Source organism: Aplidium turbinatum, chromosome 2 (genome assembly GCF_918807975.1).
Source record: "Aplidium turbinatum chromosome 2, kaAplTurb1.1, whole genome shotgun sequence".
In the NCBI taxonomy this organism is placed as follows: domain Eukaryota; kingdom Metazoa; phylum Chordata; class Ascidiacea; order Aplousobranchia; family Polyclinidae; genus Aplidium; species Aplidium turbinatum.
In genome coordinates this window covers 25,687,837-25,832,015 of record NC_137473.1, presented here as the reverse complement: position 1 = coordinate 25,832,015, position 144,179 = coordinate 25,687,837, and the positions used below count along the sequence as shown (strand labels likewise).

The window sequence follows — 144,179 nt, the reverse complement described above, 5'->3', positions numbered from 1 at the left end:
GAATTGTTTCTGTTGTCATCCATAAGTAATTTCTCAGTTCTGTTATTTTGACTATAAGATATAAATGCACGTGTTGGTGGTTTATTTACTTATTTGTTTAGTAGTAAAATCCTTGCTAAATTAAATATTTCATAACCAATTAATAGTGTTTATTTTTCAAAGTTTTTCGTTCATCAACTGAAAGTCACTCCGTAGCCTAACCAGTCATATTGTAATTATTCATTGCACATGTATATGTCAGTCATTTTTATTGTGTTTGTTGTAATGTCCACTACTAACATCAATTTCGATTCCAAAAACTACCTCTCTACATCAGATACTAAAAAATTCTTTCAAGAAAGTAAAAAAACAAAGCTCTCCTTGTTCCACTTCAATACCCGCAGTCTAAGCAAAAACAAAGACAAACTCGAAGAATTTTTGGCCGAAATTAATCACCAACCAGATATTATTGCAATTTCTGAAACTAAAATAAAACCCAATTGTGTTGATAACTTTAACCTCATCGAATACAAATTTTTACACAAAAACTCTCCTACAAATGCTGGTGGCGTTGCACTTTACATTAAAAATAATATTGCATATTCTATACGTAATGATATTAGCTTAAATGTACCAAATTGTGAAGACCTCTGGATCGAGATAAAAAGTAATTCTCAAGACAGCGCAGTCGTGGGTGTCATCTACAGGCATCCTGGACCAAACATTGATAGTTTTCAAAACAGGATAATATCAACTATTGCGGAAATTGAGAAGACGAAATCACAATATATCATTTGCGGAGACATCAACATCAACCTTATGCATGAAAATAAAACCCCTAAAGTAAAAGAATATTTGGACTCACTTGTGGCCATAGGTTGTAATTCCGTGATAAGCCATCCAACTAGATTTTCTAAAATTAGTGAACCATCTTTATTGGACCATATTTACACAAACATTGAAAAACAACACAAAACCAGCGGTATCTGTTTATATGATGTTTCTGATCATTTACCAGTGTTCTTGAGCGTAACTAATTTGAATTTCCTTAAAACCAAAGTTTCGAAATTGACACGATGTAGGCCTATGCGGCATTTTGACAATGAAAACTTTTTATCTGAAATGCATGTTGCTATGAACTCCCTTGATGATGATGGCGTATGAGCGATCTTTCCAGGCTAGATTGGAGGGCAGGAAATCTTCAGCCACTCGGCAGTCTCGTCGTCCAGGATTCTCAGACCATGCGCACCGTGTGGAGGCCGGTGGGTTAGGCAGTGGTGGATGACATGGTCTGCGGTCTGTTCCGTGGCACCACACTCGCATTCTGATGAAGGAGCCAGGCCCCATTTGTGCATGTCCGAACGAAAGCGGCCGACGCCAGTTCGCAGGCGGTTAAGCCTGACCCACGCAAGCCTTGCGAGGGACATCCCTGGTGGACGGGGATCGGCGTTGGGTATGAAGTCACGGAGCGTGGAGGTGTGATTTTGCCACTCCGTGTTCCACATGTGGTTCGTCCAGTGTGCCGCACTTAAACTAAGTTCTTCTGCGTGCTTAAGGAGTTGTTGTGCGGCAGGCACAAAGGGGCGTCTTGATTTCAAGCGCTGCTTTATAGGTGGTGGTCTCTTGAGTGTTGCATGGAGGAGATGATCGGGGTCCAAAGCGCGGCGAGCGAGAGAAATCGTGGCTCCTTTACGGCGTAGCTCAGCGGGTTGGATGCCTGCTAGGATGGGTAGGCAGTCCGTTGGAGTGGGACGCAGGCATCCAGTCACAGTACGCAGTGCGTCGTTAATGGCGGTATCAATCTGGTGGGTGTGAGAACTACGACACCAGACCGGCGCGCAGTACTCAGCGGTGGAATGAACAAGGGCTAGGGTAGCTGTACGAAGAGTTTTAGCACCAGCTCCCCAGCCGGAACCCGCCAATCGCCTCAAAAGTGCGACGCGTGTAGATAGTTTTTTGCGCAGTGACTTCAAGTGCCGGCGGTACGTGAGTGACCTGTCCAGGGTTATGCCGAGGTATGTAGGTTCGGCACAGTAGGGCAGGCGTTCCCCATCAATCTTGATGTTTATCTCACGCTGTGCCTCCCGGTTGTTAAGGTGGAAGGCCGCCGACACTGTCTTTGGCTTGCTGAGCTGTAGCTTCCATTTCTGGAGGTATGCTGATAGTGTTTGCATGTCTTGGCTGAGGTTCCTCTCCACTGACTGCCAGTTTCCTGCTGAGTGCAGGAGTGCCAGGTCGTCTGCGTAAGCATACTTCCTGGAGGTGGTGGGGGGCAAGTCGTAGGTGTATATGTTGAACAGGAGAGGAGCCAAGACTGAGCCCTGTGGGACGCCGTTTTTAAGTCGGCGTAGTCTGCTTCGACGACCGCTACCGGTTGTGAGGGTAAAACTGCGGTTTTGCACAAGTTCCATCATCATATGGACCATGTGTCTGTCAGGGAGCAGACGGAGTAACTTGCAGGTAAGGCCGCTATGCCATACGGTGTCATAGGCAGCCGTGAGATCAACAAACACGGCGCCAGCCTTCTTCTTAGCCGAGAAGCTGTCCTCAATGTCTTGGGTCATAAGTGTGACCTGATCTACGGTTGATCGTCCGTGTCGGAAACCAGCTTGTTCACGGGGGAGCTGCGGATCTATTATTGGTTCGACACGGGCGTAGATGAGTCTCTCGAGGATCTTGAAGGGGATGCAGAGCAGTGAGATTGGACGGTAACTCTTCGGGTCCCCTGGGGGCTTCTTCGGCTTAGGGACTGCAACCACAAGGGCTCTTCTCCAGATTCTGGGAATTCTCAGGTGGCGCAAACAGCAGGAAAGGAAGTCTTTTAACCAGGACTTTAAGGAGGCAGCAGCATGGAGTATCAACTCCGGGCATAGGTGGTCAGGGCCCGGGGCTTTACCTGGCTTTATGTGCTGGAGTGAACTCCCTTGATTTCACAAAAAAAAAAAATGAAATGAACTCCCTTGATTTCACAAAAAACAACGTCAACACACAATTCTGTGAATTCATAGATGCGTTCCAAAAAACACTCAATAAACACGCACCTGTAAGGAAATTATCCCGTAAAGAAGTTAAATTGCTAAACAAACCATGGATCACAAAAGGAATTCTTAAATCTATAAAGACAAAAAATAGACTATATCGAGCGTGCTATAAGCACAAAGATGACATGAAAATAAAGAAATATAAAGCTTACAATAACCGCTTGGTGCATATAAAAAGAATATCTAAAAGACAACACTACACTTATTTATTTGAAGCAAACAAAGCTGATGCATCGAAAACATGGAAAGTAATTAACGAATTGATCACTAGCAAATCCAAGTCAACGTCATCGCTTCCCACCAATATGGAAATAAATAACATTTTACACAAAACTGAATCAACCCACTTTGCAAACCTATTGAATGAGCACTTCACCAATATTGGTACTAATATGGCAAGTAAAATTAAACCAACTGGCGTATCCTCTTCAGATTTTTTAACAACAACATGCCAATCCAGTTTTTTACTTGAAGACATCAATCCCAGTGAGGTTTCAAACATCATAATGACATTGAAAACAAAAACTTCTCCTGGAATACACGATATCCCGACAAAATTCATCAAACTTGCAAACTGTATTATTTCACCCATTCTTGCTCGATTATACAACAACTGCTTTGCTCAAGAGACCTATCCAGATCCACTGAAGCTGTCTAAAATCATCCCAATACCAAAGGTATCCAATCCCACCGCTTTAACCGATCTCAGGCCAATATCTCTTTTGCCCACTTTCTCTAAAATTCTTGAAAAGCTTTTGTACGAACGAATGATTAAATTTCTGGATAAAAATAATATATTAACTCCCAGTCAACATGGTTTTAGGACAAACGATTCGACAGAACTCAGTATAACTCACATATATGATCATTTACTCAAAAACTTAAATAACAATAACTATACGTGCTCCATTTTTCTTGACCTGAGTAAAGCATTTGACACTGTTGATCATGGAATTTTATTGAACAAATTATATTGTTATGGTTTACGTGGAAAAATATGGAACTTGATGAAGTCTTATTTAACCAACAGACAACAATACACCAAACTTAACTCATTATCATCAAACTTTTCGACGGTCAAATGCGGCATCCCCCAAGGGTCAGTCCTTGGTCCTTTGTTATTTTTAATATATGTGAACGATCTACCTACTGCGTCCTCTTTCATGACCACTCTTTTTGCGGATGACACCAGCCTAAACATGACACACCATAATTTGACTTGCCTAGAACAACAAGCCAATGAAGAAATAAAAAAGATTGATGTATGGATGAGAACCAATAAATTATCGATTAATTACACTAAAACTAATTTTATGATCATTTGTAGAAATCTTCCTGTTGCAAAATCGTTCTCTCTCACCTTAAATGGCCAAAGCATTAACAAAACTGATCAAGTAAAATATCTTGGAGTAACGATGGACCACAGATTGAACTGGAACGCCCATATCTCTGACCTTTGCACAAAATTGAGTAAAGTATGTGGCATTGCTTACAAAATCTGATACTATGTCCCATTATCCACATTACGATTAATTTACTTTTCATTATTTAAATCAAATCTTCAATATTCGATAATTAATTGGGGTAGGGCCAACAAAACGTTAGTACACAAGGTGGAAGTGATTCAGAACAAATTTATTAGAGCGTGTTTGTTTGGTGACAGGAAAACTTCGACGACCTACATGTACAGCAAATTTCAGGTATTAAAAGTGAGTGACCTTGCAAAGCTGGCATATGCACAGTTCATGTTCAAGTACGAAAATAATTTTTTGCCAGCATGTTTCTCTGGCTACTTTGTTAAATTAGACGACATACATCAACATGATACAAGACATAAGGCTAAAACCAGATTTTTTCTTCCCAGGTTTGAAACAAACTTTGGCAAAAAAACACTCCATTTCTTGTGTGTGCAAGTGTGGAGTGAAATTTCACACGATGTAAAAGATTTACCGTTCCATTGCTTTAAAAAAAATCTCAAAAACCAACTGTTACATGAATATACATGCGTACCTTAAGTGCTCAATACAAAGGATAACTTACCTTTACAGTATGCCTATATCATCATATCGTACTTATTAATATTTGTTCTCTACAGTTATTAGTATCAAATTGCCCTGTTTTTGTATGCTTCACATAAAAATTGTTGCAATTCGGTGGTGGTATCCACGTTTTTCCTCGTTATTTCAGGAAAACTTTCGCAAGTGCTGTAGCCTATTATAGCACACAATCACTGATTATTGGTGGTTGGTCAATTCTTGGTCGTTGCTCGTTGGTTTGAATCTTCATCCTCGGCTTACTCAGTCTGAGAATGCAGATTCAAACCAACAGTAGTTGTTTTTCAATCTCAGTGGTGAACCCTTTTTATTCAATGAAGTAGTGTGCCTGCCTCTGCACACTAGTGTGTATGAATGTGTAGTTAGATTTACTGTGATGGGGTGGTGGCTGACTAGATGACTGCTTATGGTCTTTCGCTACCATCCTGATTGCGCCATAATCTAACCAATAGTTGTACAATGCATTGTTTTGACAATTACATTTTACTCTGATTATTTGTTAATATATGGCGCTGTTAAAACAAAATAAATTGACTTGACTTGACTTGACTTGCCAAACTTTTCGTCAATCTTTCCTCCATCCAATAAAAAAAAAAAAAATTAAAGTTATGCATCATGGTTTTATTGGTGCATAACGACAAGAGGTCAATTTCTTTTTATCTCAAAAATAGTTGGCCTAGTTCCCAAATAAAATAAATTTTCATGTTTGATGTTTGTTTTGTATTTTTATTCTGTATTGCGGGAATATGGGTAAAACTTTCTACTTGTTAGGAAAAGTATTATGAAGCATTTATTCACTATGTGAACACTGAGCAGTGCTGAAAAACTCCACTTTAAAGGGAAAATTTCTTCATTCAGGGTTGGTAGTTACTAGCAATAGTCAACATGGGTAGTGGGCATTTGAAAGGAAGATTAACCTAAACCTTTTCTGACAAATGCACTTACTTTGACAGCTAAAAATATCAGTGATAAGATCTCTTGCATTATGTCACAAATGATCTGCTAGAAGCATCAATGACAAAGTGTCTAAGACCTTACAAGTTACAACACACGAAAAGAATACTTCTGTTTCAACATTTATAAAGCATATACATCGTTGTTAAGCTATCAGTTAAAAAACATGTTTAAACAAGCTATTGGCAATAGCTTACATTAGTAAATTACCACAAACAAGGTAATGTGTGTTCTGAATACTGCCATCTTGTTTTTGCCAAAATTTCGTCAACCCATTGAGTGTGTACAAGAATAACCATTAACCAGTCCCGGTATACTAACATCGTAGGCTAACTTCCATAAAAGGAAAAAGAAATTAACTCATCTACATTATGTCATGCATTAAATTGCATTAATTCAATGTTTGTCAGGTCTACTGCCACAAACATGCCTGAGAATGAAGAAAAAAGCGAAACAACGTAGGACTATGCAAAAAACATATGCTGCTGCCAAGCACAAACACTTAAAAATTTCAGCACAACCATAAAACCATTTTTACTAGTCTAACGTTTTTCAAGAGCACTGTAATGAAACTAAACTGCAAATTGTGAAAAATTTGCAACTTTTCCAAAAAAATATGAAAAAAAATCAAAAAAACAAAAAACGAGTATTTTTTTATTTTAAAAAACACGGTTTTTTTTGCATTTACATGTCTAGTCATGCGTACTGAGCAGTGAGCACTTGTTTATACCAAGCTAAATTGATTGAGAGGCTTAAGGTGTTGATCTTAAGTACCAATGGACTAGCGTCTACGTGGGTTCGAATTTCCAGTATTTTGATTTGGGTTATTTTTTAACGCATAGTTCCATTTATTTTGTTTCTTAACATCACTTCAGTTGCTTGTACACACGGTTGTGATTTTTTTTCTTTTTTCTCAGTCATAACAAAATTAAGTTTTTCACATAAAAACATAGTAATCTCAAAATTTCCAATAAGCAACCCTTTGTTTGCTCAGATTTCAACATAAATAGATAAAAAAAACTCTTTACTTTTGATCTATTCTACTATTTTCTGACAAACAATCAGGTTTTGGCAACACTTTTCCAACAACTTATTAGGATTTTACGTGTGTTCTAGCTACAATCTACTTATCACGAGTTTACTTATAATGAAAACGGCGGATAAAAAGAAAGAAAGTCAACTTAGAATGGTGTAACCTTCGTGATTTGCGATAAGTTTGTGCCTACAAAATGTCAATTTGGAAACTGAACCAAAGTTGAACACATGTAACAATAACATTTTACTTGTTTGTATACAGAAATACCAAAAGTATTAATTATTTCCAACCATATAACAACATCCATTTGTTTAGAATCGACATAACCCATTTTTTTAAACAAGTCTGAACACGATTATTGAAATTAGCGCTTTGTTTTAAATCGATCACAACATCGGTTCAAACTGATTTTGTGGCAATTAAGGTTTTATTTTAGTTTTCAGTAAATGTTTATTTATTTGCATCATGTAAAGGTAGGCTACGTTTTTTTCATTTCGCTGTGTTATTGTTTGGTAAATTTATTAATTGTTTGGTCTGTAATCGGCTTTACCGGTTTGTTTACCATCAACTTACTTTTAAACATAAGAAAATTACTTCAACACTCTACTTGGTTACATAGGACTATAGCAGAGATGTCCAACCGTTTATTATAGTGGGCCGCATTGTCACTTGAAATAATTCAATGGGCCGCAGAACCTATTAAATTTCAAGAAAAATGGGTACATAAAGGAACAATTAAAAACCAGTAATTTCATCTTTAAAAATAGGAACAAACATGGCCACCTAAAGATACGGCCTGATTTGTCACATTTTGCAGAAATTTTCAGGTTTTTCTAACTTTGGGCGAACGTTTAAATAAATTTTTCTAAAAATTAGATTTTTACGCTTTCTTTATTCTTTTTCCCAGATGACACAATAGGTTTTAACATCCTCACATGTTGAAAAACAAAGAAAATTTTTATTTTGTAGATTTTAGTCAGACTGTTAATTTTCAATAACAGTCTGATTTTGCGTTTTTCAACTTACTGTTTCTCATTTGCTACTGCTTCTCCAAAGCAACAAAAAAGTTTTTTGTCATTAGGAAACCGCAAAAAGTAAAAACATCTAAAAAAATGTCAGTTAAGCACTAGCAGTAGCTGTAATCAAAATCTACAAAATGTGACAAATCAGGCCGCATCTCCAGCTGGCCATGGAACAAATAACACACATATAGAAACAAAAATTTCTTTCTACAATATTTTTGACATTGTTTTCCAGCTAAGATGTTATTAACATTTGCATTAAAAGACGTTGTCTTGATTCTTATAATGTTTGCTAAGTGTTTGTCGGTCAGTCTATTTTTTTCTGCAGTTTTTTATGTTTTTCGTGGATGAAAACAACTGCTCGCAACAATATGTGCTGGTTACTGCTGCCCTACATGCAAAATAGTTTTCTGGACAAACTAAATAATTTATTAAATTCGTTACATGAATGTAATTCTTTATAAAATAAAGAAAGAGTGTGTTCTCTGTGGAAAGTTTTCAAACTTTTTCGACTTAGCGGTTGAATCAGTTCAAGTTGGAATCCAGGTAGCGCTTTATCACGCTGAAATGAAACTGGGTCACTAAATAATTTTAATTCAATTTCAATCTTTCAAGCAAATCTTCAAGCAAATCTTCAATTTTGCAAGCAAACCAGTGATCCACATAACTTAGCATACTTTTCATAGTTTACAGAACAGTCTTTGAGCTCTTTCAGATAGATTACGAAAATATACAATTGCGCCAGCTTTCAGTTGTGCTGTGAAAAGTTTTAATTTCGTGGTAAAGCTACTTAATACTTATTCGCTCGAACTTTGAACTACGTACACAACTGACCTTTCCCTTGTAAATGCAAATTGAGCTCAGCTAGCATTTCTGTGATGTCAACTAAGAAATACAAATCATTCAACCATTCTTCCTTTTCTATCAAGTTCACATTTTGTTTCTTTTTCTCCATGAACTGTTTTATTTCATCATCATCACGTGCCGTCTCCGATCCGGAGGTTGGCTCTCACTTTCTTCCACAAGTCACGTTCTTCCGCTACTCTTTTTGTTTCTCCAATGCTTGACAAATCAGCCCACTGTATCACGTCATCTCCCCATGTTCGTCTCCTTCTTCCCCTGCACCTCTTTCCTTCCACCATACCTTCAATAACCAATTGATGTAGCTGTCCTGTCGATCCTCTCAAAATACGTCTCGCGAATTTCATCTTTTGTTTTGCCAAGTCGTTTGCCCATCTATCTTGCACTCCAATTCTTTTCCTAATTGCTTCGTTTGTAATGTGTTTTTTATATGATATTTTTAATATTCTTCTGTAGCACCAGAGTTGAAAAGCATTAATTTTTTGTGAATTTCTTGCTGTAGGTCCAACTTTCACTTCCATATGACATAACTGGTTTGATGTAACAAGATAGAGGTCTCAGTTTTAATTGTAAATTTATTTCTCCTCTTAAAATTCCTTGCATTTCCAAAATGACGCTTTTGCTTGACCGATTCTTCTTTTTATATCATTGGTGCATCTTCCATCTTGTGTAATGAGGGACCCTAGGTATGTGTATGTGGTGACCTGATCCAATTGTTCTCCTTCCAGCTTAATGTTTATTTTATTATTTCCATTACTTTTTTCGATGAGCATTGTCTTTGTTTTCCTCAAATTGAGTTTCATTCCTTATTTTTTACTGATTTCATTGATTTTGTCCATGCTTTCTTGTAGTTTTTCTTCTGTGTCGGCGAGTATGACAGTGTCATCTGCATATTGTATGTTGCTTACTATTTGACCATTGAATTTTACTCTGTTTTTGTTTAGTGTTGTTAATGTTTCCTTGATTATTGCTTCGCTGTACAAATTGAATAATATTGGTGAGAGTATGCATCCCTGCCGAACTCCTTTGAATATCGGGAAAAATTCTGTTTTATTTCTGGTAACAATAATTGAAATCTTTTTTAGGTGGCTGCTCTACTGAGCCATCGAACTTTAGATATAATCGGACTTATAATCTTGTTGCTCCCATACTATACTATTACTACGCCCCTAAAAACTGACCATTGAAACATTTTCTTAGACTTTCTTTTGCCGTATGTTATGTAATGTTTAATTCTTACAAACACCGTATTTTATTTGAACAATTTTCCGCTTTTATGTTTATCCTCATTTCAAAAAGATTGCTTGTGAAGACTATATTTTAATAGTTTCCATATTTTAGTAAATATTTCCATATTTTATGTAACTCTTTTATCTTGCCCCTACATCTAAACTTATTGTTTGGTTCCTCTTGAACCGTCTTTTGCCAACATGTTCTTGATGCTTCATCTTCATTACTCTATCTCACTTAGAATACATTGGTTTGTGGTTAGTCTACGTAATACTGACACATGCACTTTGTACTAGTTTTTACTTCCATACAGTAGACTTATCCTCGATCATTATCTCTATTTAATCTTACAGTACAACTGCTTTAATTTCTTCCAAACACCTCTTTTTTAGTCTTTCTCTGATTTTATTGGATCAAAACTTAATAAGTTTAACAATTACTCTTTCTGTCTTTATATATTATTCTTGTGTTTTTTAAAATATATTGATCCAAAGTTGTGTAACATTTTCAAAATAACTTTAAACGATTTTTTAAAATATGTACAAAATAATTATCATAAAATTATGTTTGAACCTAAACACAGAAAAAAATTTATATCTATGCAATACTTTTCACTAAACACAGATACAAAATTGTTTAAGCACTCAGTTTTGATAACATAGGCCAACAACAAAATTTTGGCACAAAAAGTGAGAGTCATTTTAGAGTATTTCAGGGCCCCTGATTCCTAAAATGTATCATACTTAGCTTTTTCGAATTGACTCTAGTTTTCGAGATATTCGACAATAAAAATATCTTTAAAATCGTTACTCAAAAGCTTTCAATTGGCACATTATTTATTTTTAGCCCTGCTTAACATTGTGATGTCATAATTGCACTTGTCTAGTTCAATTGGTTGATATCTTACGAAACATCAAACCGCAAGCAAGGGTTGAAATGAACTGTGATTAATATACGGGAGACATGAATATTCAATCAAAATAGTTGTGAATCAGTACCTCACAAGAAAAATAGACCGAAAGTCATGTGTTTATCAATGCAGCTTTATATTGAAAAGGTAGGCCTACTGAAATGGATACTTGTACAAATGAAATTTTATTCTAAGCCTTTGCGAAGGCCATGTATTTGCTGCAAGAAGTTTTTTTTTTATCTATAGGCTAATAAAATATGCCAAATAAGTATCCATTTTTTTGCTTACAAACTGAGAAATACTTTTAAGAAATCACAAAATTTTAAGTTGTATGATTGACAAATAAAAAAAAATTAACTAACGAGGTGCAAACTTTAAGTTCCATAATTTACAATTGAAAAATAGTTTTAACAAACTACAAACTTACAAGTTCCATAACTTACAAACTGAAAGTAAAAAAAATAGTTTTAACAAATTGTAATCTGACAGTTTACTTCTGAAAACATACACATGAAAAATTATTTTAAGTCACAAACTTAAGTTTTCTTTTACAAACTTAAAACTATTTTCAACAAATTACAATTTTATTTTTACAAGCTTAAGAAACTACAACAAAATATCACAAGTTTCTGTTGCATAATTTGTAATGCTAAAATCTGTGTTTGGAGACTTGTTTGTGTGTTTTTATCATTAGGTGTCATTACGTGTTGCAAAATGTTTGTTCCTATTTTGCTACAGTTGGTATTTTTTCATACTTGTCTAAGCTGCTAGAAGGACAGCTCTCTGAATAGCGGCACCTAGCTGATGCAATAGTTTCAAAGCAAACAATCAACAGTTAATAATTAATTTTTAACATTACTGCAGCAAACGAAACTTCACTCTGCTAATCTTGATGAAAGGATCTGTTATTTTTTCAAAGCTTCTACAAACATAGAAATTTGGAAACTACCAGAATTTAGTTTTTGAAGTGGCCTTCTCTGTGCAGCCTCCAGAGAGAAAGATTCCTATAATCAAAATTATCCCAATTGGTAAAATTCTTGACGTTGTGAAAGAAAAACGACAAGATCAAGTAGCGCTGGTTGCTGTCTGCGCTTAACCATCGCAAAAGTTCTCCATTCGGTGATCGAACCAACGTCAGTGGTTTATAACCTCCACGAGCATGCGAAGCCTTTAAAGAAGTTTTTTCAGTACGAAGATATCGATTCTCACAATCCATCAACCACATAAAAAAAAATCAACTAAATTTGATTGTGATGTAAAATAGCCTACTCTGGAAAACTTTCTGTAGCCTAACTCATCAAGTCCTGCTCGTGATGGATTACGTATTTTTATAAAGGGATCCTCACTGGGGCTGCAGTGTCTTTTTATGCTCACAGTGAAGTTCAACAATATTACAACCCACTCTTAACACAAGAACTTCCAATGCATCTCCGCTTTGAGTATGGATATGGCTTATTTATAGGTATGGTTTGTTCATTATGCTAAATGCTAAGTAAACCTATGCATAATTTTTTTTAGACTAAACTTGGATTTCTACTCAAAAACGTCAACGTGACATTGTTTTCAACGAATTTTATCAAACCAAGGCATTTACAAGAAGTACTAATGTTGTGTTAAAAATAAAATCCTAGTTCCGCTCGTGAATGCACAACCATAGAGGAGAAGTAATAGAATAAATGTACAAACAATTAATAGCCTAGGCCTACTCTCCAGTAGGCTATGTGCAGTGGCGTAGCTAGGGAATGTGCCGCCCAGGGCGGATTCAGATTTTGCCGCCTCTTCAAGAAAAAGCATGTGAAAATGAAATGCGTATTTTTATCAGATTACCCTCCCCCCCCTAGCTACGCCACTGGCTATGTGGTAGACGCATGAGAGTAGAAAACACTTCAGCTGTCGTGCCGTTACTCATCTACCTTTAATTACGGTTATACTACAAAACAAAAAGACCTTGGCTACTAACAGGAAAAATGCTGTAATTACCCTAAAAGTTACGTTTTTAATATTGCTGGCCAGGGGTATGCAAACCGCGGCACGCGGGCCAAATGTAGCCCACGAGCTAAACTTTTCAGCCCACGCAAAGGTCCGGATTTTAAATAATGTGTGGTCCGCAGACGATTTTCATTTATGTTTACAGTTTGCAACGTTTAGTAAACATTATGTTTTGGTTGGCAATCGGACAAGTTCGAGCCAGTATCAAATCAAGCAAACAAATCTTTATCTATATCTTTTTAGTTGCATTTAATTGCAGTTACATTCTATCTGCGATAACCTCATTCCATCAGAAGCTACCAGTGCCGGTCTTTGGGTTGTGCAAACCGTGCGATCGCACAGGGCCCGCAAATTAGGGGGCCCGCAATTTACTCAGAAAATGCAGTAATTTTTGTCATTTCCAATGGAAAAATTCAACAAAAGAATTAGCAACAAGATAACATAGAGACACAACCTATTTCGTCCCCTGAACATTTCGTACCCTGAAAAGATTGAGAGAAAAAACAACAGAGGCGAAGTCGCTGATCGGAGTTGCCGCGAACATTTCAAAATTTTTCTCGATCTTTTCAGGGGACGAAATAGGTAGAAATTCGATTTTGTTGACAGCGGACAGCACCATTTTACAGCAATATTCATACCCAAATTTTTCTTGAACATGCTCTCAGAATACTCCAAATTCAAAGTAATTGTTCAAAATTTTCTTGGGGAGGTCCCCCCAGACCCCCTGCCGCTGGGTGTCGCCTTCGGCGAACACACCATCAGGCAACGCCGGCCGACCATCAAACCACCCCCTCCCTTTTCAAAATCCCTAGCAGGGCCCGAAATACCCTAAGACCGGCACTGGAAGCTACATACTACATGCTCTTCGTAAAAACACGAATATTCATGATTCGTCAATTTGGTGTACTGTGGTCTTCGTTACCAACAAAACTTATGAATATTCGTACGAGAAAATTTTTCTCCGTACGATTATTTTGTTTTGTTTGTACGAAGATTTTTTTGTTGAGATGAAAATTGTTTTATTCATGCAGTACAAAGATATTTGTGTTTTTACGAAAACTTTTTTTATATCATAATTTTTCAAAAATATTCTTTGAAGCAGCACTTTTTTCGTGAATTTTTACGAATGGTCAAGACCATTCGTAACTTCCACGAGAATTTTGTAAATGTAAAATTAAACTAGACCAGAGCATGCTTGCTCAAATAAATTGCGGTTTCTATGGTATTAAAGCAGGAAATATTTTTTAGCAGATGTGCAGTACAATGGAATTTATATTCTGTTTTTTCTGTTCTTGAAAAATATTAGGCTATGATGTAGAAATACAAGAAATAAGCAGAAGTTATAAGCTCATAATTCTGAGTAACAAGGCTAACCGCTAGCCAGTGTAGGTTATTACATCCATAGGTTTGGTTATGTTTATTTTTTCGTAAAGCCGTCTTTGACACATTTTCGCTGTTTGTGACTACTATAGTTTGTTTGATTGCCAAGTTGGCTGAAAAACAACTGCAAATTTATTGATACTGCAAAAATATTGCAAATTATGCAATACATTTTAGTAAAAATTTAAAAAGCGTGTTTGTTCTTGAGTAGGCTATTTTTTATTCGTAACAAAATTTTTGCGCTCCAAATACACGAGAACAAAACTTACGAAGACAAACATGAAGATTTTTTAACTTTTTTACACGAATTTTTTCACGATTTTTTTACACGAATATTTCAAAAACACTTGAATCATTTTTTTCGTGCAGTTTTGCCTGTTTGTAAAACATTTTGTTCAGTTTAAGTCTTCGCGTTTCACAATAGTCCCACAAAGCTTTCCGAAGAAAATATTTAAACACCAACTGCTTACGAATGACGAATAATCGTGTTCGTACGAAGAGTAGCCTATATAGCATGAGGCCCGAGACAAAAGTTGGTTGTGTGATCCCGCTTTTTGGTTCATGTAACTACACACACCATTGACCTAAATACAAAGTTGCGACAAAAAGACCAGTATGCTAACGAAATAAATGGTTGCATAAAAGCCTTTCAGAGCAAGTTAAGACTGGTGGGTGGGATGTGGTGGGAGCTGACGAGAGAGAAGGGCGGTTAAAGATTTTCCCGCTGCAATCACTCTTCAGATATCGTCCGTTTCAGATGAGTGAGAAGGACGAGCTAAAAGTGGGTTGTTAACTTGTTACACCCTTGGCTGTCACCCCATTTGTATCCTTTATAAACTATCTGATAGGAAGTGGAAGATAGGTAAGATGGAAGAAGAAATTTAATTTCTTTTTCTTTAAGAAGAATCTCGTTGCAAGGGATCGTTTGTCCATGTTGGTGAAACTTGTCAATCATCTTTTCGTTTGAGGTCTTCAAATTAAGGTAAATATTTTTATAAGAGGTGTTTTCTCAATCGTGTTTCAAGCCTTTTAGTTTGCAAAAGGACTTAAAGATGTCCGCATACATTTCATTAGGGTTCGGGGAATGCGGAACGCTGTTGGAGAAAAGGAGGGGATTGATATGTCTTATTTTTAGCTCAAATTAAACATGGCCCATTCGTGCCAGATTTCGGTGACTTCTCAAAGAAGAAGTAGATTGTGAATTCTGTGGTTATGGTTTATGTGTAATTTGGATTGGATGTCTACCATGTTGATGCCTCCATCTATAGCAGGAAGAACTGATTTGCTTCTCTGGTGTTTCTCGAATGGTGACGCATACTAGAGGAAGTTGAAGAGGATTTTGTTAGGTTCTTCGATGTGTTGCCGTGTTGGTATCAGCACTCTACTCAGATGCAAAGTGACAGATACCAAGAGAGTGTTGATGGAGATCTTTCCATAGAGGGAGCGTCTTCGTGGTTTGTGGATGTTGCCGATTGTCTAAGTTTTTGTGATGGCCGTTTACCAGTTCTTTTTGTCTTGTTCTGTTTTTTTTGTTCCTACCCAAGTGCCCAAGATCTTGATGTTGTTCAAGAACGCAGCGTCTTGAAAGTGCTTCTGAGCTTTGTGGGCCAGATCAGGTTCAGACGCCAGGATTTGGGTCTTTCTCTGGTTCACTTTCTGGCCGGACATGGTCTGGTATAAAGCTAGTACTTCGTTGATTTATTTTAGAAATGGAATGTCGCTTGTTATGAATGTGGTGTTGTCCGTAGGCTATATTGTTGTATTTTGATTGTAAGCTTGAACAAATTAAAACCGTTGACCAGTTGGTTTTGCTCTATGCTACGGGTAAGCACATCAGCACAACTTATGAAATAGAGCGCTGAAAGGGTAACCATGTCTAATACCCATTTTGACGTTTATTCGTTTGGTTAAGGCTTCATTTATTTCTATCTTGCTTTCTATTTTGTTGTAAACCAAAGATTCATCATTATTGGTTTCACGCCGAGTTTCTTCGAGATTTCACAAAGGAGTGGTTTACTCTATGGAAGGCTTTTTCAAAGTCTGTTATCATGATATACAAGTCCCTTTGTTGTGCTTAGGATACTTCCAGGGCTGCTTGTATGTTCATTGTGATATGCTCTATTCTGTGGTTTGGCAGTCCACATTTTTGATTTGGGCAAATCAGGCTTGTGATCATGGGTGTGAGTCTGTTGGAGAGGATTTTGTTCAATAGTTTGTAGTCTGTGTTCATCATCGGCGTATGTGCAGATCTTTCCAGGCTAGATTAGAGGGCGGAAAATCATCAGCCACTCAACAGTTTCGTCGTCCATAATCTTCAGACCATGCGCACCATGTGGAGGCCAGTGGGTTAGGCAGTGGTGGATGACATGATTTGCGGTCTATTCAGTGCTACCACACTCGCATTCTGATGAAGGAGCCGGGCCCCATTTGTGCATGTCTGAATGAAAGTGGCCGACGCCAGTTCGCAAGCGGTTAAGCCTGGCCCACAACCCCGGTGGACGCCGGACGGGGATCGGCGTCGGATATGAATTCACGGAGCGTGGAGGTGTGGTTTTGCTACTCCGTGTTCCACATGTGGTTCGTCCAGTGTTCCACAGTTAAACCAAGTTCTTCTGCGTTCTTAAGTAAATGTTGCTGTGCAGCAGGCACAAAGGGGCGTCTTGAATTCAGCCGCTACTAAATAGGTGGTGTTCGCTTGAATGTTGCATAGAGGGGATGATCGGGGTCCAGATCACGGCAAGTGAGAGAAATGGCTCTTTTACGACGTAGCTCAGCAGGTTGGGTGCCTGCTAGGATAGGTAGGTAGTCCGTCAGAATGGGACGTAGGCATCCAGTCACAGTACGCAAGTGCGTCGTTGATGGCGGCATCAATGTGGTCGCCAGTGGCGTATCGTGACCACTTTGACAGGGTGTTCAGTGACGGCAAAGCAACAGCGGGGGGTCTGGGGGGCCTCTCCAGAAAAATTTTAAAATTAACATTGAATTTGGTGCGTTCAGAGAGCATTTTCAGCACAAATTCTGAATATGAACAGAACTGACAAAAATAATGTTGTCGGAATGGAGAAGAATACAAAATAGATATTTATTTGACAGCGCATTGAATGAAAGACTAATATCAAACATTAAGGGTTGAATGTAGAAACTAAACTTAACTAAAGAACTGCTTAACGCTAAGAAGAACTTAGCTAAGCATTGTTTAAGTCCTGGTCGATTTCCTGTTGCAGAAAGTATTGTTAATCTCTTCTTAGTTAAGTTCTGTTTAAGTTTTCAGTCAATGACTTAAGTCTACGTACGTGACGCATTGCGTAAGAATTTCTTACGTCGTCGCTGATACATCACCGACACTAGACTTGCAAAGCAGCACCTGCGCATACGAAACTTCTAAGTCTGGTCATTTGTATGCTGTAATAACCCTTTCTAATATGGGCAAATTGGGCAGTTGCTCAGGGCCCCCCCACTTTGATTTGCGCGCTTTCGAGGCCCCTCCAATTTGATTAGCGCGCTAAAATTTACTGCGGTAAAGTATTTTCCTCTTGTATTTACATAACTGAAGTCTACAATACTTGTGCATTTTTGCAAATTGTAGTTACCCCCTGCAGTGAATTTACATGCCTCATTATTAAATGTGGTCAACTTTGCTGAACCATCATTGTAACCTCTAAAGGTAACGATGATAATAAACCACTTCAATTCCCTGATACCAGTTTTTTATTACCATGAATCTGAGTTTTTTCAAGCATGCATAGTCGCATAAACTCTTGCCAAAGGGTCTATTAACTGAAAGTATTGGTTTATTGGAAGTATTGGTTTATTAACTGCAAGCGAACCGCACGTCCTTGTAAGCTTGTTGCTGAGGAAGATAAAGGAGCAGCATCATCTACTTCTGGTCCTTGATTGTGGTCATCTTGTTCAACAACATCTTCTGGAAGTGGTTGTCCACGTTTAACTGCATAATTGTGCAGACAGAATACTGCTATTATTATTACCAAGGAGTTACTGAAATGTGTCCGCAGTGGAACGCGAAGACACCTGAAGCGTTGCTTCAGGACACCAAATGACTGTTCGATTCGAACACGTGTGTTAATGTGACTCCTGTTGTATCTTCGTTTCCTATCGTTAGCTGGGTTCAGCACTGGCGTCATTATGTAATGCTTACATGCATACCCACTGTCTCCTAACAAGAGACCGTTTATTTCATTGGTTTTGAGTCTGTCCCGTATGACGCTGTTTTCAAAAATTCTGGAGTCATGAGTTGACCCAGGCCATCGCGCAACAACATTCGTAAAAATGCGATCTGCTGTGCAGATTGCCTGCACATTTACAGAAAAGTAACCTTTGCGGTTTCTGAAAACTTCGGCGGTGTCTTCACCTGGTGACTTTATGGGTATGTGCGTGCAATCGATTGCACCCACAACTAAAGGAAACCCAGCAATAGCAAAAAAAGCTTGCTTGACTTCCGCCAAGTTGGTAGGAAACTTCATAAAATTAGATTTTCTTTTAGCAATACACTTTGAAATCCTATGAACTGCTCTGCAAACTGTGCTTTAGTGCAATCCCATGAGGTCGCCGTCGGTAGTTTGGAAATTTCCTGTAGTTTTCTCAAAATCATAAAAATTCCAAAGAAAATCAACCAAAAGCGAACGGAGCAACTCTACCAGTATAAAAGCAATCCCCCCATCCCCTCGTATCAGCCTAACGTGTACCATAACTTTAGGCATTGCCAGAAATAATCACAACTTAAGACTGGTCAGTAGCAGTCTTAACTTTTGAACATTTTGATAAGAACTTAAGTATTGCTTAGTCAAAAGTTTAGTTTCTGCATACAGTTTTAAGACATGATTAGTACTTAAGTAGTTCTTATGGCTAAGGACAGCTTAAGTTTAGTTTCTACATTCAACCCTAAGTTGCATTTCTAAAATCACATACTTCAGTTCACTTTTTATTTCCGACCATCAAAACGAACAATATTACTTGCCATAACACAGCAGGAGTCTGAAAAAACGCGAAAGTTAAAGCGTGCTCGAGATGGAAATGATTTACTTCATGCAAGGATTAGGCACGGTCGCAACACCTTGAGAAATGTACAAGCGAATTAAAAACAAACAGGTGAAAGTTAAAACAAAAAACAATAGCAAAGCAACTCGATAATAAACAAGAAAAGTCGATTGCTATGTTGGTCGGCTGTACTTTTATCCGCCGTAGCCTACTACTTAGTAAAAAAGAAAATGTTTAACACCTCGACTACAGAAGGAAAATTCATCTATAGCATAATTCGATTCTTCTTGTTGGTGCAATAAATTTTTGAATTACATCGTCGTAGAAAGCTTGCTTTTGCTTCAGTTCTAGCAAAAGTTGTTTGCAGCGCTGATCACCTTAAACTCTAATCCAACAAGCTAAAACTTGCTATTGCCTGGGATTCCCCCAATGACGCGCCAAGGTGTGCAGATCAGCGAGTGCACAGCCTGGCTGACCTAAAACCATTGCTGTTTTCGCTGCCTTGTGACGTCATTTTTCTTAATTGTTTATTTTAAATAGCACTCGCCAAGCTGTCAGTGCACACCCAGCTTAAAGGTAATGACCGAAAAAAATTAAAGGCAATGACCTCAAACGTTGGAGTATTAAAATTAGAAGGGGACGAGTTTTGCAATTGAAAAGAAAGCAATCAGCATGCAGCAAGATGTTAGAATATCATGAAAGTAAAGAACATCGACAACCGATGGAAATTTTCTTTTTTTCTGGATTTCTTGGGGTGTGCAGTGCACACCTTGAACACCCTGAATATACGCCACTGGTGGTGGCTGGTGGGAATGAGAACCAGGGCCTATGAGACGGGGGTACGGAGGGTACAGCGTACCCTTGAAGGCCCAGGCCTGTGATTGTTGGGGGCCCAAAATTGTGATTTTATACTTTAGGCTCAAAAATGTTGGTTAAAATCATCCTAAACGACTAAATTGAAGCATAAAAGTTGTTATTCTTTAGTCGTGGGGGGGAGGCGTAATGTACCAAAAGGGCCCGGAAAAGGAATTGAGTGCATTGCGTGCAAATTAGGGGCCCAAAGTGGTGATTTAATGCAAAATTTACGTGCAAAATGTTTTGTTAAAAGCGCCATAAATTAAATCATTAAAGTTGGTCATTCTAAAAGTTGGAGGGAGGCATAGGGTAGCAAAAGCAGGGTTGAGAAAAACCCGGGCTTTTTTTAAAAAACTCGGGTGTTTTGGGGCTTTTTTAAAAATTATTTGGAAAAGGTAGTTTCACGCTTATTTCACTTCAAAATGAATTTCGGAGTTGGCACAGGAGCCGGAGTCAATACTTTCGGAGCAGAAACGGAGCCGGAGTCAGGAGTAAAAAAAAAGTGACATCGTTCACCTCTGCTAGGCATGTGGTGCGTGACGCGACAATTTATCGAAAGACAATTTATCGAACGACAGTTCATCGAACGACAGTTTATCGAAAGACAGTTCATCGAACGACAATTCATCGAAACTACAGTTTATCAAAACGACAGTTTATCGAAACGACAGTTCATCGAACGACAATTCATCAAAGGGGCTAGGGGCTAGAGGCTAGGGGTTAGGGGCTAGGGGTTAGGAGCTAGGGGTTAGGAGCTAGGGGTTAGGGGCTAGGGGTTAGGGTTAGAATTAGGATGTTGGAGGTTAAGGGTTAGGGGTAGGGGTAAGGGTTAGGGTAAGGGGTAGGTTAGGGGTTGGGGTTAAGGGGTAGGGTTAGGGGTAGGGTTAGGTAGTTAGGGGTTGGGGGTTAAGGGTTAGGGGTAGGGTTGCAGTTAGGGGTTAGTGGTTAGGAGTTAGTGGTTAGGGGTTAGTGGTTAGGGCTTAGTGGTTAGGAGTTAGGGGTTGGGGGTTAGGGTTACGTTTTAGGTTAAGGGTTAGGTTTTCGATTAACTGTCGTTCCAGGCCCGTAGCCAGCCGGGGGCCAGGGGGGCTTCGCCCCCCCCTGACAAAAATTTAGCCCCCCCTGTAAAATCCCAACATTCAAGAGCAACAGCTAGAATTATAATGATTTTGCCCATTTAAATTTTTTCGGCCCCTTCTAAAAAAAGTTGGCCCCCTCTTGCTCTGCGGTCTGGCTACGGCCCTGTGTCGTTCGATAAATTGCCGTTCGATAAACTGTCGTTTCGATAAACTGTCGTTTCGATAAACTGTCGTTCGATAAACTGTCGTTCGACAAACTGTCGTAGTAGCCTATCCATGTGGTGAATGCAAAAGTTAATGAAGAAAGGTTATTGGTCAGATGATTAATTTGATTATGTTTTAACAAGATGTTGTGTTTGAGCCTTGGCAGAGAGCTTGACTGGTTGTACCAGATACATATAACAATTACACTGAATAACGTTAGCGGATTTAACATTTTTTATTAAACACACACAAAAAAACAATTTTGGTAAAGAGGTTACTTTCTTCAGCCACAGACATATACAACCAAGCAACCACACGGCATTTAACATAATGGATTAAAATTGAACATAAACTATAAGCTACAAACGTGAACATGACACGTTTTGTGTATAAAACGTTCAAAGTTGGCTATTATTTTCAGCTTAAATCTAGGACTCCCTCCTACTTGTGTTCAAATGTCGTGTACAAGTTCACTTGTTCGCATGACGCGAATTGTACATACATCGGTATGTCTACGCGGCATTTGGCCACGAGAGTGAGGGAGCACTTGGATTTAACTAATTTGAACAAGCAAAGTGCCATTAAAGATCACATATTCGATTGTCAAACATGTTCAAATAACAAACCATCCTTGGAGTCCTTTAGAATTATGCGTAAATGTTTCACCGAATTCGACACTAAAATCCACGAGGCTTTGCTAATAAAATCATACAATCCTCGCCTCAATACACAGTTGTTTGCCTCAGGTGCTTCTTATCTACTCAACGTCTTTTCTTGATACGTCATATGTTGCGTCTTTGCCTGGTGTAATTTAAACGCCACGTGATGTGCCTTTCTTCTGTTCTGCCGTTTCATTTTGCATTTCGTTTTTCAATTCAGTGTTTAGATCAGTCATTCATTTTCATTGTAGATATGATAAGCAGTTATTTTTTGTTACTTGATAAGGGCTAACGTGTGTATGGCCGAAAACGTTTGTAGCTTATAGTTTATGTTCAATTTTAATCCATTATGTTAAATGCCGTGTGGTTGCTTGGTTGTATATGTCTGTCACAAAAAAACAAGAAAACACTAGCCTACTAAATCCAACGTTTTCGACATCACATAGTGTCCTCATCAGAAACAATTATAGGATACATCTAAGAGAAATAAATAAATGAATTTAAAAAATTTACATTTTAAAGCTGTACAAGCGACATCTCTCAACAGCACCATTAACAATTGACACACGAATTCAATGCAGGATACACCAATTGGCCAGGGACAGATCACATGATATGCACAACACAAAACACTAAATAATAGTTTTATTGCAGCCTGATGCTATTATTGCGCACAGATGTCCAATTCTGCAGTAAAATGTTGTATGGTGTGCAATACGCCCAAGCAAACATCACTCGTTTTGCCAAAGACAAAGGGAGCCCGGAGTGAGAGGGGGGCCCGGAATGACTCTTCGTACCCCTAGTGAAAATTTCTTTTAGAGGCCCTGGTGAGAACTACGGCACAATACTGGTGCGCAGTACTCAGCGTGGAATGAACAAGGGCTAGGGTAGCTGCAGGAAGATTTTTGGCATCACCTCCCCAGCCGGAACCCGCCAATCGCCTCAAAAGTGCGACGCGTGTAGATAGTTTTTTGTGCAGTGACTCCACGTGTCGGCGGTACGTGAGAGACCTGTCCATGGTTAAGCCGAGATAAGCAGGTTCGGCGCAGTAGGGAAGGCGTTATCCATCAATGTTGACGTTTATCTCACGCTGTGCCTCCCGGTTATTAAGGTGGGCCGCCGACACTGTCTTTGCCTTGCTGAGCTGTAGCTTCCATTTCTACATGTATGCTGATGGTATTTGCATGTCTTGACTGAGGTTCCTTTCCACTGACTGCCAATTTCCCGCTGAGTGAAGGAGTGCCACGTCGTCTGCGTATTGCGTAAGCATATTTCCTGGAGATGGTGGGGGGCAGGTTGTAGGTGTATATGTTGAACAGAAGCCGAGACTGAGCCCAATGGGACGCCGTTTTTAAATCGGCGTAGTCTGCTTCGACGACAGCTACCGGTTGTGAGGGTAAAACTGCGGTTTTGCACCAGTTCCATCATGATATGAATCATGTGTCTGTCAGGGAGCAGACGGAGTAACTTGCAGGTAAGGCCGCTATGCCATACGGTATCATAGGCAGGCGTGATATTAACAAACACAGCGCCGGTCTTCTTCTTAGCCGAAAAGTTGTCTTCAATGTCTTGGGTCATAAGTGTGACCTGATCTACGGCTGATCGTCTGTGTCGGAAGGCAGCTTGCTCACAGGGGAGCTGCGGATCTACTTTTGTTTCGACACGGGCATAGATGAGTCTCTCAAGGATCTTGAAGGGGATGCAGAGAAGTGAGATTAGGCGGTAGCTCTTCGGGTCCCTTGAGGGCTTTTTCTGCTTAGGAACTGCTACCACAAGGGCTCTCCTCCAGATTCTGGAAATTTTCAGGTGACCCAAACAGGGCCAAACAGCAGGAAAGGTAGTCTTTTAATCAGGACTTTAAGGAGGCAGCAGCATGGAGTCAGGGCTCGGGGCTTTACCTGGCTTTGTGTGCTGGAGGTCGGCGGAAAATTCCTCTGGAATGAACTCACCCGAGAAGTTGTCCCCGTCTGGGGTTGTTACCCTCCAGAGGTCCGTCATTTCTTGTAAGACGGATCTGTCTAATTCACGGTCTCTCGATTTGTATTTCTAATTCTCCACGAGTTGTGAGGCGATGGAATTTGGTGAAACGGGACACTGTTGACGAGAGGCACGTGATCTTCCAGTTAGGTTGTTCAACGTACTCCATGCTATGCGACCGGAGGGTGTGAAGTCGATTGATTCAACGGCTGTCCAGTGCTCCTTCCTTTTTGAGTCCAGCCTTGCCAACAGGGCTGTGGCTGAGCTGTTGGTGTCGTTGCCTTGAGGGGTGTGGAGGAAGTCGGAGTAAAGGCTTTCGCACTCCTTATCCCAGCACGGCATGTAGTTCTTTTGTCGGCCTCGGTTGATGGAGTATTTTGCCGCTGCTCTTATTGCATCGCAAAGGTTCTGGTAGGCTTCTTTCACATTGTTGGTGTGTGGGGATGGGAGATACTGTGTGGCTTCGTTGGTGAGGAGGCTATAGTACTCCCAATTATCAATTCTGAAGTTCCATTAGCTATTCTGAAGTTCACTCTTGAACAGTTAACTTGCAAAAAAAGTTTCTTCTTCATCGACTGTCACATCACCGTAGCCAAGAGCATCACCCAAGCTTTTACTCTATTGTTGAACGCGACTAAATTCTGTGCAGAGCATTTTGCTTTAAAGACAGAGCATTGTAGGAGACGTTGCATCGTTTGCTCCGGTCCACATTTACAACTTGTGCTTCCCAAAGAATATCCCCAGTGTCACATCAACGTCTTGCATTTTCAAAATAAAAGTTGAAAAGCAAAGGGTTAAACTCTCCTTTACAAATATTATGCCATATCGTTGCAACGTCTCTCGTTGTTGAAATGATGTCAAAAAAGAATTAAGCTTTTATATCAGTGCTTTGAACCTCTTTATTACTTTTATCATAAATCGAGTAACAAAGCCTATTAAAAATTTTGTGACTTTTCAATACTGTAATTACCCTCGGCCTTGGGTGTAACGTTGCGATTCTACGCAAACTTCGGCGACGATTGAAAGGCCTAACAGCAAGTCACTAACTTATTACAATTCTTAGGCCAATGATTGAGCAGTTAAATGCAACAGTTATCACTACCAATTTCCCCAGGGTTGCATAAATAAAATTAGGATTTTTGCAACATCATTGATAAAACAATTCATTCTTTCAATTTTTTTTTTAGAAAAAAGTGAGCTTGAAAGTAATTTTTGTTTAAAAAAAAGTGATTTTGATCTTCAGGATTTTCACATTCTGAGCAATTAGTTTTGAGTTGCTTTTTTTCATATGGTTATGTCGTGTCAATGCAGTAACAAGGAAATGACAAAAGCTGTTTTGAGTTTTACTTTCCAAATTTTACAAACGTTTCAATTCAATATTATCTTTCCTTGTTGGCGCGAACATAAAAAAAAAAGGTCAAAGTGAACATATGAGCAATGTTCTAACAAAAGCAAGCATAAAATTCCCTAACTCTCCAAAAGCAAAATAACTTAGTGTAGTGTTGCAGCAATATTGATTTAAAGGTCAGAAACGCTTAACCACATTAACGCTAATGACAACTAGGAATGCTCCCAGTTCTAATCTCAACTGTTATTCCACTATAGCCTAGTCCAGAGTTCACTGCACAACAGTCTGTATTATATAAAAATTGATGTGGGAGGTTGAGGTAGATGAATGAGTTCAAAACGATTTACTAAATTTAGTGCATTTTATCAGGATTCAGCACAAACTACCTACATTATATTATTCAAGCAGTGCAGCAAGTGAACCAAGGCATAAAAATTCCCTAAACATCTCATTTTCCTAAGTTTGTCCCAAAGTAGGCTAGGCATAAAATTCCCAATCTAAGGACCTAAGTAATAATTATCTAAATGTCCAGAATAATGGAAAACCTCTGTCCTTTTGCCCTGAACCAAGGTATCTTGAGGTGGCAGTAGACAGACCACTCAAATTTGGTGTCAATGTCACTGCACAAGAAACCGACATCCCGCACTGCACTACTCAAGCGCCTTGCAGGCTCCAGCTGGGGAGGGAAGGTTGACACTATGAGGGTTGCGCAGCCTTAGCCCTTGTCTACTCAGCAGAGTACTGTGCACCTGTTTCGTGCCGCAGTGCTCACACAACATCGACACTGGCATAAACAGTGCACTGCGCATAGTGACCCGATGCCTGCGTCTCACACCATTGGACAATCTCCCCATTCTCGCTGGCATCCAACGTGCTGAGCTTCATTGCGAAGAAGCCATTCTGTCTCTTGGTCGACGGGCATTGGAGCTTAACTATCTTTTCTTTTATAAGATTTTTGCTTCCCCAAATGAGCACCTCTGTCGACTGAAATCAAGACACTCTTTCGCGCCAGCAGTTCAACTTCTGAGCAACTAAGATGATGATCAAGACATCTATGCGGCTATTTGAACGGACCATAAATGAAATTCTGAATGGAATTCAAGTACCACCAAACTCCATTCGTTCATCTGCGACGCCGATACACGCCCCATCGACCTGACACTACAAAGACAGATATGCGGGTGCGCCTCAACCGTTTTCGTACGGGCGTCAGACTTTTCTGCTCAACCATGTACCAATGGCCTCTTCCTCCTCCTGTAAATGTGGTGCCGAAGAACAGACCACATCATCAATAACTGTAGGCTACTATCTTCAAGCCACCTAACGGAGTGGAAGGTCTGCGCGTCATGGATGATGAAACCAAAGACTGGCTGCTCTTTAGTAGCCTTCCAGTGTAGTCCTGGAACATCGTGAATCCGGGGTGGTAAAAGGATAGATCCTCGGCCCCAGATACTCACACAACGACGACTAAGTATTTTCAACTTTCACTGAATTATATCAATATTTATTGCACCATTTACCCATCTAGCAACCTTGATACAGTTGCCTGCTATCAAAAACGTTCAGAGATCTGAAGTCAGATAAATCGCTTAACAAAAAGAATAAAAGCTATACAAAAAAGAGGCAGCTCGTGTTTTCACATTTAATATATTTGTTTATACTCAGAACCTGAACAACCATTCGTAGGCTACATGTTAATATTAATGCAATACTTGCTGCTGCATCTTCTCCGCAAGTCTTAGCATTCTTGGCTGGGGATGCGTAGTTTTAGGCTCACACATGCAACACTTGTGTCTGAGCTGAGACTATTCTGATACAAAAAAGGGTCAGCACGTGTTTTTACATTTAATGTATTTGTTTATACTCAGAACCTGAACAACCATTCGTAGGCTACATGTTAATATTAATGCAATACTTGCTGCTGCATCTTCTCCGCAAGTCTTAGCATTCTTGGCTGGTGATGCGTAGTTCTAGGCTCACACATGCAACATGTATGTCTGAGCTGAGACTATTCTGTGCGCTTAATTGTATAAAATTCAAGGTAAAAATAAGAGATTGCAAGAATATGAACAACCAATTGCACGAATATGAACTCCCTGCCAAGTTCGTTTCAAATCATGTGACTTGCTGACTGATGTAACAGCAATAACTTAGCCCTGGTTACAACTATTACGTAGCCTGTCTTATCAAACTATGCTCATTTCGTAGCCTACATACCCAGGATTGCGATTACTCCTCCAAAATTCTACGCTGTTAGACCAATTATTGTTTCAATTACTGGTGTTTGACCTAATGCTGCCGTACCCTACTTACTGACGTTAGCCTGCGAGTAGACTATGCAGTAAAAGCTTTGATGTCGTGTTTCTGACTGCTAGACTTTTAGGCTGTCATTAAGCCTGATAATTAGGCTACGCATGTTTTTTAAATGTTTCTGATGGAGAACCAACCTTTCAAATCAGCATCACTGACATAAACATAGGGCCTATAGGCCTACAGTAACCTTATTAGATCAAAATTATTTTTGCATTGGTCTACATACTTACTGTGTTATGTAGAACAATATTTTTGTAGAAGTATGTTTTTTCAGGATGGGCTTGCCTTGTTTGCACGATCCTCAGCTCAGTTGTCATTGTGACTGTGAGCATCGTAACTCTGAACCAAAGAAGTATCCGGCCACTGGCGAACGATAATAATATTCAAACTTCCACACACCAGGACAGAATGCAAGCCACAGCCATTCCTCTACAAACATACAACACTTCTGTTCATCCAGTTCCACCACAGAGACAAGATGGATCGCATGTAGATGCAGTGAAAGACCCCAACTCAGTTTATAGCAACGGTTCTCACAGATCGCTTCAAAACTTTTACGACTCACGTCGTGAAAAATCTGAACATAATGGTCGAAGGCGTAGAGCAGAAAGGTACAGCAGTGAAGATTTGTCAAGTGTGCACCAGAGAAGCAATGGAAAAACGTCTGCTAAAGTTCACCAACCAAGAATAAGAAACTCTCGGAGTTGGAGCAGTGACACGACTCCTCCAAGAGGTCTGGTTCGTTCGGTTTCCGGATCTTTGCAACAGTATCTTTGATTTTGCATACAGAAGTACTAGAAAATCTCTGGTTAAAAAGGTACAACTATAGCTTACTTGATTAGTCAAGCAGATTTTCTGAATACCTTGCTAACACAGTAAAGTTTGTATTAAAGTTGTCTGAAAATAAACTTTGTCAGTGTAGCGGTTCTGGAAACATGTTTCAAATATTATATGACGCCTTTTGATTGCAAAAGTTGTGAGAAGAGTCATATTAGGCTACGCTACATAAGTTAACGGCAAGCGTCATGTTTAAGTATCCCCTCATGGGGTAGCCTAGATTCGTTTGGTTACAGTAGCCTTTGTCGTTTTATCGACATTGTTTCAATATCACTTATCAGTGAAAAAAATAATTTCAAAAATAATGTAGGGCGTTTTTAAATGAGAAAACAATGAGTTTAGATGTGCTGTTTCGCTTTTTAATGAAATTACTGGTCTTGTTATCTTTGAATCATTGTGGACTTGTGGTTATGGCTTAGCCTACAGTAGTCTTTGGACGCTTGACGTGTCTGTAGGCTACCAGTTGGCAAATGATCAATACTAAAGGAGACTACTCAACCTTCTGTTTATGCGAATTGCTAGCCCAAGGGTGGATAACCTAAGGCCAGCGGGCCAGAGCTGGTCCACGCGCAACTTTTGTGCCGCCCACGATAACATTCACAACAGCTCTATATGCACCCGGCCAGTGACCGCATTAAAAATTGGTGTTTTTTCTAGTCGGTTGAATGATGCAATTTATGCTGTATTGGGCTATTCACAATTTTCTGCTCGTTTGTGCTAGTTTATGTTTTGGCTGTATTGCTGTGCTTAATTCGTTAAGCAAATTCAACTTTAAGTTGTCCTCAGATTAAAGACAGAAACGCATTTGGTGCATTGTTCGACTATAGTTAAATACGCTTTGGCCTAAGTCTGATATAAAAATAAGTTTCATATTGAACAAATACAAGTTCAAATACTGTTTAAGTTCGCTACCGTAACTCTTATATTAGCCTACTGCATGAGCATCGTTGCGGCACGCCTCCGCATTATCATTAGGCCTACTTGATTTGGCCCGCGCGCAGTGGCGCGGGAACTATTTTTCTCTAGGGGGGGCTGAAGCTGTCGTAGTGTTATCAGCTTCTGGGGGGCGAAGCCCCCCAGACCCCCCCTTGTGTGCGAGTACATTTATAAAACTGGTAGTGGCCATCCTGGCGCCTCCTGTATAAGATAAACGACGCCAAAACACACACATGAAAATCGAACAAATTAAAAAGTTATATGAAATCGACATTTTGTGGAAATGAGCTCTCACACGCTTCCGAAGATTGATTTTCGCTCAGATGTCGTTTTGTCTATGAACTGTGTCATGAGTTCTTTGACATCGACAGTTTCCAAAATGTTTTGGTGGACATGCATTAAAGCAAGATGAGTAGCCTACCGTGAGTCTTTTTTTGTGTCATTGAGCTTCTCAACCCCGTTTTCAGGCGTATTAGAGCAGAAAGAGAACGTTGTGATGATGCAGCTGAAACTGAGAGGTAAAGGCAGAGCACGAATTTTCGCGTTTCTTTGAAAAGATCTAGTGTTTGAGGGTTTAGTTGCGATAATAGCTCAGCAACCTTTCGAACGGAGTTTGCGGTTTTTTTACTTACAACATCGCTGAGCAAAGTAAGTTTCGTTTTTAGGCGATGGCATCGGGTAAGCTGATCTCAGTATCAGATCTTTCCTTACCGTTTACACAGCTCAAAAGGGCCTTTTCTCTGTTGGCTGCTGTAAGCAGATCCGCCTGGTCGAATCTTCGATCAAGCTCAGCTTGAACCAAATCAAGGGCTTCGATGTATTGCCGGTTCCAAGCTCCTTTCGAAATCTTGCTGGAGTTTTGCTCACTCGGGGATCTTTTGGCGTCTTTAGGTTATTAGCAGACGCAAAGACGTTCGCTGCTTCCATAAGCTTGGAAACGAATTCATCTTTTCTGAGATTTCTGATCCGTTCGCGGAGAATGGTGATTGATTCCAAAGCTGAAGAAGCAGAGATCTTCTTGTTTTGGAGCTGTCTTGCGACGGCTTCTGCAGGCTGAAAAACTTCACAGCTGCAGGTAATCGCAAAATAAACCCGCATAGTGCGTGCTTGTTTTACCAAGCCGAATATGTTTGCATGTGCGTCTTCTCTCATTGCACATAATGCACAATCTTCTGTCATGTCGGTCAGATATGACAAAGCAATATCATATATTATATTGTAGCCTAATGTTCAGAAGTAGCCTACAGCATGAAATGTAAATATTGCAGAACGATGTCCAATAAACGATGGACCGCCGTGTTAGTAGGGAGGGTGGCTAGTACCTAGTACCGCTACTGCGAGGTAGCCTATATAGCTCCCTATGATTGACGACTCTTTATTGCAAATGATGAGCGCGACCACACGTAACAAGAACTCGATTCATCGTAGCAATATTATTGTTCAAAAAATTTTCTGAAAATATGTTATGTAGGCCTACCTTAAATTGTCAGAATTTTCTAGGGGGGGCTGAAGCAATTATTGAAAATTCCAGGGGGGGCTGAGTTTGTTGTAGGGGGGGCTGCAGCCCCTTGAGCACCCCTACTTCCCGCGCCCTTGCCCGCGCGTGTAAAAAATGCTTTAAGATAATGTTGCTAATTTCTTAAATGATCTTGCTGAGTTCTTAACACTTTACAACACCACAGCTGAATCAAATACGCAAAAACTTCATTCACACTATCAACAAATGGTCTTGTGCCGACTGCACTACACAAATCAAGCTTAAAAGATGACCTAAACGTACTTTGATAAGGCTGGTATAAAGACGATTGGTTCTCAAACTGAGATTTCTTCAGCCCCATGAAGCAGTTTTAGCGGTCCCCAGAAGAAAGTTTCTTAATCTTTCCTAGTTGGCGATAGTCCGCCTCGATAGCTCAGTTGGTTAGCGCGTGGGTTCGTGAACGAAGAAGCTTAAAGATCAAACGGCGCTGCTTCGACTCTCAAGGTGTAGGCCCTAGGCTTACTTCGACTCTCGAGGTGTACGTCTTGAGCAACGCATTCTAAGATCTGCTCTCCATTCAGCGGCATCTAATGGATGAAATAATTCCCCGGTAACAACACTTCAACAATTGGAAACTTCACTCTGTCAATCTCGGTAACCTACCCTGCGTCAAAAGCCTCTACAACTGTGGTTCTTAACCCTTTTCTTGGGACTCCTCTCTTTGACAATGATTAGCCTACTTGTTTTGCACCCTCTACCCCTCGGTTCTAAACAATTGCAACACCAATGTAAATTTAGTTTTTGTTGACCACGCTAGGCTACGTACACAGTACACAATACACATCAGTAAGGTACTCGAAATTTATTCTGTAGGCTACAGTAGAAAAGGGTGCTACAATATATGGACCTGAGCACTGTTAGTCTTTGAATATTTTGAGTTCAATCAAGTGGATAAACAGAAAGATAACCTCGAATTCCACAATCCAGTTCTTCGAAGTCTGATTTGGCTGTGAGGTTGAACTTTCATGCAGAAAATGTTTTTTGTGCTTCTTCAAAAAAAAATTGATTAGTATCCATGTTTTCATTTGCATTTAAAAACTGCTTAGCCTAAGCTGTTTGCTTTCAAGACATCTAAATGAGATATTGTTTGTTTTGTCCGCTCAAACTTAAAGTTGCCATCTGCGAGTGCAACGTCCAACGGTCCAAGTAAGGCCGCTGAAGTTCACTGGATTTCCTTGCTACCTCAAATTTTCCTGATGTATAGTTTAGTTTGAATGTAAAACGTCGAATTAGCATGTACGATGTACCTGGTTATTGGACAACCATCAATCATTTGTGTGAAAAATACGCCAGACTACACAATATTTACATTCAAGTTGCATCTTCTTACGCGGGTTGAAAAAACAACAGCAAGAGCTCTATAGAGCTACTGATAAAAACCCTCTGCTTTTGCAAAGTTGACTACCTTGATAACACAGGCAGTGGCGCGGGAACTATTTTTCTCTAGGGGGGGCTGAAGATGCCGTAGTGTTGTCAGCTTCTGGGGGGCTTCGCCCCCCAGACCCCCCTTATATGGGTCAGCATTTAAAGTGGTAGTAGCCTATAAGCATTCGGTCCCCTCCGGTGTAAGAGACGACGCCAAAACACATACATTGTAAATTATGACAAATGAAAAACGGCAACAACAAAGCAACTGTTCAGAAAATTCAAATGAAAACGTACAAATTAGAAAGTGATTTGAAAACGATAGTTTGTGGAAGTGAGTTCTCACACGCTTCCGAAGATTGCTTTTCGCTCAGGTGTTTTCTCTATGAACTGTGTCATGAGTTCTTTGACATCGACAGTGTCCAAAATGTTTTGGTGGACATGCATCAACGCAAGATGAGTAGCCTAAGTCTTTTTTGTGTGATTGAGCTTCTCAACCACGTTTCCAAGCGTCTTAGAGCAGAAAAAGAACGTTCTGATGATGCAGCTGAAGCAGGGAGGCAAAGGCAGAGCTCCACGAATTTTCGCAATTCTTTGAAAAGATCTAGTGTTTGAGGATTTAGTCAGGCCCGGATTTGGGGGGGGAGGGGCAGAGGATGCAGGTGCCCCGGGCCCCCCTTTTGAAGGGGGCCCCCCGACGTGGAAAAAATGTGATTTTGTGTTATTTTTTTCTTCTAGCCTTTGATGTTTCTACAGAATTCTGTGCAGTGCAGGATTAATGCTACTGTAGACGTAGTAGTTTTTCGCCGGGGCCCTCCGATGTAAAAGTGCTCCGGGGCCCCCATCATCTAAATCCGGCCCTGGATTTAATTGTGATAGTATCTCAGCAACCTTTTGAACGGAGTTTGCGGTTTTTCCACTTACAACTTCGCTGAACAAGGAAAGTTCCGTTTTTAGGCGATCTTTTCTGATGGCATCGGATAAGCTGTTCTCAGTAGCCTATCAGATCTTTCCTCACCATTTGCACAGCTCAGAAGGGCCTTCTATCTGTTGGCTGCTGTAAGCAGATCCGCCTGGTCGAATCTTCGATCAAGCTCAGCTTGAACCAAATCAAGGGCTTCGATGTAGCCTATTACCGTTTCCACGCTCTTTCTCCCGCAGACGACAAACCATCGGATTCTTCTGTGTTTCGAAACCTTGCTGGAGTTTTGCCCACTCGGGGATCCTTTGGCGTTTTTAGGTTATCGGCAAACGTAAAGACGTTTGCTGCATCCATACGCTTGAAAATGGATTCATCTTTTCTGAGATTTTTGATCCGTTTGCGGAGAATGGTGATGGATTCCAAAACTGAAGAAGCAGAAATCTTCTTGTTTTGGAGCTGTTTTGCGACGGCTTCCGCAGGCTGATAAACTTCACCACTGCAGGTAATCGCAATCTAAAGCCGCATCGTGCGTACTTGTTTTACAAAGCCGAATATTTTTGCACGTGCATCTCCTCGCATTGCACTATCTTCTGTCATGTCGGTCAGTCATTGCGACAGGGTAGGGTAGCACTTAAAAACACGAGCGAGGCAAAAGCACGAAAGCACCAACGAGTAGGACGCAAACCCAGCAAATTGCAGGCAACTTCATCGGAACCAAAAAGCGACATGAATGAAGATTTACGCATAGACGATTCACGAATTACAATTGCAACACTTTGAACGAAGTTTAAGGCATCGGCAATAAGCCTCGCTTCCTCTACAACGTCTTGCAAAATCAAATCGAGAGCATGATTACTGCAGTGAATGCAGTGGCGTAGCCAAGGGGGGGAGGGGGTTGGGGGTTACAACCCCCCCTTTGGCACGCGTGTGACGTCACGATATTGAGAATGATGCTTTCAGGCTAAAAAAAAATTGCCTAATTTTAAACAAAATTGCATTAAAAGAGCGAGTTTTGCCAATACCAAACATTCAAACATCTCAGCCAGGAATTAGCAACAAGAAAACACAGAGACTTAGCTTTATTTCAGAAAAATGCCGAAGAAAACATAATCTTATCCTTTTGCTATGCTACCGGACAGCACCATTTTACAGGAATATTCGTACCCACATTTTTGTTGAAAATGCTCTCAGAATGCACCAAATTCAAAGTAATTTTTCAAAATTTTCTGGGGGAGCCCCCCAGACCCCCCGCCGCTGGGTGGTCAAAACCCCCCCCTTTCAAAATTCCTGGCTACGCTACTGAGTGAATGTATACCGATCCAGGGCATAATGCTTTAAGTTTGGCCCGCACTCACTTCTAGCAACCAGACATACTGTATTTGCTGCACCGTCAAGACAGTAGCCTTGAAGGCGTTCAATCGGCAAATTCAGCTGGGAAAACAAATCGGTAATACACGAAAACAACGTTTCCGATTTCGAATCGGGAGCATTATAAAACCCAAGAAAAACGTTTTGCAACACGATTACTGAAAATATGTTATGTACCTGAAATTGTCAGAATTTTCTAGGGGGGGCTGAAGCAATTATCGAAATTTCCAGGGGGGGCTGAAATAGCTCTAGGGGGGGCTGCAGCCCCTTGAGCACCCCTACTTCCCGCGCCCTTGGCCAACAAAAACATTTTGGCACAAAAAGTGAGAGTCATTTTAGAGTATTTCAGGGACCCTGATTCCTAAAATGTACTTAGTTTTTTCGAATTGGCTCTAGTTTTCGAGATATTCGACAATGAAAATATCTTTAAAATTGTTACTCAAAAGCTTTCAATTGGCACATTATTTATTTTTAGCCCTGCTTAATATTGTGATGTCATAATTGCACTTGTCTAGTTCAATTGATTATTGTACGAAACTTCAAAACGCAAGCAAGGGTTGAAAAGAACTGTGATAAATGTACGGGAGACATGAATATTCAATGAAAACAGTTGTGAATCAGTACCTCACAAGAAAAATAGACCGAAAGTCATGTGTTTATCAATGCAGCTTTATATCGAAAAGGTAGGCCTAGGCCTACTGAAATGGATACTTGTACAAATGAAATTTTATTCTAAGCCTTTGCAAAGGCCAAGTCTTTGCTGCAAGAAGTTTTTTTTTATCTATTCTAATGGCTAATAAATGGCATAGGCTAATAAAATATGTCTTTGACGAATAGGATGCTGTCCTCTATACGGCTGCATTGACACTGTCTGCTTTGTAAAGCGCTGAGGAGCAACGCATTCTGCGATGGATGCAGCGCTATATAAAAACAAGCATTATTATTATTACTTTGACATGAAACTGGTTGATCAAGATAAGTCCTGGGTTCCTCCTAAAGTATGCAAACATTGCACTCAAACCCGTTTCTGGGCTCAAGGCTAAGAAGAAGTTCAGAGTGCTATGGCGTAGAAAGAGCCGTGGAATCACCTTATTGATACTTCTGTACGTTGAACATGTTCGAATGAACTCGTCACAAAGGAAGTTGAAGCATCATGTTTACATGGAGTGTGCAAGGCGGCCATTGCATGGATGTTGACAGTTAGCCTATGTTTTTTCTTTGTCCTCTCTTGTTTTAAGTGCTGATTTGCTTGAAACAATTAAGTAAAACGGGATTGACCGAGAGTAACTTCAATACCTTCAGCAAAATGTTTTGGATCAAGGTCAAGGTTTTTTCTCAAAACCATTTCTACCACCTATTGTAGTTAGAGATTTAGTTATCAAAATTGGTAGCTGGAATCTTGGCTCCTGATTTCGATCAACGTGGCACTTTTGACTCTGAGGCCAAGATTACGTTCTTCCGTAACAAGAATAAAATTCTAAGCAACTACTTTACTGAAGAACATAACTTTGTATTCTGTAATTACATAAATGGCCTTCATACCTTGATGGGGTGTTGGTCACTAGGCTTACCATAATAAAGAGTTGCGTTTGTTTACCAATAGCTTTGTTTTGCATATTTGTCTAATTTGTTAAACAAAACAATGTATGCACTTTGTTTGTAGGCTACTTAGCAGCTTAGTTAGTAAGTCTGATACTGTTGAATTCAACAAATATATTAACGCAAACCACAAGTTAGCCTATACAGGGCCGGATTTAGCTGATGGGGGGCCCGGGGCACTTTTAGATCGGGGGGCCCACCTGTAAAAAAATTTTTTGCGCCTACGGCGCGAAAAACCACCTCCACTGTCTACAATAGCATTACTCCAGCACTACACAGCAATTTGCAGAGACTTTAAAGGCTGAAAGGAAAAAAATAACACAAAATCATATTTTTTCTACGTAGGGGGCCCTTTAAAAGTCGGGGGGCCCGGGGCACATGCCCCCTCTGCCCCCCCCCCCCTAAATCCGGGCCTGAGCCTATATATTCTACATCTTGTATCCTAAAGCTTGCTTCACGTCGTATTTTGATTGTTACTGGGCCAATAAACGTTAAATAGCTGTTTGTTTGGGTTGTAATCAACGTGATTGGTTCCAAATAGCGTTTATACAACTGAGAAATGTGCCTGGGACTACTTTCAGTTTTGTCTATGTAATAAACGACACGACGTTGGATCTATAGGGGCTCAAAATTGCGAAAAAAATGTTTTTGCTGTCTCAAAAACTAGAGCCAATTCGAAAAAACAAGTGCATTTTTGGAATCAGGGGCCTCTAAATGCTCTAAAATGACTCTAACATGTCGTGCCTTTAATTTTTTTTTTTTTGGCCTGTGTAATAGGGTGGCTCGCTTTTGAACTTTGTTTTTAATTCTCTCAGGGTAGTGGGGAAATGGTGCCAATGAGTGAAAAAACAATCATGACAAAATTTGAGATTCGTAACAAGTTGTCTTCAGCCTCCTCATGGGGCCCAAAAATCGAAAAATGGGGTCTAAAACGCAATTTTTTTCAAAAATATTTTTAGTTTGGGTAGATATGTTTTTAGAAGTAGGTCTATGCTCTACTGCTCTACTACCTACTGCTCTACAAGTAGGTCTATGCGACACTATCAGGAATAACATACCAAGACTTTATCAGTCCAAGGATAAAGATTTGGAACCAACCAACCAGACTATAATATCAATAGAATCTTGTTGTAACGCACTAGATATACAACAAGTGTAGTAAAACCGTTTTATTAACTAGTTCACAATGGTAAAAGAAAGGAAAACTTATATGATGAAATAATGGATCGCTACAGTATTACTCTCAGCCACTAATGGAGAGATGGTTTGTTTAGGTTAAGAACACCCTGCTTATTAGTTCAGTTCGCCCCTTTAGCTCAGTGATTGTGCCCCCGACTCACGATCAAGAGTTGTTGGTTCGGCTTTCGGGGTGTGCGCTTGAGCAACGCATTGCCGGACTGCCCTCAATTCAGCGGCATCTAGTAGATAGCATATTAATTATCCATTGCCAGTTTTAACGAATTCTACATTTCACACTGATCTCTGACAATGTATTTCCTTTTTATGTGCTCATTGACCGATGGAATGGCACTGATAAGATCCAAGTAAGTACATATTGCGTCACCGTACCTGCGTCACCGTCATGATTAAACGTCAAACTTTTTTTTAGCTCTCTGACCTAAGTAGTAGCCTACTAAGACCATCGGTTATGGCGACTGAAATATTTTTCTCAGATTCACGCTATCCCCTCAGTTTAGTATTGTAATAGGCTAATGCCATCAATTTTCACAACGTCACACCCAAGGCCGAGGGTAACTGCAGTACCGCCCAAAACAGTTACATAATTCACAATTAGTTTTATGCTTTTTCTTTAAAAACATAAAACACTGTTGAACTGCATCAGTTTTCACCAAAGTTTTGTCTGGTTGAAATGGGAAGCTTTATTAATGTTACTAAATATTTTCAACTTTCACTGGATTAGCCTATCGTCGTCGGCTCCAGCTCGTGTCCGAGCATTGGTTTCGTCTTCAAATTGAATTTGGTTTTGGATGGTGATGTCGTATGTGGCTTTGGAGGCCCAGTCTATGATGGAAAAGACGTGGGCAAAAGTCACATATAGATCCGCCGCCAATGTGTGAGACCGGGCTGGAGGCTTCCAGCTCTACCAAGCCTGCCCCCGTTACCCGTAATATCATCGCCATTGGGCTTTGTTTGGTCCTGGTCCAAATTTGAGACAAAGGCTATTCGCTTGTGTGGTTGTTTAAGGTGGTCGTGACTACGCGGGGGCTACGCACACACTCTTGGCCAGCTCCATGTCCACTTCGGTCCAATAAGATCGGAACGTGCAGATTCAAGGGAACCGGTTGCAACGGGCTGCCGGGTGCTCTGTTCATTGAGGCCGCCTTACAGGATGCCTGCCCGTCAGACATTGCCCTCTTCCGCCAAAAAGAGATTGCCGTTGGGGACTTTTACGTGTGTCTATTAGCCCCAGGAATTGCTAGGAATGAGCCTAGTTTTCAGCCTGGGTTCACCTCTACACCACGTTGAGGCATCTCCATAAGATGGGGGCTGAACAAAGTCAGCTCCCTAAACACTCCGATTTCGTAGAGGTACTGGATTAGCCTATATCACTATTTAAAGCAACATTTACTCATCTGGCAACCTTGATATTGTTGTCTGCGGTAGCCACTTTGACATGACAAAACTCTGCCACAGCCACTAATCATACGCCTCGAACCAATCATAAGCTACGTTTTCCGTGACGCGAAAAATAGATAGGCCTAAATTATGTGATGAATTTTCCGTCAGTTGCTGGGATTGGGGTTAAAATTTAGTCATTTCGATGTCATGGGTTTGATTTCCACCACTACCGTTACTCTTTTCTCTTCTGTACATGCAATTACCAAGCAAAATTCAAAACTAGCATAAGCTCTCTGAATGATCGCAAAAAGGGTCAAAATTGGACGGTAGCTTCTTATAACATGTTTTGATTGGGGTCTGGTAGAATTTCTTCATGTTAAAGTGGCTTCCGTTGTCTGCTGTCAAAAGTGTTCAGACTTCAAAGGTCTGAAGTCAGTTAAACCGCTCCAAAGAAAACTTCAAAAGCTATACTAAAAATGTTTTCACATTTAATATACCAGACCTTGAGCAATTAATTATTAGTTTGGTTGATTAGCTGCAGTAAACCACTTTACATGACCAAGGTCTCCTATAGAGTTCAGTTTTTTTAGCACCGCTATTCTAAACATTTTAAACATCTAAAATTAGGTCAAAGAAAGTGAATACTTTTTTTTAACTTCATAAAACAGAATTGTGAACAAAAACGAATCTTTTTTGTCATACGTATACCGTAATACGTAATATTATACGTAGGCTATAACTAATGTATGAGAAGGTGGACTTATTTATTATAATGATCAAATCAAAATAGCCTACTTCTTAAATTTAAAAATGACAACACTGACCGAATTATTGAAGCGTTAAATCGACTTTTCTTGGACACATATCATATTAGCAGTGATTAATGTTAGTAGTTGCCACTAATTACTTTGTACAGTACGAGTTCTAAAAAAACGTCTCTGTCTTGTTGTAAGTAAACTTTAACTTCAAAGCGATCTTGATCTTATTGTTCTTCAAGATTAAGATCACAAAAAAAAGCGATCTTAGATCAAGTTCACCACCATCTCTGCCCAATCCTAGTGAGAACGTTTTATTTTGATTAAAATGCATCAATATCTTTCACGTCATAAAGACTACCTTTTTCTGCATTGGAGAAGTTCAATTGGATTACATTGCCTGAAGACATAGCCGTAGGAGAGTAAAGCCTTTTGGGTGGGGTGACAAGCAAAATTTGCCCAAATTTTGTATTTGCAGAAATGTTTTCAGAAACGCAACATTACTCACAATTGCTGAGGTACCATAGGCGTAGTGTAGTCTAATAACTCCACAGACATCAACCTGGCGTGTACGAAAACACAGGCAAACAAACGTACAACACCAGTGCAAAACAAGGCTTAATTAACTTTAATCTGCATTCATAGACCTGCCTGTGCGACCCAATTAAATGAACCATTAAATTGAAACTTTCCTGTGGCACAAAAATATATTTTAGTTATATCATACTGTATTAGGCCTACCATGGCCACCTAAAGATACGGCCTGATTTGTCACATTTTGCAGAAATTTTCAGGTTTTTCTAACTTTGGGCGAACGTTTAAATAATTTTTTCTAAAAATTGGATTTTTATGCTTTCTTTATTCTTTTCCCCATATGACACAATAGGTTTTAACCAGAAGCGTATATTCAGGGTGTTCAAGGTGTGCACTGAACACCCCAAGAAATCCAGAAAAAAAGAAAACTTCCATCGGTTGTCGATGTTCTTTACTTTCATGATATTCTAACATCTTGCTGCATGCTGATTGCTTTCTTTTCAATTGCAAAACTCGTCCCCTTCTAATTTTAATACTCCAACGTTTGAGGTCATTGCCTTTAATTTTTTTCGGTCATTACCTTTAAGCTGGGTGTGCACTGACAGCTTGGCGAGTGCTATTTAAAGTAAACAATTAAGAAAAATGACGGTTTTAGATCAGCCAGGCTGTGCACTGTGCACTCGCTAATCTGCACACCTTGGCGCGTCATTGGGGGAATCCCAGGCAATAGTAAGTTTTAGCTTGTTGGATTAGAGTTTGAGGTGATCAGAGTTGGAAACAAGATAAGATAAAATGTTTTTTATGCACCAAGTGCCAGTAAATTAGGACTAGTTTGTCTGAATCTGCAACAAAGCTTATGGCAATAGCCAATATCATTGATGCACCATTCTAAAACAACACATCTAATCGTTTTGGAATTAGAGTGTTTGTATGTTACTGGTATTGTACCTTATTGCTGAAACACCTTAATTATGTAGCAGGTGCCAGCTGACTCAAAGTCGCTTTCTGTGTCTCCTGGTTTGTCTCACATTAATTATTGCCTATGTTTGTTTCGTCTTGAGTGTACCACCGGTACGGTATATAATATATATATTAAAATGTGAAGCCAATGAACAAAATGATACCGGTACTGATAATAAAAAAATTGGCTAGTGGCTAAAGCTGCGTTTAGACTACATCCGTTTTTATTACATGTTTGTTTTTAATTCGCTTGTACATTTCTCAAGGTGTTGCGACCGTGCCTAATCCTTGCATGAAGTAGCTAAATCATTTCCATCTCGAGCACGCTTTAACTTTCTGGTTTTTTCAGACTCCTGCTGTGTTATGGCAAGTAATATTGTTCGTTTTGATGGTCGGAAATAAAAACTGAACTGAAGTATGTGAATTTAGAAATGCAACTTAATGTTTGATAGTACTAAGTCTTTCATTCAATAGGCGCTGTCAAATAAATATCTATTTTGTATTCTTCTCCATTCCGACAACATTATTTTTGTCAGTTCTGTTCATGTTCCGAATTTGTGCTGAAAATGCTCTCAGAACGCACCAAATTCAATGTTAATTTTAAAAATTTTCTGGGGGAGTTCCCCCAGACCCCCCGCTGTTGCTTTGCCGTCACTGAACACCCTGTCAAAGTGGTCACGATGCGCCACTGGTTTTAACATCCTCACATGTTGAAAAACAAAGAAAATTTGATTTTGTAGATTTTAGTCAGACTGTTAATTTTCAATAACAGTCTGATTTTGCGTTTTTCAACTTACTTTTTCTCATTTGCAACTGCTTCTCCAAGGCAGCAAAAAAGTTTTTTGTCATTAGGAAACCGCAAAAAGTAAAAACATCTCAAAAAATGTCAGTCAAGCACTAGCAGTAGCTGTAATCAAAATCTGCAAAATGTGACAAATCAGACCGCATCTCAAGGTGGCCATGGGCCTATTTGGATTCAACAGCAATTTGAACTGAGACTTTCAGCAATGACTATAGCCAGGGTTGCCATACCGTCCTTGTTTCTAAAATTTGTCCTTATTTTGAAGAGCCAGGTCTTAGAAAACTTAATTGTCCTTATTTCTAAGAAATGTCCTTATTTTCGACTTACGTCCTTATTTTGTCTTATTTTCAACAATTACACAACTTCGATCGTTTTCCTCTGGTATCCGGTGTTGCATAATACTCTAAAATTAGTTTTGTTAGTTTCCTCTAGTCATCAGATTCTTTAACGCCAAAGTTGGAATGCGAGTGCGTCTTCTTCACCTGCGATCAATGCCAGGCAAGACCTCGTCACAGATCACAAACTTTATTCTCTCCTCTATTCAAGAGAATGGCCTAGACATGAAACAGCTGACATCCTCTTGTGCCAATAATGCACCAGTGAATTTTGGAGGATTACAGGGGCATAGAGGAAAAAACAACGTCTTCTCTCGTTTCAAAGAGCAAACATTGCATCTGATCCCAGTCGGCTGCCCTGCTTATATCTTGCATAATGCAGCAGAGCAGGGATCAGAGCGCTCAACACTTGACAAAGAAACAATCATACTGAAGATTGGTAGCCACTTCAAAACCCAAACTGGTAGAACGATGAGGCTCAAGCATTTATGTGAGGAGCTTGATAGCAACTACTTGACTCTACCAACACACACGCCGACTCGATAGACCACACTTGATACTGTACTCGAGCGAATAATCGATCTGTGGGAACCATTCAAAGCGCATTTTTATTCGCTAAAACATTTACCAAGAATATTGGAGGATTTCTTTAAATCAGAAAAGTCACTGATCTTCGTATCATTCCTCCACAGCACTCTCTTGCTCTTCAATAAACCACTGTTACTCCTGCAAAATTCAACTGCATTGTTTCCAGAACTGGCAGAGATAATTGAATCTTTCAAGATCAAAGTATTGCAACGCTAGTGTTCAAGGTTTTTCGGAGCAAGAACAGTTGATGAAGAGCATGCTAAGGATTTCAAAGCGAGCTTCCAGGAGTTCTACACCACTACTTTGGAATATATCAACAAGTGGTATCGGTTTGAGAAGCATCCAAAGCATATCAACTGGACCCTGCTGAAAGATCAAGCAATCGAGTACGAGGAAGTCAAGAAGTTGGCGAAGCAAGTTGATCCACTAATGGCAATGAAAGATGAGCTGTTGGATGAAGTCTCGGCTGTCAACGATCTGCTCAAGAAAATTACAGATGATATGTTCAGCAAGGGTGAACCTGAGGACAAGTGGATGAAGATCTTTACCGGAAACAACTCTTTTCCGCTGCTCTACATGCTGCTTAGCATCATTTTCTCTCTTCCAGTCAGCAATGTATTTGTGGAAAGAGTGTTCTCTCTTGTTTAGGACCAAGGAAAGGAACAGACTTAGTGAAATGATAGTCAAATCCCAGCTACAAGTAAAGATAAACCTATACCTGAGCTGCCGTGAGATCCATAAAGCAATTTCTAATAACAAGGAGTTGCTGGAGCAGATTGTTTCTGGCAAAAAGTATGGAATGTGATATGACACGCATGATTAATACAAAGTATGTCCAAAAACGTTTTTTCAATGCTATTCTAAACTTTCGGCTGTCCTTATTTTTGGGTGCATGTCGATTGCAACCCTGACTATAGCCCCGATAGCTAAATTGGTTAGCGCGTGACTTCTGGAACGAAGAAGCTTCAAGATCAAGCTGCGCTGGTTCGACTCTCAGGGCGTGCGCTTGAGCAACGCACATTAAGGACTGCTCTCCATTCAGCGGCACCTAATGGATGGAATAATTTTCTGGCAACAACACTTCAACAATCGGAAACTTCACTCTGTAAATCTCGGTGACCGGGCCTGCGTTAGTGCCTCAAAGCCTCTACAAGTTAGTTAGTGCCTCTACTTCAAAGCCTATGCGAAACTGCCGGGATTGAGCTCTGCAAGAAGCTTTCCCAGTCTGAGGATAAAGATTCATTCAATCAGCTACTTAACAGAGGCTGAATATCCATGTCGCCACATTAATTGAAAATCTCCAGCCCAATTGCAATAACAGGCCAGACCAAAAGTAGCTCAATCTCTTCATTAGGCTATAACCAGGGGATACTCCAAAGAATCAATATTTGTAAATTTTCACTGAAAAACACAAAAATGACAAGCTATTTACTTATCAAACCGGTAACCCTACAGCCTAAAAATAATTTGACAGTTTATCATGCTATAGCCTACGCATCAAATTTGCACCTTTGAACAAAACTATACTTTAATTATCACAAATATTGATAGGCGATCATAGTTAATGTTCTTTCAGAACATCTTCACAGAGGTATTTTAATTTCCAAATGAAGCAGCTACAGTACATAATCGCAAGCACTAAAGAAAAATGACCCATAGGTAATAACTTCAAACTTAATGCTTGCCAAAAATATAGGCTAGAGCTAGACCACATTACCAACAGCACTGTCTACATTGCCTATTGCATCAAATCAAACACTTTTAGCGGAGGGTCTGGGGAGCCCCCCCAGAAATTTTTGAAAAACACTTCCAATTTGGTGCGCTTTGAGAGCATTTTCAAAACAAATCAAAAATAAAAATCTGTAAAATTGTGCTTCGCCTATGTCGTGATCATACATCCATTCAATGTTTAGAAGTCATGAACAATCTTAATTTTAACGTTGCAGGACCAAAATCCAGTATTAGACATGGAATAATAGTTGTCTAAATATTTAATTCGTCATGAATGTTCATTCTCAGATATGCAGTTAGGCCTATACTACAAAAACTAACACTTAGGCCTAAGCATTACAACCGCAAGCAATTTGTACAAAAAGATAGATAAGTTTGCCTCCTGCGTATAAAAGCTTAACGAACTAAATATTGCAGCCGCACCTGAACGTTCATTGGCGAAGTAACGTTATATCAACGCTGTAAAAAGGGCAAAGGCATGACTATGAAAGCTAGTAGGCTAAAGTACATGGCGAGGAGACATAAAAAAACAGCAACAATCTTTTCGCCTTTATGATGCTGTGCTATGTACCGTGACGAGAGACCATTCTGTGCGTATGACGAGTTAGTCTAGCCATTGACGTCACTGGGAAAGCAACTCTAACCATAATACATCTGATTGGCTAAGCAGCTGGTGACGTTTTGCAAAACGAGTGAGGATTGGATAAAACGAAAGCGTTTTTTGACGTTTTTGAACTTGGGAAAAGCAACTTGGAAAGTTGATTTCCCTGGAACCTCAGTGATTGTTTCTGACAGGAGCATTTGAGTTAATTGGCATTTATAGGCAAGACATGCGGTTTGGTGAGGACTTAAGAAGTTAAACCTAGAATTCAGTCATTATATTTTGCATAGTTTTCGCTCAGGTAAGCACTGCTTTCCCTCACCGATCGTCACTGCAACAAAAACCTTTTTTTAGTAGCCTATTTGTGACCGTAGTAGGCTATAGTTATATGGCTAGGCTATGAAGACCAACTGAAAAGTCCCCCCCTAGCCCATGAAATCCAACCGATTTGAGACTAGTGATAAAGCCTCCATGAGAAGGGAATAGCTCAGTTGAGCTCAACTGCATGGAATAGATGTAGTTAGCAATTTCACTTCATTCCTATTTTAGGTTTTGCTAAGAGCATCAATTTTTTTTCTGAATTCTCCTTTAAGTAGTGAGCAAGTTGGATTGTTTGTCTTTTGTATACCCTAACGAAACAAATCAATATTTTAATTGCAGTACGTAGGCTATATAACTATATAATTATCATCTATATTTCAGTTAATCAGAGCAATATTTAATAATGGTGAATAAGTGTTGTGTTCCAGGCTGTAAATCCAACTACAACAGCAGTGTAGTCACTGAAGGGACTGTAAAATCATTTAGCTTTCCAAAGGAGAAAAACTTGAGAAAAATGGATGTGAAAAATTCCTAGAGAAGGTCTTGTTGTTACCAAAAATTCAGTGGTGTGTTTAAAGCACTTTCAAGACTGTGATGTCATTAAAGAGGATGTGTTAAAAGGAATGAATGAGGAGCCTGACGTAAGAATACCATGTAAGCATTTTAAGCTTAAAAATGATGCAGTGCCATGCATTTTCCCAAACCGCCCTTCACATCTATCTTATCACGCCGAAAAGAAAAGCAGGCCAAGCCCTGTTCACGAAATTATGGCCAAGTTATCTGTCTCCGTATTGTGACATAGATTGTCGCGCAATCGTGACGTCATCATTGCGATGCACTGTGACGCTTGAGCGACAATCTCTCGTCATTCTTTCTCTATTTTTTTAACTTGTGTTTTCCAAACGTGCTTCGTCTTTCTTTCAGAGTTGCCAGATTGGGGTACTTGTCGTGAATTGGGCTACTTTTAATTTGCTTTGCGACTTGAATTTGAAGGTTCGCGATTTTTTGACATTTGCGACTTTTTGGGCTACTTTTTACTTCCCTTAAGATTTAAGTTATAATGCCTAACAAAGATGAAAGTGGAAAAAGTCACAGAACAATTGACTTGCATCACGTCTCTTGTCTCTTCCTAAAGTCAAGTGTTTTTATGTACCGTACTTCCTCTTCTTTCACTTTTGGTGAGAATGGCGTGATGACCATGTAGGCTATAGCCTAAAGCCTACTGTTCCTAGCCTAGGGGCGACTTGCTGAGTTATCCAGTTGGCCGAGTATTGTAGCCTCTATCCGGCTCGATGCGTTTGTTAGAAGGCAGAAGTTTCCCAAAGGTTTTTGTAAGTAAGCCTAGTTGCTAAATTGTTAGAGGTTAGAGTGTGAATTTTGTGATAGAGTTATTTTTCATGGTTAAGAGTTGGGTTTAGGTTTGAATTAGTAAACCTTTAGACAACATAAAATTTAATTAGACAAAGACTAGAGGTGTAGTGAGTTAAGTAATTTACCTAGTAAATCCTATTAGCCTAATAGAGGCTAGCTGTGACAGTCTTATAATATTTTAAGTCAGAAACGATCACAATAAAGCTAATGGAGTAACGTTAAAACCAATTTTGTGACCAGTTTTCCTCTGGTTAGCTCTACCTAGCACAAAACTCTCCTCGTTAGTCTTTATTGTGCTACCATCATTGCTCACTTGTAGTAGGCTACCGGTAAATCTTAAAATAGGTGGAAACAGTAAGCAATATTTTTATGTTGACGAAGCAGTCACTGAAAAAACAAACCATTGTATTTGATGCTCTTGTATGTGATAGTTCTTGTGATCTTTCCCATTACTGAATGTATAATATTTTTTTTGCTTAGGTAATTTAAGGTTGCAAAATTCAACTGTACAGTAGGAACTGATATAGGCTACTATGTAATATCTTACAATTTGGACATGCTGGAAAATTAAGCTGAATATAAAATTATAATATACACTAAATATTTGATGTTGTAAGCACCAAGGTATTTTTTAATCATTCTAACATACATAACGCATTTGCTGTTAATTAAGTTAACATAATAATCGACTTGGTTAACAGAATAAAATGTTCCGTAGTTTTTCTTGAAAGAAAAACAACGTGCGGAAATTGGGCTACTTTACAAGCCATTTTGCGACTTTTTGTGACAAAAATCTGGCAACTCTGCTTTCTTTTATGATGTGTGAATCTAACGGGCGGACGTAATAAGAGTGTGAAGTGACTATTCCACATCACAATTGAACCCGTCTCTTATTAACAATACACAATCAATCTTCACTCAACACATGTGGAACTTGAGTCGAAAGTTAAGAAGAAGACAGATTGGATAGCAGCTCATACATAGCGGTTATCAAAAAGAAAGAACATTTCAATTGTGATAAACGGAAGGTCATTTCAATCTTGATTCTGTAGTTACCGATCTTCAATTGTGTTGGCTCTGTTCACTTCAATCGTGAGTCTGTAGTTACCCATCTTCAATTGTGTTACGCTGGTCACTTCAATCGTGAAGCTACAAGAATTGTTTTTTGCTGGTGTTGTAAAACGCATATTGCTGGCCAACCGAAGCGGCCAAAAAACAGCAATCGAAAAAGCTAAACCAGATCTCCAGGTCGAGAAGCCAACTGTGGGGCAGTATAAGCACGGTTACTTTAAACTGCCTGAAGCGGCTGGGGAACGGTCACCAGACCAACAATCCGTCGACGATCGAACTGTCCGAGGAGAGCAAGAAACTGTGATATTCCACCGACCACAAGACGAAGCGCGTGACGCCATTTTGAAACTGGACCACGTGGACAAAGGGTGCGACGCTTCTCTTAAGGGCAGTGGTGCGAGGACTATTTCCTGCCTCTGGTCAGTGTGCTACTTATTTGATTGTGTATGTTATAAAGCTTTTATAGCAAATTTGTGTAGACTACCGGTACTGATATTTAGTAGTGATTGAATTGAATTACCGTACATTAATCTATTTACTAAAATAACTATGAGTGCCGCTTCCCTTGAGGACTGTCTGTGGGTCTCGAGCGGGTTGGGGAGTGTACAGGGGCCGGTCCGCCGCTCTTTGGTGGGGCGAGGTGAATCTGTCGTGGAGAGTGGGGCCACCGTAGCGCGGCCTCCGGTGAGTGGACCAGTAGTACAATCACAACTGCCCTCAGAGGTCGGTAGAGAGGAGGTTCACCAGGAAGTGTTAGGGCTACAGAATGACAGGGAAGCCCGTCAACGAAAGCGTCAGCTACTTAGTGACATCAGTGCGGCCACGAGACAGCTTTGGGAACTAAGAAGCAGAGACGAAGTCATAGAATTTGAATCACAACATGTCAAGGCTCTAGATTGGAGAGTTAGAGACTTTTGTGCCATTACGCAGAAGGAGGACTCCGAACCTCGAGTCGCCCCCGAGTTTGAGATGTTAGTGAGGAGATGTAAGGAACGATGGGAGGAGCTAACAGACTCGCTCCCAGTCAATTCAGCTTCCCTGCCAAACATAACCATTGGGGTCCCTCCCTCATCTGCAGGGAAAAGCAGAAGGTCTGCGCATATTTTAGCTCAGATTGAACTAGAAACTCAATTAGCACAGATTCAAATTGAGAACCGCTTAGACGAGGCCCGGGAGACAAGAAAATTAAAGGAGGCGGAGGCCCGGGAACAGGAAGCCCGAGAAGAGCGTAAGCTGGCCAGAGAGCTTAGGGAATTACAAGTACGTGCAAGCTTGCAGAAGCAGATGGCCATGTCGGAATGCTATACAGAGAAGACACATAGCTTGAGGAGTTATCGTACGAGGGATTCGAAGACGAGCGCCCAGATGAAAGATGGTCTCCATTTCAAGGAAAGCGAGAGACCTGTTTCAAAACAAGCCCCAAACGCAGTGTTGTCTAAATTCTGTGCCCATATGGAGGCTGCTAACGAAGCAAACAAGTTAATGGCTCCTAGCTTAAATGTACCTGTCTATGAGAGATCTATTAGACCTTCGCCAGGATTTACTGATAATACTAGGTATATCCCTAAGGGGCATGCAGTCCATGATGGGTATCATGGCTTACCCCTGCATGAAAGTGACGTGATGGCAAGGAGAGAACAGCAACCGCCCCTAGCCTACGACGGAGCGTGCGTAAAGGCGTCATGGAAGGACTATCTTGACATGGCCTCGCTCATAAAATATGACGGGTTTTCTATGCCCTTTATTGTTTTTAGAAACGAGATAAATGCTTTGTTAAAAAAATGCCCGTATGAGGATATGAGACTGAGCTTGATTAGAGCAGCATGTATTAAAACTGCTGCGCAAGATATAAGCTTGATGATCAGTAGCACCCCAGGTTACAACGAAGCAATGCGTGCTAATATGGCATTGGAGCGTTTGTCTTTAAGATTTTCTGTTCGCGGCGGTTTTAATTCTGAGGCTTGTGTTAGGAGTATTCGATTTGGACCGCGTGTGTCGGGGTCTGACATTACTGGTTGGCGCAAGTTTCGAGCAGAATTACTAGATTGCCAAATATATGCGGCAGCATACAAGCGGTTGGACTACCTTGAAGGGAAATTTGTCTGTGATCTAGCTAAACGTTTGCCCGTTTATGCGCGTCAACCCTTCATTGATTTCTTAGGTGATAAATTTGGTTGTATGGCGGACCCTTCCTTTGATAGTTTGTTGCAGTTTGTTATTGCGGAAGAAAATGCGAAATCAACCGACTTTGGCGTTTGGTTAATGAGTGAGGACCATAAGTCGAGCAATAACTATTCTTCTGGTAAGTCGGAGAGTAAAAGGGACGCGGGTGCATTTCAAGTGAAACATACGGCGGCCAAGGTTGACGGCTATGGTAATATAAATTCCCCAACGTCAAAAACGAGTGTCTCGTTGTGTGAGTGTTGCCTTTCGTTTGGTGTGAATGTGGATCATGGTTTGGAGGTATGTCATCGTTTGCAAGGTATGACTGTGGCAAAGCGTGAAGAGTTTTTCTACAAACATTGGCTCTGTTATAATTGTGGAGGAAAGCATCGGGCTAGAGATTGTCGCTGTGCCATGAACTGTGATCAGTGTCAGGAAGGATGCTAACTGTAAAACGCCGAAGCATTTCGCTATGTTGCATGAATGGGTCGTTAATGATAGGCCAGCAAACAAACCAGTTCCAAAGAAGGTACGCGAGTCCGCTGTGGACAAAGTTGACAAGTCTGCGGTTAATACAACTGGAGTTCAAGGTAGAGAAAAATCAGTCTCTTTGAGAAATGTGAAAGTGACACCTTGTAAAGTTTTAAACCGAACAGTTGCTGTGTTGGTCATACACCCGGCAACTGGCTTAGAAAAGTTGGTGTACTGTCAGCTTGATTATGGATCCCAGATAACGCTGGTATCAAAATCATTTTGTGCAGAGTTGGGGTTACAGCCCTATGAAAACATTTCCTTTACCATGAAAACCTTGAACGGTGACGCGAAAGTTGATACTGGTTTGGTATCAACTTTGTGGTAAAATCGTTGTCGACTGGTGAGAGTTTTAACATAGATAATGTTGTGTGTTCGACGCCATGGAGCGATGACGTTAAAACCTTGCCCCATAAGCAAGAATTGAGAGGTTACAGACATTTTGATGATATTAGTGTGTTTGAATTAGAAAATCGTCAGACTGTGGACATTTTGATAGGCGATGACTGTCCATTCTTGTTAACTGTGCTTGAAGAGCGCGTTGGTAAAGCGTTGTATGAGCCGCACGCTATAAACACACCGTTGGGATGGCTAGCCGGAGGAGGGCGGTCTCCTCTCTGTTCGGACAGTCGTGTCACAGTCAGGAAAGTACAGGTTCGCGATGACCTTGAGAACGTGGACTGGTTAAAACGTGAAATTTTGACGCGCGACTGTATTGTGGACGAATTAAGACAGGAGTTAAAGGAAGCCACGCTGGCAGATTCGCAGCGGAGCATGTCACGCGCTGATAAGAAAGTGCTGAGATTGACCAACGAAAATCATGTGTTATCGGACAATCGTTATGAGATTCCTATCTCATTTAAAGGTGACCTTCAGTTACCGGAAAATGAAAGCCTGGCTCGAAAGCGGTTAGGGGCGTTAAAGCGAAAAGCCGTGTGTGACGCCGAGTTGTACAAATTTTTGCTAGAAAGTTTTCAGGAGCTAAAGGAAAAAGGATTTATAGAACCCGCTTTGAACAAGTCAACTGAATGTGGCTCTTGGTACCTTCCATACTTTGTTACATCACAAACTAAAAAAAGGATTGTATATGATGGGAAGGCAACATTTAATGGCACTTGTTTAAATGATTGGATTTTCACCGGCCCAGATTTGCTTAACAGCCTGGCTGGTGTTCTTGCGCGGTTTCGTATGGGTCGCTATGCCTTTATGGCGGATCTAGCTAAATGCTTTTTTCAGGTAAAAGTGCCTGAAGAGCAAAGAGATTTGCTGCGCATCCTGTGGTTTGACAACGATGATATTAATGGCGCTATGCGGCCGTATAGAATCACGCGCCATGCCTGGGGACTTAAGAGCTCACCCTTTGTAGCGAGTTTTGCGATTCGTAAGACTTTAGAGCAGGGGTTCCCAACCTGGGGGCCATGAGCCTTTTTTAAGGGGGCCATGGAAAAAATTGAAAAATAATAATTGAAAAATAATCCACTCCAACACTATATAACAAAAAAAATAAATTCAAATTTAATAAAAATACTAGTACATTTTGCCCGAAACTTCATGAAATGGTCTGTAATTCCCGGTTGTTTGCAAGAATTCAGCAAGTATTTCCCTGACATACCTGATCAAGCTGCTACACTAGTAAAAGATCCTTTGCATTGTCCTGTTACTAATATTCCAGACACAAATGATGGTGCGCAAAGCGAACTCTTGAAGCTGCAAGAAGAGACGGCAACCCGATTGAGCTTTGAGAAAGATAGTTTGACCACATTTTTGGCAAAACTAAGCAAATCGTATCCTAAGCTTGATGAAATTGTCATGCCATTGCTGTTGCCTTTCCCATCAACATATCGTTGTGAATGTGGTTTTCAACAATGTTACTTCTGAAGACAAAGCAGCGCAGTGTCTTGGATATTCAATATGACATGCGGCTTGCTCTTTCCACCACCAAACCAGCAATTAAGACATTGTCAGAGCAAAAACAAGCTCAACCATCACATTAACTGCATATGTAGCCTAATAACTAATTAATGTACTATCATGTTTATTGTGTGTTGTATTTATATCATTTGATCATTCTAACTACCGGTTACTGTATAAACAAGTTTTTTAATTAAAATGACGTTTCTTAATTTTTTTCAAAAGGTTGAAAAAAATAGGGGGGCCATTGATTTTTCAAAATTTTCAAAGGGGGCCACGGTGTAAAAAAGGTTGGGAACCCCTGCTTTAGAGGATAATGCAACTGGTGCATCGGACCTGACTATAAACACTATACGAGAAAATATCTATGGATGACTTAATATTTGCGGTGGATAGCTTGTGTGATGCAGACTTGCAGAGTCGGTTGTAAACGAGTCGATTTCTTTGTTTAAAAGTCGCGGGTTTCATTTGGGTAAGTGGAGTGCTAATGGTGAGGCACTTCCAGCGTTGCCAAACTTGAATGTAGACTCATTAGCGTCTGGTTTCCGAGACCTAAACTTGGATGATGAATGTCAGGATGACATGCCTGGCATGAAGGTTCTTGGTTGTATCTGGGAGACAAGCTCTGATTGCTTAAAACTCAAGTCAGAACTGCAACCTTTGAACAAATACACGCGAAGAAGCATGTTAAGCCAAATAGGCAAGTCGTTTGACCCTCTTGGGATATTTTGTTGCTTTTTCGTGAAGGCTAGATTGATCTTACAGCAATTAGCAATTGATAACTTTGACTGGGACACCCCGGTTCCAGACAATGTTGGAAAAGATTGGGAAACATGGTTTCAATTGATAAAGTCACTGTTAGACATGTCATTGCCTCGGTATTACTTTGCGAATTCTATCCCAGTGGAGCCCAATGATAAAGTGGTTTTCCAACTGCATTGTTTTTCGGATGCATCAGAGCGTGTCTTTGGTAGTGTTGTTTATTTACGTCGGATAGTAAATGAATCTATATCAGTGTCGATTGTCTTCGGCAAGAGTAAAGTGGCTTTAAGGCATCAGCGCTCTTGGGGAATTCCGCGAAAGGAATTGGTTGCTGCTGTGATGGGTGTAGAGTTACTCCGACAGGCTAAGGAGTCGTTAAAACTAAATAACTGTAAGCCCTTTTTGTGGTCTGACTCGAAAACCGTTTTGCATTGGCTAAAAAATGATGAGTTGAGATTGGACAAATTTGTAGCACGTCGTATTGACAAAATATTATTGTTTTCGGAGTCTTCAGATTGGAGGTATTGTCCCACAGATTTAAACCGGGCAGATGTTGCTTCAAGACCAGATGGAGTTAAGAAGGAGACATCGAGAAGTTTGTGGTTTCACGGACCTAGGTTTTTATCACAAAGCTGCGAAATCCCTCTTGTTGATGATGGTGTGGGTAGTGTATCCTGTCATAAGACTAATTGCACAAAGGATGAGATGTGCCCCGGTGACGATGATGACAGTCTAGAACGACTCTTTGCCTCTGCACCGTCGTTGTATGTTCTGCAGAAGCGTGTGGCCTATAGGGCAGCGTTTGTTCAGTTTCTGTTCTGCAAAATCAAAGGACGCGAGTTTCGTAAGCCGAAGTTAGATGTCGATTATCTTAACTAGTCATTGGAATTAGTTGTTAAATTTGTTCAAAATAAAGTGTATGGGTCTGCTGTGGAATTGATGACTGAAGAATCGCCTGAAGCCTTGGACGAGGCGATCAAAAAGCTAAGCAAAAAGAGTAGCGTACGTAATAAACAGTGGTTGGGTGATTTGAGATCATTACGTAGGTTTAGACCATGCGTAGATGAAAAGGGTCTGTTAAGAATTGAAGGAAGATTGAGTAATGCCCCGGTTTTGTCTGAAGATAGAAAACATCCGATTATCTTGCCAACAAAGCATGCGCTCACGCGGCTGGTTGTGTTATGGTATCACAGCAGAAATGGTCATGTTGGTGTACAACATTCGCTGCTTTGTACAAGGCAGAGGTTTTGGATCATCAAAGGTGCATGTGCGGTCAAAAAATACTTAAAAGAATGTGCGAGGTGTGCGTTGGAGAAAGCGAAGCCCATAAGACAGCTCATGTCAGATCTCCCAATAGCTAGTACTGCTACATGTGATAAAGCCTTTGACATCTGTGGCATGGACTACTTGGGGCCAATTGAATTCGTTCAAGGGAGAAGTACACGTAAGGCGTGGGGCTTGTTGTTTACTTGCATGGCTTCAAGGGCAATACATGTCGAACTTGTCACTTCGCTGTCATTGAATGAGTTTATATTGGCATTTAGCAGGTTCACTGACGTAAGAGGCTCCGTGACGAAATTGTTCTCTGATAACGGGTCTACGTTTCAAGGGGCAGCTAACCTTTTGCCAGAGTTGCTTGAGTCTTGCGAGTGGTCGAACTCTCTACGTGAAAGAGGTGTTAAGTTTGAAAGGATCCCGCCATATGCCCCATCGCAAGGTGGCACTTGGGAAACCATGGTCAAGCAGTTCAAGCTGATTTTCACAAGAACTGTGCACGAGTTGGCACGTAAGCCAAGCTATGTTGAATTGCTGACGTTTGCCTCGAGCGCCGTGAGGATTGTCAACGAAAGACCATTAGTATCGTTAAGTGATGATCCTAACGATTTTGCGGTGATAACACCTGCGACTTGTCAACTTTGTCCACAGCGGACTTGCGTACCTTCTTTGGAACTGGTTTGTTTGCTGGCCTATCATTAACGACCCATTCATGCAACATAGCGAAATGCTTCGGCGTTTTACAGTTAGCATCCTTCCTGACACTAATCACAGTTCATGGCACAGCGACAATCTCTAGCCCGATGCTTTCCTCCACAATTATAACAGAGCCAATGTTTGTAGAAAAACTCTTCACGCTTTGCCACAGTCATACCTTGCAAACGATGACATACCTCCAAACCATGATCCACATTCACACCAAACGAAAGGCAACACTCACACAACGAGACACTCGTTTTTGACGTTGGGGAATTTATATTACCATAGCCGTCAACCTTGGCCGCCGTATGTTTCACTTGAAATGCACCCGCGTCCCTTTTACTCTCCGACTTACCAGAAGAATAGTTATTGCTCGACTTATGGTCCTCACTCATTAACCAAACGCCAAAGTCGGTTGATTTCGCATTTTCTTCCGCAATAACAAACTGCAACAAACTATCAAAGGAAGGGTACGCCGTACAACCAAATTTATCACCTAAGAAATCAATGAAGCGTTGACGCGCATAAACGGGCAAACGTTTAGCTAGATCACAGACAAATTTCCCTTCAAGGTAGTCCAACCGCTTGTATGCGCACCGTGTTGCGTCCCGATTTCGACAGCTTTGAGGCTATTTTTACAAAAATACAATTCTTGAAAAGACGTTTCGGAAGAGTGTTTCTTTTCGGTCATTGCATACAGACGAACGGATCCGGGAATCTTATGTTACAATTTTCCCACGAAGAGATTATGGTTTCCTACCGCTGTGACCAGTTAGTTTTGACTCTTGAACTAAACTTTTTGCTGTGTGAGTTGTAGACTGCGGCAGAGGATAATCATCATGCCTGCTTAGTGCTTACAGTTTGGTGTAGGCTACAACTACGGTAACTTGGTTCTTAGCAATAAACCTTGCTTAGCCTTTTTCATTTGAACATAATGTTGAAAAGAATAACTCAAATACACAATAAATAAATGTTCAGTAGGTAACACAAATAATTGTAAGGCAAACCGGGGCGTGTTGTCACAGCAATTTTTTTTGTACTTGCACTGACTGCTTCGAGTCTATATTTGTAGCACGTGCTTCGTTAAGAGTCATCTTCATTTTGAGGTTAGCAAAGTCAAGAAAAGACAGCAGGTTTAGCTTAAATTAAATTATTATCAAAAATTTGGTCATCGATGTAAATTTTACTAACTTTTCAAAATTGTGTGACGCTTTCGTAAGAGCAGTCTGACCGCAAGTATGAAATCAGTTTTATTGCTTATTATATGTTAGGAGTTTAGCTGACACTTTAGAAGTTAATAGCGTGCCTTTCTAGCCACCATTAAAACTTTTGTCTGACTGCATACGTCGGGGCGAGTTGTCACAGCTGTGACAACACGCCCTGACGTACAAGTTTAATACAAGAATATTAATAAATTTCATTGAAACATTCCAAACAATTTCAAAAACTGGGGACTTCACCCCCATCAACCCAACCTTGTTTAATTTAAGGATTTTTCTATTAACTTTAGTGAAAACGTAACGCCAAAGTGCTAAAAAGTACATTTTAGGATTTCAAACCATAAATATGATTAACACAATTTTAAGAGGGCCTTTTTTACTAGAATTTGGGCGGGGGCTCCACATGGACTTGATGCGGCACTGGTTAGCAGGTTTTAAGTTACTGCAAACGTGCAAAAGAACAGTTGCAATCTTGTGACCACACGCCCCGTGCAGGGGCGTGTTGTCACTTTTTTTTTTTTTACAAAAATTTGATTTTCTTGAAATCCTTTTGCGGTTAAAAAGTTTAACTAGTGGCAAAAGGAAGTTTAAGTGGACAGTGTACGAATGATACAATCAAATTTCTTGCATTGTATATAGCAAAAGCACAAATCAAAAAACCTCAAACCTGTGACAACACCGGTTTGCCTTACTACTCCAATTTTTAGTCATCCACATTTTCATAAAGTTGAATGATTTCTTCAGCATCCTGTACCTCACTGACTGCTAAAAAACATTACCTTGTCATTTTTGTGTTGCAGCGAGAACCATTTATCGAGGATCCCAGTGCCTTAATACCGTGCAAGCTCTGTACAAAGTTAAAAACCTAGATTTACCTAAATTTGAAAAAAAAAAACTTAAAACCCAGATGTGGTCAAATAAACCCAGATCTAGGTGGAAAAACCAAGCTCTGCCATCCTTGCCTGAAACCTACACCTACTGAGTTTTTACTACTCCTTTGAAGCATCGCTGCTGCCGAGCTTCGCCGCAGAACTGCCACGCTCTCCCTGGCTCACCGGTCACTGGAGTCACATCACGTGCTCCACAGCTACTTCATAGACCGACAATAAAGAAACGCCTCAAATCGAGAAGCCCCTTTGCTGCTCAAGTTGCTGGAGCACAACCTAACGGGTCGGATTGAGCTCGAGAACCGCAGTTTTCTAATGTCGGTTTTAAAGTTATCCGCAAAGCAGGCATGTACGGGTAGTTGAACTGTTGTACTAACGTATTACATTTACAATAACATAAAAAACAACAACAGAAAGATGAGCAGCAATGAAACAAACCAAGCACAAGGCAGCTGTTGCGCCAACACATGAAGTTTCTTATTGCAATTACACAACTTCTTAATGAGAACTGCTACCTAATCGATTTAACTTCAAGAAAGCTACACTACCTACCACAAATGACCAATAATGAAGCAATTGGATAATATAATTGAAACTACCTGAAGTAGGCTATTAGAAGTAACCAACAAGTCAGAAACTGCTTTACAAAACAAAGCCCTGGAATTTCTTTCCATTGATTTCGTTGTTGGTGTTTTGTTTAAAAGCTTCAATGAAATTAAACCTATAACAACGGAAGGAGTTACTTTCAGTCACAGAAGTAAAACAATCACGGCTATTTTGATGGGTGATCTTCAGAAAAATTAACAAAGAGTTTTGCATGCAAATCTCCAACAAAGCATTGTAGGCAACAAAAGAACAAAGCATCTCCACAAGACATAGGCTTATTTATAGAAATTTGAGTATTATGGACTCAATTTTTGTTGCACTGGATGCGCCTCTGCTATTTACAACCAGCACTTATTGCTTATTACCAAATATACAAATTTACTCGCATTTTATTAACATTTCAGCAAAACACGCAACAAACGTGAAGTGATGTCAAGAGTTTTTTCATGAAATTCTAAATAATAACAAGTTGCAGCTCTCCTTTGTGTTGTTCATTTTTTTCCCGATTTCTTGATGCCTCCTTGAGCTGAAATAAATATGTTGGAAAGTAAAGCTTTGCGGCTAGTAGTGCAGTCGTGGGACCTTAAAAAGTGGTGTTTGTGGGAAATTTTTTTTATCAAGCTGATACGTTGTTCAGACCTTCCCCATATTATGCAAATGGCTCAAAAAAAATCCCCATCAATCGGATGATGGGAAACCACTTTTTGGGCCCTTTTTCCAAATGACGTCACAATCCCTTTTGAGTCCAACATATGAAAATTTTAAGTTTTTCAAAATAGGACATATTATACATCATTTTTTAGCTTTTTTCAAGGGGAACAACTTTTTCTATTCACCAGAACCCTAAAAATGTACAGAAAAAGAGTTATTACCGATTAAGGAACAGGATAAATCCATGAATTTCAGAAAAATTTGAAATTATTCGTCACTGTTGGACTTATTCTTCTATATTCTTTAACAAGAATTAAACAAAGTAAGCGAAACATAAATTGAAGCTATGATCATCATCAAAAACGTCAAAGATGTTGCTTTCCTCCTCGTCTTGTCCCGTTCATCTGCATTGTACGAGCATTCCTCTTCTTCAGTACCAACATCGACGTTTTGCAGAAGTGAAAAAAAGTCTTCATTCTTAAGTTTTTCGTATAGTCTCTGGAGTATGTCGTTCATACTAATTATTACTTTGATACGAAAAGGGTGTGAAAGTATCTTTGTATTTCAAGCATACTTACTAAAGTATTACATTTAACATTATGACATTCACCACACGAAGAAACACATGCCATTCCATAGTTACGACAGGTGCAAGTTTTCGTTCCACATGGATTTTTCCTTGATTTCTTACATCTGCATCTAATTACTTTGGTCAATGCTTCTGGTGCTATAGGTATATTCGTCATTATTGGGACAAGTTCGTTGTTGCTATTGTTTCTCCATCCCCATTCAAAAACATTGAATTTAAATTCTTCACCAAGTAAAGACGTAGCCCATGGAAGTAGGCTGCTCTTTGGCTTGGTGTTAGCTTTTCCTGTGCAATTATTTACTTTGTCCAGGAGCGCCTCAACAAAGCCTGGAGCATTAAAAAAGAAGCCAACCCAAGTATTAAAGATATCAAAGAAGATCTTCTTTTCCTCCATGCATGGTCAGGATGCGACACAACGTCATCGATATTTGGAAAAGGAAGTTTGGTTACGAGTTTGCGAAAATCAGAAACGCTGAAAGAGAATTCTGCAATGATCAGCAATGTCTGGAGTTCCCAAAATAAGGTCAGAAAAGCATTTATAGCTGCATTCAAGATCTGGTATGGTGACAATGAAAATTCAAAGCTTACTACACTCAGGTATGTATTTTTACGTAGGGCATAGCCGTACAAGACCAAAGCATTTTGGGGGGGCAGAAAGTAAATTTGCCCAAATGTGCACGCTTTTATAGAAATTGCCCAAATATAATGTATGCTGTGTATGATAACTATCCCTGATGATAACAGTGAAAAAGTAACATAACAAGATCACCAGCAGTGGCGTAGCCAGTAATTTTGAAAGGGCGGGGGTTGAGGGCGTGTTTCGCTTATGACGACACCCAGCAGTGGGAGGGTCTGGGGGGCCTCCACCAGAAAATTTTGAAAAATTACTTTGAATTTGGTGCATTCTGAGAGCATTTTCAACAAAAATGTGGTTATAAATATTCCTGTAAAATGATGCTGTCCGGTGGCATAGCAAAAGGATAAGATTATGTTTTCTTCGGTATTTTTCAGAAATAAAGCTACAATTCTCTATGTTTTCTTGTTGCTAATTCCTGGCTGAGATATTTGAATGCTTGGTAATGGCAAAACTCGCTCTTTGCAATACCCAACCCGCCCCCCCCCCCCCTGGCTACGCCACTAATCACCAGCTAGCTAGAACTTCTTACCAAAGTATTCAAGATAGAACAACTGAATTCATCTTTGAAGAGCATGGTAAGTAGGAGTAACAAATATTGTTTTACACACCACAAATAATAAACAAGGCCACTTAAATATTCAGTTGTGATGTCATAAAAGACTCAGAAAAATAAACATTGCAGGAAACCGGCTCAGGGTGACCATGAGGATTCAGAAAAAAGTACATAACAATAGAGAAATTATAATTAAATGTAATAAAACACAGACATACTACTTCTGTTCAAATAAACTTTGTTCAATCAATTAAAGTAGTTTTGATGATACGAATTTTAGTACAAAAATAAAAAGGTCTGGCAGCACTACTTCTAAAAATATAGTTAGGCTAGGTAATTTGATGACAAAAATAACTAAGTTTAATATATTCTAAGTTTGCATACAGACAGTGACGTAGAATTCAAAGAACCCAATTAGCCTAACAGTTCGTATTCACATTGATTCAATGTCTGAATATTGATTAATATTCAATCATCGGATTTGCAGAAGGCGTCGTTGGATTTTCAAAAAATCGCCGAATAGGAAACTCGCCAAAAAAGGCTCTGGCCGAATAGGGAACTCGCCGAATAGTAGCAGAACCTTTTTATAAAAGTAACCAAACAAAGCTAAGCAACACCTTAACATTACAGTACTTTTAACAGGTATATATAACATGTTTTTGTTAAATGTTGTGGTGGTGTTGCTTAGCTATGTCCATTTATGGTTGAAAAAGTACTGTGACCTCCTCACCCGAATTGTTTTGTAAAAGTACCGGTAGGCTATTCACCAGATTTATATAAATTCATATTTTGTAGTTGCCCAAATCAAGATGATGCATTTATGGATATTATGAAAAATTTAAAGACTTTGTACATTTTGATGCGAGGCAACTGCATCATGCCAATTTGGGCAGTTTTATAAATAGACTATGATCAGATAATTTCATATTTTTTGTTGCCTTAATCTAAACGATACAGTTATGTAAATGGGAAAAATTAATGAATTTGTTCATTTTGGGTAAACTGCCTCACGCTAATTTGGGCAGTTGCATAAACAGACAGACTAATCAGTTTCATCAAATAATTTCATGTTTTTAGCTGCCCAAATCAACACGATGCATTTGTGAAAATTAATAAAATTAGCTATAGGCCTATAGCAAATTTTGTGTTTTGATTTGGGCAGTTTCACAAAAGTATTAGAGACATATTTTGGTGGCTGCCCAAATTGGCATGATGCAGTTGGTTAAATGCATTTCATACTATAGTTTGATCACCATGCAATACAATACATCAGTACGGGTGTGCCAAATGAAAATTTTGCGGCACATTTCTTGTGCAAATAAGAGGCTGTACTTAGTTTGATAGGTAAAAGATATTAATTTATAGTTTTTCTTAATTCATGCAATTTTGTAGCTTTTTATATAGCAATTTTTGCCCTAATAATTTTAAGATTTTGCCCGGATTCGCGACGTTTTGAAACAACAGGGGGGGGCGGCTGCCCCCCCTGCCCCCCTGGCTCGTACGGCTATGACGTAGGGATTATATAATAATGTTTACACTTTTAAGATATTGTTCAATTCTAGATACCCTGTATGTAATATTTATCTTTGTTTACTTTTAGACATGGCAAATACATGCATATGGCATGCAAAGGGATAACATCATGAGTGCCAGTCTTCCAATGATGCAGTAACATAGTAACTACATCAGCAATGACATTTACTGGACCTTTTCGAAGAGAAGCATAATCAAGGGATTTCGCTACAATGGAACTGTCAGCATCATCAGAGCAGTTGTGAACTTCAACTTCGGATTGTCTCAGCAGAGTAGAAACAAACTTGATGAATTCAGCCTTGTTTTCGATGCAGATGAGGTAGCTATCTTGAGCAAAAGGAAGTGAATTGCTCGGATCTATTTTCACAAACGTGCTCTGTGGAACGGAATTTCGGCGCAAGTGCTCGTAGCTTTTAGTACTTTCGTCATCATAGCCATCAAACACAACAGCATGGGTATAATGGTTTTGGATATATTTCACATATAAATTTCAAACTTCCGAAAACTTCATTCCTTTTTTCCAGCGAACTTTATGTAGTAATGCACCACCGTCAATAATAGAAGTCACTTGCTTGTTGATTTCCTCCAAGGCATGCGACGAAGAACCAAGCAGAACTTTTCGAAGGGAGGGTTTGTCAAGCTTTCTCATCATGCCTTCCTTGAACCAAACATTGGCTCTGAAGTCAACTCGAATTCGAAAAATTGCTCAAGGCTTTTCTCTCTTTGAGCAGCAGCAATCATCCTATTGAACATGACTTTCGGACCAATACCACTTGCACCACTTTTGTTTTGTTTACTTCCATTAAGGATTCTCTTGATCAATCTTTGCGTTTGAATGATGCGTTAGTAACTGCTACCCCATCTAAACCTTTCTGGATATTTTGACCAATTTGCCCCGTTGTTCACAATTGACGTCATCTTTTCCAGCGATGGACACTAGACCATTTCAAAGAGAAAATAGGTTTACATCTGGTACCAAGAGTGGGTGTTTCGTTGTTAACCAGGCCAGACATCTTCGTAATCCCTCTTTTTTCTTGAAGCACCCAACTCTTCATGCTGGTTGCTTTATAGAAACTGAGCCTTGCTTAGTTGCGTCATTGCTTCATGAATACTTGCCGAGTGACTCACACTCAAAACCCAAAGATGTCGAACACTTTTCTGTCATACTTTTTCCTTCCGTCAATCCTCCACGCGACTTATTTGAGCGCATAAGAGTTTGCTCGATCGCAAGATCTGTCCAAATTCCAGTGAAGCTTTTTGCTGTCCTCTTTACTGTGTGCTGCTTGGTTTGGAATTGATCGTACAACCATAGATGAAAAGAGAATTCTGCAGTTATCAGCAATATCTGGAGTCATGGTGTTGAATGTAATACTTTAGTAAGTATGCTTGAAATACAAAGATAGTTTTACATCTTTTTCGTATCTAAGTAATAATTAGTATGAACGTCATACTCCAGAGACTATACGAAAAACTTAAGAATGAAGACTTTTTTTCACTTCTGCAAATCGTCGATGTTGGTACCGAAGAAGAGGAATACTCGTACAATGAAGATGAAACGGGACAAAACGAGGAGGAAAGCAACATCTTTGACGTTTTTGATGATGATGATAGCTTCAATTTATGTTTCGCTTACTTTGTTCAATTCTTGTCAAAGAATATAGAAGAATAAGTCCAACAGTGACGAATAATTTCAAATTTGCATGAACTTCATAGATTTATCCTGTTGCTTAATCGGTAATAACTCTTTTTCTGTACATTTTCAGGGTTCTGGTTAATAGAAAAAGTTGTTCCCCTTGAAAAAAGCTAAAAAATGATGTATAATATGTCCTATTTTGAAAAACTTGAAATTTTCATATGTTGGATCCAAAAGGGATTATGACGTCATTTGGAAAAAGGGCCTAAAAAGTCATCCGATTGATGGGGATTTGTTTTGAGCCATTTGCATAATATGGGAAAGGTCTGAGCAAAGTATCAGCTTGATAAAAAAAATTTCCCACAAAAAAGCTCCCACGCCTGCACTACTAGTGTCTGTTGCCGCCAGTGCAAAAGTTTTACCCATATGTAGAAAGGTAACAAGGCTATGTGAAGCGACTGATGTACTTTCCACAAAACGATGTTGCATTTATGTCAGGGATATTTAAAAATGGGAATACGAAAGCTCACATCACCTTTTTCTCACGAGACTACAAGGGCGGTGATTGGCAGCGCGTTGATCATGCGGTTTATTTGAAATTACAGAAAGGCAGAAATTACAAAATTGCAGCTGATAAGGTGAAGGTGGTCAGGATGGATTAATGTATGGTCATGTTGTGGTTATGGACCGGATGGTCCCATACTTAATTCAAGTGTTAGCATCAAATATATATTTGATGCTACTATCCAGTTATTAGTAATTCAAGTGTTAGGTATGAGAAGATAAGGTTCTCATTCTACTAAGCCTGCAGCACTAACGAGAGTCGGGCGGCCAGTTCCTTTCTCTTGGCCGCCTGTCTGCAGCAATTATGCCCACCCAATTTATTACACCCTAAGTAGAGGTGAGCGGTGTTTTCAACAACCAGCTGAAGCCGGGAGTCGAACCAGGTTTGCATAGTTGAAAAGCCAATGTCTTATCCGTTGCGCCATCCCACCGCACTGCAGCTGGTACAGTCAGTTAAAAACAGTTAGCAAATATGATGTAGAACATATTTAAAGAACTACTTGTTTGGAAAGGCAGTTGAAAGGTTACCAATAAGTTGTTTTACTTAACTAAGCGTTTGCTGTACTATGGTGAATTGGGATGCCAGAGACGAAACAGAGCTCAACATAAGAACAACCCAAGCAAAAGCAAGCTTCCAACAAATGAAACCAATTCTTTGCAATAAAAATATCTCCTTTAAGACAAGGTCTAAAGTTTTCAAATGCTACATTTATCCTGTTTTTCATTACAACTCTGAAGCCTGGAATATATCAACAAAAATGGCTGAAAAAATTAATGTATTTGAAGTGTGGTGTTTCCGTAGAATGCAACGCATTTCATGGCTAGCAAAGAAAACAAATAAAGAAATTTTACACCAACTGAACCAAACCAGAACTCTGTTAAAAAGTATGAAAACCAGACAATATGAATTTCTCGGCCATGTAATAAGATAGCAAAAAGTGGAGCATCTCTCTTTAACTGGTAAAATTTTTGGAAAGCGGGCACCTGGCAGACAACGACGAACACATCTGAAACAATTTAATGACAAGACAGAAACAATTATCCATGCAACATATAATAGGAATATTTGGTCTAACTATTCATCTGAGGCCGTCGATGCCTGGTTCAGGCAAGGCAATTGAAGAAGAAGCGTTTGCTGTAGGCAGAGATGGGCGTGATCTAAGATCAATTTTTTTTGTGTGATCTTGATCTTGAAGAACAATAAGATCAAGATCACTTTAAAATTGAATTTTACTTCCTAGATAGAGGCATTTTTTTAGAACACGTACTGTACAAAGTAGTTAGTGGCAAGTTGGCAACTACTAACATTAAGCCACTGTTAATGATATGTGCCCAACAAAAGACGATTTAAAGTCTCCATCTAATCTAGTCAGTGTTGCCATTTCAAAATTGAAAAAGTTTTCTGTGTTGGTCATAATAAAGAAGTCAACTTCCGTGTACTTTATGTTGACGTATAATACAAAACGATTCAACTTTGTTCACAATTTCCATGTGTGACTTTTAAAGAAATGTTTACTTTCTTTGACCAAATTTTAGATGTTTCAAAAGTCTAGAGTGGCAGTGTTAAAAAGTCTGGATTCTAGTCGACTTTGGTCACGTAAAGTGGTTTATTGCACCAAATCAACAAGACCTAGACTTGTTTAGGGTCTGAGTATGGAGCAGTTTGTCGGACCGCAAACCTCTGAACTTTTTTGATAGCAGACAACAGTATCAAAGTTGCCAGATGGGTAAATGGCGCAATAAACATTGACATAGTGCAGTGAAAGTTAAAACTACTTAGTAACACCAATAAAAACTCCCACATGAACCAGACAAAAATTTGGTAAAAAATGATGTAGTTCAAAGTTTATTTTTATTTATTTATTATAAATAAAAAGTATAAAACTAATTGCAAATTTTGCGACTTTTTCAGAACTACTGTGATTAACCTCGCTTTGGTTGTGACATTGCGATTCTACGCAAACTACGTCAACAACTGATAGGCCTAATAGCAACAGTCACTGACTTATTACAATTCTTAGGCCAGTGATCGAGTAGTTAAAAGTAAAAGTTAGCAATAATACCAACTATATACCTTTACCCAGGTTGCTTATATAGTAATTATTTTTTGCAACATCATTGATCAAAAACTTCATTTTTTTCAAGTACACAAAAAGTGATCTCGAAAGTGATCTTGATCTTCAAGATCACATAGTTTAGTGATCTTGATCTTCAATGTGCGCAGTGGTTACCTCGCAATTAAAAAAAAAATAAAACTTATTAATTGAAAACGCTGGAAATCAATAACAGACGAAATAGATGGTCACACGCATCAATATCTGCCAAACCAAATAAAAAGAATCTGATTTTTTCTGCCCTTTCTGCATATCAACCTAATGTCAATTTTAGTTTCATTTCCACCTGCACTGAAAGTCACTTTTCTTCCTTCCTGTTTCTTGAGCCAGGTATTTGCAACACACAGGTCCTTTTCATTGCAGAACTCAAGGAGTCGCCTTCCACCATGATTCCTTTCACCCGTGCCAAACCCTCTATGGACACCTTCAAACCCATCAATCTATTTGTCAACATGCCCATTGAAGTCTCTAAAACCCAATACAATTTCCAGACTATTTCTTGCGAAAAAGCGACGCGACGTCCCTAGGCTAGACCTGGAAGTTGACAGAGGACGTCTTGAGAAAAAGCGACGTCCCTAGGCTAGACCTGGAAGTTGACAGAGGCGCTTCTTTCAACTCTTGGGAAGAAGAATGGAACGCTTATGTAGCAGTGTCTGGGTTAGCCGCCAAAGATAATCTTACAGTTTACAATGTACTAAGACTTTCGTTCTCAAGAGAAACCGCCAATGTCGTTAGCAACTTGGGGTTGAGAGAAGACGAAGAGAAAAACCTTAGACGTATCATAGAAGCATTGAAAGCCTATGTGAAGGGGTCTATAAACGAAATTGTGGAGTGCAGAAATTTAAAAAAACGTCTGCAGGGACCGCAAGAGTCTTTCGATGACTATTTAGTATCGTTACGTGACTTAGTGAAAACCTGTAATTACTGCAATGAAGAATGCGCAAACAAAGCCTTGAGGGATCAAATCGTGGAAGGAACTCACGCTGAAGAGACCGTCGAAGAGTTATTGAGAGAGAAGCCTTTAACATTGGACAGATGCGTAGTAATTTGTCGAGCTCGCGAATCTGCCCGTCAGCAAAGAGCAGATCTTACAGTAGATCGAGTAAACCACGCTTCGGCCTACAAGCAGAACAAAAGAAATTTTACTCAGACGGCTAAAGGGACAACGGCAAGTAAAGAAAGCTTAACTTGTAGCATGTGTGGCCGCCTGTGGCATAAAACTTTAAAAGACTGTCCAGCTCGCAATAAAACCTGCTTTAAGTGCGGCAAACTTAACCATTTCTCGGCTCAATGTAAGAACCACATGGCAAGATCTGGTAATAAATTGCAGTTACTAAGCACTAATAAGGCAGATAAAGCTCTAAAATTGATGACATTTCAAAAAACGACGCGTTCACTACGTGGAATCGGTAGCGCACCACGAGTAAATTTGGAAGTTAGGTCACCTAATGGATCGGCGAAAATCACCGTGCTGCCGGACTCAGGAGCGGATATCTCGGCCGCGGATGAAACGACCTTACGTTTGCTCGGAGAAGACGTACGGAACATGGCCGTGCCACAGCACCAAGAACTATATACACAGTCGATGGATCACCACTAAAGGAGATTGGACAGCTCAAGGTACAGCTGACGCTGGGTGAGGTAACTACTGAAGACATTTTACACATTTTTCCTTCTATTCCAGGCGGCATGTTAATCTCGTGGAGAACAGCTAAAACTTTACGAATTCTGCCATCGTTTTATCCTAAGCAGATTAATAGTGTATCAACGACGAGCACTACACTGGAAGACTTGGTCGAAGAATTTCCAACCGTCTTCGATGGAAAGATCCGGGTAATGAAAGGGGAAGAATTTCGCATCGACATAATGGATCAAGCGCAACCATTTTGTGTGAGTACCCCTAGGGTGGTGCCTTATGCTTATAGAGATAAATTAAAAGAAGAGTTAGAGCTTTTGGAATCTCAAGGCATTATAAAGGCCGTGATGGAACCTACAGAATGGTGTGCACTGTGCACCTATCGTGGTCGCACCAAAAAAGAATTCGGATAATATTAGATTGTGTGTTGATTTCTCCAAGAAATTTGTGCGACGTGAACGTGAACATCTTCGTGCGACGTGAACATCTTCCTCGCCGGCTGAAGCTGTAGCCGACATTGATGCAGAACAAGCACGTTTTTTCACAACATTTGATGCTTTAAAGGGGGACTACCAGTGTCCTTTAGAAAACAATAGCCAACTGCTAACGACCTTCATCACTCCATTTGGCCGGTACAAATTTCTACGTGCCCCATTTGGTATTTGCTCAATCTCTGAACATTACAATCGAAGGATGGATGAAGCTTTCTCGGGATTAGACAACTGTCGAAAGGTAGTAGATGACGTTATTATATTTGACTCTAACGTAACCGATCACATCAATAGAGTAAGAAAATTTCTTCAAAGGTGTGCAGAACGAGGGATCTCTCTTCATAAGGAAAAGTTTAAATTTTGTCAACAACGCATTAAGTTTGCTGGATTCGAACTATCCCAAGAAGGCTATAAAATCGATAGCTCCTTGTGTAATGCACTTAGTGACTTCCCAATACCTGCTAACGTCACCGACTTACGTTCGTTTTTGGCCTCGCTAACCAGTTGTCTAGCAACAGCAAAACTGTAAGCAAGTACTTATTGCCTGTAAGACCTCTGCTTAGCAGTAAAAACGAATTTATCTGGACTTCGGAATTTACTGAAAGTTTTAAACAAGCGAGAAAAGCGTTGTCTGAAATCCCTCTTCTTGCTTTTTACGACGTTAACAAACCTACGCGATTACAGACTGACAGCTCGAACAGTGGTCTAGGCTTTCTACTTCAACAATGCAGTGACAGCACCTGGCGTACGGTTCAAGCCGGATCGCGCTTTCTGAAGGATACAGAAACTAGGTATGCCACAGTCGAAAAAGAAATGCTGGGTGTCACCTGGGCGATAAAAAAATGCCACAAATTTCTTGCAGGCCTGCCTCATTTTGACGTCATAACTGATCATAACCCTTTAATTTCGATTTTAAACCACAAGCGTTTAGATAAAATCGAAAATCCACGGTTACAACGCATGAGGATGAAGGTCATGGAATACAACTTCACTGCTCACTGGCAAAAAGGTGCGTCGAATCAAGCCGCTGACGCCCTGTCTCGAAGCCCTGTCTCGAAGCCCCGTGTCGGACCCTACACCAGATGATGAAATAGCAGAAAACGGTATCCAATCTGTGCAGTGTGCACAGGTTTGCAGAACTCAACGCTTGCGTAGATTTAAATTTAAGGCTTGTCAATCTCAAAGAAGTCGCATCAAACGAACCAATGTTATCGCCAACTAAAGAAGATCATCGTCGATGGATTTCCAACTATAAATCTCAATTGTCTAATACGTTGAAACCCTTTTGGAAGATACGGCATGAATTATCAGTTGACAATGACTTTATTGTGTATGGTGGTCGAGTATTCATTCCGAAAAAACTTAGAAGTGAGATACTTGCTAATTTACACGAATCTCACCAAGGCGTTACACGTACCAGGGAATGCGCTCGTTTGGCCGTTTATTGGCCCGGCATAGACCATGACATTGAAACCGTAATTTTATCGTGTCAAAAATGTCAAGATGACCTCCCCTCGTTGTGCAAAGAGCCAATGGTGTTGAGAAATCAACCCATTCGCCCTTTTCAGGAACTAGCGATTGACTTAGCTGAATTTAATGGACAACACTTTCTAATTATGGTAGATTGTTTTACAGATTGGCCGTCAATATATTTCATGAGGCATAACACTACGTCTATTGTGATCATCAAAGCTTTACGTGATTATTTTACTTGCACTGCAATACCAGATGTTATTTGGTCTGACAACGGACCCCAATTGAAGTCTGAGAAATTCTCCAAATTTCTTCATGAATGGGGAGTGCGGCATCGTACTTCTACTCCAACCTATCCGCAATCTAATGGGAAAGTTGAAGCAACCGTAAAGAGCATGAAAAAGTTAATTCGTCGTTCATGGACGCATCGTTACCTCGACGAAGATCAACTGCAAAAGCTTTGATGCAGTATCGAAATACGCCATGCAGGAAGGACGGATTGTCACCTGCTCAGAAACTGTATGGAGGACTGACTCAAGACACCCTTCCAGGGCCTTCTCTCATAAATGGAAGAGCGAGAGGCAACAAGCTGAAACGCGAAAAGAGATGTCCGTTAAAAGACACCAAAGCCTTCTACGACAATCGTGCTCATCGTCTTCCTGAATTCCCGATTGGAACTCACGTCGCAGTACAAAATTTGAACACTGGACTGTGGGACATTTATGGGAAAATAGTCGCTGTGGACGACTACCGGAAATACACTGTTAAAACTGCTAGCGGCCGATTGTTAATTAGAAACCGCAGATTCATTCGACGAAGAATATCTGCGTCTATCCCCTGGCCCATCGAACCGCCGGACAATGTCAGACCTTCCGCTAGTGTCAACGTGGACTTGCCTGCTCGACCGCGCAGACAGGTTAAGAGACCGAATTGACTTATTGAAGATCCGAGTTGGCCTTAACCTGCCTTGTGGAATGTATTAATTTTGGTGTTGTATTTTGTAGTGTCATTGAACTTAAGGGGGAGGTGTTGTAGTATTTGCAATAATATGCTGGAAGCACTGCTTGTTGCAATCAGCGCGAGGAATGTCCGATTCTCCAGAAGCTACATTCTTGCGCTGACTGCAACGTGTTTATGTTAAGTTTAATCAGTTCGACTTATGCACTGGTAGAGAGCACACGTGTAGTTCTTTTCCCTCAGTTTTCACAAATAAAAGGTATCAAACACGTTTCTTTGTTGGTTCTGAAAAAAAAACTACATTGACATTCATTGGCAAGATAAAAGATTAAAGACAATCGATCTGTGCTTGAAGATTCAAGGGAACGAATCCAAGCAAGTTTTGTGGAACTTTAGGACTTCATATACCCGTACAACTACGGTATTGTGCATTTAAATTCTTTTTGTATTTTTACGGTCTTTGAAGTTAAGTTTTTTATAACTTAATTTTGTGTGTTTGTGTAACTTAATTTTTTATTCGTTAAATTTAGCCCCAACATTTAATATGTCTACACTCGGTGGCGACAGGGACTCAGCCGCCGTTGACTCGACTGAGTTTAAGCCTGATGATGTTCTTTGCGGTCGGGCAGGCCATTCTGGGGAGGGACCCAGTAACGATGAGGCTAAGTCAGTTCGAGAGGCCCGGCATCTTAGAAGGGATATTTTGACTCAAATTGGGAAACTTTCTGTGGCCCTAGGTTCTTTGAATGATAAGCAGGAACTGTTAATTTTTCGATCTAACTTATCTACTTTGGAAGAGGATTTACGGCATTTCCATGATCTTTTGACTAAAATTTTTAACTCTGCAATCTTGGCAGAACTTCGTGATAGGGTAGATCCCGAATTTAACTCGTTAAAAATTAACTTTGAACAAAAAGAAAGTGAGTTCTCAGATAGGTTGGATGCTGACATACATCCTGAGGATAGCGCCTCAAATGTAAGCACTAGGATGTCTAGGAGTTCGCCTCGGATAGTGGCACAAATTAACCTACAGCTAAGACGAGAGGAGCTTCAGATACAAGCCGAAGCGAGAGCTTCTGAGGCTGCCATGAAAGCAAAAGCCATACGAGCTGAGGCCGCAGCGAGAGCTGAGGCCATACGAGCTGAGGCTGCCGCGAGAGCTGAGGCCAAAGCGAGAGCTGCTGAGAGAGCTAAGGCCATACGAACTGAGGCTGCCGTGAAAGCCGAAGCGAGAGCTGCTGAGTTTGCACTCAAAGACGCACAGTTGAGAGCTGAACAACGTAAGGAGGTAGCTTTAGCTGAACATCGATCAGAGGTGGGCTCCCGGCGTAGCTCTAAAAAAGGATCTTCTAGGCATTCCAGAAGTGAACATCAATCACAGTTTAATTTACATAACCTTTTCCAGACGCCTGTTCAATCTGTAAGTGGACCAGTGCAATCCACACGTTTTCAAGCTGTTTCAGGAGGTTTCGGGGCCGCGGCTAAGGGTCTTCCGAAGGCTGTAGAGCCAAAGCCTGCAAATTATAGCCAAACTCCTCCCCCAGAGCGTGCAGGTCACGGGGCCGCCATTAGAAGTAATGCTTTGCCCTTTCAAAGTTTTCTGCGCCGCTAGTTTTTGATCGCCCAGCTACACGTAATTTGGGTGATTGTGAGAGGCGTAACGCGTCTCCTGATTTTAACGTTTGTGAGGATCGTGATCGAGCTGTGCATGTGACTGAGCCCCCTCAGCCCCTTAAGGGATATAGCTTGTCTTCTTCCGATAAATCGAGTTCTCAACAACAGGATTGCTTTTTTGAATACCAAAATAGTAGGACGTTTTTCGATAAGGCGGCCTTGATTGGTTACGATGGTAATAATATGCCATTTATCTTCTTTAAAAATCGTGTTACGGCCTTAATGGCAGCTTTGCCTTTTAAAGGAACTCGTTTAACTTTGTTACAAGCAGCTTGTGTAAGAACAGCTGCGCAAACGATTGCTAATTTGGTTTCTGATACTCCTGGCTTGTCAGAGGAAGACAGGATAGAAATGTCGTTAGATCGCTTGTCCCAGCGTTTTGGGGTTCGTGGAGGTCTTTTCGCCTAACCGGAAATTAGAAAGTATCGCTATGGTAGCAAATTGACTTCGATCTTTTCCAGTGATTTGAAAGAGTTTAAAGATGAATTGTCGCAGTGAAGAATATCTGTGTCTATCCCCTGGCCCATCGAACCGCCGGACAATGTCAGACCTTCCGCTAGTGTCAACGTGGACTTGCCTGCTCGACCGCGCAGACAGGTTAAGAGACCGAATTGACTTATTGAAGATCCGAGTTGGCCTTAACCTGCCTTGTGGAATGTATTAATTTTGGTGTTGTATTTTGTAGTGTCATTGAACTTAAGGGGGAGGTGTTGTAGTATTTGCAATAATATGCTGGAAGCACTGCTTGTTGCAATCAATGTTACGGCCTTAATGGCAGCTTTGCCTTTTAAAGGAACTCGTTTAACTTTGTTACAAGCAGCTTGTGTAAGAACAGCTGCGCAAACGATTGCTAATTTGGTTTCTGATACTCCTGGCTTGTCAGAGGAAGACAGGATAGAAATGTCGTTAGATCGCTTGTCCCAGCGTTTTGGGGTTCGTGGAGGTCTTTTCGCCTAACCGGAAATTAGAAAGTATCGCTATGGTAGCAAATTGACTTCGATCTTTTCCAGTGATTTGAAAGAGTTTAAAGATGAATTGTCGCAGTGTCTGCTTTACGCGCAAGCTTATGGTCAGCGTGACAAATTGGAAGGACGATTTGTTTTGGATTTGGCTAAGCGACTCCCGTTTGACGCTAAGCAGCGTTATCTTGACTTTTTAGGTGATCAGTATGGTGGTACTGATGAGCCTACTTTTCAGAGTTTGTTTGAATTTGTAGTACGGGAGGAAACGCGCAAGTTGACTGATTTTAGCATTATGCTAATGGGCGATTCTGGTGAGTCGCAGCATTTTAAAAAGTTTGGCAAAGGAAAATTGCCTTCTTGTCTGGTTAGGCAGACGTCGGTAAAACCCCATGATAATGTGATTTCAGGGAGTCCGCAGTACTCGACTGCTGTTGGCGCACCGCGCGGTGGTGTGACCAGACGTAGTGACATACCGGCATGTTTTTATTGTTCGTCACGTGGTCAAGTTGAATATCATTTTTTGTCTAATTGTAAAGATTTTTTGCGCTTGACACCTAAAGATAGGAGAGATGTCATTGTGAAAGCTGGCAAATGCTTGAATTGTTTGCGCCAGCATATGGTTAGGGACTGTAATCATGCAAACAACTGTCGTAAGTGTGGCCCTAACAACGATAGGAAACACTATTTTCTTCTGCATGATTTTTATGTGACGTCACGTGATTCTCTGGATTCGATTGGCAAAGATGATGCTGGTGCCAGAGTTCCTGTGCGTAATGTTAAGATTGGAAATGTTAAAGCAGCTTTTAACCGCGTTACTGCTGCTCGTGTTTTGAATCCAATGACTGGCAAATCGAAATTGGTGTATTGTCAGCATGATCCTGGTTCGCAGTTGACTTTTGTTTCGAGTGATTTGGTGTGCAAACTTGGCGTTAAACCGTATGACAAAACGTCGTTTAAAATGGATACTCTGGCTTGTCAGAAACCTATTTGTGCTGACCTTGTTAAACTCAACATTCAGTCGTTAGAGACGAATGAACTGTTTTGTGATATAACTTCGGTGGTTAACCCAGCTTGGGCTGACGATGTTAAAACTTTACCACATAAGCAGGACTTAAGTGGTTTCCATCATTTTCATGACGTGAATATGTTTCATTTGAATGATTGTAGTACTGTAGATGTGCTGATTGGCAACGACAACGCTTATTTGATGTGGGCTAAAGAAGAGCGTGTTGGTGAAAATCGTAGTGAACCGCATGCTTCACTCACTCCTCTCGGTTGGTTGGCTTGTGGTGGTAAGTCACCCTTAGATGAAAGCGTTGCTAATGTGTGCAGAGTGCAGACGTCTTCAGAGTCGGATGTCATCTCTGGCTTTCAGCGTAAAATTGAGTCTCGTAATATGGAAACAGCAGACCTGAACAAAGTCATTCAGGATTTGACTTTGCAAAATGAAACCTGTGAATTGTCTTGCAATGACATTTTGGCTAGAAAACTTGTTGAACCGAATATTGAGTTGAAAGATGGTCGATTTGAAATACCTGTACCGTTGAAGGAAGATATTGATTTACCTAACAATTTTGTGCTGGCGTCAGATAGAGCTGCTGCTTAAGGAAGAAGGCTTTAAAACAACCTGAACTTTGTGATTTCCTTACTAACACCATGAAGGATCTTAAATCTAATGGCTATATTGAGCGTGCTGGTGAACCAGAAAATGTAAAGGTATTTGAATGGTATTTACCATACTTTGTGATGTCACAATTAAAAAAGCGTATTGCTTACGATGGCAAGTCTGAATTTCGAGGAACTTGTGTTAATGATGTAATGTTTTCGGGTCCTGACTTTTTAAACCCTCTGGCAGATCTCTTGGCTAGATTTCGGCTGAGTAGATTTGGTTTCGTGGCCGATATGACCAAGTACTTTTTTCACATTTTGGACTCTTCAATACGTAAGCCCAATTTTATTGAACTGCGTACGTACACAGGCAGTGCCGTTCGGATCGTGAACGAACGCCCTTTGGTACCTTTGAGTGACGACCCTAGGGATTTTACTGTCATCACCCCTGCCTCACTTTTGACCCCATACTTAGATCCATACTGTGCTGTTGGGAAACCACATGATCGTGACCAACTAAGAAGGGATTATCGGTTCAATTTGTCACTTTCTCAGCAGTTTTGGAGCAAATGGATCGACTTTTACTTGCCAGGTCTTCAGGGCCGGGAAAAATGGCTAAAAATGGCGGAGAATTTGAAGCCTGGTCAACTTGTAGTGCTGGGTTCTCTCCAAGACATTGGTAAACGTGGGAAGTATCAACTTGTGAGGGTGCATGAGGTAGTTCCACAAATTAGGAAAGGGAAGCCTGTGGTTCGGAGAGCTAAAGTTGCCGTCTGCAACTATGATGAGAGTACGAGGAAAGTGAAAGTAGACTACATGTTGAGGGATATTTCGTGCCTCGCCCCCGTAAAGAACACCTAAGTGTTAGGGTTTGAGCCTGGTTTTGTCTGCGGTGGCCGACACTTGTCTGATCCCAGAACAGTTGGTTATTATCGCAACCATTGTATATAGTGTCATTTTAGCGGGTACCTATGGTACCAATTTCATGTATCGTCGTGTATTATTCTTATTGTTGTTCATTCTTTGCATGCCCTTTGTATTTACGTATTAACTTAAACGTGAGTGATTCAAACAATTTGTGTATCGTGTGTTTTTATTCATTGGCTCACAATTGTCGTCAATTCTTTTTTAGTTATGCCATGTCAGACTGTCATAACTAGGGGCCGCTATGTTACGGACAATTTTTACCAAATCAAACGTCATATAAAAACCGTTATGGTCTACTTAACCTAGCTGGCACCTTACGTCATGAAAATTGCTAAAAAATGTCCAAATAATGCACCATCGTTCGTAACACCTGATGAAACATCGCATCACTACCTTTCACACCTGTTGAGAATTGCTTCACAATGTTTCACTATGACGTCACAGTTACTGTGTACGTGAGTTTGAGATATTGCAAATTATTCTAGTCATTCGTAAAATAGTTGCTTGAAAGTTGGAGGCATATTTAACTGTTTGCTTAGTGCTTGTCAGTTGGACGAAAATTCCATCTTTTATCCAAGTAATCTGTTCTGTAGTGACAAGTTTTAGTGGTGTACGGCGTTGCATCCCATTTTCGACAGCCAGGTGGCTAATTTTACAGAAATACAGTTTTGAATAGACGTTTCAAAGGAGTGTTTCTTTTTCGGTCATTACATACAGACGAACGGATTCGGGAATCTTATGTTACAATTTTCCCACGAAGAGATTATGGTTTACCGCTGTGACCAGTTCCCAAACTGAGAGAGGAACCTGCTAAAGAATATTGGATGAACACACACAAACACTGAAGGAATCGTAATGAACACTGTAAACAGCTAAAACTGCCAGAGAACACTGAATGCAACAAATTCACATCACAACTGTGATACCTTCAAGAAAACATAAAGATACACTGTATCTAGAAATCAAGTAAGCCACATCGCGCAAAGTCACGAAGAGAAATAGGCAGTACCAGACTCAGCAGGAATATACGATTATAACGGTTGGGTATATTTCACACAAGCATAGTGAGGCGCAAGCTCGATAGATACACTATCCTGTGAATCAGACAAATGGCTTACAATGAATTCAGGTCTACAGTCCTGGACGTGACATAAGATCTTATGGAGTCGTCAATTTGCTTCATCATGCTGCTTGGCATTGCATCGTCACTGCCTTTGTCGTTGCGTGCCATTCCAACAATCCACTAATTTTGATTGCAGATGTTCGAAAAATATGTGTTACATCTGTAGACACCAAGAAGCCTGCATGGAGCAATCGGCCATTGGCTGCATTCTTTGATGCAACAAGCCAGTGCTCCCCATGCTTAACACATGGTGAGAAAAGAGACTGGCTAGGCCTATCATTCAAAAACAATCAAATGCCTAATGAACGGTTAACCGGGAATGTAATACAATGCCTTCAGAACAGAAAAGTTAAAGACAGTGACGATGCAATGCCAAGCAGCATGTTGAAGCAAATTGACGACTCCATAAGATCTTAAGTCACGTCCAGGACTGTAGACCTGAATTCATTGTAATCCATTTGTCTGATTCACAGGATAGTGTATCTATCGAGCTTGCGCCTCGTTATGCCCGTGTGAAATATACCCAACTTTTATAATCGCATATTCCTGCTGAGTTTGGTAACTGCCTATTTCTCTTCATGACTTCGCGCGATGTGGCTTACTTGATTTCTAGATACAGTGTATCTTTATGTTTTCTTGAAGGTATCACAGTTGTGATGTGAATTTGTTGCATTAAGTGTTCGCTAGCAGTTTTAGCTGTTTACAGTGCAGGCCTTAAAACTCGTGTTTTTGTCCGGCAGCCATCGTGGCCTACCGAGAGCTCCTTCTCGGCGGCCAAATCTGCGTGCTTGGAGGCCAAAATACAAAATAACGATAGCACAAGTAAATAGAATTAAACTTGCAACAATGCCAAAATGATCACTTAGTGACTAGTGCTATTGAAGTCTGGGCGTCCTGCTATAGAATCGTTGTAACACGCAATAACTGCTTTATCGGAATTGTAATCCGGTATTGCGGGACCATCTAACGACACTAAATTGTTTCAACTGCATACTGCCTTTCATAAAACCTGACCATTTATACTGTTATGATGTCACCATTGAGGGTGTGAACTGTGAAGTCACTAACCCACAGCGGAAACATTTCTCAACTCTGAAGACACGTGTTTTCCCCTCGGATGTCAACTAACCTTCCCAGACAACAAAATCCGTCATTTTTACATTAATTCTACGTTTGCAGTGGTTAAATCAGGGTAAAAATGACAAATTTTGTTGTCTGGGTAATTCTCCTTTGTAACAACGATTTCCGACAACATTGAATCAACATAAAAACGACAATATTGCCAGCCAATGTAAATTAGCACTTCGGATTAACACTTTGTTAAAATAAAAGCAGAGAATTACAAACAAGAATTATAGCGGGTGATCGCAGCTGGATATTTTCGATACAATACCAAATGTGTCCGCACAATCCACAATCATTCTATTGCAAAATTAAATAATTAGCTGAAGAAATCGGCGGCCAAATTAGCCGACTGAGGAGGTAGCACCGGCGATCATTCAAGCACTACTTAGCGGCCATGTCCGCGATGGCCGCCGGCTGCTTTAAGGCTTGCAGTGTTCATTACGATTCCTTCAGTGTTTGTTTGTGTTTATCCAATATTCTTTAGCAGGTTCCTCTCTCAGTTTGGGAACTGGTCACAGCGGTAAACCATAATCTCTTCGTGGGAAAATTGTAACATAAGATTCCCGAATCCGTTCGTCTGTATGTAATGACCGAAAAAGAAATTCCACGTCGATATTGTTAACGCAAGTTTCTCCACGTGTTAATTTTATTCGTAGGCCTTTATCCATTGTTCGTTCAACCGTTTCGCCACTGTCCAAATTGTTTGCTCCAAGTTGGCAGTGATTGACGTTGTTTTTGCAATGCCATCGCTGTCAACGTGGAACCTTTTTCGCTATAAATACCAGTTCATTTGTAGTGTTGTTCATTCGCAATTCAAAAGTTGTACTAAAGAGAGCTAAATGCTCAAAATCCGGATATACAACAAATTCATGTTGTGTATGAATTGGAATTAAAAGCGAATTGAAGTTCATCTGGTCCAGTGGTTCTCAACGGGGGCGGTACCGCCCCCCAGGGGGCGTTTTGATTTTTCAGGGGGGCGGTATGATTACCTCGGCTTAAGCCTTAAGGGGGGCGTTTTGATTATTAGGAGGCATTCTTTAAACCATCTACCGCCCAGCGTAATGATTTCATCAAAGAGCTTGTATCTTCGTGGTAGCATTTCCTACCTCATACCTGGTGGAAAAGGGATTCAGCTGTGTTGTTCTGTTACATACCAAACAGCGAAACCCACTTGTTATAAGAGGTGATCTTCGAATGCTTCTCATTGGCTTTATACCGGATGTGAAGAAACTGGCACTTTCTCACCAAGCCTAAGGTTCACATTGACTACCAGTAGACCTCTAGCCTACTTTTTCTTCATGCTTGCAAATATATATTTGCTTTTCATGAAATATAGTTACTAGTCTCTACAACCTGTTTCACCCTAGCAGGGGAATCATCAGAAGGTCCTTATATTCTAATAGAAATAGAATTCTATTTGAATAAGGACCTTCTGATGATCCACCTTTTACAGTAGAGTAAAACAGGCTGTAAGGGTTTTAGAGCATGGTTATAGCTTATATTTGATGTAATTCGCTCTGTTTGGCTTTTAGCTTGGCAATGAGCACTTTTTGTAGCATTAATTGTTTTATATTCTTAGTATCTATTGTTTTATATTCGCTTTTTGTCATTAATCGTTATTGTTGGGGGGCGGTACTGATCTGGTCCTTTGTCTCCATTCATAGAATTTGAGCATACGCTGACGACGAGTGTTTGTTTGTGTTCAATTCAATATTCTTTAGCAGGTTCCTCTCTCAGTTTGGGAACTAAATTGGATTAGGCTACTGTATGTTGCTAGTTAACGTTGTTCTTTTAATTTTGTTACTGAGCTGATACATGCATTTCATAAACATACACCTGAATTTGTTTGTATTTTAACTTAAATGCATTCCTGAGCTAAAGATGTTTTCCAGCAGAATGACCCCAATTTGGGATAATTTAGAATAATCACATTTATTTTGATATTTTCCTACAGTTACTTTGTTTACTTATAGTATACACAACACCTTTCAACACAATTTACTCTGCAACTAAACATTTGTTTTTAAAATATGCATGATTAGGCAGTTAGGCAGTTACTATGATTTTTCAAAGTCTCAAATGCCCTGAAAATCATTTTTTGGCTCATAACTATTTTTCTCAACACTTTAAAGAACAGATTCCTCTTAGAGCAGATAGGAACATGTGACTTCTGAGTCTTTAGAGCCAAAAACGAAGTTTATACCTCAAGCGGTTTAGAAGTGATGCAATTTTAAGGAAAATAGGGCTCGGACATTTTCGGGGAGGCGGAGGGACCCCTAAACATTGATATTTTTTGCTCAAATTTTTTTTTGGGTGGTTTTATGTGATTTCCCACCTAGCCAAACCTATTACTTGTATTTTTAAAAATTGACCTCAAAACGCAACGGCCTAATGTAAACCTATCTTCTCTTTCAAACGGTCTAGTGTCCATCGCTGGAAAAGATGATGTCAATTATGAACAAGCGGAGCAAATTGGTCAAAATATCCAAAAAGGTTTAGATGGGGTAGCAATTACTAACGCATCAATCAAACGCAAAGATTGATCAAACCATTAGAATCCTTAATGGAAGTAAACAAAACAAAAAGTGGTGCAAGTGGTATTGGTTCGAAAGTCATGTTCAATAGGATGTTTGCTGTTGCTGAAAGGGAGGAAAGCCTTGAGCAATTTTTCGAATTCGAGTTGACTTCAGAGGCAATGTCGATGTTCAAGGAAGGCATGATGAGAAAGTCTGACAAACCCTCTCTTCAAAAAATTATTTTGCCTGGTGCTTCGTCGCATGCCTTAGAGAAAATCAACAAGCAACTTCTATTATCGACGGTGGGTGCACTAGGCCTACTACATAAAGTTTGCTGGATAAAAGGAATGACGTTTTCGGAAGTTTGAAATTCGTATGTGAACTATATCCAAAACCATTATACCTATGCTGTTGTTGTGTTTGATGTCTATCATGACGAAAGTACTAAAAGTCACGAGCACTTGCGCCGAAATTCCGTTCCACAGAGCACATTTGTAAAACTTGATCCGAGCAATTCACTTCCTTTTACTCAAGATCGCTACACGTTTGTTTCTACCCTTCTGAGACAATCCGAAGTTGAAGTTCACAACTGCTCTGATGATTTTACAATAATATCTACATTGAAAATATCTGATCTACACAATGAATCTTGAAAAACGAAATGCACAAGAATGAAACTGCAAAGCAGAGGAAAAAGGTACATCGCATGGCAGTTAATTACGCGAAGCAAAATGCTCTGATGATGCTGACGGTTCCATTGTAGCGAAATCCCTTGATTATACTTCTCTTCGAAAAGGTCCAGTAAATGTCATTGTTGATGATACTGATGTAGGAGTCATTCCATGTATAATCAACCAATTTTTTTTAAATTTGTAACCACTACTCTTGGAATTTGATAATTTCAATATATGTTATAGACCTTGGAAAATCCTGAAGATTAAAAAAATTTTTTTTTAAATATCTCCAGGCGTTTTCGAGTTATTTAAAGTTGAATTTTTCGCCACACGGTGGCGTTTGGTTGGTGAGCACTGGTCACGCTTCATGATTTTCTTTAATATCTTTATTTCTGAAGGTAGAATAATGGAACAAATGTCGAATCCAGCATTTTTGGGGTCAAGGAATTCATTTAAGCACATAAAAAAATCTATAACACACCTCCTTCATGGAGTAAATTCAGTTTCTTTCATTAATGTCAAAGTTCAAGTTTACGATGCAATTACAAAAATAGCAATCGCATTGGAAACATAATTTTTGCACTTTTGTGTAGCATGGTTCATGTATTTTCATATATCCAAAAATTGGAAACTTGTTTTTTGTGCTTTAAGAATAAAGTTGGTTTTAACAGCAAGCCCCAATTTGATGATATCAAGTTTGAGTCAATTTGATTTTGATGAAATGGCTTAGATATTTTTTTTGCAAGTTGAAAATGATATAAGGGACCAATGAGCAATTCAGCTAGAAATACATGTATTGGATAGACCTACCTGCCTACAGAAAAAAAATATGGTAGCATCTATAGGCCTATAATGGTTATAGCCTCCTCCTTTTAACCAACAATACTCTGTTTAGATTTAGAATAATAATAAAGCATTTATCTGTTATAATATAAATGGAATGTTGCACTATTGGTGTTTTGTTGCAGCAAGACTGTCATAAAACTTTTTACACAGCGAAAATTGAATTGATACCTTTGGGAAGTTTATGTTCTGCAGACCGAGAGTTGCTATTATGGAGAACTGCTTTGAAAGACAAAGCAGAGGAAGTAACTAATTTATGCATGCACCACAAAGAGATCTTTTTGACGTCAAGATTTCAGCACAGGTTCAAAAATTGTTGTGACATTTATAAATCTCACAAGAAGAAAGCCAAAGGTAGCATTTTAATTACACTTGAAATTGCCAAAAAGATGGAAAAACTCTCAATCTGCGTTAAAACTGGATGGCGCGTTTGTGCGACATGCTACAAAAGATTTCAAACAGATTATAATTGTTTGGGTGATTCACAAACAAGTTCAAATCCATCTACAAGTGATTCTGACAGCTTAAATTCCAGCTTTGATTGTGATCCAAAATCGCAGTTTCACCAAGATTTAGCAAAAGAAACGTTAAATAAAACTTTTCTATCTGTTGGCATGTCTCCAGTTGGACCTTCACATAGTCTACCAAAACGACAGCGTATTCTAAAAGCAAAAGATAAAGTATCAAAGGTGGCACGAAAATTAGAAAACTCTTTTGCAACTGTTATTGGCACAGAAGAAGAAAATATTACAATTCATGGAAACACTACCATCACTGCAAAAGAGATCAAGTTGTTGCAGAAAAAAGCAAAAGACCAAGATCTGTTAATGGAACATGTCAAAACAAAGATTGCTGGTGCAAGTTCATATAATGAAAAAGTAATGCTCCTCACACTGAAACCCCAATCATGGTCAATTAAGCAAGCTGCTGCCTATTTTGGTGAATCTGAGTATTTGATTAAACGAGCAATGAAAGAAAAAGAATCTGTTGGGATTTTGTCCAAACCAACTATTCCTGGAAGAAACAAAATATCTGATGACACAAAAGCTGCTGTTTTATCTATGTATGAAAATGATGAATTTACCCGTTTAATGCCTGGAATTAAAGATTACGTAAGTGTTTCCAAAAATGTTCATAAGCAAAAGAGGCTCATTTTGTGCAATTTGAAGGAATTATATGCCACATTTTGTGAAAAAAATCCCGAGCTGAAGATTGGATTCTCAAAGTTTTGTTCACTCCGTCCCAAATGGTGTGTCCCTGTATCATCCAAAGGCAGTCATTCTGTCTGTGTGTGCATCCAACATCAAAATGCAATCCTTCTGGTTGATGCTGCCAACAACAATGAAACATACAAAACATTGATTGACAAAATAGTATGCAGCACGGAGAACAAAATGTGCATGTTGCATCGTTGTGAACAATGTCCTGGGTCTCAAGCACTAGAAGGCTTTTTTCTTGCACAGTATGATGAGGAACTTGATGATGAAGTCCAATGTCAACAATGGAAGTCTACAGACAGGATGGATCTTATCACAGTGTTAATGACGAGACATGAATGGATTCAAGAAATTGTAAGAGTTTTGGATGATCTTACAAAGCATTCATTCATAGCTAAATGCCAATCTACATACTTAAACTCCAGAAAAAGTTCTTTAACAGATGATACTTGTGTGATTTTGCTGGATTTCGCTGAGAATTACACTTTCACAATCCAAGATGAAGTACAAAGCTATCACTGGAACCAGCAGCAATGTACAATCCACCCCGCTGTTGTGTATTATATGCAAGATCACATCTTGATGCAGCAGTCATTCTGCTTTGTTTCAGATGACTTAACACATGACACAGCTTTTGTGCATGGGCTTTTGTACAAACTCACTGCATTGATTCCAAGCTTGTCCAGCACCATTACTAAAGTTGAATATTTCTCGGACGGTTGCGCTGGACAATAGAAAAATTATAAAAATATGCTGCATTTGTGCCATCACAAGTGTGATTTCAACCTGGAAGCGTGTTGGTCCTTTTTTGCAACCAGTCACGGGAAATCTCCATGTGATGGTGTTGGAGGTACTGTTAAACGACTGGTTAAGAGAGCTAGCTTACAAAGACCTACATCTGACCAGATTACAACCACACAAGCATTCTATAAATATTGTTGTGACAACATCAATGGAATTGCATTCGAGTTTTTGCATTCAGAAGATTTACAAAAGGACAGGCTTGCAATGGTATCAAGGTTTTTATTAGGAAGCACAATACCTGGAACACGATCTTTCCACTATTTTCAACCCCTTTCGAAATCTTCAATAGGATACAAGCGAACAAGTGATGATAACAACTTCACAGGCATTCATTACTTTTCACATTGCAACAGAGATGATTTGCAAGTTGCTGTGAATGACTATGTAGCTTGCAACTATGATGGAAAGTGGTGGATGGGATTAATCGACGAAGTCGACAGTGCTCAGTTGGATGCTCAAGTGAAGTTTATGCACCCACCAGGTCCCACAAATACATTTTTTTGGCCATCAAAGGACGATGTATGCTGGGTTCCTTTCCAGCAAATTCTATGCAAAGTTGCTGCACCGATTACAACAACTGGAAGATTGTACAGTATCACTGCAGAAGATTTAAAAACAGTGATGAAAGCCTACACCAATAGAGAATGACAATTCTTTAACTTTGGTATGGTGACATAGGCATTTTATGAACAGTATGTACAATTTTGTACAGTGGTGCAGTATGTACAATTTTGTACAGTTATGTTACTAGGCCTACATATTGACTGGGTAATTTTATATTGTGTTAAGTATTGTCTTGCTTTCATTTTAAGGTATTCTTTTTACATTTAATGTGTGAAAACTGCATAGATGTTAGAGGTGTACCCATTATGCTTTGGGAGGAGGAAAAGCCACTGATATTAAAAAGTTGTGGGGGTTGATAACTTGGTATAAAGCATTTAAATAAGGACCAATCTTGCATGCAAATGATTGTTACAATTTGCTTTGTTACTAGCTTGAGCAATAACTTTTACTGTTGTGTGCCAGATCTTTGGTTGGGTATGATACTAAGGTCAAGAATCAAATTTGGAGTAGGCCAAATTGAAGTTCAAAAAGGAACTCGAATTCACTGTAACCTCTCTCAGAGTGCACCTTTAGCAGGCAGTAATTAATGTTTTTGGTAAATAATGTTTAAACACTGGCAGTTGGTGCCTTGGAATTGCAACCTTGCATATAATGTATGACCAGTTATACAATGTTGTTCAAATCTGCATTTTATATCTTATAAGAATCATAAAAATAGTGATTGCTGTTAAAACTAACTTTACTCCTAAAGCACAAAAAACAAGTTTCCAATTTTTGGATATATGAAAATACATGAACCATGCTACACAAAAGTGCAAAAATTATGTTTCCAATGCAATTGCTATTTTTGTAATTGCATCGTAAACTTGAACTTTGACATTAACGAAAAAAACTTAATTAACTCCATGAAGGAGGTGTGTTATAGATTTTTTATGTGCTTAAACGAATTCCTTGACCCCAAAAATCCTGGATTCGACATTTGTTTCATTATTCTACCTTCAGAAATAAAGATATTAAAGAAAATCATGAAGCGTGACCAGTGCTCACTAACCAAACGCCATCATGTGGCAAAAAATTCAAATTTGAATAACTCGAAAACGCCTGGAGATATTTAAAAAAAAATTTTTTTAATCTTCAGGATTTTCCAAGGTCTATAACATATATTGAAATTATCAAAATCCAAGAGTAGTGGTTACAGGGCCTGGTTGATTATACATGGAATGACTCGTAGTTACTATGTTACTGCATCATTGGAAGACTGACACACATGATGATATTTACTTCGACCAAGGAGCGCTTCAACAAAGCCAGGAGAATCAAAGAAGCCAACCTAAGTATTAAAGATGTTAAAGAATATCTTCTTTTCCTCCATGCATGGTCACTAGGATGCGACACAACGTCATCGATATTTGGAAAAGGGAAAAGAAGTTTGCGAAAATCAGAAACGCTGAAAGAGAATTCTGCAATTATCAGCAATGTCTGGAGTTCCCAAAACGAGGTCGGAGAAGCCTCTATAACTGCATTCACGATCTGATATGGTGGCAATGAAGATGCTAAAAGGCTACCAGGGAATTACGACATCGCCTTATCTCTTATGATAAACGAGTGTTACCCCTGCATTCCTGCAACTGCAATTACTAGATATGTATATACGGTATCGTCCTAAGCTAAAAGGCTTCCAGGGAACTACGACATCGCCTTGTCTCTCATGATGAACGTGTGTTACGGTAGCCTACCCCTGCATTCCTGCAACCACGCGCCCACACAAATGCTGTGGACCATAAAAGCCATTAATTGTGGTATACACATAAGTAATCACAACAAGCTATGCTGAAACTGCTTGCAGCTGTTACACAAATCCCACCACGCCTACACTTTTAAAAAAGTAATTCAGTAACAGTATGTCATATTTACTTGCTTATGCGTGCGTCCAATCTCCTCATCCCACGAAAGGAGGAGGTCTTGTGTCTTCCCCTACTAATTGTTAGCCTACATTTGTCAATTTTTTTTGTGAAGTATCTTACAACCACACACCTGTATATTATTTGTTTGATGTAAGGAGGTCAGTGTAACATCTGTGTTACAGGAATCCTGGTCTCCCTAAGGGGTTTTCCAGAGTCCGTCATTAAGTGACTAACTGCACTAAACACTTTCTTCGCCGTAGCACTATTAGCCCCAACTGACTGGGGGGCTCGCCATTGTGAACCACTATAGATATAGTTTATTATCGCTTTTGATAAATCAAAACAGTTGTTACTTTAAAAAATGTATAAACGATTGGAAATAGTATGTATAAAAAAAACAAACAAATGAAACGGATAAAAAACAAGACTAAAAAACATTTTTAACCTGCCAAGGCAAAACTAACGTCTATTAGTGTTGGCCACACACACACATTTGGTGTGCGGTTTTCAAATACCATGTGCAACAATGCAACAGCCGACTGCTGCAGTGTGTGAGAAAAATACTCCCTAATACCCATTATAAGAGTGCAGATTGGTTGTAAGGTAATAATCAAAAACTTTCAGCAAAAAGTTTGAGAAGTACATAAGAAATTCAACAACTTACACAAAGGGCCCTTTTTTCCCGCCTTTGCTTTCATTTCTGCCAATTTCTTTGCTTCTTCTTTTTGTTTTTCCTTGAATGCTTTATCATCATCATCCATTTCTGTTTGGGCTTTCTTGGGTTGCTTTAATGGTTTCTTTTTACCTCCTACAAAGCAAACACTTCTTTAAAATACACTTTAAAAATATTTGATACATTATTTGACACAGCCAACCAATATTTGTGGAATTTATTTGCACATGTCAAACCTTTACAGTTTTAACCTACCTTTTCCTATTTATTTACATGCTGGTATATCGGTTATTATATGTATACTCTTAATAGCAACGCTTCTTAACCGGTACACCGCAGAAGGTCGTCAAGTGCGCTACAGGAAAATAGAAAAAACATTCAAAAAAATCTGTAATTTATTAATTTTAGAATTAGGGATAGAAAGTATGTGTTCTCTGAATCTGAGGTAATAAAATGGGTAGTTCAGTTTAGTAAATGGTGTGATCTTTTGTTGGCCAGAGCCAATTTTTTTCTCAACCAAAGGTTGTGCTGTGTGTTTTTATCATTTCAAATTATTACAATATAAAGGCTTTAATTCTTATGAATATTTTTGCTTTCTTTTTTTGGTTTATCTCATTGAACATACTTTAACATGTACATTGAAATATTTTAAACATAATGCAACTATGAGGCCTATGTAATATATATAAATTTGCAAGCAATTCAAGAGAATGAATTACTGAAAGGCCTATACCCAAAATTTCCCAAAAAGGTCTATAAGTAGATTTATACCGAAAAAAGTTTGTGTTTGCTTTGCTCGACGTCATATTTTCAAAGGTCTGCAGGTGCAGCCTGAGACAAAAAAAAAAAGCTCAAGAAACACTGTATAATAGCTAATAGGTATAACATTCTTATTCAAATAGAATCATGAATAAAATTCTATGTGAATAAGAACTTTCTGATGAGACCAATAAGCAGTGTAGGCTAAGTTGCAATTTTGTCTGGTTTTGAAAGAAGATATTATGATATAAGCTTTAAAAATTCTTGAAAGAATTCTTTAACTTTTAGACGTGTTTGCAATATCCAAGTTACCAAACTTCATATTTTTAGGCTACCGGTACGCTAGGCAGTCGCGTGTTCATGGCTGGTTGAGCATGTACAGCTTTTATGCTGATGACATAGGCTTAATAGCAATTTGCATCTGCTTTACCATTTTTTGGAGACAAGCCACCACACGTTTCCACTCATGGAGAGAAAATTTACCATTACTTTTCCAGCATACAGGGTCTTTAAAAATAGTTTCAACAACCCGTTTGGAACAAATGTTAGCAATCAGCCAATCATCCTTCGGAAAACAACTTAAATCAAAAAGTTAATTGGTTTGGTGAATGATAGGGATGCAAAATCTATTTTCTGAGGAATGCGTTGCGACTTTTGGACTGAAACGGTGGAGCCTTATCCTGAAATCGCAACGATGGCCCCAAAACTGTTGATTTCCTTTCCAACAACTTACGAATGTGAAAAAGCATTTTTAATATTACTTGCTATCAAAACATAAGCTCGAAACAGGATAAATGTGATGCGTGATGAGAAGGTTGCGTTGTGCAAAACACAATCTAACGTAGAAGAACTGATAACACCAAATCAGGTGCACTCATCTTATGGACAAGTGAATTTGTAATTGCATGTAACAGGTTAATTAACGTTATGGTGCAAATTTACCTTAATTTTATGGCGGACAATGTGTCATTGAAAAAATTGCAAGGGGACCATTACACATATTTTTTGCAAAAGTTTGAAAACCGCTGATCTAAAGCATTGATATTTTTGTTATCATCCATTTTTGATATCATCCATATTTTACAAATAAAATACTTTCTCTTGAAAAAAAAACATGCATTCCTTTAAAGCAGGGGTTCCTAACCTTTTTACGATCTTGTACCACTTCGACGCTCTGTACTGCCAAGCGTACCATTTCTTGCAGAACAACTAATTTGATCAAATCACATTTTATTCAGAAGAATAATATTGGCGTACTAAAATAACACTAAAGCACCAGAACTAAATTTAATGAGATTTTTGTTTACTGTTCACCAATTGGTCGATGTGCAGTGTAAATTTGCTAACAGCGCATCTAAAGTCATTTCTAGGCGCACATAGTCGGTTTCAATTTTTTGACTTGATGTTCATCATGACTGTAAAAGTGTAAATCCCTGTTCGCATTTCCACGTGGAAGGGAAAATCAGTAGCTGTGGAACAACATGGGAAGCTAGCGTTGAATATGAAGAGGCCATACTGAGCCAGAAGTTTATTGGTTAACATTCCTTGTAACTGTTATTGAATATTTCATTACGATCTATTTTTAGCTTGCAACTAGCATTAGTCTATTCAACGCTTTTTGTAGCTTAAGCTAAAAAAGAGTAGATGATATCCATCAAGAGCAATCATTTGACATAAGGGTCATTCCATGTCAAGTGATCCAGAAAAATGGCATTTTGTAACCCACCCTCTCAGATTTCAATGAAAATTCACACACTGATAAAACTTTTCTTCCTGATTTCAAAAAACTAATTGTTTTTTAAATGGGTCAACTAAAACAAAAGTTACGGCCACTTAAAGTTGACTGGTTTTTGTGATCGCTGAAGCGTAAAATCCATTTCGCTTTCACAAGTTTAACTATAGGAAGAGATTTCTCAGCTTGTAAGAAATTGTACTGATTGATATTTTCAGGTATTGTAGGACATATACTTCTTAAGCCTTATCACTCAAAACTAAAGCTCTTGACCATCACCTTTGACCTTTAACCTCATGTTTATTAGTAGCCCCAATTGTGCTCAATCATGCGGAACATAATTTTTGATCATAAATAACTCATGGTGCTCACTAGTTACAATCACATGCAATGTATCATTTTAAAGGTATTTTCAAGGAGAACTGATATCAGAAATAAAATTAATGGCTTATTGAGTATTTCACCTCACAAAGTGAAAACAAAAGCTTGTGTCTGAAAATCAGTACTATTTTTAATTGCAACTGCAGTTTATATGCCAAGTTCCACTAATGATGTTTTGTATGTTTATAATTTAAAATAGGCTCATTAAATATTATAATTGAAGAAGATTGTGCCAAACAAATGCAAAACCACCCTCCACACCTTCAAGACACCCATTTGAATGCCCCAAGCTCCCAATTTCCCTGGACACAACCACCCTATGGACAAATCCCACAAAAGCGACCAAGCTTGTGGCTGTGTGGGGGAGGCCATGGCTTGACCATTAAACAACTTGGAATGGCTCCTCCTCAATGACTTTCAGGGAGAGGAGCCAACAACAAGATTGTGCCAAAAATTTATGTTTTTAAACTAATATGGATCCTGCTACTTAAACATTTTAAGCCATAGATCCATCTGAACAACAATGATAAATTCTAAATTCCAGAACAACATTTTGTCACTTCGGGTACGGTACCTACTCTTTCTTGAACTAATTTTCCACAACAAAACTAACACATCAAAAATACCATACAACAATACACTGAATAATAACATAAGAGTTTACAAATGGTTATCTAAGGGTTAGAATCGGATAATTAGACAGCGAAATAACTAAATATATATAAAGATTAACAAATATGTAAAGAGACTCAGTCAGAACATCTAGCAATAATGCAGGCATTATATATGAAGACACATACTGCACATATGCATATAAGTTGCATGTGTGCATACATACACTACCTGCCATTTATGGTCTGCTATACACATACATATGATGTAACTGACTTGTTTGCTGAACTATACAATATTTTGCTCTGATTATATCATTGAGCACTCTGAATCTACCGTATTGGCAATCATACCAGATATATATATCACAAAGTGAAACAGATTACATTATAGATTCATATTTTATTAAGTTCTCTAGTGTTGGTTTTGTCCTGAGGAGCTCATCAGAAAAGAAGGAGAACTTTATGCTAAAAGGAGAACTTAATTATATGGATCAAGGCTATAATGTGATTGGATCCACTTTGTGATATTATGCTCTGACTCTTGTCATCGAGCACTCTCATATATTCATAAGGCAAGATTCACCATGTATATATAATTATATATGTACAGCGGTGAATCTTGCTTATACACGTATATATATACTGAAATACATATACCATAGTCTTATAGTCTACCCTACACACATATATATAAATCAAACAATGAAAATTATTTGATACAAGCATCTAACAAATACAATGATACTAGAATTGTTGAAAAGGAGCGATCTTCCTGGCATCAGCACTACCTGACTACTCACTACCTGACTACTCACTATTAGTACATATCAGTTTTTGATTAAGTCTTTGAAGCTGTCTAACCTCAAGGCACGCACATTGTTTTTTTTATCAAACAACACAAGAAAAAACACAAGAACTTAATGTTTAGTAATTCAGCAGCAATCAACGTCAGCAATAAAAGTTAGCATTATAATTTTCAAGCAATGTAACAAGAATCCTTAAATTAAATATGAATTTAAACTAGAAGTTCTACAGTATAGTATCGATGATCACAATAAATTGGTCTTGCTCTAGCATAAGAAAAGTTGTAGTAAAATGGAGCCATTAATGTTTACAATGATACAAGAAAGCCTGAGTTATCCTTTCAATTGATTGTACAGGCACTTGGTACTGTCCACGCGAATTCACAAGTGTTGGTTGAGTGATTGTGCAGAGTATATGTTGAAATGGTACCCTGCATGTATCTTGCCTTTCTGGCCAAAAAATGAAGATGATGGTCCTTTGGGATGCATAAATTCTAGGAAAATATCTTCATTTGTTTTGTCAACCTGTTGTACAATGCCAATGTACCAATTTTTGTCATACAAAGCTGAAACATACTGTCCAATGTTGATGCTTTGTGCAGCAGTGTGTTGTTTTGATGGGTTGATATCAACTACTAGTGCCAATTCACTGTCATTGCTGATGCGCTTCATGCCCAGTTGGGTTGCAGTAACAGGTTCAAAATAATGGAAGGCACGAGTTCCTTTTATTGTAACTGCATTTTGATATCTCTCTTCCAGTTTAATCCGTTGTTTGGCTAGATCTTCATGAGACAATTTGAAGAATGTAATTTTAGTAAGAGATTTTGAGCAGTATGCCATCATTGCATCAACGGTGAGAATCTGATCACTGAAAGGACATCGAAGACTCTCCATTGCAGTAGATCTCTTTACTGTTCCACCAATACCATCACACGGAGACTTGCCGTGGCTGGTAGCGAAAAATGACCATGATCCTTTTACACCAAACTCTTTTTCATGTTGGCATAGATTATAAAAACATTTTCTATTTTTATATTGAGCGGCACAACCGTCACTGAAATATTCAACACACTTTAGTTCTGGTAGCAATAGGTGCAAGAAGTATATGGTTTTGCACTGGATTAGATAAACCATAACAGTGTCATGTAATAATTCACTCGAAAGAAAGCAAAGACTGGTAGTTATCAGTTCTCCAATGCTGTTTCTGTAGTAGCAAACTACGGGATGCACTGAACAAGTGTTGTGTGTCCAGTGATACCCTTGTGCTTCATCCTGTATGTGGAAAGAGAAATTTTCTGAAAAATCCATCAAAATTAATGCAGTTTCTTTATCTAAATTTTCTTTTCGCTTTTTAAGGTAATTGGTTTGTGATTTTGAAATGAAATGATGTGGTGCTAATCCTATTAGTTTTGAGATAACAAGCTTGATATAGTCTGAAACAGATAAAGATTGTGTGATTAGGTCTGTTCGATCAACAGATACCCATTGCTTGAAAGAAATTTCTTGATTGAGATCTTCAAATTTCTCTTGCAGCAATGTTTCAACTACACCAAACCCTGGACAGTTTGGACAACGCTGGAGCATGCAGTCTCTGTTTTCAACATCACATACTGATAGCGCAATCAACTGTTTGTAGCTTTCTTCAATATGCGCTGCATATAACAACAAAATTGTGTTTTGATGAATGGTACATACGCATACACTGTGGGTACCAGATGCTCCTGCACTGACACACCACTTCGGACGAAGTGTGCAGAACTTGGAAAATCCCAAATTGATGTCAGCGTTTTGCTTTTTAAATTCAGTGTATAGTTCTTTCAGTGTGCAAAGTAGCAGCCTTTTTTGTTCGTACCTTTTTTTACCAAGGCTTATTCGATCTTTCATTCCAGGCATAATTCTACTGTTTTCGTTGTTGTTGTAAAAGTCTTTTACGTTTTGAATCACTTCCTCAGATAGTGTTTTTCCTTTTCGTGGTGGCGGTATTGAGAGAATACCACTTGTGCTTTCCAGTTGACGAGCATGTCTAACTAGTCTTTCACTTACTTCAAATACCTCAGAAACCTTTTTCCTTGGCCAGTTATTTGGAGCCATGGTTAATACTTGTATTTTATCTGCCCTTGTAGAACTGTTGCAGTGAATTTTTTCTTTCATTTTTGCTATCATTATTTGAAACGACTCTTGATTATTTTTTTCTCTTTCAACAATACAATTATTGTTTTCTGTGAAACACTCATTATCAAAATCCGTACGTAAAACTTTAGTTAATTCTGATTGTACTGTTTTGTTTATTTTTGCCAGTTTTCTTTTACCATAACTGGCTTTGCTGGTTGAGGGAATGCCTTGAAGTTTCACTGGTGATTCACCCAAATTGCCTAAACTTTCATTTAAATTGTTCAATGAGTCACCACTGACACTATCTACCTGCAGTGATTGTATATCGCTTTCACTAGATGAAGAAGCTGTTTCAGAAGTATCTATAAATCGTTGAATTTTCATTCTGCAATTGGAACAAAGTTTTTTTCCAGGTATGAGTTTTAATGAAGGCTGACAAGATTTAACTTTTTCGTGCCAATCCAGACTGATAGTGCGCAAACTTAAATTTTGCACAGGTTTTCTATGAACTTTGAAAACGTCACAGCAAGTCTTCTGCTTTGATGAATAAGTATCAATATACTTATGTCTGTGGAACATACAGATTGTCTCAAGAATGCATTCTCTTTTATTCTCATCTGCTACTCGAATATGAAGTAGACTTTGCTCTTCATCATTTAGATTTTTTACAAAAAGTAGCTTTTGTTTTTGATATAAGTACTTTCTCTTATGACATTCACTATCAAGCAATACACCTACACTACACTTGTCCATTGTACCTATTAAAAACATATGTATTATTGAGTTATTGACCACTAATGAACAATATAAAGTTGTTTCCCTTAGTTTTTCATGTAAGCTAACATAATTATATTATAACTTATCGTTATTGTTAATAGACAAGTTATGTAGAAGGTAAGTTTTGTTGGTAAGAAGGTATGCTCACTCACTATGGTGTCAGGAGTGATCTGTGAAGCATTCATCACATTTTTGTGTCCTAACAACAAACAATAATTCTGAATGTGTTCCATTGAGCATGACTTTAGTGAACCAGGATTTGTACGAGGAAGCATAATTATGACATATATCATAGATTAGTTTAATACTCACTACATATATTAACTTAATTAAATATATTAGAGAAAACTGCTTATAAACTTACAAACTATATACCATACACATGAGTCAACACGACTGGTTGTTAGAAAACAGAGTTGTGCTGTAACTTTCTGTTTCAATAAATATTTGAAAACCTTAATAATCTCTTATTCAATTGATGGGTATCAAAAACTGGTCGAAATAATAACTTTTAGACAAATGATGTTGGATTTAAAAATTTCATGTGAAATACTCAATAAGCCATTAATTTTATTTCTGATATCAATTCTCCTTGAAAATACCTTTAAAATGATGCATTGCATGTGATTGTAACTAGTGAGCACCATGAGTTATTTATGATCAAAAGTTATGTTCCGCATGATTGAGCACAATTGGGGCTACTAATAAACATGAGGTTAAAGGTCAAAGGTGATGGTCAAGAGCTTTAGTTTTAAGTGATATGGCTTAAGAAGTATATGTCCTACAATACCTAAAAATATCAATCAATACAATTTCTTACAAGCTGAGAAATATCTTCCTATAGTTAAACTTGTGAAAGCGAAATGGATTTTACGCTTCAGCGATCACAAAAACCAGTCAACTTTAAGTGGCCGTAACTTTTGTTTTAGTTGACCGATTTAAAAAAAAATTAGTTTTTTGAAATCAGGAAGAAAAGTTTTATCAGTATGTGAATTTTCATTAAAATCTGAGAGGGTGGGTTACATGGTCTGGATCACTTGACATGGAATGACCCATAATTAATGCCTACTGTCCCACAGCGTTGTACGGCTTTTCAAAGCAACTAAGCTCCTTGTTGACAATTGACATGACCTGTATTTTGAAGATCTTAATGTTACGAAACAACAGAAATAGTTACGTAACAATAAGAATAGGCTTCAAAATTTTTTTTGTAAACAAAACCAGATAAACAAAATATAAAGTTGTAAATCCAGGATTTTGTGAAAAAAACGGAAGCTACCCCCCCCCGTACCACCTGAAAAACCTCCGCGTACCGTACCACAGGTTGGGAACCCCTGCTTTAAAGCTACCTTGAAGAAATGAAAAAAACTCAAGATTCAGGAGGATATGAGTTACCGTATTATAATGAACATAATTATACTCATCATAATAGGCTATACGCAGAAGTGGGCGTGATCTTAAAGACAATTTTACGTGAAAAGGATTTTCAGGGTTTCGGAGTTTTTGGAAGAAATTTATAAGAGAGGTTTTAGAATATACAGTCGTGTCCTAAAATCAGGGCTAAAGTTGAAATCAAAATTACCCTACGACCTTATTAATAAACAAAGATGCACAGAAGATTTTGACTGTTAACAATTAACATGGCTACCACTGGAACCATTTTCTACGATTCATGATTCGAACAGTCCTTATTTTCATCATTGGTAGCACTTGAGGTTGAGTGGTCAAATAAATTTAACTAAAAAGGATATTAACAATCCATATTTACAATATGGTGAAATAGCAGAGCTGTGGAGTCGAACAAAAACGGATGCAACCTCATTTGTACCGTCAGTTCGTACCGTGAAAAGATCGAGAGAAAAAATTAAAAAAAGCCGAAGTCGTTGATCGCAGTTTCAGCAAACATTTTAAAATTTTACGCAAACAAACAAAACCTCTTAGGATCATTACCGGAAATTTTAAAATGTTTGCGGAAACTCCGATCAACCCTAACCATTTTAAGAAGTTTTCGAAAACTGCAATCAGCGACTTTGGTAAACTCTTAGGATCATTACCGGAAATTTTAAAATGTTTGCGGAAACTGCGGAAAAACGGAAACTGTGATCAGCGACTTCGGCTTTGTTCTATTTTTTTTCTCGATCTTTTCAGTTTGTTTGTTTGCAGAAACATCCTAACCCTTTTAAAATGCTTGCGGAAACTCTGATCAACCCTAACCTTTTTTAAATGTTTGCGAAAACTGCTGTCAGCAATTTCGGCAAACTTTTAGGATCATTACTGGAAATTTTGTAATGTTTGCGAAAACTGCGGAAAAACGGAAACTGCGATCAGTGATGTTCTATTTTTTCTCACGATCTTTTTAGTTTGTTTGCAGATACCGATACCTAACCGATACTACGATACCCTAACCCTAACTACCGATACCTAACCGATGCTCCGATACCCTAACCTTGCGGAAACTTTGATCAGTGACTTTGACTTTTTTTAATTTTTTTACTTGATCTTTTCAAGGTACGTAGGTTTATTTTTGCGTGTCATGTGAATTTTCCATGGGCCTTTTCTTTCTTGAAACTGTAACACCAAAACTTAACAAATTTTGCTGCATCTTGCTGTAATAGCCTACTTGTATAATTTAATCGTAACAGCCTACTTGTACTCCCATCGATTCTTAGTGAAGAATTGACCTTTGTTACGTTGATTCAATGTCATCAATCGTTGAAGCAACGTAACAATCGAAAGTTTTCCTGCTTGAATGAAAGCTAAGGGATACAGTATTCACATTTTCTAGAATCTAGATGCGCGGAAAATTACAGTATATTCTCGTAACAATTGTTGTATGATGATTTGCATCGCTAGTTCCTGTGTTATTTCTCGGCAGACAATTATGACCGCTCTAGATGGTACTTCCCGCGGACATGACATGTTGTGAAGGCGGACATATCCAACGTTTCCGCCGTGTATTTCGAGGTCTGGTTGCAACGTTATTTCAATAATTGACCTTTTCATTTTTTTAAAGTTTAATTTCACTTAAGTTGTGATAGAAATTGAAATGACAACTTTCACAAAAACTAACGAAAACAAACAAGGAGAACAAACAACAATAAATTTAAAAAACAATTGCTAACAAAAATTTTAGTGTTCATCGTTTTGTATTATATGATAAGCCAGAGCCAGCCTTTTTTAAACCACTCAAAAATCCATCCGACTCCACAGCCATGAAGAATAGCCACCGTGTAAAATCAATAATGCAAAATCATGTCTCCATTGATAATTCAAATTGAAGGGTAAATTAATTCGCAAGAAATTGCAAACATAATCACAAAATTAAAAAATAATCTTCATTAATTACAGTACATTCAAGCTTTAAGTAGGCTAGTGGTAATCCCTTGCATAGCAAAAATCCCAGGCTTGGTTGGAACCAATCAATCAATGTTTTATTTGTCAGTAAGAGGACCATAGGTACATGTTTGAAATATGCAAATAATATACACAATGCAAAAGTTACACAAGTTCCCATAACGACAGGGAGACAACAAGACCACCATACGGTCTACTACGGTAGTCAATTGCCACCCTACGGAAATGACGATTTTGCCATAATAAGCTTACAAGAGAAAAAAAAAACGTTATAAAACATTCTCGCGCTTCAACAATCAACATATGCACCAAAAAAGCGTATTTAAGATAACGTAGACCTAAGCACAAATAACAAGTTGATTTCCATAACATATCACTTACAATGCACTGTAGCTTTGTAAAATTAACGTTTTGTTCTCTTTTTTGAAACAATAAAATGGTAAGTTTTTTAGCCTACTTGGAACCTCTGACCAGACCATTGGTCCCAATACCTGCATGGACTTTTTGCCAAGTTCTGTGTTTGATCTATTTATTAAAATAGTTGTTGCTTGTTTGATATTTTGTGTTATGCTGATGAATGGATGAAGCATTTCGTCAGACTAATAAAATAATGGCATAACTCATTTTTTCTTATTTTGAGAAAATCAAAAAAAAAAACTGTCTACACGGTTGTTTTTATCATATTATATTTATTGTACAGTTAAACGAAAATAGCATGTCGACACAAGTACAATAAGCATGTATACTTTGATCAGCTTCATTTTGCATCCCATAATGTGCTGGGATGACTTAGGCCATTTTCCGAATGCACAGTCATGACATAAGCCATTTGATATTTTGAGTTTATCAATATAAGTTTTTTAACGGTGCCATAATAACAGTAATAATACGACTAGAATTAACAGGAAAATCCCTAATAGCAACTCCAATCTAACAATAGGAGTTATCAGTGATGAGGCAAATTATCAAAAAAGGCGTGGCACCCTGTTGGGTGTTGGCATAACATGTTTCATAGATTGGAGATCATTGTATTTCCTCAATTTGATTGGAAGATGGCTCGAAAAAATAGAAATCCATGTAGTGTCGCCTAAGTTTGTTTGTGACTGCTGTGGCATATCCTCCCACTGTGCAGCCTCACATAATGGGACCTTGTTTGTACAATACCTTTCCACTGCTTTCATGATTCAGGCCTCTAAGATCATGAACCGTGGGAATTAGGGTGGAGTGAAAAAAACTTTTTTTTGAATTTCAAAAAGTGGTCTTGATATTTGGCCCCAAATATCAAATGAAATACTTCTATCATGATTTTGGGTTCTTGCACCCTCTAGTGGTCGTGCAATTTCACCAAACGAGCTGAAAATAGCTAATTTTGCCATATCTCGATAACCGCTTACACTAGAAAGCTAGTTTTTGGCTTAAATGCTGCAGAAGTAACATGTTTCTATCTTAAGTCCATAGAACTTTGTCTTAAAAATGTACAGAAAAAAAGTTACAAGCAAATTATTGATTTTTTAAAGCAAAATCAAGTACTGATGAAGTGGGTGCGATGTCAAAAGTCTATAATGATTGATCTTATGACTATGAAACAAATCCCATCAATTAGAACTACTTTTGAAAACTTAGGCTACGGTACTCAAACAAATGAAAACCCCTTCTAGTGTAAATACACTTGATCTTGGCAATCAAAGAATCAATAAAACAGTCTAATTTCAAAATGGACTTCGGGAAACCCACTATTTTAATGGCTGATTCACACTGTCGCAGTTCGGCTTTGCTATGGAAGAATATAGTTTGTTTTAGAAATTCACAAATAAACTAAATTCATTGTGTGCACAATTGCATATCTAATTTGTATTTCAAGTGTCATATCGGAGTCAAGGCACTTAATGTGAATCAGTCCTTCACATTCTTGCCGACATGCTGCTGTAGGGTTTGTATCACACAACTCCATATTGAAAACACAAAAATTTCAAAGGTAATTTCAGTATCTCACAGTATTAGTCTGCACAAACATTAAAATCGTGTTTGGTATTGAAGAATTTCATCAGCTTTCGGGACTTTAGTTTTTGTCTGATGAGGCCATCTCTACGTTTGAATCCAGATACATGAGCAGATGCTTCAGTCACCACTTTCACATGTCTTTCCACTGCCTGGTTGTGGCAAGGATGATTGAGCCTTAATGGTGATTTTCTCAGATTTTCCAGCTCGAGGTCTGACAAGGTCTTGATTGCTGGCGGATGTTCGATAGTTCTGAGGTTTAAGTTGACAATTTGGTGGAAAGATTTAACCTTGATGTTGATAACTGGAATTTGGAACAATCTGATGTTGGTGTCAATGTTGTTGTTTTGAGGTTTGGGTTCATTTACATATCCACCTTCAAAGTTGTCAATTGGAATGTGGTATTGTGCGTTTGATTTACGCATAGCTGTGATCTTGTTTACTGCAAGTCTTCGGAGGCCTTCATCATTATCACCAAGCATTCCCAGCAAAACATTTTCTGGATGTGCAAAATACGCATTTCTTTGTAACACAGATAGTGCAATGGTGCGAATTCGTGTATTTGACAGCTTTGTGACACGGAAAACAATATTGAAGAAATTCTTAGCACCATCAACGATGGAATTGTCCATTTTGATTTCAAACCACGATGGAAAATACACCTCCATACAAAATCGTGCAAGATATTTCAGATTGTTTGATGGCTGACTCTGTCCCACATGATGATGATTATGTGCCTGATCTGATACAGACGTTGGCGATCATGGTCTTCCAAACTTCTCTGTCATTTGCCATTCGTATAAAATCGTTCGTTTTAACTGTTGTGTTTGTGGCCCATTGATTCAAGCTGTTTAAATAAGTTAATCTTTGTCGACCTCTGCTTCTTTTTCCCTGTATCATCCCCAATAGAGCTAATTTTTCCAAATCTCCATGTCTGTGAATATGACCTACAAATTGCATCTGACGCCTTCTAACTGTTGTTATTAATCTCCTTTCTGCATTTGCCAATTTCATAACTTCGTCATGTCCCACATAGATCCTCAATATTCGACATGCAAGAGTCAACCATCTTGAATGAACAATCGGCCCAACCTCTAAATATTGAAGATCTAGTTCAACTACACCTATCAAAACAGCTGTGCATATTTGGTAGGCATACTTTTGATCTGTGCTCAAGTCTTCAACAACACACTGAGGTAGTTCTGGAAAGTGAGGGTTTGGGATGCTTTTGAATTTAGCAACTGGCCATTCAGAAACACAACCATCTAGTTGTGAACCGATTGGACCACTAAAACTATCTGGGCTTCTTGTAGTGCCATCTAATTCTGTGAAAACATGTCGTAAAGGAAGCTCATTAGCATGAAGCAAGCAGATAGCCCATTGAAGTGGTCTTTGTAGCAGTTCTTCCATTGCACGAATGCAGCCATTGAATCGCCCTATCATTGATGCTGTACCATCTGATCCTACAACAGCTAAGTTTGTGCAGAGTTCGGTGTTGGAAATGAACTCAAATATTTCTTTTGCCAAAACACGACCTTTTCCATTGGGAGGGGACAAGTGAGTGAGGTAATATTCTCTGAGTTCTCCTACTAAAACAAAATGTTCCTCCAGCTCTGTTGTCATATAGCTTTTACCAGTGGGTGCTTTAACCATAATTAAAGTGGCATCTTTTCTTCCATCGAAGTAGAGTCCATTTACAAGCTTCAAGTTTTCTGCTTCTGTTTCTTGTATTTCTTTTCTGCACCGTTCTCTCTCTCTTCGTAACTTGCTACGATCTACCACAAATGAATCATTTTTTTCGTTGATCATTCCAACATCTTGCAAAACACAAGTTGCAACAGCAGCTCCTGCACGGTCCGATAGATTATACCTTTCACAAACTCTTGCCAAGTTGGTCCACTTTACACGATTTTGGTTTGATGATTGAGATTCTTTCGTAAAAATTGAATTATTACCAGAAGATGTTGATTGCATGGACTCTGAATCGCTTGAACTACAATTGAATTGCTCAATAAAAGTGCTGGCACCTGTGTTAGAAACATCACGATGCTGAATTGATCTTGACTGCCTTCCAAATCTTTCATCAGCTGACGAAAGTGGCACAACTTCACCCAAACATTTTCCTATGCGTTCTGCTTTTTGATCTTCATAAAATGCATAATCATCTGGTGCCATCCTTAAGCCATATTGACTTTCCAATTGCTTTCTTTGTTTCTCATCGCAGCAAAAGATGTCAAAAAGCTTATCAACATCTTGCAAGAAAGTGGTTTCCAGTTCTTTATAACGATCTGATGTTTTAGATTGTTTAGGATACCGAGTTAAGTCACTAAATTTTAACATCAGTTGATTGACTTTTTGTGCAATACTCAACTCATGAATGGAAAATACATTGCACCAAACCCATCTATCATGTAGCTCCTTTGCAACTATTCGAGCCGTTTCCAACTTTCTAAAGTGATCAAAGTTGAGCATACGTTCAATCACTTGTCTTTTAGTTGGGAGTAATCCAGAAGGAAAACTATCAACACTTTGAAAACTTTCTCCACCGTGCAACTTTTTGCAAGCAACAACAGACTTGGATCTTTTTCTTGTTAGCATAATGTTTCAGCTAATTAAATTAACCAGCTCAATTACTTGTACATATTATGATAAACTACGTATCTGCAATAAGTCAAACACACAGTTATAATATTACTTCTTAGAGTAGGCTGCTATCAACTGATTCACTTTTGAACGATCAATCCTTTCTTGTAGAGTTAAACAAGAAGATATCTTCTTATCCACCAACTTATGATGATGCAACATTACCAAAGCTGATATTCATTGGATGATGCAATACAATGAAAGTTTAATCGTTCCCTCTACAAAGCAAAATGTTGCTAGGTTGATATAAAAGTCAATGTATATATAATAACATATTATAACATGCATTAATACCTACAAATTAGCGTTGCAAACTTGGTAATACCAATCAACTCTTTTAACGACGGTCTAAAAATCAATAATTTGCTTGTAACTTTTTTTCTGTACATTTTCAAGACAAAGTTCTATGGAAATAAGATAGAAACATGTTACTTCTGCAGCATTTAAGCCAAAAACCAGCTTTCTAGTATAAGCAGTTATCGAGATATGGCAAAATTAGCTATTTTCAGCTCGTTTGGTGAAATTGCACGGCCACTAGAGGGTGCAAGAGCCCAAAATCATGATAGAAGTATTTCATTTGATATTTGGGGCCAAATATCAAGACCACTTTTTGAAATTCAAAAAAAAGTTTTTTTCACTCCACCCTACCGTGGGATCTCCAGTTTTTTTTCAGGCCTGATACTCAACAAGCATCATTCATCGATTTTCATAAAATCACTGTATTGCATCCTCTGTACATTGTTGGGATGCGGTCTGCTCCTGGCATTCTGGATGATAATTTCGTAATCTCTCGCAGGGCTAAGATTTTTGCTTTTTTTGGTGACGAGGTCACTCGACATGCGCCATCACTATTGGACAAATGTCGTGCCTTACAAAAAAAAAGGAAAAAAAAGGAAAATAAAAAGGAAAAAAACTGAGAAAGAAATAAACGTCGTCAGGTCGAGGAACAATCGGGGAGGGGGCCATAGGCGCCGGGTTTTGAAAATTGCCGGGGGGGCAAACTTTCTAGCCGACTGATTGCTTACATTCAAAATGCTGATGTTTGTTTGTCAGCATTGATGTTTGTTTGCGTCTATCTGCCATTGTATATCGCCAAGCTTTATAATGTACGCTCAGGCCTATGTCACTAATTCACGGCGGACATGGCCTAATTCATAGGCGGACATGTCCGCCGTCACAGCATGTGATGTCCGCGGGAAGTAAAATCTAGATCGGTCATGTTTGTCCGCCGAGAAACAGCACAAGAACTAGCGATACAAATCGTCATTGCATAGCACGAACATTCGAACAGTTGTTGCGATAATATATTTTCCAGCGCATTCTAGCGCGCATCTAGAAAATGTGAATCCTGTATCCCTTAGCTTCCATTCAAGGAGGAAAACTTTCGATTCTTACGTTGCTTCAACGATTGATGACATTGAATCAGCGTAACAAAGATGAATTCTTCGCTAAGAATCGATAGAAGTTCAGGTACTTCTACACTAATCACGCGCAATTTAGTTCACGTTTTACGTCACAATGTCTGGCTTTGATCTCCGAGTAATAATGATACGGCAAGGTTGGTTACTAAATTAGATTATACGAGTAGGCTATAACCGCAAGATGCAACAAAACTTGTTAAGTTTTGGTATTACAGTAAGAAAGAAAAGACCCAAAGAAAATTCACTTTCGCTCACATGACACGCAAAAATAAACTTAAAGAAAAAAGCCTGTAAAACTTTGCACAGCAGAAAATAGCGTTGGTGTAGAAATTTTCCGACTCCTGCCCAGAGCATTGTGACGCAATAAGCAACACAACCTCGTTCGGTGGAACGATGGACGGCTAAAACTGGTATGTCCGCCGTGAGACTTAATTTGTCCGCTGAGATAGCTGCTCAGACCGGACACGTTGGTCTGCCGTCAACAAAAACGAATTTCGAGGCCTGTAGACTACTTCGAATTATATGCTGATCACTTTGAACTTTGGCTCTTAATACGAGTAGATACTAAACTGAGCAAACTGCACCTCGTTATTGACACTCCCAAGAAAAAAAAAGCGGAAGAAATCAAGAAAAACGTTTTTCAATCATTGTTTGCTTCAACGTCACCATGCTGGCGTTTATCAGCTACCGTACTTCTGTTTCTTTTGTTATCTTAGGAGCAGCGCTCTTGTTAACAAGTAGATCTTTTAAATGAGATCGATCCGCAATGAAGGTCAAACTAACGCAAATCTGAACTTAGAAACATTTGATTTAGGATTCGTTTAATAATTTGCGGGGGGCAGCCACCCCGAGCTAAATTCACGGGGGGGCGCCGCCCCTCCGCCCCCCCGGAGTTGGCGCCTATGGAGGGGGCATCACGTGATGCAATCATAATAGTGCTGACTTACGTAAACTTTCTTGCGCCAGGTACTTCAAAGCAAGGTCTAAAAGCGATGCTTCACACAAGAAACTCCCAAGGCGTCAGAGCCACCATTTTGAACACTGCGGGAGAATGCTTTGATCGAAGTTCCAACGCCTGGCATCAAACATTTCACAACACACGTTTCGTGCTATTCGACACAATAGGTTTCTTTTATAGATGAAATAACCTAGGCTACGTTGAGTTGTCAACGTCTATGCCAGTTTGTATTTCGCCGTTTGAGCCAATTAACAATATTGCTCAGGTAAAATGACTGTTGGATACTTGCTATGAAAATTTATTTTTCACATGTAGAAAACAGCCTGATTTCTGACCAGATGTTCAGAAATACAGATGAAAAAAGCCGCTATTTTTATGGAATAGAATTCTGTTCCAGAACATTTTGAACACTGCGTGGAAAATGCTTTGATCGAAGTTCTAACGCCTGCCATCAAACATTTCACCACACACGTTTCGTGCTATTCGACACAACGGGTTTCTTTTATAGATAAAATAACCGAAGTAGGCTACTTTTAGTTGTCAACGTGTTTGCAAGTTTGTATTTATGTCTGGCTTATGCACTTGTTGTTCCAAGATTGCAGAAATGTTTTGCAATGTGAATAAAGAAGAGTAGACAGATAAACACGGTTGCAACTCGACTTCCTTCCACTAAAAGAGTTTCTGTGATTACGTAATGGGCGATTTTGCACATGCACAACCCAGCTAGCAAAACCCATCGTTTTTGCATTGACAATGCATGACATGTATAAACAAGTTTGCTGGCTGGGAAGTCTGGACATCTGCAGGAAATTTGTCTCGCACCAGGCGAGATGCCATCCTTTGAAAGATTTAAGAATGATGGATTTATATAGCCAGTGCATGATGACAAAAACAAATTTAAAATTTCCTTTCCGATATCTTAAAGCAGGTCATTGATAGTGGAGAAAATAATCGCAGAAGCACACAATAAAAGAACACAATAAAGCCTATTTATTACGCAAATTTTTTACATCAAGAAAATAGCCTAGTTTACGACCAGATGTTCAGAATCAGAAACACAGATAAGAAAGGTCGCTATATATAAGAGTTCGCTTCTAGAAGAATAGTAGGTAGTCACTGAGAGTGGACCAGGCAAGGTAATAGGCAAGTTGTAAGAACAGCATAGCTTTGCCCAACTACAGATAGGATAGTCTTCAGTTAGTCAGTATCCTATAATGACTAAAAAACGAAAGAATCCTCCGACAACACGGATGGCAAAAGCTTCGGTCGGTCTTACCGAGAAGCGGTTAAGGTTCAGCAAACAGAGAGTGAAGTGCGGGATCTGTTCGAAGGAGCTATCGAGAAACATTGCCACGTCACTTTGGAACTTATCATTCAGGTAAACTTCCGGCTAATAGCGTTTAGTAGCCTAACGTCGCAAAGCATTCTCAATTTTGAACATGCTTAATTTAATAGTGGTAAGCAAAAGCATGCTTAGTAAACTGCGCCTACTACGTTTTCACTTTTCAGCAATACAATTTTATAGATAAACCCGTTCAAGTGCATAAGGAACAACGCATTGATACATTTTTTTTCTCGATTTCACTGGCGAAACCATTGTTGCAAAAAGCACTTGACTGCCTGTTCCCAAATGGTTGGCATTTCTAACTTTAAAAAAAAGTACCAGAAATCTCCTGTCTAAAGTCATACAGAGGCAGCAAAATCAAGATCTAGCAGCAAGCATGACCTGGCATTAATGTTTGTGTTGTTACTAATATTCTTTCCTTTTCACTGTTATTAATTAATTCGTTCTTGTGTTACTTTACGTGATTGCATGTAGTTTGTTGCAATGTTGTACGAAGAGGCTTGTTTGCCATTTCGGCACACCTTAAACGTTGTAGGCCTGTAGCATTATGCCGTTGTTTTGTATTATCGTGGTATTGTTCCGTTTTCTTTTATCTGCAGTTCATTTTTTGCTTTATCTTTGCTGTGTTTCTTGGTAACTTGCATGTTTCGCTTTTAACTGTGTTTGCATGCCGGTACGTGCATAACCATTAACGTACTAAGACTAAAAAGATGCCAAAGAAAAAATTCTCTATCACGCAGTAATTCGTGGCCAAACGCTTATAATCTGACTCTTGTGATGTCATACCACTATTCGACAAACAAACGCAGAATTTTTGGTTGTTTGACCAGAAAGAAAAAATCGCAGCCCTGATCTCTCGTCGTAAAAATGTTGTTTACCAATTTTCGCTCGATAGTACTGTGCATGCTATCGCACTCCATTTGTGTGTGACCACTGACCAGCCACGAGGTACTTCTGAGTAATAGTGATGCCATGCTTCCATTCAAGGGCACAGTACGCACTAGAGACATTAAAGTTTTTATTTTGATATCCACACCCATCACTCCAAATAACTATCTCCTCCAGGGCGGGGCTTCTAGAAATTACCCATTCGAAATGACTGATTTGCAAGAAAGCGAATACTTCAATGCGTAAATTCCAAATAGAGCAATAAGCATTTTGATTCAAGATTGAATAGTGTAAAATTGTGTACCTGCAGCTTGGTTTCATAGTACATACTGCTTGCCTTAGTTTTGGGACACAGAAGTACAGCCTGTAAATCCATTGGCGCCAACTTTTCAAAAAATCTTGGGGGGCGAGAAAGGTGATGATGTCATAAAAATAACGCAATTTTACTTAATTAAAATAGTCTGTGTTTATGCTTACTGACTTACTGTCTTGTGTATATTGACACCTAGGTCGCAAACCGAATTTATTAGAACCGCTGCTTGAAACGATTAGTTTTACGCATGCAGTACACCTGGTCGTACAAAATTTGATATTGTCAGCTCATATTATTGGAACAGTTGGAAAACAAGCCGATTCATTTCCTTTTCTGAAATTTCATTTCCTTTTCATGCAAGTGAATAACAACGATCAAGACAGTAAAGTTATCGAAATAAAGTGCAAAAAATCATGATCTCAAGCAGATTGGAAACCCGCTTTCAGTTTTATTAACATTGTTTCGCTTGTTTTGCTAATTACTTACCTTCAAAGCGTTAACAACGGCGAAATGTTTTCTCTGTTTTTTATCGAAAGTCTTTATAGTCTTCTATCGAATACCGTATATACTCGAGTATAGGTCGAGATCGAGATGCTTGCAAGTGATTTTCACTTCAAAAAGACAGGTTCAACTTATACAAGAGACACGCTGTTGTCTCCAGCTCGGCAGTTTTCACAATGAAAGAATTTTTGCAGCGGCAAAATCATTGCCTATGTAAATTACTTAGTGTGAAATGTTGTCGACCGAAGTAAAAGTTTTGAATACGTTTATTTGCAGTGATTCAAACTTAATTTTCAAATTGAATGATTTCTTGTCAATTCCAAACTTTATGCGCTTGTTGAGCGATATGCAAAGCCCACGAGACAAAACAGCAGGAAAAGCTGTTTTTAGAGATTTTTTTTGCGTGTAGGATATAATTGTTCTTATTACGTAACATTCCATGATCGTTGAAGTCGGTGTCAAACCTTAGCGGTCGCATAAAACAGTGGTGTCAGCTTAGCTAGGTGATAATAGCGGTAAAAGACGTCGTTAATGCAGGCAATATCTGTAACTAAGACCATTAAACACCTTTTCTTTTATCGGTTTTCGATTTAATTCTCACAACATGGCGAACAAAACAATGCCATAACAATGCGTTCTATTGAATCATAATTGATCTAACAGCGGGAAGACCTCGTTGAAAATGGCGCGTCTAATTTATCTGGTTTACTTAATATTACCTTGAATAGTTATGTGACTATTCCAGCAGCGTAAGTTACTCTACGCTCTATTTTGAAATTTCTTCACCTTATGTCAATGCCAATACTTAGATGAACCATCGAATGGTAGTATTGGTCAGGAATAAGCTATTCGACTTATACAGGGGAGAAGGAAATAGCACCGATTTCAGCTCAAAAGTAGGGGTTCAACTTATACATGAGATCGACCTATACTCTCGAGTATATAGACTACGGTAGTGCAGGAGTGTACTGTATATAGAAGAGTGTATGAGATGTATATATTTTCACAATATATACATCAATACAGTGCTTATTGAAGCAAAATACGGATGACAGTTTTGAAAAATGCATTTTTTCTTTAAGCTTTATTCACGTAATTGTTTGTTGTGTCGTTGTTTCAACTCGATAAAGTTTGCTAAAATCGATTTCATGTTTGAAGTCACAAATAATCTAACAGACGTTTGGATAACTCGTGAAATCAGAATAAACATTCAACCTCACATTCGCTTTTTCGGCGCATATGTGTAAGTCCATTGTCTATAGGGATTTTACTGTGCTAGCAGACTCTTTGTCTTTCGTCTTCTCATCTCAAGCTTCATTCTTCAACTTGATATGGTCATCGTATTGTTCCTTGTTAATATTACTGTGTTTGAATGAAACACACACGTCGCACTGATCCAAACGTGGTATGAACAGAGCACCCGGCAGTTCGTTGCAACCAGTTCCTCTGAAGCTGCACGACAGTGCACGTTTCGATCTTATTTTACCGCAATGAACATGGAGCTGGCCAAGAGTGTGTGCGTAGCCCTCGCATAGTTACGACCACCTTAAACAACCATACAAGCGAATAGCCTTCGTCTCAATTTGGACCTGAACCAAACAAAGCTCAATGGCGATGATATCACGGGTAACGGGGGCAAGCTTGGTAGAGTTGGAAGCCTCCAGCCCGGTTTCACACATTGGCGGCGGATCTATGATGATCGTCTCCCAGTGCCTTTTGCCCATGTCTTTTTCCATCATAGACTGGGCCTCCAAAGCCACATACGACATCACCATCCAAAGCCAAATTCAATTTGAAGACAAACCAATGCTCGGACACGAGCTGGAGCCGACAATGAAGATGGAGAAGTTGTCATCATGAAATACTTCACTAAAATAGGCTGTGCTCAATGATCATATTCCTAATGATTCAGCAAGCTCTTTGTATTACCGATGAAGTTGGATTATGGTAGTTCTGGGGTATAAGAATTTCTTCTTTCTGTACGTTGTGATCTTTCTACAGTAATGGGCATGTATAGTAGTGGACACTGCATATAATGGACACTACAATAGGCAAGTCATTGAGAAATTTCTCCAAAAAGTGATTTTCATCTTTTTCCATTTTTAGCACATTTACCTACACATAAAAGTCAGTTCAAACGTTTTGAAATCTATGTTTTCCTATGTTCTCCTCCCATCAGTGAAACTCAAGAATGATGGCGATGAACCAGCAATGAGCTTATAAAGTTGCTAAGTGTGATATTAAGCTGAGAATTAATTAAGTATCCAACAATGGCTTTCTACAAAATCCTGCCATGGGTGCAAGAAGACTCCGAGAAACGATGCATTGAGAAGATCTGACCTGTATCGCAGTGTGATGTGATAAGTCGCACTACCAGAGTGCTAGGAAAATCAAGATTCTCAAAGGAACAGAAAAAAAACAGATTGATTTAAGTAGGGTACCGTAGTTACTTGGAAATGGCCAAGATTACGATGTTACATAAAATAGAAAAAAAAAACATAATTATTTTGTACTAAATTAATCGTCTAGACATGTGATGAAGTGAAAGCTCTATTTCTGTACAAGTTAGATCAGTGTTTCTCAACCCTTTTTGGTCCAACGCCCCCTTCATGAACTGGAAAAATGTCAGCGCCCCCCAACAAAAACGATTAATTGCGAAAAGTGAATAGAAAAGAATAAATAGTTTTAATACTGCAAAAGTGCTCAATGCCATGTAAAAAGCCAAGCAGAGCGAATTACATCAAATATAGGCTAGTTACCAGTCTCTAAAACCAAACCCTTACAGCCTGTTTTGCCTTAAAAGGGGGATCATCAGAAGGTCCTCATTCAAATAGAATTCTATTTCTATTAGAATAAGGACCTTTTGATGATCCCCCTTTTAGGGTGAAACAGGCTGTAAGGACTAAGGGTTTTAGAGACTAGTAACTATATTTGATAAAAGCAAATATATATTTACGAGCTTGAAAACAGTACAGACGAAATCGGTTAATAGTATACTGTTTAAACGTATCAATCGTTTATTTGAAGCAAAACCTGAAATCCCAAAACAAATCCAATCTGATGTTAAGTAAAAACATTGGTTAAGCGCATACCGCTTAAAAGAATAAGTCGGATAAAAGCATCAGGATTTGCTTCTAGTTTGCATACTTCATTCATTTAATCGTATAATTATACCCCTTAGCGAAAAGAGAATGTATCTTTTTTGCTTCGCATTATTGTCTGCAATGTTCAAAGGCGAAATGAAGCAAAGGTGAGACAAACGCATGCGCTCAAAACAAAGACAAGTGTCTGTAATCCCAGGCCATAATCTTATCTGCTAGACATCGCACTACCAAGAACCAAATTTCGCACAGCTGGGCTTCATTAAAACAGAAAAGCACACAAAAGGAATAATCACACTAAAAATGTTTAAATGCTTTTGATGTCATCCGTCGTCGGCGACTGGCCTTCCAAGGAATGGACATGGACAAATTATTTCGGCTTAAGAGGGAAGTGTTGGAAAGCATGTCCAAAAGTTTTTACCAGAAAACTTTGGAGAATTTTTTTTAAATTGCTGAAAAAAAGTAGCTTAGTGTTGTGAAATGCAGTGCATAATTTTATTTGTGCAGTTTCGTTCAGTTGAAGAACATTGCAAATTAATTATTTTACCAGGCAGCGCAAAAGACTTGAAAAAAAAACTTTGCGATTTCAAAACAATGAGTGTGAGCCTTGTTTTTCTATCATACTACTATTTTCGTAGGCCACATTCCAATCGTTCCATACTCAAAATTACACAGCTGGTACGAGCTAAAAATAGCAAGCTCAAATCAAAAACGTCAACGTCAAAGTTCGCGTTGTGACATCACAAAGATCGGTGAGATTAAAAGAAGTCCGATTGCAGCAATTTGCAGAAAAATGCTTTGATCATACCTGCTCAGCCAAGTCAGCAAAGCTGGTCTTTTTTACATTGTTTCAACGTCTGCAGATGATAAATCAATGTAAAAAGGACCAGCTTTGCTGGCTGGAACATACAGCATAGTGTGATGTAACACAGAGCTAGTGAACTCTTTAAAGTTTCACCAGAATTGTAAACAGTTGTAGGAAGCATCAGTTGTAATGTGCGTTGCAGCCTAGTCAGCACAGACATCTTCCCAACAATTACGCCCATTCACAATAAACTTTTTTTTTTAGTAAGTTGGTTAAACGAATCAATCGTATAATCGTATCAAAACGTCTGGCAAATGGGTGATTCGATTAACCGATTTCGTCTGTATAAGCCTACTGGTAGTCAGTGTAAACCTTGGACTTGGTGAGAAAGTGCCAGTTTCTTCACATCTGGTGTAAAGTCAGTGAGAAACATTCGAAGATCACCTCTTATGGATATGCCAAGTGGGTTTTGCAGTTTGGTATGTAGCATAGTAGCAGAACAACACAGCTGAATTCCTTTTCTACAAGGTATGAGGTAGGAAATGCTACCATGAAGATAGAAACTCTTTGATGAAATCGTTACGCTGGGCGGTAGATGGGTTCAACCAGAATGGCACCTAATAGTCAAAACGCCCCCCCCCCCCCCTTAAGCCGAAGTAATCATACCGCCCCCCTACAAAGTCAAAACGCCCCCTGGGGGCGGTACCGCCCCCGTTGAGAACCACTGATTTAGATCGTCGTCTTCTGACCATCTGCTCTGTTGGAGGAAAGCTTTACTTCCAGCAAACGATTAAAAAGATTTGTAAAATGGCCTAAGTCATGCGTTTGAGTTCTAAAGGTCATTTGACATTTTTACGAAAATACCATCTTCTCGTTAACGTAGGTCTTAGAAAATTATGTGGCAGATGCGCTATATTTTTGGAACCTAAAAAACATTAATACATCAATTTCGTCAAAAAGTGAGTTACGCCATTATTTTATTAGTCTGACAATTTGTAAATAAATCACAATAGGTAGACGGATACTCATTCATATGAACTTTGTACATATAATATGTTTTTTTATTTCAATGTTGTGTATGTCTTTTAGTTTCAAGATGTTCATTCTGAAAAATAAAAAATTAGTGTGAGCATAGTAACTTTGTTTCGTAATTATTCTTAACCTTTTTTTGTAATTTTATTAATAGATTCAGTACACTGTCACAGGCCTTTTCCCAACTTGATATACAATATTGTAAATGACAGTAAATCAAAGGGTGATACACATCTTTTAAAGTGTCTGTGTTGACATACTTTCTGAGTTTTAGCAATGCCCATGAACCTTTTTGCTACTTTTCCGAAAATTTTATCTATGTGATATTTCCATGTTAATTTGTTATCTATGTAAACGCCAAGATATTTTATTTGATCTTTTTGTTGAATGCTTGTGTTACCAATGCTAATGTTAAAATTTTTTATGTGTTTCTTATTTGTTATTAGCATGTATTCAGTTTTTGAGAAATTTAACGATAATCTATTAAGCTTCAACCAGTTGTAAACTTTTTGCATTTTGGCATTCACATTGTTCTGCAAATTTATTTCACATTTGTCGCTCATCGTAAGATTGGTGTCGTCTGCAAATAGTTTAACATTCATGTTTGTTGAATTTAGCACGTCATTTATATAAAGTAAGAAAAGAAGGGGTCCCAATGTCGGTCCTTGGGGCACACCGCAAGAAACCTGTCTTGAGTTTGCAGAGATTGCATTGACGACAGTGTGCTGTAGACGATTGCTGATATAGCTTTTTAACAATTGTAATGGAAGGCCCCAAAAACCATATGTTTGCAGTTTCTGTATGAGAATAGTGTGATCAACTGTGTCAAAGGCTAATAGAGTGACCAACTGTGTCAAAGGCTAAATCAAGAAATACAGAGCAAGTTGTATCTTTATTATCTAGGTTAGTTAAAATGTTATCACAAACGTTTGACACAGATAACGAAGTGGAATATTGTGGTCTAAATCCATACCGATGTGGTGTGATCAGGTCATTTCTTGTTAGATAATTGTACATTTGTTCATACAGGCATTTTTCGAATATTTTGTTGAAAGGGGACAATAGTGATATGGGCCTGTAGTTGGAACAATTTTTCCTGGAGCCACTTTTGAAGATTGGAGTAACTTGAGCAACCTTTAGTACATCAGGATCTATGATACACCTTTATCGATACACTCATTGAATAAGCTGGTGAGGAAAGGGGCAATTATTGGTGAGGATAATTTGACAAATTTTATAGGTATTCCACCATATCCTGTACTTTTAGAGACAGAAAGATTATTAAGATGTTTTAATACTTCTTCTTGATTGACAGGTTTTAGGAAAAAGGAGAATGGGGCACTTTGCAATTTCAAAAAATGTGTTGTTTCGCTCTTACTATATATACATACATCTCTTTATGCTTGTCAACTTTGGCACAATTATCGCTGTTCTACGATCAATCGGATTAGAATTGCCTATAATGACTAATTTCCTATTCTACACAATATGCCTCGCTTTACTAGTGCACGTGAATGTCAAATTAATGCAAATGTTATTACTTTTGATGTTCTATTGCGGAAAACAGTTTATGCCTTTGAGCAACGTTGTTACAAATCTCTCAATTCTCTTATCATAGCATTAATGTCCTCAGACGCTTTCTATAAAACAACACTTTTTAAGCACTACAATGATTTGTTACACATGTCATCCAAGTGACTCCTTACGTCTTGTCTTTTTGTGTTTTGGTTTTAATATGGACAACCTTGTCTGATACAAATAAATAATAATAATAGTAGGAACCAGGGTAAAAATCAAAACCTATCATACCTTGTCTTCCAGACATGGTCACTTTGTGTTGTGATATCAGTCAATAAACCAACTACAAATATTCTTAACAAACCTACACAACAATGCTAACAGGATACAAAAACAATGCAACCTGCAACCTAAAACAGAAATTAGATTATGGATTTATGGCAAGGCGATCTCTATAACAGGCCTGGACACCACGTGCCCCCAGTCAAAAACTGGAAGCGGATGGTATAAATACACATTTCCTCAATAAGACTACATATTTTTGGAGTCAAAATATTTTCTGCTAAGCATGGGTCAATAGCAACTATTTGGGGGTGATGCAGGTTGTTTATGATATCATAATGATATCATTTTGGGTAAACTGCCTCACGCTAATTTGGGCAGTTGCATAAACAGACAGACTAATCAGTTTCATCAAATAATTTCATGTTTTTAGCTGCCCAAATCAACACGATGCATTTGTGAAAATTAATAAAATTAGCTATAGGCCTATAGCAAATTTTGTGTTTTGATTTGGGCAGTTTCACAAAAGTATTAGAGACATATTTTGGTGGCTGCCCAAATTGGCATGATGCAGTTGGTTAAATGCATTTCATACTATAGTTTGATCACCATGCAATACAATACATCAGTACGGGTGTGCCAAATGAAAATTTTGCGGCACATTTCTTGTGCAAATAAGAGGCTGTACTTAGTTTGATAGGTAAAAGATATTAATTTATAGTTTTTCTTAATTCATGCAATTTTGTAGCTTTTTATATAGCAATTTTTGCCCTAATAATTTTAAGATTTTGCCCGGATTCGCGACGTTTTGAAACAACAGGGGGGGCGGCTACCCCCCCTGGCTCGTACGGCTATGCCTTGTTGGATGTAATTGAGCAACGATTTATGATATGTATTCAATTGGGTCCGCACATATTAGGGGGTTGCTGTGTTACCAAATACGAGGCCAACATTAGAAGTTATGTGTTTTTAGAATCACAAGTTTTCAGAATGAACAGTTTGTTAGTAGCGTACTGTATATTATGATTACTGCAACTTAGAGATGGTTTTTTGCATGACAATGGAGTCATTGCTTTGCATAACTTATTGAGCAAAATATTGGACAAAGCAGTACAATGTAATGAAGTCATATTCATAAAAATCACTTACATATATACTGAAAAATTGTGCTAAGTTGGCAAACATTTAATTTTACAGCCAAAAATAAGCTATAGCAACACATTACTGACAATCTGACATGTTGCATCATTTGGTACATTTAATCCTTCCCGATTCAAGTACTGGTAAGCGGAATGGCCCGATTCGGTGAGTTCCCTATTCGGTGAGAGCCTTTTTCGGTGAGAGCCTTTTTCGGTGAGAGCCCTATTCGGTGAGTTTTTTTTTAAATTATTGCGCGCCGTAGCCTAATTATCATTGCCGTTATAGGGTTAGGGGATAGGGGTTAGGGGTTGGGGGATAGGGGATAGGGTTAGGGGTTTTGGGTTTTTGGGGGTTTTGGGTTTTTTTGGTTTTTTTGGGGGTTTTGGGGTGTTTTTTGGGGGTTTTGGGGTGTTTTTTGGGGGTTTTGGGGTTTTTGGGTGTTTTTTGGGGGTTTTAGGTGTTTTGGGGTTTTTTGGGGGTTTTGGGTTTGTTGGGGGTTTGGGTTAGGGGGTTTGGGGTTTGGGTTAGGGGGTTTGGGGTTTTGGGGTTAGGGGTTTTAATTAGGCTACGGTACCAGATAATTTTCAAAAAAAAATTCAAAAAAATCACTGAATAGGGCTCTCACCGAAAAAGGCTCTCACCGAATCGGACTCACCGAATAGTAGCAGACCCGGGTATAAGAGCCAAATTTTTCATAGTAAAAGAAAGTGTTGTCACTACAAATTTCCTCTTTTATTGTAACATATCCATTATCCAACTAAGTAGCCTAAACAATGGCTTGCAATTCATCAAATGATAAATTCTTTTCTATATTTATACTTGACAATCCCTCAAACACTTCCACTTCTGATAAAACCATTCTGTATGAGCAATTGAGCATAGATTGCAAACATGCCCTGCTGGCAGGGAATGGGATGGAAGACAGATTTTGGGATGGAAGACAGATTTTTGGATGGAAGATGGAAAATGTCAAGGATGGAAGATCTTGATGATGGGATGGAAGACAATGTTCCGTCATTCCATCAGTAACTTTCTAACGCTTTATCAAGACATGCAACATATTATGTTGCTTGCTGAAATAATTCGAACGGTACGTTCAAACAATAATTCAAACGGTACGTACCGTTAATCCTTAGGAAAATACTGCTGTTAAATTTTTAGCTTAAATTTAGCCTATGGTTTTTAGGTTTATTTGTGGCATATTCAATGCAAAGATCACAAAATCTGAAGATGGAAGAGATTTCTGAGATGGAATGGAAGATTTCTAAGATGGAATGGAGATGGAATAGAAGAAAATCTCAGGATGGAAGATGGAAAAAACGTCTTCCATTCCATCACATACCCTGCCTGCTGAAGTGCACAACTGCACATACAGAAGAAATGTCAATTCTCTAATGCAAAGCAAGCTTGGTCTTGCTTATTGACAGTTTTTCGGAGACCTGCTGAACATTTATAAAATATGTTCCTCCACAACCTTGCCAAATAATTTCTCAAGAGGATCTGTTGAAAACTAACTACCCATTGGCGTAACTACCCATTGGATCTTGTGGATAAATCCAGGGGCGGCACGTTGCCAGAGGGCGGCAAAATGTGATAACGGTTTAAAGTTTAAACGAACAAAGACAGTTACAGTGATTTATTCTCTGAGAGACTCACACTTAAAAGACCTACAGTAAGTTAACACTGATCTAAGTGAAGCCAAAAAATTAAACAAGTCATGCCTATAAGCTAATTTGCAACTTTTTTAGATTGTGCCTCACCATGTGGTATTTGTGACGGATTAATGATACTTATGCTGTTGAAGTAATGATAGAATGCCGGTTGTAACTTGTAAGCTATTAGCATTGTTCAGTTAACTTACCTTTGATAGTTAAGTTCAGATTAGTCAAGTTTATTTCACTATCGATAGGAGACAGGAATGGACCGTGAGGTCATCAAGTCAACTGCCACCTTTACCATCTGTCTGTGGTAGATAGACGGATTCCTCCATCTTTATGTGTGAAGATGGGTTAGGGTTAGGTTTGTGAAAGGTTTGAAGTTTCAGGTCTGAAATACATCACTTAGCTTAACTCAGCAAACTTCTTCTTCTCTCTCGTTTGACTTGTAGCAGCTTAGATTGGCAATGCCTCCTCGTGCAGCCAAGATACGGTAGTTGGGTCCAGTTGTCGAATACCAGTGATTCCACTTGGGGGTCGTAAGATGGAACATTCGTGGAGTATGTGTTGCATTGTTTGTTCTACCGCTCCGCAGACACATATCGGCGAATTATGCAACCCCCACCTAAACAGATTAGCTCCAGTACAGCCAACGTCACATCTGATCCTGTTCAATGTGACCCATGCCTTTCTTGAGAGGTCTGCTCCAGGAGGGATGGAGAGTGCTGGCATAACTGAAAACTGGGGAGGGATATGTGGCAGCTCGTTCCATTCTTGGGCCCATGTTTCCATGCAGCTGAAGTTCTTATCCACAAGTTGTATAGCGTATCGATGGAATGGGCGCCTTGATGATAGGCGTTGAGGTCTGACTGGTCCATTTGTTTGGGAGTGACTGTGGAGAAGGTGTTGAGGATCGAGTCTCGCATGTAGAGCCAGTTTGTAAGAGGCTTCTTCCCTACGGACATGAGCAGGAGCAATGCCAGCCAAAGTTGGCAGATAAGCAGTAGGTGTGGGGCGGAGACAGCCAGTGATGATGCGCAAGGTGTCGTTAATGCATACATCCATCTTTTTTGTGTGTCTGCTGCGGTTCCACACAGCTGAGGCATATTCGGCTGAGCTGTAGACCAAGGCTAGTGCACTTGTACGCAAGGTTGATGCTCGGGCTCCCCATCCTGTTCCTGCTAGGCTTCTCAAGAGGTTATTTCGCGAGGTAACCTTGGCACGGAGTGACTCGATGTGGGGTCTGTAGGTCAACTGCCGGTCAAGTTTTACTCCAAGGTAAGTTGGGTTTGCAGTGTATGGTAAAGGATTTCCTTTTAGCGAGACAGACAGTTGACGCTGAGATTCCCGATTATTTAGATGGAAAGCAGAGATTGTTGTTTTCGACGCATTCAGTTTGAGCCTCCACTTGTCCAGATAGTCAGCCACCAGTTTCAGGTCAATTTCAAGTTTTCTTTCCACCTCATGCCAGTTCCTGTGAGCATATAGAAGAGCTAGATCAGTGCTCTTCAACCTTTTTTGGTTTGGTGAACCCTTAAAGTTGTTGTGACGAACTCATGCACCCTGTTTACTTAAAAGGTAAACTGAGATAAAAGCGATATAAAAAATCATTATTTAATGACTGTTTTGTTGTTGCACATTATTAACTAACAACTCAAACCGAGGTATGATATCTTTTTCAATTGCTCCCCTCATCAATGGATCGATGTGTGTGATTGAATTTCTCTTTCGAGATTTGATTTCACACAAACAAGAAAAGCCGCTTTCGCATAAATACGTTGTTGGCATTTGAATAAGTACGGAAAGTGCCCTTTCTGCTATGCTTCTGTATTCTGGCACATTTAACAGGTGCACCCAAAAGTCAGTGTATGGTGTCTCTTTAAATAATACTTTCATACCAAAATCCGATTGGAGATCAATCAAATCTTCAATTTCTTTAGTAGGCCCGTCATAAATGAAAGGTTGTAATATGCAAGAACTGGCATTAAGTGTGGCATTCTGTTCAGCATTGAAATATTTCTCAAAGTTTTCTTGCAACAAATTAAGATGGGCATGAATAAGTGGCAACAGTTGCTCTTGACAATTGCTTCCATGTTCTTCCATGAAGTCGTGAAAAAGCGGAAAATCAGAGAAATTGTATGATGCAACTCGGTTCTGCCACGGCGGTAGTTTCTTCTTTATAGCATTGACTTTGGACATGCTTTCAAAAATATCCCCTTTCTTCCCCTGCAAATTCAGATTAAGTTTATTGAGGTGTTCAAAAATGGAAGCCATATACGCAACTTTTGCCAACCAAAAATTGTCACGAAATTTGCTAGCTTGTTGGTTATGTTCCTCTGTTAAAAAAAACTCCCAATTCTTCTCTAAGCAGAAAGATACGGCTAAGAACTTTGCCTCTGGAGAGCCACCGTACCTCCGTATGCAAGAGCAATTCTGTGAATGACGCGTCCATTTGTGCACACAACTTAGTGAACATCCTGCGTTTTTTTGCGCGGCTTCGAATATAGTTAACAATACCAACAACTTTCTGAATTACCTCTGCAAAAGTGGTACTGGCATCATTTTCGCCAATATTCTTTTCTTTATCTCCTCTTTTCATTTTCTTTGCGACAAGAGCTTCACGATGTAAGATGCAATGAACACCGACGCATTCAGGAGAAAGTTCTTTTATTTTTGTTACGACACCGTTGATGGATCCTGTCATTGCAACTGCACCATCAGTGGTAACTGATTTACATTTTTCCCAACTGAGTCCTTTCTCCTTCATATATTCATCCAATTTCTCAAAAATAGAATTGGCGGTTGCATTCACTCCCAACGGTTTACAGAATAAGTAATGCTCTGTAATTGTTTTATGTGAAATATCAGCAAATCTACAAAACACAATGAGTTGAGCTTCTGAAGATATATCAGTTGTTTCGTCTACCTGGATGGCAAACGAAGGCGCTTCCTTCAACTTTTGTATCAACTAATCCTCCAAGTCTGTTGATAAACTTTGACATCGGCGATAAACTGTGGTATCAGACAGAGAAATTTTTGAAACTCTATCAACTGCTTCTTTACCACCATGAATCAAATCTGCTGCTACTTTAAGACATGGTAATACCACTGATTCTAGCTCTGTATAAGGACGTTTGCTTTTAAGAACAACATGAGCCATCTTGAACGAAGCTAACACAATGTCTGTACTTTGTTTGCCTATCATTTGCAATTCAAAGGATCTTTGTTGCTTACGAATTGATGATAACTGTGACTCAAAAAACTCCTTGGACTTGTATTGGTGTTCAGGATGTTGCTTTTGAAGATGCAGCTCGAGTTTGGAAGGAACAAGATTGCAGTTGGCATACTTGACTGCACAAAACAGACAACTAGTCGATGGATACTGATTGTGTTTATCATCTGTTGAAAGATGGAAACCGTACTTCACATAATCCTCATTCCATCTTCTTCGTTTTGGCGTGGACACTGTTTGACTTTTGCATTTTACATTTCTCCCGCCTTTGCAAGCAATAGACGTCAGAGGAGTTTCAGTTTCCGTTGCACAGCTTTGGCTATCTTCATGCCTTGCACTGCCTTCGTTTTGCTGAAAGACACTACCCTCGCTCGTTGATACAGAAGTTGAAGTTTTCGTAAAATATTTGAATAGAGACATCACAGACAAAATAGATAACTAAATAATAATATTATACCTAAAAAACAAAAATCAAATTAGACATCAACATTTAAAAAAATACAGAGGATTGTAGTAGCATTGCGGTCTATAAATACACAATCAATACTCAATATAGTCTTTCAGTTGCTGCAAAATGACTTGAAACCTACATATTTTTTCTAATATCCTGAAAGTCAAATATTAATGGTTCATGTTTGCTCACAGAAAGTTTTTGTAAAAAGTATCTGTTTAGTGTGACAAGTTTGTGATGCACCCGTGTATACCTTTTCGTACTGGTGCACCCCATGCATATTTTGGTGCACCTTAGGGTGCACCGTGCACACCGGTTGAAGAGCACTGAGCTAGATCATCCGCATAGCCATACTGTTGCGATGTAGTGCATGGGAGGTCACTTATATAGATATTAAATAGGAGTGGCGATAGTGTTGACCCTTGGGGGACGCCATTTTTCAGGCGGCGTGGTCTGCTGGGTTTTCCCTCGTTGGTATGCAGTATGAAGGTACGGTTCGAGATGGTCTCTACCAGAAACTTAACCATGTGTCGGTCAGGAATGAGCTGTAATAGCTTCATAGTAAGACCACGGTGCCACACAGTGTCATAGGCTGCTGTAAGATCCACTAGGACAACACCCACCTTCTCACGGGCAGTAGCTCTATGCTCAGCAAACTAAAAAGAATGAAGTAGTCATTTTGAAGTTCATAAAAATTGCCTCTGCTAAAAAAACAAAAGAGATTAGCACAGTAAATCTCTACCTCAAGTTGAGACGGAAGAAGAAGTGTAGGCTACCTAAGAGCAAAACAATAACAAAGTGACCATTGAAAGAAGTCAGCCTGTGAATAAAACACTGTCAGAAGATAAAACAGATGCTATCTATTATTCTCATAACAATCAGGCTACGTGGCCAGAAATATTAACTCATAACATGAGAGTTGAGATGACTAAACTAGGGCCCGAAAGGTTTCAGAATAAAAAAGGGCCATTCAAGACAGCGATTAGAGCAGTGGTTCTCAACGGGGGCGGTACCGCCCCCGGCCCCGGGGGGCATTTTGATTTTGCAAGGGGGCGGTTTGATTACCTCAGCTTAAGGGGGGCGTTTTGATCATTAGGAGGCATTCTGGTTTAAACCATCTACCGCCCAGCGTAACGATGTCGTCAGAGCTAGTATCTTCGTGGTAGCATTTCCCACCTCATACCTGGTGGAAAAGGGATTCAGCTGTGTTGTTCTGCTACATACCAAACAGCGAACTCCACTTGACACATCCACAAGAGGGGATGTTCGAATGTTTCTCATTGGCTATACACCGGATGTGAAGAAACTGGCACTTTCTCACCAAGCCCAAAGTTTACATTGACTACCAGTAGGCCTATGCTGTTTTCATGCTCGCAAATATATATTTGCTTTTCATCAAATATAGTTACTAGTCTCTAAAACCCTTACAGCCGGTTTTACCCTAAAAGGGGGATTATCAGAAGATCCTTATTCTAATAGTAATAGAAGCCACTAGTCTATATTTGATGTAATTCGCTCTGCTTGTAATTCGCATTGAGCACTTTTTGTAGTATTAATAGTATATATTTATTGTTTTATATTCGCTTTTCGTAATTAATCGTTTTTGTTGGGGGGGCGGTAACATATTGCCAGTTCACGACCAAAAAAGGTTGAGAAACACTGGATTAGAGGAATTAAAGGAGACAAGGAATCCTTCAGCTGTCTGAGTAAGAAGTGGTTTTATTTTAACTTTCAATAAAATTAAACAAAACTGCTTTTATTTTTCTGTTGTGTGGAATTTTAATCAGCTTTTACGACGGTATCAAGGGCAGTGATGTACGCGCATACAAAAAATATTGACGCCGTCAGCGCAAACGTTCGAAAAACTATACGCCGCATGCGTCAACGCAACTTGTAAAAAAAGTTGGAGGCGTCAGCGTTAGCGCATACTCTAGCGCAAACTCATTTTGTTTGCTAGGTGCCAAACATTCACACAGCATAAACCACTCGAAACAACACACTTTTCAAGCCACTTTGCAATTTCTCGTTACAAGAAATTATCTTTTTGGCCGGAAGGCACATCTGGCATTGAAAATATAAGTTTTTGTCTTTCGAAGAAGAGAGCTTAAAATACTTTTCCATGTAGGGCTATGGATTTGTATTATCATGCTCCATTTCACTTGAAGATTAGTATTACCGTAAGTTATTCCCTGAATACAATAGTGTAGTGTAAGAAACTGTAGCATATGCCTATCAAGAAAATTCTAGTATTATACTAACTGTCGCTCCTAGTAATATACTAACTGTTGCTCCCTAAAAATCCATTATAAAAAACACTATTTTTAAAATGATTCCGTTTGAATAAGACTAATGTTGCTTTTAATGCCATAATTCTCTCAGTAAGCTCTATGCTTTTTTCTGATAAGATTTTTAAAAAGTGGGTTAATGGAAGACAAAACTGCCAGACACAAGCAAGTTTAGATTCTGAACTGCACAACTCTTTGTTATTAGCATTCAGGGATAGTTAGCATTACTATTTACTAGTGTTATTAGCAGTAGGCTACTCAAAAGCCTCTCACAATTGGCCCCTGGATGCATGTTTTGCTAAACTGCTCATCAAGTTACAAAACATATATTATTATTATTATTTATTTGCGTCAGACAAAGTTGTCCATATCCAAAACAAAAACAACGAAATAATACACAAACTGAAAATGCACAAAGATCACAGAGAGCCACCTTGGATGCCGTCGGTTTAAAAGCTCACTAAATGGGCTATCTACTGTTACAAATTTATATACAATGAGCGTTGGAAGAATTGAAAGTATTCAGAGCGATAAAAACAATCAGATGACATCAGGTCTGATATAAAGCGATTGGAGGAGTGAATGCAACGATTGATAAACGAAAACATGTTTTTTCTCAATAAAGCATCAAACGTTGTTATATTATACATTACTTGATATTCACGGGCAATGACATAACGAGGCAAGTTGTGCAATATTCTAAAAGAATCATTGTAAGCAACACGTAATCGTTTTATACTAGAAGATCTAAACTTGTTCCACAACTGGGATGCGTAAAAGGACATACGTAAAAGACATACGTAACATACGTAAAATACGTAAAAGGAGATGTAAAAGGAGATGAGTAAAAGACATACGTAAAAGGAGATGCGTAAAAGGACAAAAGGAGCGAAATACAATGTTTTTTACAGAGGGTGAGCATTTAGCGAAATGAGATTTTGCATTGTTTGCAGCACAGTACTGAGAGCGTACCTGCCTTGAAATATCATTTTCATCTGAGAGAGAACTCTCAATAAATACACCCAGGTATTTTACAGAGTCTGTGAACACAATTTCAGATTTACCTAGATGTAGCAGAGGAGCACGTGAAAGATAAAAGTTTTTTGGGGAAAATAACATACCAAATGACTTTTTAGAATTGAAAGTAATTTCATGTTCAACAGCATACTTGTGGCAAACATCTAACAAATTTTGTAAGCCACACAAACTAGGCGAGATGCAGCAAATGTCATCAGCAAACATAATATGGTTTAGACAAGAGTTGCCAACATAGCAACCAACTTTTGTTTTATTGAGCTCATAAGAAAGCTGATCAATATATAGTATACTGCAAAAAGATAGGGGCTTAACACCCCACCTTGTCTGACTCCATTGGACACATTAAATGATTGGGACAGATGACCTCCCCACCTCACTTGCATGGTTTGTTTACTATACCAGTATTCCAATAAGCGAACAAAATACATAGGCACGTTGCGTGTGATAAGTGTTTTAAACAATAAATTATGATTGACTTTGTCGAAGGCTTTTGAAGCATCCAAAAAAACAGAATATACAGGAGTATCATGACTGATATAAGAGGACACTGCTTGTTTTAATAAGAAAACACTCATGTCAGTACTATGGGCAGACTTAAACCCAAATTGATTGTCACTAGTATTCAAAAAAGGCAATAGATGATTCAAAATAAAACGTTCAAACAGTTTTGAGATTACTGTAGCTACAGCAATACTGCAATAGGTCTATAGTTACCTGAATCTTGAATGTCGCCATTCAAATTCTTTACAATTGGGACTAAGACAGTGTCCAAGCAAGAATTTGGTACAATACCATGACTAAGACACATATTAAAAAGTACACTAATATAAAAACGAATAGAATAATCAGCATAAACATTAAGGTGTTCAGCTGAAATTTTATCAGCACCAGCAGCGCGATTTAATGGCAGTTTGACAAGCAAGGGACCAACTGTGTCCATGTTGCAACGAAATATTGAAAGATTATGATATTTATCCCTAGAAGAAATACACGAGTTAACAAATTCTTTTTCAGTGTTGATTTTGCTGGAATTTAGCAAGGAGCTGTAATTTAGCAAGGTGCTTCCACATCTCAGCAATTGCATCAGGACCTTTTGCTCCACCAACATTTACAGGAAGAGAACTATTTTTGCAAGTAGATTTTTTTACCTTCTGCCAAAATGACTTTTGTGAGCTGTCCAAGTTGAGTGCTGAGGCAAGTGCATTAGCTCTATGTTGTTCAGAGGCATTTTTGCAACGGCAAAAGGCTTTTTTAAACTCCTTTCGTTTATTCTGCATATATAATTACATACTTACACAACAGAATGTATAAATTGTCAAGTAAAAATTACCTTAGCTAGATAGCCTACTGTATGTAGGCCTACACATTACTACGCTACCGTACATAGCCTACAACAAGAATAACCGGCAAAGGCAAAGTAATGTACTACATATAACATACAGAGTACAGCATCATGCAAGCAATCAGGGTCGGAGACCAAATATTTGAGTTTGTTTAGATCAGGGGCGTCCAACCCGTGGCCCGCGGGCCACGTGTGGCCCGCGAGAAGGTTCTGAGTGGCCCGCGTGATATTTTTTGAAATGACATATATTATATAATCAACGTAATTTATGGCGAACTTACATTCCAATAAATTGGCATTTATTGTTTGCTGTCTTTCTCTATTAATTATTACTCTATAATCCCTAGTGCATGGGGTGCCCAACTGTTCAAGTTAATTTTATTGTATCACAATGCACATTGTTACGTATCATATTTTCCACATTGTTACGTCCACCTTTTTTCACACAATAGTACTGGTGCTTCAAGAGTCAGTCAATGAGCAATATTTCTTGCTTTTAGCGAGAGAAGTTCAAAACTTTCTATTGCTAGAATTTTACAAAAAAACTTGTTTCTTAAGAAAAAGATCAGAGGATTCATAGATTGGCAGTTTTCATGACATCATTATTCGGCAGCACTTACTTGTGCGAGCAAGTTTTTCGTGGATGAACCTAGGGACAGCCGGACAATACATAACGGGACGCGCAACTCCGCTGTTCCGGCAACATCAGAAAGGTCAATTGCCAATTTGACATTTTTTACGCTTTGGTGCTGGCTTGCTTTCAACTAAAAACCTTAAACCACTTTAAAACCAACTTCACTTCTTATATAACCAATAAAATGTACAAACACATTTCTAAGATTAGAATTTGGGTGTGACGTGTGAGGGTTTTAATTAGAAATTATCAGACAGTCATTTTTAAGATTACAAATGAGCAGTAAATACTCAAGTGGCCCGCGCAACCATTCGTAAACTACAAGTGGCCCTTTGGCCAAAAAGGTTGGACACCCCTGGTTTAGATACATAGGCTACACTGCTCATTAGGGTGAGGCTGATGCCCCTATGACTCCCAATTTTTCTGGCCCTTTCAACAAATGTTCTACATCATATAAATAGTAAAAATCCAAAGTTTTAGAAAAATTGGTTGACCCCTTGGGGTGCCAGTTTTATGTTCAAATTCCTGCAATGGTGTGCTATGCATATCCTCCAGCTTCGCATAGCAAAATCTTAAGAAATTGCCATTTTTACCAATGTTAATAAATTTTGGATCTACTCGACAGGCCAAGGATATGATCAAGGTGAGGTAATGGTCATACCGCTTGTAATACATAAGAATTGAAGGCATTACTTGGAGGGAGGCTACCTCCCATCAGCATGGCAGAACAAAATAGCAGCAACATACGCTATAAGGCTAATGTACTAATGTAGTCAACAATTTGCTGTAGGTTCTCAATTTATTTCAGTTCAGCTTACAGAAGCATAGAACATGGATCAGTGCAGTGGCGTAACAGACCAAACTTACCATTGAAGAAACATATTTATCAGTAGAGCAGTTTTTAAAAAAAGCGTAATAAATAATCACTAATCACCAGCACTAACTTTGCTGCCAAAAAAGTTGCTAATCAAATAGTTAGATTATATTCACTTGCAAACATAAACGCAATTACCGGTACCCAAAAGGATATGGAGGAAAATATTGTCAATTTTTACAACAAAGATTTAAAAAAGTTCCAAAAGATAAATGCCGCTGATCGTGATCACAATACAGCAATAATAATTTTCAGAATGTTTTATTTTAATCAAGACTATGCCGTTTTGGACTAAAAACATATTCAAGTTGCTTAAGGAGGAGGAAGATGTCAAATGTTTAGAAAGTATGATGACAGACAGGATAGCCACATTTGCAGGTTGAGACATGGTAAAAATACGAAAAACAAAAAGAAAAATGGAATGAGAACAGCACTCTGTAGAATTAGCTAAAAAGGAGGAAGACAGGAAAAAGTTAGATACATTCATAGACACAACACTTGATGAAACAGCAGACTTTTCATCTGATAATGACTCGGGAACTGAAGCTACTTTGCCAACATCTTCCAAAAGGTGTCATCGTGAAATCGTTAAAGATGGCACAACGATTCGGGTGCCTTATGATATTCTCAAACACCCTTCGATAGTTGGGTGTTGTTTGAGGAACAAAATTAGCCCTGTGGCCGCTTCCACAATGCCACAAGGGAATTTATCACTGTGTGTGGTGGAGACGTGTCGAAGGTGAACCTTAATTATACACGTGTCGAAGGTACCTTAATTATACACAGGCACTGAGGTATCGCACCGAAACAGCTAAAGAAACTGCCAGTGCCAATAAAAAAAAGTGGCAACATCTGTTACCTGGAACTGGATCCCTACATTGGGATAGAAAGCTGATGTCCAGCCTCAATTTAAAAGTCATTGATGAAAGGCTACCTGTCCTAGTTTCTGGTCCAAGTGGCGTTAAACTACTAGGAACGCCTAAGTTACCTGCTAGCTCATCAGAGCCTATGGGAGAATTGATCGGTACTGCAACAGAAAAGCTGCTTGATGATTGGAACTGCAAAGCATTAGTGGGAGCTATGGTGTTTGACATCACCAGCTCCAATACTGGCCACGGCACAGCTGGCTGTATTGCCATCCAAAATAAGTTAAATAAATCGTTACTTTGGCATACATGCAGGCCTCACGCAGGTGAGCTAATTGTAGGATGGGATGCTCACCCTGAACGTGAAATATACAAAGAAGAGCTGATCATAGTAATGAAAGCTATCTTACATTCCAAAAAAACACCAAGAGAGGATTACAAAGAGTTGATTGAGCTCACAGCCTTCTCCTACAAGCAGACATCTCTGATGTACACAAAAAGTTCAGGTTCTTGAGCTGAGGGGCAATGCATGAAGCCAGATGGATGGAAAAACTGATTTATGCTATTAAAATGTCGCTTTTATCCGAAGAAATTTTTGCCCTTCCAAAGAGTCACACTATTTGTACTCCAAAACAAATGCAGAAAATTCAATGTTTTGTGAAGTTTGTTGTGTTTGTTTATGTTCAGTGGTGGATAGAATGTGGTTCCACTGCTGATGCTGCTTACAATGACATCAAGCTTCTGAAAAAAATACTCCTTTAAAGAAATTGCAGAGTCAGCTTTATTTGCCTTCAAAAGACATCGTTAGTATCTGACAGCAGAATCTGTCCCCCGTGATCTTGTTTAGTGACATTGTAAATGAAAGTGGCAAGCAAGCTAAAACTACAAAAGTGATGTATTTTGAAAAAACATCAAAATCTTTAAAAAGATAGGGCACTGGGTTTGGAAAACCACAGTTTCTGATATTTGCACTTTCACCTACTCATACAAGAACAAGACTCTTGGTTTTTCTTTGAAGTGTTGAACAACACAGAGTTTTTGTGGCCTGTCTCTTTGTGGAAAACGGACATCAATTTTCTTAATGCCAAAGATCATAGGCGCCTAAGCCGTGGGGGCCAGGCCCCCACACATATTTCCGCGTGGGAGCAATTTTTTATGCTGCATTGATACATAAAACAATAGATGAACTAGCGATCGGCAGCAGGAAAACATTTTTAAATGCAAACCGCTACAGCTTCGCGATAAATAATCACTAGAACGAGTAGCGATGCTACAATCCCACCCCAGACAAAAAAAAATCTGTCATTTTTACGTTGATTTAACGTCTGCAGACGTTGAATCAATATAAAAATGACTGATTTTGCTGCCTGTGACATAGCAAAAATCTACCATTTTGCGTCGACTCAATGTCATCAGATGTTGAATGCACCCAAAAACAACATACAGTAATTTGCTACGTTGACGCAGCGTGCGTTTAGCTTAATGCGCTTGCAAACAGACTCGCTGTCGCTTTCGAAAGTCGAAACCTCTGCAGAGAATTGTCGCGGCAGTGAATAGGTTGCTGTGAAAATGAACTTGAAGTCTCGGCCCGAGGTTACCACTAACCAACGTAACAAGGGCTGGTACAAACCGCATTGCGCACAGTAGCACAAGCGGCATAATCAACACAACAACGGACTCGCTCAAACTGCATGGCGCACACACGTCCGTTGCCATAGAAACCCGATCAAAGGCGGGGAATATGCGCATCTTTTGTTTCATCTGCAACACGAAAACGGGCGTATTTATTACAGCGAATTGAAACTTGAAAGCTGGTCAGCCATAAGTTGCGATATTGTAGTGAAAAGGGAGCAATGTCAAGTCGAAAACTTAATCAAACGTCTCTCTGTGTAACTATTTTTCAAGGGCTGTTTACGGATGTCAGCAACTTTTAAATTTATTAAAGGTGACATGCTGTTGAATTGATGTAAACACGAATGATTTTGCTTTCAATAGGTATATTTTCAAGCATATGATCAAGTTAGTATTTTCATTCCATTTACAGTATACCTTTTAGTAAACCTTTTCGTCTCTTGTTTCATGCTAATAAATCTAGTTCGTTGCTAAACTTTATGTTGTGCTTAGCTTAAAGAGTCGCAGTCCATCAACCGCTAGCCAACGCAGACGCATAGCATGTGTTTTGGTCGAGCTTTGTTTATAATAATTAACGGTAGGTCGAACGTAGCGATAACTCCGAGTGTGGTAATAAAAGCAATCCTAGTGTGACGACATAATTACGTCATTCATCTGCGTGGCATTTCGCTGAATTTACGTTGCTGCTGATGAAACACGCTTTCGCCCCCACGGCCAAAAAAATAGTTAGGCGCCTATGCCAAAGATCTTATCAAATCTCTGCTGGTTACCAACGATTGTGCAGAAAGAGGTGTTAACTATTAAACTCACAAATGATTTTATCAGTGGATGTAGGTAGGAAGAAAACTTTCAAAATGTGCTGCAAGTTGTGGAACATGAGCGGAACCAAATCTCTTTCTTTAACCAAAGAAAACGACACAAATTGACTTTACAAATTATTCCTATTTTATCCTTGGGTCTTTTCAACAACATAAAACTGTGAAAAATGGTATTGACAATGAAGTTTCTTTTCACTGATGATTTGGCAAAAACAAATTTTTGAATGAATTAGAAACGCACTTTATTATGCTTTTTTAACAAAAACGCCATTTTTTTTAAATTTTCAAATCAAAACTGGCACCCTTAAATGGTCTTTTTTCACATCTTTTCTTTCAAATAGTAAGTAAAGAGAGGCTGTAGAACATATATACAAAGGGCCGAATGACTAGCTCAAGCTTTTAATTTTTGAGGGGCACCAGCCTCACCCTACTGCTCATTGCCTGAGAAGTTTCTGATTTTCCCCAAAATGCAAGACTTAACTAATATAAATTAAAGTGCTCACAATTGCTCACAAACGCCTTCAACACTGCTTGACTAAAAAAACTTCACACTACGAAGCCAAGTCATTGTTTACCTTTTACATGTACCGTAATGGAGCGACATTACCAACCTACCTACTTGCTTACATTAGCCTACATTACATTCCTGTTCTGACCCGTAATTTACTAAGTAATTTCTCAGTAGGCCTAAGTTGTTTTAACTAATTCTTTCTTTTTTTTCTGCAATACTTCAGTCTCCATGTGGGACTCAAGCGTCAAAGGCAGTAGTGCGATATACAAACAAACTCCAGCTGACTGAACAATAGATGACACTGTGACACAACACTAGAACAATGGGCAATTGCAAGACATCAACATTTCGCAGTTTGACAAAAAAAATTGCAAACAACAACTAAGACATTAAAAAGTATATGCGTTGACGCTATGCGCTAAAAAAACGCGAAATCTTTACGGCGCATCCTCAAGCGCAAACTATCCAAAAAATGTGGCCGCAAGCGTTAGCGCAAACAAAAAGTCTACGCCGCAAGTATGCGGCGTAGAATTTGCGGCGCATACGTACATCTCTGGTCAAGGGTAGGGGCGGCGTTGCGTAGGGTTGGGTTGCAAAATTCCCGGGAATTTTCAGAGCTGAAATTTTCCATGAAAATTTTGGAAATTTTGAAAATTTCATTTTCACTGAAATTTTCCATGAAAATTTTGGAAATTGACGGGAATTTTCGAAGATTCCAAATGTTGTTTGAGAGAATGAACCTTCCTGATGGTTTTCTCAAAGCAGATCCAGAGACGTAGAAAGTGAGAGAAGATTTTCAAGCAGCGTGTGACATTGTGCAGTAGGGTGGGGTGAAAAAAGTTTTTTGTTTAAATTGAAAAAAACGGGGTTCTTAAATACCGACAAATGACCTAAAACTTCATTAAAAATTGACTTTAGGGGGTTGCCCCCATTTTCCAGCCGGCAACCCCCCAATTTATGCGCTTGAGGGGGGTAAAATTGCCTATCTCGGTAACCACAGGTCGTAGAGTCATGATATATAGCTCAAAAGCTGCCAAAACATCATGTTTCTATCTGTCCTAAGAAGAAAGTTTGCTCTATTTACAATACAAAACGAGTTATAGCCAAAAAACAAAATATACACACATTTTTGTTAAAATTCAGCAATTTTTCTGACAAATTATGATCTGTCATAAGTTGTTTGAAAAAAAATCTGATATGTTGCACAAGATATAGTAACACACTGATAATACCGAAGATTGGGCCCATAATCCAAAAATATTCACAACACAGTCCTTTTAACATCAGTTTGTACCGACTGCTGTCTTATATTCGTCACTAGCCAATATTCGGCAGTCCAACGTTTTCATAATTCCATAATTCTACTGTTTAGCATAATTCAACTGTTTCAAGTTTTATTAATTTATTTCCAATGCGCCTGGCAGCACTCGATTCTTGCATAAAAGATCTAGCTTGGCAATATTCGCTTTTTTTAAATTGACACAACTTGGCGTGACCTGTTCTTGTCTCGGCTATCTGATGACATCGACTTGTATGCTGGGTAATCAATGAAGAAACCCTTTTGAGAAGCAACAGTAGTGCTTTGTCTATGTATACAGAATGTTAGCTTAGCCACTTCTGTTACAATGGTGACCCCGAGTGCTTCAGTTTCTAACCCTAAATCATAACTTACTGTTTTCGTCATTCACGACATCTCTGCTACGTTTCAATGTTGTTTTGACTGGGACCAACGTATGCACCGACTGCTGTCTTATATTCGTCACTAGCCTATATTCGGCAGTCCAACGTTTTCATAATTCCATAATTCTACTGTTTAGCATAATTCAACTGTTTCAAGAATTCATTTCCAATGCGCCTGGCAGCACTCGATTCTTGCATAAAAGATCTAGCTTGGCAATATTCGCTTTTTTTAAATTGACACAACTTGGCGTGACCTGTTCTTGTCTCGGCTATCTGATGACATCGACTTGTATGCTGGGTAATCAATAAAGAAACCCTTTTGAGAAGCAACAGTAGTGCTTTGTCTATGTATACAGAATGTTAGCTTAGCCACTTCTGTTACAAGTTCAAAACATCATAATGAAGCACTCACATTAGGCATAATGTTTGGTGATGAACTTCGAAGAACTCATATTCATTTTGCAAAAACAAGTTGCTTTGCCTGGTGTGACATGTTAGTGACATGGCCGAGCGGAACTGCTCGTGGTTTTCAATACTGCAGCGGCAAAGCACGAGTTTGATTACGGCTGGAGGCAGATTGTGTTTGACATATATTTGGGTGGCTAGAGACTCGAAGAGTGGTAAACTCATATCCCAGTCGCCCCCAAACTTAACGTTTTTTCATAATTTTGTTGATTTGTAATTCCTCAGTTGAAATATTTCAAGTTTGAGCTTTGCTAATCCTAAAGGCTCTGTTTTTAAAATGACAATTCAGGCCTTCTGATGGCACAATAATCACAAAAAAAAATTGAATAGGTATGTCAATTAAATTAAAACGACTTATTTAAAATGCATTTTTGTGTCAAATTTTTTCATCAGTTTACGAGACTTAACTTTTTGGCGAATGAGTCCATCTCGTCTTTCAAATCCTGAAACTTGTGCTGATGCTTCTGTTACGAGCTTCACATGTCGTTCCACTGTTTGATTGTGGCATGGATAAAACAACATCAGAAGCTTCTCGCGGCATTTTTTCAACTCTGCATCGGTTAAGTGCTCAATTGCTGGAGAAAGTTGTTGATAAGGTTCAATATCAACTAACTCGTGGTATGCCTTTGCTTCCAAGTTCAACTTTGGAACACAGAACAAACGAATTGGACTGCAGTTCAATGCGTTGGAAAGTCTGCTATGACTTTCAATGTCCATAAGCATAGCCGTACGAGGCAGGGGGGGCAGCCGCCCCCCCTGTTGTTTCAAAACGTCGCGAATCCGGGCAAAATCTTAAAATTATCAGGGCAAAAATTGCTATATAAAAAGCTACAAAATTGCATGAATTAAGAAAAACTATAAATTAATATCTTTTACCTATCAAACTAAGTACAGCCTCTTATTTGCACAAGAAATAATAATAATAATAATATAATAATAATAATAATGGTGTTGCAAGCACAGCAGTGCTTTTTCACCTTCATAACTTACGTATCAATATTAAATAAATAAATAAAAAAAAAAAAAAAAAAAAAAAAAAAAACGAAATAGAATACCAACAAGGAAGTCATAAACAAGAGACAAAACACCAAGAAAAACGAGTCAATACTGCCTAGATGATACATATCTTATTTAAGGCACAGCATAACACTAAAATCAAACAAAAACACCTGGGGCTGGAGACACCATATAAGATAGAATATAACTGTCAGTAGAGATAGGTATACAATACATCATACAATAATGGGCTACATACGTTATATACTGTACAAGTTACAAGATGTACTGAATGTCAGCATTAGTGGAGGCGGCCAGTACTTGCAAAATATGACTACCCAATTGGGTCAAATTTAACTTCTCTATTTCGCCAGTGGTGATCCAGTCTTGCTTTGAAGCTGTTTAAACAGAATGTGCCGCAAAATTTTCATTTGGCACACCCGTACTGATGTATTGTATTGCATGGTGATCAAACTATAGTATGAAATGCATTTAACCAACTGCATCATGCCAATTTGGGCAGCCACCAAAATATGTCTCTAATACTTTTGTGAAACTGCCCAAATCAAAACACAAAATTTGCTATAGGCCTATAGCTAATTTTATTAATTTTCACAAATGCATCGTGTTGATTTGGGCAGCTAAAAACATGAAATTATTTGATGAAACTGATTAGACTGTCTGTTTATGCAACTGCCCAAATTAGCGTGAGGCAGTTTACCCAAAATGAACAAATTCATTAATTTTTCCCATTTACATAACTGTATCGTTTAGATTAAGGCAACAAAAAATATGAAATTATCTGATCATAGTCTATTTATAAAACTGCCCAAATTGGCATGATGCAGTTGCCTCGCATCAAAATGTACAAAGTCTTTAAAATTTTCATAATATCCATAAATGCATCATCTTGATTTGGGCAACTACAAAATATAAAGGTGCTCTTCCACAAGACGCCCTGTTGGTCAACCAGACAAAATGATGACGTCACACATTGGAATGGACTATTATGAAGGAGGAAGTGCGGGGTGGAAATGGAACGAAATACACCAGAAGGAAATTGTCTCCCATTCATTCATTTCTTGTTCAATTTCAACAAATTTGCTATTGTTGGAAAGCACAAGCATAGATCTAACCAACTAAATTAATACCAAGTCCTAAAATACTACTAGCTCCATCTGGTGGCCACCTAAACTTGACCAAATTCAAACCATCACCAAAACTTCATTTTAAATGATAAACAATCTAAATCAAATCTAATTAAAAGAACATGTTACTGTTTATTGAAGTGCTAACTTTCATTGTTATATCTTATTGAATATGCGCGCAATCGTTGTTCGAAGACAGCCCCCCAACGAAGCTTTTGCCCTATGCATTTCAATGGCGAATCGATCGTCTTCCAGTTCACGCCCTGCATGTTCACGATAATTAATTGTCTCCCATTTATTCATTTCTTGCTCAATTTCAACAGATTTAGTATCGTTGAAAAGCACAAGCATAGATCTAACCAACTAAATTAATACCAAGTCCCAAAATACTACTAGCTCCATCTGGTGGCCACCTAAACTTGACCAAATTCAAACCATCACCAAAACTTCATTTTAAATGATAAACAATCTAAATCAAATCTAATTAAAAGAACATGTTACTGTTTATTGAAGTGCTAACTTTCATTGTTATATCTTATTCAATATGCGCGCAATCGTTGTTCGAAGACAGCCCCCTAACGAAGCTTTTGCCCAATGCATTTCAATGGCGAATCGATCGTCTTCCAATTCACGCCCTGCATGATCACGATAATTAATTGTCTCCCATTTATTCATTTCTTGCTCAATTTTAACAGATTTGCTATCGTTAAAAAGCACAAGCATAGATCTAACCAACTAAATTAATACCAAGTCCCAAAATACTACTAGCTCCATCTGGTGGCCACCTAAACTTGACCAAATTCAAACCATTATCAAAAGTTTATTTGCAATGATAAAAACATTAAACGACAACCAATTAAAAGAACTTGTTACTGTTTATTGAAGTGATAACTTTCATTTTTATACCTTATTTAATATATGAGCAATCGTTGTTCGAAGACAGCCCCCCAACGAAGCTTTTGCCCAATGCATTTCAATGGCGAATCGATCCTCTTCCAGTTCACGCCCTGCGTGATCAATGGTGAATCGATCGTCTTCCAGTTCACGCCCTGCATGTTCACGATAATTAATTGTCTCCCATTTATTCATTTCTTGCTCAATTTCAACAGATTTGCTATCGTTGAAAAGCACAAGCAGGGATCTAACCAACTAAGTTATAACCAAGTCCCAAAATACTACTAGCTCCATCTGGTGGCCACCTAAACTTGACCAAAATCAAACCATTATCAAAAGTTTATTTGCAATGATAAAAACATTAAACGACAACCAATTAAAAGAACATGTTACTGTTTATTGAAGTGCTAACTTTCATTTTTATACCTTAATTAATATATGAGCAATCGTTGTTCGAAGACAGTCCCCCAACGAAGCTTTTGCCCAATGCATTTCAATGGCGAATCGTTCGTCTTCCAGTTCACGCCCTGCGTGATCAATAGCGAATCGATCGTCTTCCAGTTCAAGCCCTGCATGTTCACGATAATTAATTGTCTCCCATTCATTCATTTCTTGCTCAATTTCAACAGATTTGCTATCGTTGAAAAGCACAAGCATAGATCTAACCAACTAAGTTAATACCAAGTCCCAAAATGCTAATAGCTCCATCTAGTGGCCACCTAAACTTGACCACATGCAAACCATCACCAAAACTTCATTTTAAATGATAAACAATCTAAATTAAATCCAATTAAAAGAACATGTTACTGTTTATTGAAGTGCTAACTTTCATTTTTGTATCTTATTCAATATGCGCGCAATCGTTGTTCGAAGACAGCCCCCCAACGAAGCTTTTGCCCAATGCATTTCAATGGCGAATCGATCGTCTTCCAGTTCACGCCCTGCATGTTCACGATAATTAATTGTCTCCCATTTATTCATTTTTTGCTCAATTTCAACAGATTTGCTATCGTTAAAAAGCACAAGCATAGATCTAACCAACTAAATTAATACCAAGTCCCAAAATACTACTAGCTCCATCTGGTGGCCACCTAAACTTGACCAAATTCAAACCATTATCAAAAGTTTATTTGGAAGGATAGGAACATTAAACGACAGCCATTTAAAAGAACATGTTACTGTTTATTGAAGTGCTAACTTTCATTTTTGTATCTTATTCAATATGCGCGCAATCGTTGTTCGAAGACAGCCCCCCAACGAAGCTTTTGCCCAATGCATTTCAATAGCGAATCGATCCTCTTCCAGTTCACGCCCTGCATGTTCACGATAATTAATTGTCTCCCATTTATTCATTTTTTGCTCAATTTCAACAGATTTGCTATCGTTAAAAAGCACAAGCATAGATCTAACCAACTAAATTAATACCAAGTCCCAAAATACTACTAGCTCCATCTGGTGGCCACCTAAACTTGACCAAATTCAAACCATCACCAAAACTTCATTTTAAATGATAAACAATCTAAATCAAATCCAATTAAAAGAACATGTTACTGTTTATTAAAGTGGTAACTTTCATTGTTATATCTTATTTAATATGCGCGCAATCGTTGTTCGAAGACAGCCCCCCAACGAAGCTTTTGCCCAATGCATTTCAATGGCGAATCGATCGTCTTCCAGTTCACGCCCTGCATGTTCACGATAATTAATTGTCTCCCATTTATTCATTTCTTGCTCAATTTCAACAGATTTGCTATCGTTGAAAAGCACAAGCATAGATCTAACCAACTAAATTAATACCAAGTCCCAAAATACTACTAGCTCCATCTGGTGGCCACCTAAACTTGACCAAATTCAAACCATCACCAAAACTTCATTTTAAATGATAAACAATCTAAATTAAATCCAATTAAAAGAACATGTTACTGTTGATTGAAGTGCTAACTTTCATTGTTATATCTTATTTAATATGCGCGCAATCGTTGTTCGAAGACAGCCCCCCAACGAAGATTTTGCCCAATGCATTTCAATCGCGAATCGATCCTCTTCCAGTTCACGCCCTGCGTGTTCACGATAATTAATTGTCTCCCACTTATTCATTTCTTGCTCAATTTCAACAGATTTGCTATCGTTGAAAAGCACAAGCATAGATCTAACCAACTAAATTAATACTAAGTCCCAAAATACTACTAGCTCCATCTGGTGGCCACCTAAACTTGACCAAATTCAAACCATTATCAAAAGTTTATTTGCAATGATAAAAACATTAAACGACAAACAATTAAAAGAACATGTTACTGTTTATTGAAGTGATAACTTTCATTTTTATACCTTATTTAATATATGAGCAATCGTTGTTCGAAGACAGCCCCCCGCAAATAGCAGCAATATGCGCGCGCAATATGTAAAATATTGTGCAGGGCGTGAACTGGAAGAGGATCGATTCGCTATTGAAATGCATTGGGCAAAAGCTTCGTTTGGGGGCTGTCTTCGAACAACGATTGCGCGCATATTGAATAAGATACAAAAATGAAAGTTAGCACTTCAATAAACAGTAACATGTTCTTTTAAATGGCTGTCGTTTAATGTTCCTATCCTTCCAAATAAACTTTTGATAATGGTTTGAATTTGGTCAAGTTTAGGTGGCCACCAGATGGAGCTAGTAGTATTTTGGGACTTGGTATTAATTTAGTTGGTTAGATCTATGCTTGTGCTTTTCAACGATAGCAAATCTGTTGAAATTGAGCAAGAAATGAATAAATGGGAGACAATTAATTATCGTGAACATGCAGGGCGTGAACTGGAAGACGATCGATTCGCCATTGAAATGCATTGGGCAAAAGCTTCGTTGGGGGGCTGTCTTCGAACAACGATTGCGCGCATATTGAATAAGATACAAAAATGAAAGTTAGCACTTCAATAAACAGTAACATGTTCTTTTAAATGGCTGTCGTTTAATGTTCCTATCCTTCCAAATAAACTTTTGATAATGGTTTGAATTTGGTCAAGTTTAGGTGGCCACCAGATGGAGCTAGTAGTATTTTGGGACTTGGTATTAATTTAGTTGGTTAGATCTATGCCTGTGCTTTTTAACGATAGCAAATCTGTTGAAATTGAGCAAAAAATGAATAAATGGGAGACAATTAATTATCGTGAACATGCAGGGCGTGAACTGGAAGACGATCGATTCGCCATTGAAATGCATTGGGCAAAAGCTTCGTTGGGGGGCTGTCTTCGAACAACGATTGCGCGCATATTGAATAAGATACAAAAATGAAAGTTAGCCCTTCAATAAACAGTAACATGTTCTTTTAATTGGATTTAATTTAGATTGTTTATCATTTAAAATGAAGTTTTGGTGATGGTTTGCATGTGGTCAAGTTTAGGTGGCCACTAGATAGAGCTATTAGCATTTTGGGACTTGGTATTAACTTAGTTGGTTAGATCTATGCTTGTGCTTTTCAACGATAGCAAATCTGTTGAAATTGAGCAAGAAATGAATGAATGGGAGACAATTAATTATCGTGAACATGCAGGGCTTGAACTGGAAGACGATCGATTCGCTATTGATCACGCAGGGCGTGAACTGGAAGACGAACGATTCGCCATTGAAATGCATTGGGCAAAAGCTTCGTTGGGGGACTGTCTTCGAACAACGATTGCTCATATATTAATTAAGGTATAAAAATGAAAGTTAGCACTTCAATAAACAGTAACATGTTCTTTTAATTGGTTGTCGTTTAATGTTTTTATCATTGCAAATAAACTTTTGATAATGGTTTGATTTTGGTCAAGTTTAGGTGGCCACCAGATGGAGCTAGTAGTATTTTGGGACTTGGTTATAACTTAGTTGGTTAGATCCCTGCTTGTGCTTTTCAACGATAGCAAATCTGTTGAAATTGAGCAAGAAATGAATAAATGGGAGACAATTAATTATCGTGAACATGCAGGGCGTGAACTGGAAGACGATCGATTCACCATTGATCACGCAGGGCGTGAACTGGAAGAGGATCGATTCGCCATTGAAATGCATTGGGCAAAAGCTTCGTTGGGGGGCTGTCTTCGAACAACGATTGCTCATATATTAAATAAGGTATAAAAATGAAAGTTAGCACTTCAATAAACAGTAACATGTTCTTTTAATTGTTTGTCGTTTAATGTTTTTATCATTGCAAATAAACTTTTGATAATGGTTTGAATTTGGTCAAGTTTAGGTGGCCACCAGATGGAGCTAGTAGTATTTTGGGACTTAGTATTAATTTAGTTGGTTAGATCTATTCTTGTGCTTTTCAACGATAGCAAATCTGTTGAAATTGAGCAAGAAATGAATAAGTGGGAGACAATTAATTATCGTGAACACGCAGGGCGTGAACTGGAAGAGGATCGATTCGCGATTGAAATGCATTGGGCAAAATCTTCGTTGGGGGGCTGTCTTCGAACAACGATTGCGCGCATATTAAATAAGATATAACAATGAAAGTTAGCACTTCAATCAACAGTAACATGTTCTTTTAATTGGATTTAATTTAGATTGTTTATCATTTAAAATGAAGTTTTGGTGATGGTTTGAATTTGGTCAAGTTTAGGTGGCCACCAGATGGAGCTAGTAGTATTTTGGGACTTGGTATTAATTTAGTTGGTTAGATCTATGCTTGTGCTTTTCAACGATAGCAAATCTGTTGAAATTGAGCAAGAAATGAATAAATGGGAGACAATTAATTATCGTGAACATGCAGGGCGTGAACTGGAAGACGATCGATTCGCCATTGAAATGCATTGGGCAAAAGCTTCGTTGGGGGGCTGTCTTCGAACAACGATTGCGCGCATATTGAATAAGATACAAAAATGAAAGTTAGCACTTCAATAAACAGTAACATGTTCTTTTAAATGGCTGTCGTTTAATGTTCCTATCCTTCCAAATAAACTTTTGATAATGGTTTGAATTTGGTCAAGTTTAGGTGGCCACCAGATGGAGCTAGTAGTATTTTGGGACTTGGTATTAATTTAGTTGGTTAGATCTATGCTTGTGCTTTTTAACGATAGCAAATCTGTTGAAATTGAGCAAAAAATGAATAAATGGGAGGCAATTAATTATCGTGAACATGCAGGGCGTGAACTGGAAGACGATCGATTCGCCATTGAAATGCATTGGGCAAAAGCTTCGTTGGGGGGCTGTCTTCGAACAACGATTGCGCGCATATTGAATAAGATACAAAAATGAAAGTTAGCACTTCAATAAACAGTAACATGTTCTTTTAATTGGATTTAATTTAAATTGTTTATCATTTAAAATGAAGTTTTGGTGATGGTTTGCATGTGGTCAAGTTTAGGTGGCCACTAGATGGAGCTATTAGCATTTTGGGACTTGGTATTAACTTAGTTGGTTAGATCTATGCTTGTGCTTTTCAACGATAGCAAATCTGTTGAAATTGAGCTAGAAATGAATAAATGGGAGACAATTAATTATCGTGAACATGCAGGGCGTGAACTGGAAGACGATCGATTCACCATTGATCACGCAGGGCGTGAACTGGAAGAGGATCGATTCGCCATTGAAATGCATTGGGCAAAAGCTTCGTTGGGGGGCTGTCTTCGAACAACGATTGCTCATATATTAAATAAGGTATAAAAATGAAAGTTATCACTTCAATAAACAGTAACATGTTCTTTTAATTGTTTGTCGTTTAATGTTTTTATCATTGCAAATAAACTTTTGATAATGGTTTGAATTTGGTCAAGTTTAGGTGGCCACCAGATGAAGCTAGTAGTATTTTGGGACTTGGTATTAATTTAGTTGGTTAGATCTATGCTTGTGCTTTTCAACGATAGCAAATCTGTTGAAATTGAGCAAGAAATGAATAAATGGGAGACAATTAATTATCGTGAACATGCAGGGCGTGAACTGGAAGAGGATCGATTCGCTATTGAAATGCATTGGGCAAAAGCTTCGTTGGGGGGCTGTCTTCGAACAACGATTGCTCATATATTAAATAAGGTGTCAAAATGAAAGTTAGCCCTTCAATAAACAGTAACAAGTTCTTTTAATTGGTTGTCGTTTAATGTTTTTATCATTGCAAATAAACTTTTGATAATGGTTTGAATTTGGTCAAGTTTAGGTAGCCACCAGATGGAGCTAGTAGTATTTTGGGACTTGGTATTAATTTAGTTGGTTAGATCTATGCTTGTTCTTTTCAACGATAGCAAATCTGTTGAAATTGAGCAAGAAATGAATAAATGGGAGACAATTAATTATCGTGAACATGCAGGGCGTGAACTGGAAGACGATCGATTCGCCATTGAAATGCATTGGGCAAAAGCTTCGTTGGGGAGCTGTCTTCGAACAACGATTGCGCGCATATTGAATGAGATATAACAATAAAAGTTACCACTTTAATAAACAGTAACATGTTCTTTTAATTGGATTTGATTTAGATTGTTTATCATTTAAAATGAAGTTTTGGTGATGGTTTGAATTTGGTCAAGTTTAGGTGGCCACCAGATGGAGCTAGTAGTATTTTGGGACTTGGTATTAATTTAGTTGGTTAGATCTATGCTTGTGCTTTTCAACGATAGCAAATCTGTTTAAATTGAGCAAGAAATGAATAAATGGGAGACAATTAATTATCGTGAACATGCAGGGCGTGAACTGGAAGACGATCGATTCGCCATTGAAATGCATTGGGCAAAAGCTTCGTTGGGGGGCTGTCTTCGAACAACGATTGCGCGCATATTGAATAAGATATAACAATGAAAGTTAGCACTTCAATAAACAGTAACATGTTCTTTTAATTGGCTGTCGTTTAATGTTCTTATCGTTCCAAATAAACTTTTGATAATGGTTTGAATTTGGTCAAGTTTAGGTGGCCACCAGATGGAGCTAGTAGTATTTTGGGACTTGGTATTAATTTAGTTGGTTAAATCTATGCTTGTGCTTTTTAACGATAGCAAATCTGTTAAAATTGAGCTAGAAATGAATAAATGGGAGACAATTAATTATCGTGATCACGCAGGGCGTGAACTGGAAGACGATCGATTCGCCATTGAAATGCATTGGGCAAAAGCTTCGTTAGGGGGCTGTCTTCGAACAACGATTGCGCGCATATTGAATAAGATATAACAATGAAAGTTAGCACTTCAATAAACAGTAACATGTTCTTTTAATTGGATTTGATTTAGATTGTTTATCATTTAAAATGAAGTTTTGGTGATGGTTTGAATTTGGTCAAGTTTAGGTGGCCACCAGATGGAGCTAGTAGTATTTTGGGACTTGGTATTAATTTAGTTGGTTAGATCTATGCTTGTGCTTTTCAACGATAGCAAATCTGTTTAAATTGAGCAAGAAATGAATAAATGGGAGACAATTAATTATCGTGAACATGCAGGGCGTGAACTGGAAGACGATCGATTCGCCATTGAAATGCATTGGGCAAAAGCTTCGTTGGGGGGCTGTCTTCGAACAACGATTGCGCGCATATTGAATAAGATATAACAATGAAAGTTAGCACTTCAATAAACAGTAACATGTTCTTTTAATTGGCTGTCGTTTAATGTTCTGATCATTCCAAATAAACTTTTGATAATGGTTT

At 38.8% G+C, this 144,179-nt stretch overlaps 4 protein-coding genes and 1 pseudogene across 4 annotated transcripts; 2 read left to right on the top strand and 3 right to left on the bottom strand.

Annotated features, from left to right (window-relative positions):
• The first annotated feature begins 53,286 nt into the window (after positions 1 to 53,286).
• Positions 53,287 to 54,345, top strand: LOC145788461 (uncharacterized). Its single transcript, XM_082600227.1, has one exon. The coding sequence runs from the start codon at positions 53,287 to 53,289 to the stop codon at positions 54,343 to 54,345; it is 1,059 nt and encodes a 352-aa protein (XP_082456353.1).
• A 60-nt stretch (positions 54,346 to 54,405) lies between these two features.
• Positions 54,406 to 55,443, top strand: LOC145788460 (uncharacterized). Its single transcript, XM_082600226.1, has one exon. It carries the CDS (start codon positions 54,406 to 54,408, stop codon positions 55,441 to 55,443), a length of 1,038 nt encoding a protein of 345 aa, XP_082456352.1.
• Positions 55,444 to 58,526: 3,083 nt separating this feature from the next.
• LOC145765069 (translation machinery-associated protein 7-like) lies at positions 58,527 to 115,065 on the bottom strand. Its single transcript, XM_082576808.1, has 3 exons — positions 114,945 to 115,065; positions 87,590 to 87,733; positions 58,527 to 58,679 (listed from the first exon to the last, which is right to left on the bottom strand). Exons 1-3 carry the CDS (start codon positions 114,958 to 114,960, stop codon positions 58,645 to 58,647), a joined length of 195 nt encoding a protein of 64 aa, XP_082432934.1. The 5' UTR covers positions 114,961 to 115,065; the 3' UTR covers positions 58,527 to 58,644.
• On the bottom strand, positions 92,189 to 94,383 carry LOC145765664 (uncharacterized; annotated as a pseudogene).
• Positions 115,066 to 119,344: 4,279 nt separating the features above from the next.
• Positions 119,345 to 120,434, bottom strand: LOC145788459 (protein FAM200A-like). Its single transcript, XM_082600225.1, has 2 exons — positions 120,267 to 120,434; positions 119,345 to 119,956 (listed from the first exon to the last, which is right to left on the bottom strand). The coding sequence occupies exons 1-2, from the start codon at positions 120,432 to 120,434 to the stop codon at positions 119,345 to 119,347; spliced, it is 780 nt and encodes a 259-aa protein (XP_082456351.1).
• Between the last annotated feature and the right edge of the window lie 23,745 nt (positions 120,435 to 144,179).

Bases quoted from the DNA above. Each gene is read 5' to 3' on its own strand.
- LOC145788461 (XM_082600227.1), top strand. From the start codon at position 53,287: ATGCCTGGCATGAAGGTTCTTGGTTGTATCTGGGAGACAAGCTCTGAT.
- LOC145788460 (XM_082600226.1), top strand. From the start codon at position 54,406: ATGACTGAAGAATCGCCTGAAGCCTTGGACGAGGCGATCAAAAAGCTA.
- LOC145765069 (XM_082576808.1), bottom strand. The intron at 58,680-87,589 runs GTAAGTTGTTGA...TATTTATTTCAG, and splicing joins GGGAAAAAAGGGCCCTTTGT to CTCAAGGAGGCATCAAGAAA.
- LOC145788459 (XM_082600225.1), bottom strand. From the start codon at position 120,434: ATGACAGGATCCATCAACGGTGTCGTAACAAAAATAAAAGAACTTTCT. The intron at 119,957-120,266 runs GTAATTCAGAAA...CTGAATTTGCAG, and splicing joins CCAGTACCACTTTTGCAGAG to GGGAAGAAAGGGGATATTTT.